Source organism: Macrobrachium rosenbergii, chromosome 50 (assembly GCF_040412425.1).
Source record: "Macrobrachium rosenbergii isolate ZJJX-2024 chromosome 50, ASM4041242v1, whole genome shotgun sequence".
In the NCBI taxonomy this organism is placed as follows: domain Eukaryota; kingdom Metazoa; phylum Arthropoda; class Malacostraca; order Decapoda; family Palaemonidae; genus Macrobrachium; species Macrobrachium rosenbergii.
The window spans coordinates 6,795,143-6,939,321 of record NC_089790.1 but is presented as its reverse complement, the minus strand read 5'-3'; the positions used below and the strand labels follow the sequence as shown (position 1 = coordinate 6,939,321).

At 37.2% G+C, this 144,179-nt stretch overlaps 4 protein-coding genes across 10 annotated transcripts; 2 read left to right on the top strand and 2 right to left on the bottom strand.

Moving 5' to 3' along the window:
- Nucleotides 1-5,951: 5,951 nt before the first annotated feature.
- On the bottom strand, nucleotides 5,952-32,826 carry FoxK (forkhead box K). 2 transcript variants are annotated; one of them, XM_067093566.1, is made up of 10 exons: nucleotides 32,340-32,826; nucleotides 22,710-22,895; nucleotides 22,333-22,469; nucleotides 21,409-21,554; nucleotides 20,400-20,546; nucleotides 20,031-20,224; nucleotides 19,341-19,534; nucleotides 18,163-18,231; nucleotides 15,146-15,353; nucleotides 5,952-9,914 (listed from the first exon to the last, which is right to left on the bottom strand). In XM_067093566.1, the coding sequence occupies exons 1-10, from the start codon at nucleotides 32,699-32,701 to the stop codon at nucleotides 9,635-9,637; spliced, it is 1,923 nt and encodes a 640-aa protein (XP_066949667.1). In that variant the 5' UTR covers nucleotides 32,702-32,826; the 3' UTR covers nucleotides 5,952-9,634. The 2 variants fall into 2 exon arrangements, with proteins under 2 accessions (XP_066949667.1, XP_066949666.1); XM_067093565.1 differs by having other exon boundaries at nucleotides 6,236-9,914; nucleotides 19,341-19,537; nucleotides 32,340-32,825.
- Nucleotides 32,827-40,411: 7,585 nt separating this feature from the next.
- mRpL44 (mitochondrial ribosomal protein L44) lies at nucleotides 40,412-54,259 on the top strand. Its single transcript, XM_067093564.1, has 7 exons — nucleotides 40,412-40,604; nucleotides 42,586-42,709; nucleotides 45,030-45,287; nucleotides 46,754-46,838; nucleotides 48,080-48,232; nucleotides 50,204-50,354; nucleotides 53,690-54,259. Exons 1-7 carry the CDS (start codon nucleotides 40,526-40,528, stop codon nucleotides 53,881-53,883), a joined length of 1,044 nt encoding a protein of 347 aa, XP_066949665.1. The 5' UTR covers nucleotides 40,412-40,525; the 3' UTR covers nucleotides 53,884-54,259.
- A 2,515-nt stretch (nucleotides 54,260-56,774) lies between these two features.
- Nucleotides 56,775-66,700, top strand: LOC136832556 (transcriptional adapter 1-like). The gene is made up of 7 exons (XM_067093561.1): nucleotides 56,775-57,019; nucleotides 59,456-59,641; nucleotides 60,110-60,241; nucleotides 62,595-62,810; nucleotides 64,771-64,919; nucleotides 65,748-65,910; nucleotides 66,387-66,700. Exons 1-7 carry the CDS (start codon nucleotides 56,906-56,908, stop codon nucleotides 66,561-66,563), a joined length of 1,137 nt encoding a protein of 378 aa, XP_066949662.1. The 5' UTR covers nucleotides 56,775-56,905; the 3' UTR covers nucleotides 66,564-66,700.
- A 1,674-nt stretch (nucleotides 66,701-68,374) lies between these two features.
- On the bottom strand, nucleotides 68,375-125,086 carry sll (slalom). 6 transcript variants are annotated; one of them, XR_010851259.1, is made up of 10 exons: nucleotides 124,690-124,798; nucleotides 89,607-89,752; nucleotides 87,069-87,271; nucleotides 85,797-86,021; nucleotides 83,048-83,198; nucleotides 80,512-80,765; nucleotides 79,834-79,923; nucleotides 78,700-78,861; nucleotides 74,476-75,179; nucleotides 70,719-73,713 (listed from the first exon to the last, which is right to left on the bottom strand). XR_010851259.1 is itself a non-coding variant. In XM_067093558.1 (9 exons), exons 2-9 carry the CDS (start codon nucleotides 89,749-89,751, stop codon nucleotides 68,494-68,496), a joined length of 1,257 nt encoding a protein of 418 aa, XP_066949659.1. In that variant the 5' UTR covers nucleotide 89,752; nucleotides 96,378-96,501; the 3' UTR covers nucleotides 68,375-68,493. The 6 variants fall into 6 exon arrangements, 3 of the variants coding, with proteins under 3 accessions (XP_066949659.1, XP_066949660.1, XP_066949661.1); XR_010851258.1 differs by lacking the exon at nucleotides 124,690-124,798 and adding an exon at nucleotides 96,378-96,501; XR_010851260.1 differs by lacking the exon at nucleotides 124,690-124,798 and adding an exon at nucleotides 96,223-96,247.
- Between the last annotated feature and the right edge of the window lie 19,093 nt (nucleotides 125,087-144,179).

The window sequence follows — 144,179 nt, the reverse complement described above, 5'->3', positions numbered from 1 at the left end:
CAAGATGATGAAAAGAAAAATACTAATGATGTTACACCATCCTCCAATATTAAAACAACATACAACAGGACCACCATGCTACACTAGCATGTAAATAATACAAATTTTCGCTATAAATTCCTGCATAACTTTGGGCCTGTGAAGTGGCCCTAGGGGTCATTGTTTGCACAGGTAATGATAATACACTACATGAAGCTTCCACAAAGGGTTTTTTGCCCCCTAACATTTTTACATGACCAAACCATATTTTCACATTCAATCATCTTCCTGTAGAGGGGATTGTTTCCCACCAATTTAACAAACCTGACTCCCCTTTACAAAATCACATGCACAGGAACAGAAACCAAACTTAATCACAAAAACTCATAAGAGGTTTCATTTCATATGAACTGAATCATTGCTACAGCATACTGATAACATACAAGGAACTGCCTTAAGTAAAGCAATTGTCAGACATATGGAAATATGTAAGATATTTCACACCAAAAGTCTTATAATTGTGGATGCTTTAACTGCTTTATCAAGCTATGCTAAAATTCAGTTTTGAACATAGCCACAATAGCCTACATCTTAAATACTCCACCACATTTTTCACCTGAAAAACAAAATGGAACCACCAAGGAGCTGCACAAAAATAGTCAGTACTGATAAATGTATATGTACTGTATATGAATTCTGGTGGGATGTCAGATAGTCCAAAACAAAGTGAGTTGTCATATTGGTCAAAGATAATATATGAATGACAGATGTGGAGTGAATTTTAATGAAATAATCATCATCATGGGAATGAAGATAATTTTCTTGATTTACACTCAACAATCAAGAGGACCAGATAAAGAGAACTCAAAACTTTGGAAGATGCAGTCAGATGCATCATCATAACTGCTACTGTCAAGACGGGAAACTGGTTGTCAGAAACAGCCGACACACAGGTGTGATGGGGAGATAATGTCATATAAAAAAAATGGCGGTCATAGTGGTAATGTACTGGAACATTGCCAAATCATGGACTAAAGCTGCTAAACACAATGCTCAAGATGCCAAGAGAGAACTTACGAGTAATAAACACTGAAGCTGGAACACAAAATATGATTACAACCACAGAATCCTTGGATTCATTGGCTAAAAACATGGAAGGACGGCCAATTCACAAATGGCTTTGGCTAATTTCCTTACCATTCAATTGGTTTTTAATGCAAGTTCATGTGATAGGTGTCCAAGTTGAATCTGAGGAGACAATGTACTCCCTCAATCAGTGATGATTCCTGGTGTGCATCCCAAATATTAATAAAATTTTCACCAAACCACTAAATTAACATTGATTCAAGACAAAATTAAGGCAAGGTATCTAAAAAGGTTGAAAGTTTCAAATATCTGAGAACAAAGATATCGGAAGAAAAATCAAACAATGGGCAAGCTCAGTGATGTTTACAAACCACAGAATTTTCATAAAATTATACAGTACAGTAAATTAATTTGATCTGTATGACTTATGGACATGAAACATTTTACAGAAACAAAACTAAGTAAAATATTTTGTCTGTTTGACAATAACTCTAAGGATATTTGAAGAAAGATGGCAGAATAGTGAGAAATTGTCGAATTAAGAAAATTGAAGAAACTCCATATGCAGATGAGATAATGATGATGGATATAGCTGGGCTGATCATGGCATTTGCATCACCTTAAGGGGAACAGTATATGATAGGATCAAATGAGCTCCTGTGGGCACCAGACGATTTAGTTGACCAACAACAACTTGAATGAGAAATATGAATGGGAGGCTGGAGATCTTTGGAAGGACAAGAGTGGCAGAATTTCACTCAAGTCCCCTGATGTTGCATGAAACTGGAGGCAATGATGATGCCAAGTACAGACACCATTAAAGTAAAGGCAGCGTTAAACTGGAAGAGACATACTTAATACAACCGAGAGCTTTGAGTTAACAACAAAAAAAGATTAAAAAGAAAATGTCAACAGAATACATCTACAGAAAATAAACATAGCCAATAAAGTTATGTAAGTATATGCAATATACTTACATATCAAAATGTTGCCACTGCAAACTAATACAAGGTGCAAAAAATGGTAGTACAGTATACAGTAGTAGTAATTTTATACAATGAAACATCAGGAAAGCGATGTATACAAAGGAGAAATGACTGTTGAATCATCTGTACAAAAGGAAACTTAAAAAAAAACGGCCAAGAGAAAACCTTCAGGCTCTCACAGATGCCAGGCAGGTAAGGAGAGAGAGATGTACACTATACAGATAAAATATCCCGAATAGGAAGTGGGTGAGATGTAAATATGTGAAAGGTGATATGTAAATGATGAAAATGGAGAAACTGAAGTTCAAAGTGATACAGACATCTAATTAATATGCTTTACTTACGAAATTCCTTCAGACGACACCATATTTATGAATGCTGCTGCCATAGTATCTGAATGATCTTCAGTATATAACACTACTTAAAACCAGTCTTCAACTGATTCAATATCACTCTTCAATGCTGGTCAAGTACCACAGCAATGCTTTCATTTTAATAACGCAGCACATGCTATGATTTTTAAGACAAATACACTTTCTAAAAATACATAAACTGGGATCATCTTCATACATTGTCAGGCTTTCCCTTATGGAGTCAAGTGAAATTCTTCTTTCTGCTCTCCTGTTTACTTTCTGCCTTAATTGCAGTCAGGTTTACGCCTTCATCCATTCCATTTTTTCAAGTTTCCTGGGCCTCCATACACTGCTCTTCTGACCATCTGTTCCTTATTGGTTCTCATCTTCAAAATTTCTTATCTTTTAAAATTTTTACTGTCTAGTCGCTGATCACCACATCTATCACTTCCTCATTTGCTACATTATCTTCCCACCACTTTCTCTCCATGAATCTTAACACTGTAGACAAAGTTTTCAAAATTCCACCTTTTCGCAATTTCCACTGCATTTATTTGGTTTGAAATCTCGCGCTCATCTTGAATTTTTCTTCTCTCCTAATTTTGGAATATAAAATACTGTAAAGCAGTTATGTTAATTATACAATATCAACGTAAGATACACAGTTTAAATCCACAAAAAAAAATCACGACAATACTGAAGTGTTGTGACGTTTTAAAAAATTATAGTTAGTACTGTCTGCCTTCCACTATAAGAGGTTTTCCGTAAGCACACGTTCTCTTCCTTACTTATCCAACTTTGTACGATTTACCTTAAGTCTGCTGCACCATTAGTATTTGAGAGGCAATGACTACCTTTGGAAGAATAAAAAAAAAAAAAAAAAAAATGGCTGCTATAGACCAAGGCCAAACAAATAAAACTAAGAAAAGTGAGTTAATGTTTTTATTTTCACTCTGCTTCTATTAGTTGTACATACAAATCACTAGGATTTCAAGGCAGGGTAAATCTGTGAGGACTGTGGCAAAATTAAGGAAGGGAAAAAAAAAGCCTCCTGAATATCAGGAAGCTGATGTTACTGAGGGAAGCCATCAATATTCATGATTTTCTGGCTCCAACTTCATACCATCATCAGTTTTAATGTTAAAATGAACTTTTTTTGGGGAAAACACACAAGTTCCTTGATGTGCTTCTTATATAAAGGTTGCACAATGGGTTGTGCATTTTGCCTACTCCAGCTAGTCTTGTCGATAAAATAGCTACAAAACACTTTGTACCTCTTAAAAACCTCATCAAGCAAACTGTGTAATTCTTCATACTTAACAAGAAAAGTCCAAGAAATAGAATATAACTTTATTAAAACTAAACGTACTTTTTCATCTTGCAGCTTACTGCCTAAACAACTCCAGAACAATTGTGATGATGATGATGATGATGATGACTGGGATGACGACGACAACGATGATTATGACAGTAAGAAAATACCAAACAAAAAGCACTAAAGAATGGAAACTGCCACCTTGTCACACTATATAACTTCTTCCTAATCTCAGACGGGTGGTACTGCCTCCTGACGGCATTTCCATACACAGAAGAAAATAAAAGCTTATATTCATTCTTAAAATATACAATTATATATAACTATATACAGGATGGCATCTTTCATTAAGCCCTTCTCTTAAAACATAATAGTAGTACCTTAATCATACAAGGGGAAAAAAAAAAAGCTTGTATTTGGGATCTGCATTATGGGCAATATTTGGTAAAAAATATACCAAAGCAATAAGCAAATATAAATTTCCTTAGAAAATCAAAAAGGTGAACTTATTGTGTTTCACAGTCATGTTTCAAGATGAGAAAACATAATGGCCTGAACTTGAAGTACATCTTCCTATCACAGGAAGCAATATAACTGGAGTTTCTAACTAGTCAAGCAAATAAAGGTAGTAAATTTAACAACTGATACGTGATACTCCATCAATACTTATCTCTAGTATTACTTATTCAACAATGCTTGAAAGGCACGTATGAATCAAATACTGAATTTCTTATCATATTTGGGTGAAGCACAGACTACATTCACTGTGCAATCCCTCTGATTTTGATCAAGCCATTACCTGTCTTGGCAAATTGAACTAGGTAACTGAGAGCACTAATTCCTGTCTTGGCAAACTGCACAAACACACGCACACAAACTCACTCTATGCTGTATATGTAAATCACTTCAATTAAGTAAACTAAGAGCAAGTTATAATTTGGACCAGGTATGAGTTTACACTTTAAACTCTTAAACACTCAAAACCATCACTGATACATATACTGTAATTAGCTCGTAAGTTTTTTTTTTTTACAGAAATTAATAAAAAAAAATATACAAAAAAAAAGTAAATGTAGTCAATGATGGTCAACATAAATGTAAAAGATGTGCATACTATGTATTTTTACATTCCTTGTGCCATCATGTTTACTTTAAATACCCACAGGGTACTTAGAAAGATGCAGTAAAATGCTTACAGCACCGTTAAAAGGACCATCTTTTCGACAGCTGACTGGTGCTTTAGATTTTGGTGTCAGTATCTTTAACGTAACATTTTCCTTCCTCGTTAAACATAAAATGGATCTTCAGGGCACTACCACTGGAATTTACAACCTGAATTCTAATGATGACATGACACACTTGATTCCCCATCCAATAATGCAGCAGGGATTGGCACTTGTTAACAGATGGGGCATCATTATTCCCATATCTCTAATACAAAGAAGTACCCTAGATTTCTCATCTATTGTTAGTTCAGGTTATGCAGGTAATCACATAATTTTGGAACAACAAACAACTATACACAAATATTAACCAACAATTTGAAGATTGCACTAAATCTAATAACGCTGAAGATCCGTAACCACGCAGTCATACTACTTCTGCAGCTTGTTACTTTCTCAAATGTATGTTGATATAAGCCATCCTTGACATAAGGTGCTGTCCTGCTACTCTGGCCATTACAGTATATTGAGGAGCATCTTGCCTACTACCAGTGTGCTATCTTTAATATTCTACTAAAGTCGCTCACCAAACAAGCAACTTCTCTCATTTGCTGGTCTTCAGTAACCCCGTACATCTTTTTTATTGGGAGCTCCTGTCTGTTTAGATTCCAGAATTAAAGAAAATTTTAACTGATCCCCAGTCATGACAAGGCATCCCTCTGCTTTTGTTTTAGGCTGCAGACCAACTAATTTTACACACCTTCAGTCAAGGATCAGATCCTTTTAAACACCTGCTGTACAATTAATTGGCACACCACCAGGACTGCTCACATTTTCTTGAACTACTCTTGTTACCTACAAAAATTTACTCTAAAACTTAAGGGTCCTACAATATCATACACTGTGCCAGACAAAACATCCACTGAGAAGGATTAAGGTCACACTTCTTATCACCATCTGAAACCACCAAATAAAAGCACTCTGGCTTTCATAGGACTGGCCTATGAAGGATGAAAATCAGAACCAAAACATCCTCTAAGCTTTCCCATTTTCTCTTCTCATTTTACCATTTTCCTTCAAACTAAATAAATTAACATCTGATGACTCAGCTATACGAATGTCATTGTAGACCTCAGCCCTAGCTGGCCCGAAAGGTTTTTTCTTTTTATGTAATTTATTTAATTACACCTTTTTAAAAACCTTATAACCTAGCTAATTAAAAATGACAGAGATTCTGACAAAATTTGTTTCAAAATTTATCATTGTCAATCACATTTTGAACATTAGCACAACACAAAGTTTTTAATACACTGTATGGACTCTATAACATAAAATGACCACATATTTCTAAACTTTCTTTTTTTTACCATCTCCTTCATATAATGATCACCTCTTGGCTTAACTGTCTGTACCATCTCCATATAATGATCACCTATTGGCTTATCTGTTTGTATCAGCCTGTTATAAAGGAAGGGGGAGGGGTTTACAATATTAAACCTAGCAACTCCCAAGAATTAAATAATCCTAGAGTCATCTACGATTGCTTTCCTCAAGGGAACGGCTCACCAACCCCGCAAGTGAAGCCACTGACCTTGGAGTTAGTGAAAGGCAAGTGCTGCACTTGCTTCCTACTCTTTTTGCCATTTTTACAATTATTTAGGAAACCTAACCAGATTTCTTGTAATTTAACCACATCTCATCAAAATTCTATATGGCCCTCTCTAAAATTGGATTGTACCTCTCTGTCCCACCTCACTCAACCTGGCAACCATGGATTCAGTCTCTTCTCAACAGTCTAATCTCACTAGTGTCATCCCTGCTTTGACCAGCAATCTTACTTCCCATGTCTTGTCTCTATCTACCTAGATATTGTAGATCTTATTCCTCTTGGTTTTGGTTCCTAAAAAATATATCTGTATTTCTGGAGTTAGGGCAAGACTCAACCCTCAGTATTTAAGATTTCCCTTACTATAAATTTGTGGAACAGGTTACCATGGAGTTTCATGAAGTTCAAGAAAGGTTGTGATACTGCAACAATGACATGACCCTTTGCCTTTTTTCTTTCTAGCTTCTTGACTGCCATCTATCATTACATATACACATTTCAAGTATAACTGTTATATTAAATCTCTCTTCTCTTCGCAATTTGGAAAACTTGACTTGCAAAACAACAGCACTTTTGACTGTGCAGTTCGGCAACTTGTATCATCTTACGGCAAGCTTTACAATTCTTTCTCTTTCAACTGACCCTTGTACTTTCTTTGTGGTAAATCATATCCAATTCTCTTCAAGTCTGGCTAGAAAAGGTTAATATTGACACATTCCTTCAGCCTTCACATTAAAATAAAACAACAAAACCCAGTGTAAGCTAAGTGCCTACAGTATGGGGGTGATCAAAATAACACACAAAACAGACAATATACAGGACATTTTACACCTCGCGTACAAATTTCACCACATCGTTACTATACCCAGTTACTTATATATGATAATAAATTTCACTGTATCTAAATGTAACTGCATTTGAACATGCATCAATGCTGGTAACTCTTACACTGATGTAACTCAGAGTAGCAAAATGCTAACATAATACAACTCCACTAAAGTACCTAATAAGCACTACACTGACTTCTGCAAGACAGAATGATGGAATTAATGAAAGTAATAAAAAAAGTTGGGCAACATAAAAGTGCAAAGAGAATCTTCCTCCTGGAAGTGGAATGCTCGCTTAGCCCAGTCCACAATTCGATCTAAGTAAGAATTCAGTACCTGAATTAACAGTGCCTATCAAGCATCGAGTAAAATAAAGAGTTCTGTCTCTTGTATAGACAATAGGTTGTCTAAATTAAAGATCCACAAAAACCTGAAATAAACAGGTTATTTCACTGCCAATACTATATATAAACAACCATTGGTAAAAAAAAAAAAAAAAAAAAAAAAACTTTAAATAGTGTTCATATAATTTTAACGTAAGCACACCAAAAATTGTAGAATATAAACAAGAACAAAACAGAAATTTGCTTTGTCCTTAATAGGGCACCTTCCAGTCTTGCTACTGCTGAATCTCGAGGAGATTTGGCTGAAGATACCATAATTGTAAAGTTTCCAAATACTGTTGTAACAAATTTTTCATACAATAACTTCTCCTTTTCTCGAGATATTTTCTAAAATCAAAATATTTTAGATGAACAGTGACAGTTATCCTACAGAAATACGAAAACAAGGCTTCAACACCAAAATTTCACTAACAATTATATTTCAGGAAACCTCACATCATCATTACATATCCTTTCAAAACCTTATGACTACTTACCCGGTTTTATTAACTTTCTTTCAAAAAATTAGTTATCTGACAAAAGTGTAAGACCCACCATTACATGACTGTTCATTTTCTAGATGAAAAAATAAATAACTTCCCATGAACAGGAGCCAGTGTTAGAATAAGACATTAATTCTAGAAAATCTATAATTCTACATTTGTTCTCTTATTTACAAGAAACCAGAATTTTCACATAAAGTCTGCTACGTCATTCTCTCAATATATATAATAGTATTCTATCCATTTACACTCACTTTTAGCCTCTCTCAGACAAAGAAAAATATGGGAGTTTTTACACCTTAAACAATACTACTTCTCTTTAGTACAAACTTATAAGATAGCAGGTTTTGCTACCAGACTATTTAGACAATCTAGGCTGTACAAATATGGCAGGGTTATATAGACTCCCACATGTTTCATCGTAAAAGATTTCATGATTGCCCTCCGACAGTCCTCCGTCTTTCCCCACCCCCACCCCCCAAAAACCCTATTCCCTCAATCCCAGTACTCCTGTATTAATTCTATTCACAAAAGAATATTTTACATCGTCTAAAACTTGTACTGCACAAAGAGGGGGAAATTACTTTAAGATTTACTCATGGTGTGTGTGATGTACTGTACTGCATGATGACCACTTGGCCAACATTTAGTGAATCAACTAATTATTAACATTTAAATATGGCTATTCTATCTGTAACATTCATTTTCTTCAGGTTACACAAACATATGCAAAATCAATAATTAATCAACAATCATGAAAATTAAGTTGCACACTTTTTAGGTAAAAATAAAATAACTAAAAATCATAATAATGCCAACATGTAAGCAGTTTTGAGAGAGAAATGCAATATAAGAAAGAAATCCTGTTCAAGATAATGAGTTGCTACAAGTCTCATTAGTAGCAGTATGCAACAGTTGCCTCAAATGCAACTAATAAAATCCCATCAGGTACATGACACTAGTCTGGTAGTGTGACACATTTTACCTAGGTACAGTTGCTCACCGGAAAAATCACAATTTCGTATCGCTGTGTACAGATGCGATGCACATTGTCAATTTTCAGCTGACTGTCCATTACTAAACCATGGCAACTTTGCAACAAGTTGCCATGCCACTTGCAAACAGGCACAACTTAATTCACACTAACTGGGTTCATCAGGGATATAACTGTGAATCCTTCAACTTGTGACAGTTAACCTTAAACTCTGGAGGAAACCACATTTTATCTATTGTGTTTTCCTTCACAAGGTGGAGTTTAGCATTTACGCTTACCAAGTTGTATTCAGGTTAACACTACCTAACTTCAACCCACCTGCTACGAACCTGTTTGACTTGCACTAATGGACCACCACTTTGCTTGTGGATGAAGAACTGACAACTTGAGGATCACTACCTCTATGGCTGAAACTTCTGACTAAATCATATTAGTACAGTTACTCATCTTCATATGGGGGTCCATCTTCATCCATCCTAGGTCGCTTGCTTAGAGGTTCATCTTGTGCGGCAGCCATTACTACACCCTCTGCCTCCACTATTTCTTCCACATACTCAGTGGAATTAGGTGCAGTGGTCACAGTTCCAACCATTACTGCAGTACCTGTACTACTACTACTGGTTTTAACAACACTATTTCCACTGCCACCTGTCATATGTCCTGCAGTAGATGCTGTACTGACACGTTTAACCTCACCATTCACTGTCACATAACCACCACTGAAAAATATAAAATTCATTAATAACAAGATCCTTACAAACCTGAAAGTGCTGCTAAAGCATGTTATAAAATCAGCTGAAGAAAGCAGCTACTATAGTGAATGTGTAGCACATTCATAAAAATGTTACTCCTATTGATACAAACTGATAACTTATAACTACTATTATGATTATCATAAATTAGCTTTAGGAGACCAGAGACATTTCTAGACTCCCACAGTTTCCCCTAAAGATTTGTTTTTCAATGACATTTGCAACCCAACTTGGAAAGACAGAATGGTGGAAGACCATTATCTTTTCTGGTGCAAGACCATTATCTTTTCTCATCTTAATTCTGTTCTAGAGTATAACAGTTCCATCTCTTTCTTTGATGATACCCATACTTTTTACTATGATATAAGTCAATATGTATTTCAACTTCTACAATTTTGTATGACTTCTTTCTTTGCTTCGTAAACACTATGTTAAGACACTTCAATCCTTGGCTTTGGTAAAATCCGATACACCAAGAGCTGAGATAAAGTCAGGATCAATCATACAAACTTTTATGACCAAAATACGGGGGATTCTGCATGACACTGAAAACTGAAAACACAGGATCATAAGAACTCAAATTGCAAGCAAGAGAACAGACGATTACTTCCCACACAGGTATTCATTTGTTCAGTTACATGGAATTTATATAAAACTGGGAATTAATTGTCAGCACTTGTTACCACTACCGCATTTAGCCAACGGATTAACTTTAATAATCCACCAAAATGTGCAGATGGAACCCCCTTCTGGATAACTTAAATGAGAAAGCAGTGCACCTAGACAAAATGGACACTGCACGGAATGCTATCAACCATGGGCCAAACAAGACACAGTAAAGTAACCTCCTGTGTAGAAATTAAGTGGTAACAATATTATGCAATCTGATCTGAGGTTACATAAGCTTTATGGATGCTCACTAAAGTTTTGCTTGCATAAAACTTACACTTAACCCTTTGGTCACTGTTTCATCATCTAATCAAAACTATCATGTAAAATTTTAATTCAAGACCTGTTACCAGCAGAAGAAAAAAATTACTTCAAATTTCAAATGAAAACATTGAAATGTGACAACAAAAATAGGTTATGTGGATTTCTTAGTATACATAATGAATAAATGTAGTATCTGGAATATAAGCCACAATCATCAATACTTTCATAATTATTTTGAAGATCAGGTAATTCTCAAAAAAGTAATTTCAGAAATTATTAAAGTTTTATAACACGTTTTCTGTTCATACAGATCCATTAATCAATACATATATTTCCATAGTGCAGAAATCCTAGTCTGAGCAGACTAATATTAGTCAAGATTCTGAAGACTACCACTATGCATGATACTAAGTCCTGCCTACTGATGCCACCTCCATTTCTTCTTCAAGCTTACGGGGTTGGAAGGACACTCCCTAATAAACAAACTTGTTATAAAAACCTTGTTTCATGCACCCCATTAACAATATATGCCTGAGCTGATAAGTAAAAGTTGAAAGGTCCATTCCAGGCTAAATTTAAAAGCGAAAAGAGAAGGAAACTGCACTAACACTCATGGGCTATTACCCTTGCTTTTGGAATTTCCGACTTGGAAGATTCTGGTTTGGGACCCTGATATAACATGCTGATGCCAGTAAGAGAATGTGTTCTTAAAAATGCTCTTCCTCCTCTAACACATACTTGGCAAAAGGCAAGAAAAATGGCAGAGGGGAGGGGAGAGCAACTGAAGTACGGTTGATAGAATAAATCACTGTCCCAATTGAGCCCTTCAGGAGTCCAAAGCCAGGAGGAACATGATTTGTGGCAGTCAAAAGGTCTCCATTGCCCAGTTTCAGAGATGAGTGGTCAAAACCTTGTTGGCTCAATCTACAAGCAAGATGTTCTGTAACCTTTAATGGCCGATACACATACTAATGCTGAAGGTCAGCAAGGAGCTCTACTATCAACGGAATAGTGGCACTAAACGAATCGTGTGTCTATTTGTCACACCAACTGGTAAAGTAAAGTAAGTATACCTTAGTTTTACCAGACCACTGAGCTGATTAACCGCTCTCCTAGGGCTGGCCCGAAGGATTAGACTTTATTTTACATGGCTAAGAACCAATTGGTTACGTGAACCTGGCCCACTTCCATAGGTAAAGGTTGAATACAGCAACTCTGGTCTAGTGATGGCTTCACTGGTGATCTCTAAAGATTAAGGAATAGTCTCCAAAGATAAAGATGCAGACTCCAGCATATTAAAGTACATATATTAGTGCAGCTGTTTGAGGAACTGCTTCCAAAATAGCTCACTGACGGCATTTTCATGTCAGAGCAACATCTGTGAATCATTCCTGCAAGAACCAGAGAGGAGCGATCATAACCATACTCATACAAACACTCAACATTAATACACGATTCACTGTATCGTCCCAAAGGGGGGAAGGGTATAAACTCCCAGCTCATTCAATTCAAGCACCACTGGGAGAAACTGGGCAGAACAATACTATGAGGGATGCTTGTTCAGGCTTGTGATAAAAGATTAGCCAAGGATATGGCCCCGCAGCCTAGAAAAAACAATGTCTGGTGGCCAATCCAATGGATGAATCTTCAAGTCTTGCTCAGGGGATCTGGGACTATGGTTTGGAGCCCCTGGAATAAACATCAGGAATATTTCCTAATTGTGCTCTTCCAGTAAATCGATGTGCTGCTACTTCCCTTACAGAAACCAGTCTCTAGAAGCTTAGAGGTTCAGGAGATGCACCAACCATGTCAAGGTACTCGTCAACATCATATCTAGCACTGGTGAAACAGTAAACTTGGAAGTCTTTTCTTCTCAAACACACACGAGGTATTCCCTTGACGTCAAGCAGATTGGCATATGGAAGTACCAAGCACAAGTCCAAGGAGATCACAAGCCCCATCAACTGACAGATTTCATCATTAACTCATCTCGATCTGGAAGGTCATCTAATGAACAACTTGGTTATTGGGCTGGGATCTGGTGTCTGCCAATATCCAAATCAACGGGGCAAGAGCTGAACAGACCCCTAGCAACATTGACCTCTTCCTCTTATTAGAAGGGAAGGAAGGACATCGGAGGACAAGCAAGGGGAAGAGGAGACAATGAGGCACTGCACTAATTTTTTCTTATAAACTTCCAATATGGAACTTGACAGTTTGGAAGGTAGCAAATGACAAGAGCAACTTGATACATCACTATGACATGAGATTTTTGCCTCTCCAATTATCTCTCAAGACCATCTGCCATCAAACTCCCTGCACACATCACAGCACCTGAAGGAAGAGTACTAAAACAATCCTGGACATAAGCACAAGTCCTGGAATAACTGTGGCTGTGGTTTCTAGGGAAAGTATGCATAGCATGTTCAATAGAATCGGTGCAGGTGTCTATCTGATGGTGTGTGTGGACTTCCACCTTCAGCCCTCATGGAGAAAAAAAAAAAAAGTGTTGACAATCACCTGTTTCAAGTAGTGAGACATCTTCCAACCTGTGCATGGACTGCCCTGGGCAGTATGCAGGGCCCAGAGTAGGTGCTGTGAGTGGCTCCAACAAAGGAAGAGCCATTGGCTCACAAGGCCAATCAGCTGCTAGGAGGGTAGTGGAATTCTGCTCTGTGCACAACCTCCTAGGGGAAGAGCTGATCAGTGACCACAGCTGAGACTGGATGAATAACATCACTTTCTGGTGGGGCTGATTCAAGAGGGGAAAACCTATAGTGTCAGCACTCCTGAGCAACAGAGGGTTAAACAACTATCAGCAAGCTAACATATGGGTGACAATAAAAGCATACAGAGGCTTCAAGGAAGCCTACGGTGGAAGTTGGGCTAACACACCAGGCTTGGATGGGATATTGAGTGGGGGATGGGGGGGGGGAAAGAAAGAGGGTGTCAATGGGTAGAATGGAGCACAGGGACCTAAGTTTTGTGGTGCTTGATTAACACACTCCAATAAGACCAGGATTATATGATTATAGAAATAAGGCATATATGGCTAATGGGATTCATGAATCATATAAATTTACAAAATAAAATTTATTATTTGGATACTTACCTACTGTTAAAGCTAGCTTACATCTCCTCCCCGATAGAGATATAGGTAAACTTTAACAGTAGGTAAGGTTCATCCCAAATAAAACAAACTATATCGTTGGCTATGATGTTCATGATTGTTGCTACAACACAAAATAAAAACAGTCGACCCTGGTTTCATGGGTGATGTGTACCACTAACCCCCACGAATACCTAAAATCTGTGAATATTTAAAACCCCTCTAAATATGCTTATATCTGAACATTTTATTAGTTTTACCACAAAAAGTGCATTCAGTCACGAAAATACATTAACTTGTGAATAATCCTCTATGAAAAATACAGCAAATGGAAAATTTTCCACAAATGTGTATATATATTCCATAGAGAAATCCGCAAACAGGTGAGTCTGCGAATCCGGAACCACAAACAGGCGGGGGTCAACTGTACGCTCAAGTACCTTCATTGCTATCGAATATTTTAATGATCTCTATTCAATTTGACATACTTTCAGAAGACGGAAACAATTTGCGGCACATTCATTAAATTAATATTGTGTCATCACAGTTGCTTTCCTGTGACTTCAAAATAACAAAATGGGAAGGGACTTGTTGTTCCCTTGACTACTACAGTGTTTCAAAGTTCCTTGAAATCTTGTAAAAAAAAAATTAAAGAACACACATATAAAACAGAAGTAGTAGTTTTAATACATAAAAAGCATAATTTTCAGTTAAATTTTCCAAAAAATCAATCTCTAGAATGGGTAACCGAGCCGTAAGTTTTGTAGTAAACTATTCAAATATTGCACAATAAACATTTTTCATATACTGTATAAGGAATTTTTTTATCCTTTTATTTACTCTGATTATGAAAGCCATATGGAAAAGGTGTATACATATTACTAAACATTACTAAAGTAGACCTAAGCTGAATTAATACAACAAGAAATATTATGCATTCAATAAGACTGCTCAAATCCTACATGCTTCGGACAATCTATAAACAGCAAATTTGAAAAGAGCTATTGATCATTCAGTATTTTATCATATTCTATCCTACAGTATTTCAGACAACAGCACTTAATTCCTAGTCAAATTTGTAAGGATGACTGAGGAACAATTGAACAGAAATATTTAATATACTAGTTAAATTATCAAATGAAATCTTAATACTCACCCATATTTGGTAAGATGAGTGGGCAATATAACCTGAGTGTGGGTGAAGGTGCTCGGGTCAGCAGAAGTTTGAACAATAACTTGGCCTTGTGTAAATGAAGCACCATCTGGAGCATGGCCACTACTAGTGAGCTGGATTTGCTTGACTTCCCCAGTCTTCCCAGTTACTGTCCCACTTGGTCCTCCAGCAGTAGCTATCAAGTACTTCCCTGAGAAAATGTAAATTATGATTAGGATAACAATATAAAAAATTAGTTTAAAAATTACTTTCTCCTTACACACAAAGCATTCATCAAGTAAACTTGAAAAAAAAATTCATCACACTTCACAAAAAGACCCACAACTCACTGCAATTAAACCGATACTCATCAACCCTCATCTAGGTGGAAGATGAGAATGTTACAAAGCAATATTTATATGTAGTAAAAATGGTTTGGATTTAAGAAGGTACTTCATCCAAACTCTACCTTCTCCATGACAGTTCTTGCATGCTGGTCTTTACAGGGGTAGACCCAGATCCGACTAGTGATGGTTATCTGTCAGTAGGGGGTGGATCTCACTTGGCACAGTAAACTGTCCTTGTTTAAGAAAACAAGTTTGACTTCTCTACGTTGACCTGCAGTCCTAAGGACTAACATGATGCTAGAAAAACTTTTAACTGCCTAACCAACTCCTCCTTGAAGGCTGCCAAGACTAAAGAATTGTATAAATAATCCCGAGTTCAGCCAGATGACCCCAGGAGCTACAGCTGATACTGTCCTGGTAAAGAGCGTGGGACAATGCAAAAAGTAAATAAAGGTCCCAAAAGTGTAACACACTACCTTGCTATACAAAGCATTGGAACCACTCAAGCTTAAAGACAGATAAATGGGGACACTTAATTACATGGCTCTCAGTTCTGGTGGCTAGAGAAAAGAAATCCCCCATTGAAAAAAACTCCAAACAAACTACACAGTCTCCATCTATAAGGGAGCTACCTTAAGAAGCTTATTGAATTGGCAGAGATCTATAATCAGACTCCACCAAAGTCCATTCTTTTGCTCATGTCATGGATCTTCTCTGAATTGCATAGGTAGGCCCCAAAGGCGATGTGTCAAGTCAGAAGTAAATGTCCCACATCAACGAAAAGAAGCATATACCCTTTATGGATAATTTCAAAGACCAAGGGTTCTGTCCTCCATGGCTTCCCAAGCTCAAAAATACTTTTGAAGGCAGGCTATAATTGGAACAGAGACAACCTGCACATCATCATCAAGAAAGGTATACATTCCTAAAAATACTGCAAACCCAGTTTGGGATTTCTGTGAAGGAAATGTCATCCTGAAGTAAGCTCAGATCCTCAGCTAGTTCCACATCAGTCTTCAACTAACAAAATGCTAACTCTATGAGAGTTGAACCTAATTCTCCTAATGGTCAGAGGAGTGCCAAGCATGCCCCAAGGTTTTTAAGTCCAGAGGGCTTAGCAAGGGAGTCTAGAAAGAGGCCATATTCATCAATGACCAAGCTACGCATAAGGTGGAGAAGGAGATCTAAAAAGGCAGAAAAGTACCAGTGGAGTAAAACACTCGAGAAGAAATGATAAAAAGGAGCTGAACTCTAGGTCACAAGCAGCCAGAAGATTCACGGGGGCACAGAATGGTTGTCTTCCCCTCCTCTGGGCTTCTAGCACTTACAATTCTATTGTCTTCTGCAACAAGTCACTCATCATCCTACCTTGACTGCATCAAGGATCAGTGCTGAACCCTTCTTATTCAATCTGTATTGGATGCAATGGCTGAGAATGTAAGGAAAAGCCCCATTGGTTTATGTTCCACACTAACATTTTTATTGCAGAAAACCAGAGGAGCAAAGAAAAAGTTAGATAGGTGCAGATATGCATTTGAGAGTACAGAGATACAAAGAGTCAAACAATGACTGACTATAGGGCAAATGGGATGACCAGCAAGCCACGATTAAGCTGGAAGATCTCATCTTGATAACAGGTAACAGCGAGTAATAAGGAAATAAAGTTGACCATTAAATTAAAATTAAATGAATACCTAGACAGAGGTATCAGGCATACTCTAAGAAAAGAGTTCATACTAGACTGCAGGTAAAAAGGTTGGAGTAAGGAACACAAGTTGTATGGGCTAGAAGCAATGATACTAATGAACACAGAAAAATATAAGTCAGACATGGTAAAAATGAGGATGTTCATATATATGTGAGTGGAGTGATGAGAAGACAGGATAAGAAATGAATACATAAGGGGACCAGCAAGTCACTGACGTGCCAAAGAAGGCTCGAGAGTCAGGGCAACTGATGTGGAGGGAGATGATGAGCCACACGTTGCAGGAGATAATGAAAATTAAGTGGTAGTAACAAGGTCTAAAAGATGGAGGGACTGCATTCAAGACATGAAAAACAAAGGAGAAAACGAAGGGAGGACACAAGATAGAAACACCTCGAAAAAGTTCATTAAAACAGCAACCCCAGCTGGTGTAAGCCAAGATGATCACCCAATTGTAGAGACCTTGGACATGTGCTGAAGATCTTTTAAAGGAATCTTCTTTTCAGCTTAATCCCAAACTCCTACACAAATGGCACCTCAAACAAGAATCCTTATCTATGGAGGACATGAAAGACCTTCTACAACTCAGAAGTATGCTGTGGTACTGAATTCACAATTAACTATACTGCACAGTGGCCCACCCACAAGGGGAAATGATTAAAACTACAAAAGTGGGTAAGACTGTGTCACAGCATCAATGAAATTCACAATTTTAAATTTAGATTAATATCACAAAAAGGGCCAAAAACTTTACTTCATAATCACTTTACAATGCAAAGTTGCAAATCAAAAGTAAGCTACTGTGAAACTGGCAAAAAATCAACTATAACAAGCTATTTATAAATAATCAGTTTGTAATGAACAAACCTAATCAATTCTCAAATCTTATGTTGCAGATCATTCAAGAAAAAAGGTTCCTGATGGTCAAACCCAACACATTAATTATTAAAGCAATATAACAAACTTACCTTGTAAGGCAGACATGAGCTGTTGAGAGTTTTGAACACTAACACCACTCGAGGCTATCAATGTAGCCCCTGTTAAAAGAAAAAAAGAAATCAGCATTTTAACTCATATTGCTGAAAAGCTAGTATTAGTTACAGGGATAACTACACAACCAAAGTTACATTGTGAAAATGTGCAAGATAGATGCAAAGGGTAAAATTACAGGAATCACTCTGCTTTACCAAATGAAGTCATCAACAAATCAAAATTTTACAAATTAAAATTTCCATACTTCAATCTAAAAGTTCATACAAATTGACACATCTTATTTTTGACAGAATTCCATTCTACAGGAAAATTCACTCAGATTTTGGTATAAAAGCATGGTTCTAACCCTTAAACTGTTTATCATAAGATGCATGTTTTCATGTAGGAAGTATTACATAACACACTTGATCCTTCAGTAAAGAATGCTACTATCTCTCCTGACTGAATCCTTTACATTTGCTCTGCCACATTCCTCATTCTTTTGCGCATCGAGACAAGTGGGATGAGTGTTTGGAACAAGGGCAAAGCGCTCCCTATGGCTAATGGTTTTGTACTGCACATGTTTATATAAAAAAAATTCACTTGCTTATTAAATCCCTATTAATCATGAGACCCAAATCGCCATGTTAGTGAGAGGATGAGTTTCACTGTCTGTGACAAGCAGCAGGAAGGATGCCATAGTATACAAATGGGAACCTAACCCAAGGGTACTAAGCCTGACCTCAAGGTTCTATGAAAGAAAAGAGCAATCTATGGTTTCTGGTGACCAGATGAGTACAACTATTTTCAGAGTATCACACATTCTCCTTGTCTGAGACAAGAAAACTCGTCCTCTCACCAAAACTGTAACTTGGGCATCTCATGATTACTGGGGATGTAGTGAGCAGGCAATTTTCTATATAAAAAAAAAAAGTTTTGCAATACAAAATCATTAACTATATGAGTACTATAATTCTTCCAAGCACTCATCTTGCTTGTCTAATGTTTTTAAATCAAGGAATCACTCCTTAAGTTTCCAACCTTGGCTGCATTTTGTCAAGCCAGAGAAGCTAAAAGCCTTCAGTTTAATGCCAGTTATTTTTATTTATTTTTCAAATTTACAACCCTTCAAATTACAAAGCCCATCAAACCACACATAACAGCTGACACTAACCTGTATGTTGTTGGGGTGGAGAAGGTGGAGCACTTGTTGTGTTAATATCATACTGTGCAGCTGTATTAAGAGGGTTTAACGGAGATGCTGTTGCTGAATCCACGTATTCTGGTACAGGGGACCCTTCGCGTGATAAAGATTCAGGTGTTACCAGCCCACTCACACCAATGTGAGATGGAGATGCAGGGGCAGATCTGCTATTAGACGAAATAAAAAAATATTTAACATTAGAAAAAAGATTTGCCTATAATGAAAATCCAAACCAGAATTATTACCCAAAAATTTATTACATATGGTAGACAAATCACAAAACTAAACAGTGAGAGGTAAGGAAAGCCAACCTATAGGTTTGATATCTGAACCTAGTACTTCCATATTTTCAGTGATATTAAGACTTTTCCTAATTAATTCTGGCTCAAATGACATTAGTTTTGTTGTAATAACAATCAAACTTTCTAATTACATGATATTTCCAATGGGGTTTTGAGGACAAGAAAAAACTCATTTTGGTTTGCTGAGTAAACATGACATACCAACTTCCATTAAACAACAATGATAAACCACTACCTAATGAACAGGAAGTATTCTATTAAACATCCACTCTAATAAAATACATAAAGTGTTAAGCACATTTTTACCTATGAAAAACTAATGTCATGCAGTTCATGAAACAAATGCCAAATAACTAACCTATTAGAGAGATGTGTAAATGGAGTCTTGAAAATTGGAACACCACGTTGTCTCCGCCTCTTGAAGGCTTGGTCCACTAGTTTACTTTCTGAAGCTGGGTCAATTTTCCAGAAGCTGCCTTTACCAGGCTCCTCTTGGGATCGAGGAACTTTTACAAAATACCGATTTAAAGAAAGGTTGTGACGAATAGAATTCTGAAAATAGGAAAAAATAAAACTTATTTATATTAGGGTCAATGCATACTGAGAACCTTATGTCAAGTACCTACAAAAACTGATATGTATAATCATATGGTATGTAGCGGAAGGTCACTACAACTCTCAAGGCTACAGGAAAATTTTGCTCAAGGCAAAATTATACAGTACTTACCTGCCATCCTTTATCAGCCGTACGATAATATGGATAGTGTTTAGTGATATAGGAGTAGATGCCACTCAAGGTTAATTGCTTGTCAGGAGCTGAACTGATTGCCTGCACAATCAACTGGGCATAAGAGTACGGAGGCTTTGAATCATCCTGAAAGACAAAATTAAAACAATCAGAAATCTTTTCTGAGATATCATATCACAAATATCATAAAACTTTCAATCCAGCATGCAATAAATTAAGTAATTTCAGTAATATTTTATTCCACTATAAACAAAAAACATTTTCAAATAATTTCAAAAATCAATTTTCACGTTTCTTCCTCAAATTTGAAAGTCTTGAAGGCCATGTACCAAATCAACATTATTCAATTAACCCCAATAATTTCATCCACTCACAACAACTTAATAGCATTCAAGATTTAGAGGTCCATTTCTCATGGCAAGACCTATGCATAGTGCATTCGCTCCCCCATTCTTCTGTGAGACTCAACTAAGTACAGGTTCCTCAGGTACCCAAGAATTATGCCATTTGTGCTTTTTCACAGTCATGCCATCATTTTCATTACTCACTCCATTAAATAAAATAAAAAAAAGTTTCACATACAAGTGTCTTACGTAACTTTACACTTCATTTGTCTTCAGCAGCAAGTTCTAAACCTGCCTCTTTCAGAATTGCTAAAAACATTTACTTTTTACCATTCTAAACCTGGTTTTCTTCAGAATTTCATTCCTCCAACCTAACCTGTGACTTGGTCTTATGTAAATGATGGTTTTTTTTATTTTTGTTTTAAATTCAAACAATGTTCCATCATGCAACCTCACTGATTATTCACAACAGCCTATATTAAACCACATATCACAATTTTTTTCTGCACAGAACCCAGGAAATGTACGCTAAATTTTCTAATATTTCCTTAAGCATTATTACTGATAAACTATAACTGAAAACCATTAACTCCATGCAAAACTCCCTAAGACTTTGGAAAGCTACAAAATTGAATTCTCATCACCTTTGCACCTGGTGGACTATGAGCTTGGTCTGGAGGATGCGGGGATGTGAAATATCCGTCATCTGGTATGGATGCTTGAATTCCATTATGGTGGTAGGGCTGACTGACAGATAAACCAAGTTCATCATTTGTGGTAGATACCGTAACTGGAATTGCAAATAGGAATTTTAGGTATAAAAAGAATCAACTTTAAAAAAAACATACACATGTAAATAATAAATAACATATATACAGTACATAGAAAGTTGTTCAAAATTTGTTCCCTTTTGCCATCTGCAGCAAAACACTTGTATATGCAAATGCTCTCGTTAGTACAAATTAAGATTGAACAATAGGAATCCTGGTATGTGAAAATAAGGTGTAAAATTTTAATAGAATAGCAGGTTGGTGTAAAAAAGGAAAATTTTAAATTAAGCTGGCCAAAATTAGTGCTTTTTGGATCCAACATTCATCCAACCTCAGATCTCTAACCATATTACTGTAATCCATCAAGGCAGATCAAATTAATATTTCGGGGCATAATTTATAAAGGTTTAGCTGCAATTTGACATCAAATTATGTATAACTAATCCTTTAAACAATGTCTTGAAATATCAGCCAAGACATCCTGAGCTGATATTTCAAGAAATATTTCAGGATATAATTCAGAGGTTCAATTACATCCTCAATAATTGTGGATGTTTAGTTACATTTTACACCAAAATTACATTGGGCAATTTGGCACTTATGCCTCGCCACAAGTCAGAATCAGATTTACACGGAATCATCTGTTCTAAACTGCATTTTAGTATTTTACACTCGCTGGTTTTCAGAATGACCCCAATTTTGGCACACACATCTTTAATTGCCCAGAAGTGACATTCTACAATGTTAATACTGTATACAAGTACAAAAGTAAACTATTGTATTTCTTGGCTATCTTACCTGTGTTAGCAATTTCTCCTTTATCCTCCATGGCAGCGTACGCTGCTTGTACAAGGTTCTCAGCATTAACCACTTTCTTGATGCCTCCCAACCCACCATGTCCACCACGTGGTGAGGTCGGGCAGCTGTTGGCAGCACTGGCAGAGAAACAAAAGATAGCAGATAATACTGGCATTGAAAGATATTAAAAACAGAAAAATAGAAAATACAAAAAAAAAAAAAAAAAAGTTTAAAATTTAATTTTTACTTTTTAAAAATATCTCACCTGCAAAATCCTTATTCATAACAGAAACTGTTCAGTAGCCTATAGATGTAACAAATTACTCTACATTACACCATTATCAGTACAGTATCTCTAATTACAACCACCAAATTACCTTATTGTCCCCGTAGGGGAGGGGAACGGCGAACCAAAGTTATTATCTTGATCAGGAATGTTGATTTTCAGGGGCTGCATCTTGCGTTTAGGAGGCGAAGGTACTCTTGCTGGTGGAGGGTCCAAATCATCCACCAGCGACTGAAACTGAATTTTTATGTTTGTGCTCGGAAAACGCAAAGTACATCTGGGGAAAAAATAAAACACTTCAGTGAGAAAATTTTTGTCAAGACTAGTCACAGTCCTTAAAATACTCAAAAATTTCCTTGATTTCTTGATTGGGATATAACTCAACGGTAATCACCAAACTCATTCTTAAAATTGTACCTACTTCAAAATAAAGCAGCTAGCTAACGTGGGATCACAACTGGGAAACTATTCTTTCCCCACACACACACACACACATTGCTCAGTTCATCACATATTGCTCTGCTTATACAGCACAACTGTTCAGCAGTCGATCAGTACTCAACCCTTTATCATTAGCTTTATCTGCAGCTACTTGGTACAGGTTCCACAAGTGTTAAAGCTGAAACGATCATTAACAAACACTCCCAATAGTTACTTCCCCACCCCTTGAAGAGTGGGGATGAGGCAGCGAATGTTTTGGTTGGTCACTCTTCTCTTAATCTCTTGAGAGAGAGGGAGGGAGGATCACAATGAAAAGAGGGTAATTACCTAACAAAATTGATTTTATCATAAAAATCATTATTTTTAAGGTGAAACGTACCCTCTATCATTAGCTGACTCCAACACTGTGTGCTGGTGGAGGGTAAGAGACTTCCCTATGACCAAATTATCAGATATTAGAAATATCCTTATCGCTGCTTACCTGAAGCACATGATCCCATGGCAAATTCTTACCAGATGAGGATCTTCATCAGGTGAGGTCCACTATTGCAAGGAGGTGGAAAGTGGACACTGAATATAGCCATTGGATGAGATTGTGCAGTGCAAAATAAAACTTGGGGCATGGGACTCAGCCTGAAACAAAGAGTTTGACATTGATACGTCTTTCCCCACCAAAGACAGAGAGTAGGCAATTACTGAAAGTTGGTGAATGGGGACACAAGATATGCATCATTCATATGCCCGGTAAACATCCGAGTTCTTCCTCCATGGCGGTTAAAGACCGTGGAGGTTGACAACATGGAAAAAGAAGGAAAACATAAGGTCAGAAGTTAAGCTTGTACATATCTAGGACTGTCTTCCAACCTTCCATTGCCTGGCACTAGGAATAGCCTGTGTAAAAAACCCAGAAAAGTAGCTGGTACTTCCTCTAATGATGCCTTCTCTAATGGAGAAAAGACCTGTCTCTTCTCTAGGTTGCTCTGTATGAATGAATGGTTAAAAGCTGGTAGAAGAGGCAGTGAATTCCTGAAAGGAATGCAATAACCTTCCAAAAAAAAACTTTCTTTACCAGGGCGTCTACAAGTGTTCCCACACTTGAGAAAAAAGGCCCAATCTGGACCCACCAGCACATGAGGGCTCAATGAGCTAGTCAGACTTAGGAATCTTGAAAGATAGTGGAGGAAATGCACATTCCCTTTAGGCAGATGAAAACTGGATCCTTCCTGCCAAAAGGACACTTCTTCCCTCCTGAGCCCGGAAGGAAGACGGGAAAGAGGTAGAATTGCCCAAAGTGCCCTATAGTAAGAGGAAGAGAGGAGACTTCCTTGAGTGGCTTAGAAATACAAGTCAAATCTGTTCAGTGCCAACTTAGCAAACCTAAAGGACCTTGATTCCTGTATTATATACTGGTTCCTCAAAGAAAACAGGAAATTTGCTAGCACAAACCTTAAACCTTAATCACCCTCTGAACAGCTGATGTTACTACCTGTTCTTCTTCAGCATCAAGAGTCAAATTCACAAGCTGCCGGCTCATAAAGTGAAATCCTTGGGATGCTGAGGTGGTGGCAGTAGAATCCACTGCTCCCTGAGAAGCAAGGAGTTCAACTCCTCTAAAAAGGAAGCAAAAAACCTGTTTCATACCATAGGAATGGTCGGCTCCATTTTGTGCCATGGCGCCTGGTACCAAACAATCATCTGCACAGGAATCAAAGCTTTCCTGACTATTCACATCATCCTGCCCTGACACCGAGGTAGTAGGAAGCAAAACGAAAATCCCAGGGCTGACCTCAAAAACCTTGGCTGAGGGGAAGATATTCCAGTCTGTTCTGCTACTGAGACAGCAGCAATCAAAGAAGGATCTGCATGACTCAGTACCAATCATAGAAGGATCTGCATGACTAACAGGTGAATGCGCTGAACCTCGGCGTTGAAAAGGTGACCGAGAGTGCCTAAGAGAGACTCAAGAATGCCTAAAAGAGGCTTGAAAATACTTGAATCCTGGCTCAGAGACTAGCAAGCTGCCGAGGCGTCCATGATCTAGAACACAGTAGAAGAAAATGCCTAGAATGCTCAGGAGTAGCCCAAGGCAAGAGAGAAGGGGCAGAGACTGGAAGCATGACATCTGAGAAGAGCAAGAACTACAGTAGAAGCTCCTACTTCGAGAATCAAGAGACACTAGCACTGTCTTACGAGGCAGGCATCAAAAGTCGAAGAGAACACCTGAGAAAGGAAGGAGAATGTGTAGAACAAATTTGTTCACGCACCCGATCACAGCTGCTTGCATCTAACGTTAGGGAAGCGAGGTGTCAGGCGAGCGCCTGCAGTAGTGTTTGTCCAATGGCAGGCAAGCACCTACTGGCAACAAAGCTTCCGATGCAAGGTGAGCACCTGATTCCTGGCAAACACCTGCTTCCCAGAGAAAGCAATATGTCAGGCGAACACCTCTGAGAGAAAACCAAATCTTCTTGCAAAGGAAGACTACAGGAAGTACCCAGATAGGGATCGCTAGGAATATGTGGCCTCCACCAAGGCCTATGGAATACAAAATCGGAAACTGAGTGACCGCACTTTAAGCTAACCTGGCATATCTAACTCCTGCCTGGTTCCTAAGCGCTCACTCCACAAATAGTGTGGCAGGTGCACTACACTTTTCGTGTTACATGCAGAGTTACAGAACTTGAAACAAGTTTACTTTGAAGCTTCTATAGCAACAGCTGCAGGCGCAATGGCAGCACTCACACAGGATCGCAATCAGTTATCTGGCTCGGGGGAATCACTAGAATAACCAAGGGACATTGGGGTCAAACACAAGAACTAGACCTATTTTAACTGTCCTTAATATGACTGTGATCTAACTCTGTCCATGGAGGACTGAAAGCAAAGGCAGGAGACAAGAGGGCACAGTCCTTGAACATCTTGGGATGTCTGTCCTCGTCTGGAAACTCCAGGACTACCAGGTCTGTTGGCAGGGGATACCGAGGGGAGAAACAAGGCTGCATCCACAGAGCGGCCAAAGGAACAAGGGGGGACAGTCCCTGCCAATGCACTTGACACATTCAAAGCAAAAGACAAATAGTTGAAAAAAATTCAATAACAGATTTAACAAATTGCATTAAATCCAACCTACTACCGTGAGCTGCCATTTGGGTGTGCAGTATAAGGATCTATATCTACTAGAGAAGAAACTATAGAATTATCTCTATCTTCTTGACCAGGTGTAATTCTACAGAAAACCTACATTAAAGATTTCCATCTTTTTCCTTAAATTGGGCAATTTATCATCTTTATTTCTCCCAAACACCAATTCTTGCAATGATCAAGAAGGTTGTTAGAAATGTAAACCACCTCTCGATGATCCATGCAAGTTCATGTGTATGTACGTCAATTACTCAATCTGGTCTTGCAACACTTACCTTACAAAATCTAACAGATTTTGATAGGGAAGATAGAGAAGAATCCATATTGCCAATTACAAACCCAATTCATATGATCCAACTGTTAACCACGAAAACAGAAACAAATTTTGGAGCACTCGTTGTTGACAAGAGAAGAATGAACAACCAAAATATCTGCTGTCTCACCCCCATCCTTTTGGGGGGTAATAACTATTGGGAGCGTTCGTTAAAGATCTTTTCAATTTTAATACTTGTTGAACCTGCGCCAAGTAGCCGCAAATAAAGTTAATGATAGAGGGTAATTTTAACCTCAAAAATAAAAATTCAGCATTGGATGGTAATATCCATGGTTGTTAACAGAGGCAACATGAATTACCTTTAATGACTTCCCGAAATATCAAGCTAGGAAAACCTACTGCAGCATGAAGAAATTACCTCCATGCAGGGAAAATGTAACAAAGCAATATGAATATGTTTTCTGCAAATTAGAAAAATATAACAAAAATGTAACTTAAAAAAACCTAATGAAGCATGACACGTCACATTTTTATAACTAAGTTGGGAAGAAAAGGCAGAAAAAAATTCAAACTATGAAAGTTACATTAGACCTGTTCAACCATTCAACTGTATTCTATCCCAGGCATGCACAGAGTACTAAAAAATCTTTCGACATGGAAAGCCTACAAATGAATCCTTCTCCTGAAATGGAAAATATTTATGTGGTTATCAACATGAACCCAAAAAATTAAAATTGGCCATGGCACCAAAATGCTGCAAAAATTAAAGCTGATCTGTAATACATTTGATGTTCCAAACATTTGTGTTCTGTGCTCACCAGTTTACTGGCAATCTGAATGTGGTACAGTTTGCAGTTGGTGTAACTTCTTGTATTCACCTATTGTATAGTACTGTACATAGGTGGGAGGTTGAACTTGTAAGACACTGGTCTGGTTAAACTTTCCGATACAGAAATAAAACAGGACCTTTAGTACACCATGAGTGACACACAGGAGCAGCTGAACACAAATACATGTGTTCTTTACTGTGCTAAACACTAGCACTTGAAAAAGACAAGGAAGGAAGCCATTAATACTGAATCTGTTATTGAAACCATCCCCAGTTCCACCATAACACGTATTGCAACTCTGAACCTGGTGAACCGAACTTGAACAAAAACTAAATCTTCCCGCCTTCATGGAACCTGACATTCAAGAGAAAGTGGTAAAGTCCAATTCCTTTAACAGATGAGTGGAGCAGAACTGGAACTTCAGAGTAACTGCTTTGATATCAAGCTTGTACAACCACACCAGCTGCTACTGAAGGTACAGTATATCCAAATAGAAGTAAGTTTGTATTCAAAAAGGAACAATTCGGTAATTATTTCTTCGATTATCATAAACTGTATAAAATCCTTCTTTCATGATACAGTGCTACCCCACTTTTTTGCGCTTCACTTAGTCGCGGATTTTTGTGGAACATATCTTTCATGTTTCCGCAGGAACCTGCACCAATCTGCGAATTTTTCAATGGGCCATATCTCTAAAATTATCACTAATTTGCTTTTTCTCATATTATATTTGGCAGTGAACTGTTAAAATATGCATTTATGTGCATTTTGGTTTAAGGGGTGCATGGCGTTTGGCAGTTATAAGCAGTTAAGCATTTTTAGAGGGGATTCTGCATTTCCACGGTGGGTTCTGGAACCTATCCCCACAAAAAAGTGACATAGCACTGCATAAACATTTTGGCCACTTTTGTTTTTTATGTGACTTGAAACTTTTTGTAATGATTCCACAAACATGGGGAAATCTTGACCGAAAAAAGGATTGCCAAACATTTCTCACTGGCTATTGGAATTGCTGCTGTAGTACCTCCTACGCCATAACTGACAAATACAGAGGTACAGTACAGTACTGCAAAAACAAAACTTTTGGCTTTCACCTCTTTAGAGGGAATGCCACAGAAGGGTTCTTGAAACAAGATAAAAACCAAAAATTAAAATGACTAAGTAATTATGGGCAGCTTGTAAAATAATACAAAAAGATTATCTGATTCAGACATTTGATCAGAAGCATTAAAGCTGTGAGCCACAAAATGAAACATGCGAGTCTCCAGTCTAGTTTTATATAACGGAAGCTACCTTTCATCATAACTATATGACCAGCCTACTAGAGCCAATGATTTAAGAGTAGCCTTAGGGCCCTCTCCCTAACCATCCAACAATAACATGGGAATAGACTGGAAAGAAAATCTTATCCCTGGCTGGAGAATAAGGCAGCAAATTGTGTACCAGTATGTCATAATAAAAACAAAATGCAACTAATATAGAGGTAAGTAAACAAACACTACAACGTATTCGGCTACACCAAATCAGTACCACGGTAATGATACATGAATACTGAACTTGTAATTACTATCGGCAATGGCAGTCAAGAGTTCCTGTAGATTTTATTAATTTTTTCTTCAATGTAATAATCTTCAGAAATTATTAATAAAAAGATTTATGATCAATTGGTGTTCTACACTTAGCTTATTCATGTTTTACACTTACTCTTACCCTGCTTACACTGTCAGGCCATAATTAGTCATTTGCTTTTAACATGCTTAGTAAGTGCACCTTACAGATGTACTGTTTGGCAACTTGTGACTTCACTGCACACTTGTGCATATGTAGTGTTGCATAATTTTTACCACAACATTCTCTCCATTCAATGCATAATATTGCTTGTGCATCATGAATTGGCATGTTTCCATAGATTTACTCTTTAGTTAGTGACTGGAAGCTAAGAAACTATATGGCATATCCATTGCCATAAAATTAGTTTGAAAATACAAATGCATTCATTCTAACACTCATGACATTCGGTTTTTCACAATGTTTTTGATGATTCTGACATATTCTCAGTTCAGTCATAAATGCCTGATTAACCCATTACAACCCCCCCACATTTAACGAAACAGAATCTCAATGTGAAGCCATACCTTGGTTATGGCTTGTCGTCAAAACACCACACATAAGCAAAGAAGACAAAAATTGTTTTAACTTGGGTTTTCAGATGAGGGTCTAAACTACTCTACTCTCAGATGAAAAACTTTAGTTTTTAATTTTAGGAATTAAGATATTTCAAAGGAGAGAAATTTTTCAGGGCAGCTTCCCAGTACAATACTACTGTATTTAAATACGACAGATATAAGATCCTATACAAAATTAGTATTATTATTCAGTAGACGAAACCCATTCATATGGAACAAGCCCACAAGGGACATTCACTTGAAATTCAAGTTTCCAAAGAATATGGTGTTCATTAGGAAGATGTAAGAGAACACATCTTGGAGTTCAACTGCTGTCACTTCTTTTATGCTACACTATTGTCATAAGTATAACTTCGTCTTGTCCAACCTCATCTATAAAGTCCTTGCATGGACATGAACAATGCGACAAAAAAATGGTATTATAAAATTACAAACAAACACAACTCAGACTGTGATCTACATTCCACATGAACATCACAGAACATGCTCTTTGGTTAAAAGCTGATTGCATAGTCTCAATAAAAATTCATGAAAATATCTATAAAAATCTTATCACTAGCCAAAAATTACACATTCTGACTATAACCCCATTTGTCGACCTTACTACATTACTGGTCACAGTCAGCAATCCCGTAAGTGAAAGTGAACCATGCCAGGTCTGGCCAGTTCAGTGACTTCACTTCTACTGACCACTGAACAATTGTAATTCTACACAAATGCCACAACTTCTCTGATCTCCTAATACAAGGATTGCTATATGCGTTTGATTTTTCTTTTGAAAAGGTACAGGTAAATCGTTGGTAAAAGTGCTGAGGAGCTAAACAAGTTATTTCCACAGTCTGAGTTTTGCCAAAAGGCAGATCACAAACATATTTCACAAGGGATGCAGCCTAACCTAACCTATTCTATGGTGCTTTGCCATGACCTGGTCGCAAAGGCCCCTGAACCCATTAACAAGTCACCTGTATACCTGAAAATCATGTGCACAACTATTCTGTCGTACATTATTACCAAATTGACTTCATTCAATTCCACTTTCAATGCATAACAAAATGTTAACCTGGTGCCTTAAAACAGCAAAACAGAATTCACACTGATACTTGAATGATTTAGGTTTCCTGTCAAAAATCTTTTGTGAACAGATACAAAACATTCACAGACATCCTCAACTGCTGACGCAAGTACTAAATATTTGTACTGAAATAAAATGATGTCCATATCTAACTGTTATGCCCCATAATGCCAAGACCAAATTGTTTAGATTTCTAAAGAATATACTCATCCGGCAAAAGTTGAACTGCAGTAATCGAGGCAACGTTTGGTAATTCTCAGGGAGAGCTTAGCAATGATTTATTTTTTATGAAAGAAATTTTTGGATTGAACAATACAGAAATGGGTGTACAGTATGATGCAGTACTGGTTAGATAACTTGACAAATTCTCCAATATATGAGAAATTTACTGCCTTTATGTTTTTATGCTAAAATGCTCCGCAGGACATCACGTATAGCACCACCTGGGAGTCAAGGGATGTGATTGGCTAACAGATCTCAGAGAAAACCCAAGCCTATCAAATCTGGTTTTAGTTGCACTCGTTTCAAGAAACCAAAAATATTTTCCCCAAGTGAACATGACAAAAAAGATAAGAATTTGTGTTACGTATTTCTTTGGAAAACAGCTTTGAACATGTGATTCTTACATTGTTTTAATGTCCTTCAATATGAAAATAATTTTGGTATTAAATATAAAAAGAAAAATTCCTAATGAAAAAATAGAGCAAAAACAATTTTCTTTTATTTGAGACCAGTTTCTGTCTCATGACTACAGGGGTATATCACAAGCCTACCTCCCGGGTATAATGGGTTTCATCACCACATATTATTGTCTGGGCAATTGTTACCAAGATTGTTTAATCGAGGTAATTGCTTATAACGGTACACAAGTATCAAGCACCTTGATCATCTAGCCTGTGATTTAGATATTTCTATGTACAGCTTACTTGCTGCCATATACGATTAAAATTTGTTTGGTAAAACTGAAGACTAAAACCATGGCCTGGTTCCCACCGGTTGCCAACCAGGATATTTACTGCCTTCTGTTTATGTTTTCATTTGTCTTTTTTCAATTAAGATATTTACTGTCTTTTGTTCATTTCTAAATTCATCCCCAAGGGCCTGGTACTAAACACGGTGCCTATACAGCACATAAAATGGTAGTTACTGAACCAGTGGGGCGCGACAGTAGTCTTCAGTTCCACAATTTCTTTTCATGAATGGGCTACTCAAAAGTAGACTACTCAAAATACTACCTAGGGCATTAGCCCAGGCAGGACTAGCCTATTTTCCTGATAGGCATTTTCGATTGTCTTTTTTATCTGGATGACTCAAGGGAAAATATTGGACGATTAGGGGACTCCCCTAACCATTTGCTGACTAAGCACTGCCTATCCTAACATCAACCAATAAACCTGATTAAAAAATATGCCCAGAGCTCGGAAATAAGCTATAACACCCCAGTAATTGAACCCAAAAAATTAATTTTGACGTTATGCTCGTCTGCCCCGACTTCGCATCAACCTAGAAATCATCAAAGCCAGAACGACACACTTCGTCAGGTCACTTCGACTGGCCTAATACACCCGAGCCTGCGTTGACAGGAACCAAATCCCTCGACGCGATTTACCACGAAATCCATTGCTTTGCCGTCGCTATTTCTGTTCCAAACGTACAAGCATCCACTCAAGCACTCAACTCGAGGCCCTGGACCAACAAGCGACAGTGGCATGGTGGTGAAAAGGGCAGGCTCGCTCACACACTTCTCTCGAGCGAACGAGGGGGGGAAAGCTCGACTTACTGTCTTGGCAGCTGGAGAGGTGGGGCGCCCTTGCGCTGGAAGACCCCATCTACGAACACGCCGTTCTTGCCATTGCAAATCATGTAAAAATGCGGAGTTTCGAAGTAGATCTCAATATGTCGGCGAGAAACGAAGGAATTGTGGCCCATGTTGACGTCGACGTCGCCCTTGCTGGAGTTGCGCCCGATCACCACCCGACTCTGGCGAACCATGTATTCGAATTCTTTGCCTTCCAACCTTGCAATGGGCGTTCCCTTGCGGTCGGGCGACCAGGGCACGCGGTGGGGCGACGTCGGGGCACTCTTCTGAAGGGCTAGCAGGGCCCAAGCATGCTGGTCGGGCCCCTTGACAGGAGCAGACATCGTGTGAAACCTAGGAGCCGGTGAAGATGGCGACACCGCTACACACACATAAGGGAGCCGCGTGCGCAACACCACAACATACCACTAGAGCACAGACACTCAATTACCCACAATGCACCGTCGCACTACCACACCGACAAAACAACATCGATCAGCGACGTTCACTTTTGTTTACATTCCAATGTTTGTAAACAAATACCCACATGGGTTCATATACATGAAAGATGTCCTCTTTATTAATTGAGTTCAATTCAGAGTCGTATAACGACGACCGAGCGCGAAACAGATCCATGAAAAGCTGCAGAACTAAACGCGAACTAAAACTTTATTACAACTCTGGAGAAGTTCACCACTCCCCCTTGCACTTGTCTCTTCCAAAAAAGGTAATGGTGAAGATGTCATACATTACTAACACAACTTTCATAGTGCACATTTTAAAAGCATTATTTTTAAAGTTCTGCTATTATAACTTTAATTCTCATTTAGCGAGGATCTGCAACTCGCTATATTTTTTACGACTAACTTTTTAAGATTTACATAAAAAGTTGATCACATCTAATACGCAAATGCTGGCGTATCACCAGAGCGCTCATTAAACAAGTTTTGCATAGTAACAGGGAAAACAAGTAAACGACCATACATTCACTGTTACCGTTTGTTTATATTTTGACCATTATTGTTTACAGATATGTTAGTGAACAATTTAAGAGAATGGTTAGGTTTTTACAACCTCAGCTGACTTTTACTGCTTCGTAAAGAAAAAAAAATTATTTCTGATTAGCACAGCAAGCAGCTTAAACGTAAAACTTTTAGATTTTGAAGACTACTAATAACATCATAACAAGTTAACGATTAAAAATTATTTTTCACTCATAATATTACGGTAGTCGTTTCTACGTAATAACAATAACAGCGTTTAAGAACGAGCATTTGGGAAAGACATAGAGTGTAGCGTAGCGAAGGACAAAGTCTGAAAAAGTCCTGGTGTTTATGAAAGCTTAGTTGTGGAAGTCTTTCCCCAGCAGTAACAAGACTCGTAGTACTATCAGTAAGGATTCTAAGGAAGTTAATAAATAAGTAGGTAATCATAATAAACAATTGTTTTATCGGTGATTATAATATAATAATAAAATGATCACCGATAAAACAATTGTTTTCTATTATAATAATGAATTTGTATACAATTTAATTAGAAATATTTATACATTACTGGAACCCTTGTTTTTATCGCCGATTAACAATATACAGTGTACAGATTTACAAGGTCATATTTGTGAGACGCGGGTGCATTCGTTTTTATGCGCCTCCCCTTGTGACACAACATAATTTTCCAACAAAGAACAATGATGGTGGCTGAGTTGCTTGCGATAAACGAACAATTGACCAACTTTGGATATTCAGTTACATTCGTTCTGTGGTGCTGTTATTTTGTCATGGCTTATCCTGAATTGTTGTTTACGATTTCTCGTGGCGGGAAAATTTAAGGTTTTCTCCAGATAAACATCACGAACGCACGCACACACACACACACACACACACACACACACACACACACACACACACATATATATATATATATATATATATATATATATATATATATATATATATATATATATATATATATGCGTATAAATATATTTTCTCTTATGCAGTTCCTCTTGAAGTAAATGGTATTATTCGTAGATACCATTTTTTTTTTATCTAGACGCTGGTTTCGTCTATACTTTTTTTTCTTTAGGCAAGTTTCTCAAAAATAAGGAAAATTATTCACGTTTCTTTCCGTGGAAAGAAACTTGAATATTTTTTGTTATTCATGAGAAGCTTGCCTGAAGAGAAAAGGTATGGACTGAGTCAAAATCCAGATAAAAAGATGGTATCTGCGAATAATGCCATTGACTTCAACAGGAATTGCATGTGTATATATTATGCATAACATTATCACACCATTCTCTCTCTCCCTCTCTCTCTCTCTTTCGTATACTTACTGTCACTTCCACAGGTTGTGAGCAAACATCCGCAGATATAATTGTATGTAAACAAGTCACAAGGTATAAAAACAACAACAACAAACCACGTGCTCTTTAAAAGTCAAAACAACGTGCTGACATTATAGGAAGGTCAATCACTAAGCCGCAGGTAGGCGTTGAATCACAGATCCCAGGAGAAGGATATTACCAGGATTATAGAGATCAAGGGATAGAGAGGAGATTGGAAAATTAAAAAAAAAGTTCTTATGAAACAGTTTAATTAAAATGAAGGACTATAAAATTATGCTAACGATTATCCGTTCTTAGAGGAAAAGTGGGTCCAATTTATCTTTAATAGGGAAAGTTATGCCCAGTCGTACTAATGTTAGAAACGGCAATTCTTCAAGAAACTGTACGCCACAACTGTCAGATAAGAGGAACCGCCAGAAATAAGCCGGGAGATGGCGATGATGAGATTATGATAAAAATATAATTTCCCGTCTCGGCGAAGATATGCCGTACGAAGGTAATAACAGGACTGGAATTCAGTAGCAAATGCCTTTCTCACACAGGGTCTAAGACGCTAAATGGTAGCCATTCTACCGTCATCTCATTTGATACGACCACCGCGTGGTCCTATCGAGATCAGCGTGCGATCTTTTCGAATTTAATCATTCTCTGGGCAGTTATACTTTCTTTGATTTGCACATACACGAGTTTTCTTCCTACAAACATATTTTTAACACAGTATACTGAATGCATCTCCCCTTTAGTGAATTTCTACATACTTTTTGAATGACAGACCATCAAGATATGAAGAGCAGATTACGTGTTGTCAATAAACAGTTGAATAGTCAAAACATAAAAAAACTGGAGATGGTTTTATTTTGAAAATGCTGACGTGGGCTTCACCTCCTACGAGCCTAAGCCGACTAAGAGGTATGCCAGTTTTCTCAGACATGTTTTGGGAGAAGAAGACGTCCACGTGTTTAAAAACTTTTATTTATTTATTTATTTATTTTTTTTGTGTGAATATGTCACTGGGAACTCTCATTCGAAAGCTTCATCTATTACTGACAGTCGCTCTGTGAACAAATCGGGGAACTGCCTTTCAGAAGCAAACTACCCGGGCAGCCGGGTCCGGGTGTATGCCTCATGGCTTGATCGACTTCCGCCATGCTTAAGCCCTTAGGGAAGACCACATTCACTACAAACGTTTTTCCAAGTGTTCCCAGTCTTCAGGATCAGATTTATTTGTATATGCCTGCAGCCTCGTGAGTTTAAAATTAGTAGTCCCTTATTTTTTTTTCTTGTAGAGAGGTTCTTGGGAGGATTTCGCCGAGTAAGAAGAATGCTTGCAGAAGACAGTCCTCAGCGTCATACTCATGTCTAACGTACGGCTAGAAAATAGGCCTACTGTATATATCCTGAGGTTTATCGACAGTTCAAAAGTTATGTCCCGTCTTCTTTCTCCTTAGTGAAAGCCGGCATACCATCTAATTAACCGAAGATGTTTAAGGAATGATGTATTTGTTTCCTTAGTATTTCATACATGTTTCTGAATAGCGGTAGTTGTGCGCGTTTACCTCTCAGTGATTTGGTCGTTCAGTCTAAGATGGCACCAGAGTTTCAGTAACCGAAAGGCGACATTTTCAAATCTGTCAGATGTCCCTTTCGTTCAAATTAGCAGCTTCTACTTTTTTAATTTTTTTTTTTTTATTATTCGCTTTTAGCATCCACACTTTACTTCTGTAAAGGAAAGATTGCTCAACAATCTCTATCCACATTACCACTTTGACTGCATAGGTGTTCTAAGTCTCTTCCCATTCTTTTGCATGTACCCTGCTAACTTCCTTGCTTCGTCTGTTCTTTTACTTGCCTCCTCTCTCATTCCACTATCATCCATTAAATTTACTTCCAAATACGTACACGAATCAACAGCTTCCATTCTTCCGACACTCATAATTTATTTAGTGCCTTTTTATTTGTACAAAATTCACTTTACTGTTTTATTTTTCTTTTTCATTTTATTTTACATGGATTAATTTTACACTGAATACGTTTAATCTAACCAAGTCAAGACATCTAGAGGTCAGGTTCCTTTTTCAACCTACACTAACGTGAATCCTGATTTCCCTACCCTAAAATCTTGTTTCTGGAAATAAACCTAAGGCAGAATTCATCATTCAGGGTATTCGGCGAGCTGATTATTATCGATTTTTATTATCTTCTTTCACAGCTTTAGGGTATGGTGGTTAACTGTAAAGCAGGGTACAGTCAGGGGAGCTGTGGATTTGTGCGTGACCGACGGTTCAGTGATAAACAAAGGTTCTGACTTTCATCGATAGTTACTGACATGGAAGTTCATCTCTTAATTCTGCCAACATTCTGACCGTCTCCGCATGATATAAGTGGCCACTTATATTCCCAGTTATAAAGTGGATCTGGTTTAATAAATCAATATATTCCCAGGACCTTTATTGAAAAATCTGAGTGGTTAATCTTATGGGGAGTGACAGATTGTAATTATACACAGGAACGAAATTATTGTTGTAGCATTCACCCCATGAGGAAATTCAGTGGTACTCTACCGTAATTTTTGGATTGTTGTATTCAGAGGAAAACTGTCAGACTCAGACTAATGATAAAGAAGATTTGATGATTTTTGTGGAGCGGCATAACGATTATACTGACCAACTTTGATGAATAGTCAAATAATTTCCAACCAGCTTAGCTACTAGAACTTTGCTGGTCGTCATCAGAAAACTAATAGAGTTGCTAGGTTTGACAAGAGACATTTTTTTAATTAGGAAATAAACAACATGAAATAATATTTCTGATTTGTCTTTGATGAGCCAAGTTAAACTTCTCCATCTAGTGATCTAGAATGCTTACCATTCTTCCCTTATAGTGACTGACGGTTGGATTTTTTTTTGGGGGGGGGCAACCCTAAACGCAAGACCGAGTTACTTCCTAGATCTTTTGAAGCAAATAAATCTGTGGCTGAGGTTCCACGTCCTGGTAACCAATTGGTTCTTAGCCACGTAAAATAAATCTAATCCTTCGGGCCAGCCCTAGGAGAGCTGTTAATCAGCTCAGTGGTCTGGTTAAAATAAGGTATACTTAACTGATACTCGTCAATCTGAGGCACTTCTTGACAGGTTGCTCTTCTTTCAAGGGACACATAGGAAAGGTTCTAGATAAGTTGGATAATTCGATTGGGGAAAACTCTAGACCGATAGTTACCATCATTCGCAAAAAACAAATCGAGTGGGAAAACTCTAGACCGATCGTTTTCATCATTCGCAAAAAAAAAAAAAAAAAAAACAAATCGAGTGAGAAAACTCTAGACCGATCGTTTCCATCATTCGTAAAAAAAACAAAGTCCAGGTTCCTGCATCCCGAATGAATATAAAAATGTTGACTGTAACTGGTACAGGAAACTGTCCATCCCTTTTGTGTCATCTAACATAGCTTGAAAGCTCCTCTTTAAACTCTTGCGTCCTGGTTACCAGCACTTCCACAAATTAGATAAGACTAGTTTACATTCGTGGTGATTTGTGCAAAAGAAAATTTAAGTGCTGACACCTGTTAACTATCATTAGGTGTCAAATATTGTGTTATTTTTCCTCATTCACAGCATTTCCTGTATTTGGTAACAGCGAGATTTTGATAACGTGTTTTCCGAGAACCTGGACATATCTTGTGTTACATTAGTCGAGAAAGAACGATATTTGTGTACGTGCTTACATTTATTTTTTGCTTATTTCTTTTTTTATATTATTTGTTTCTCTTTTTCATTCTGTTCTCCTTTTTTTCATATATAGGCATTTTATTCTGTATCGTATGTGGACGTTTGCTTTTCGAGTTGATAGTTTTAGTTTTCTGTAAAAGAAAACTACTGTGACGGCTTTGTCTGTCCATCCGCACTTTTCTGTCCGTCCTCAGCCCTCTAACCTCAGTAGTTTTTAACTACTGAGGTTAGAGGGCTGCAAATGGACATGTTGACCATCCACCCTCCACTCATCAAACATACCAAATTGCAGCCATCTATCCTCAGCAGTATTTATTTTATTTAAGGTTAAAGTTAGCCGTAATCGTACTTCTGGCACCCCTATACGGACCAACACCACAGGTCACCATCGGACCATGGCTGAGTTTCATGGGGGGCGGCTAAGAGTTTCATGGGCCGTGGCTAAGGCCACCACCGGACCATGGCTGAATTTCGTGGGCATTATACGCAATACAGAAAACTTAGTTGCGCCGAAGAAACTTCGGCACATTTTTTACTTGTTTCGTATTTATTCCGTCTGACTGTTCAATATATAATGATAATAATAATTAGGGAGTCCCTTTTTAGAAATCGGATCCCTTCTATTCCAAGTTATAATGTTTTGTGAAAGTCATAGCAACTTTTATTTGTACGTCATACATCGCACCACTGACGTAAAATTTATTCATTAATCACAAAACAACAATGATTTTCCTCGCCGCGTCTGAAAGTTCCACATTTGCCATTTTTGTCAAACTACGTTTTTCTTTATTTGTTTACTCGAAGTCAAATATAATCATATTTCAAACATCCAACATCAGTGTTTCTAACTAATAATTTTTCTTTCGTGCAAAAGCAAATATTAAAAAATCCTTAACATCTCAAGCAACAAGAGCAGAGATTAACTTCCCTATCGCAAAACTTTTTAATGTTCTGAAGTGATGATGAATCACGCTTTCAAGGACCAGATAGCCTTTTGGATTCTGTATAATAAGCTCTTATCTTTAGTGCCCAGTTCGTGCATAATTTGCAGATAAATGTTTGACAAAAAAATGAGACGCCCTGACTGCAAAGCCAGAGAACTATGTTTACGTTCCCAGGGCAAACAGGTCCAGGAAAAGAGTGGGGGTTCATAAAATGAGACAGATATTTACTGGTATTACAGAATAACAAAACCTGCTAAAAGGTCTCTTAAACTATGGAAACAAAAAAACCACTGACTGACTTTATCAGTGACTTGACAACAGCGGTATAATTAACAATAGGCCTACTCTGAAATTTCATCTCAAGTCTGCACTAGCGAACATAACTGAAGTTCTAGTTATTAGTTGTACTGTTTCTTAAATTACCAACCAATAATATGTTAGGGCCTTGTCACTTAAGGATGTACGTAGTAAAATGGAAGTTGGGACATTGGTCACATTTTCTGGTCATTGAGCTCTTTCCTGAGGCAAGTCGTCTTCAGTTAACTTTAGCCTGCTAAGGACATTGCCCCTACCCTGCAACAACTGCAGTTTGAAATCAGACAGGCTTGGCAACTCTCAGACCGTCAGTAAGTTGGCCCAGAACTAAAAAATCTGCAAACGGAGAGACATTTTAGAAAAAAATTGCTTACCTATTGAAAAACAGTAATGACACGGACGAGCAAGCTATTGACAGATGAGTGAATGTGATCCATAGATGGGCCAAATGACCATCTACAAAATACAAACAAGGATGATAAAATTAACATACAAATATGTAAGGTATATACAGTATATCAGAACCGTGAGAAACCTATCCTGCTCAATAGAGAGGAATGATCCTCCAAGCATGCACTACATACAGTAGGTACCACCAAGACTAAAGATGTATCAAGGTTTAAGGACTATTTAGGCTGAAAATATCCAGAACAAGCTGAAATAAAGCTGTGATGAAAAAGATGTCTGAAAAATTACAACTTAAATACGCAACAAATTAATGCACAAAACACAAATAAGAGGCGCCGTTGCAAATAGCAAGAGTTCTTTCGAATGCAGCTTAAGACTACTGCCACAACCGTATACAATACAACTCTTCGATGTTATTATAACAAAGTCCAACATGTTTGCTTCCAGAGGATTGCTGAAGATCGCGTCTTTTATACCTCCATCTGTAGCAAGAAGAACAATATTCCTTTCTGGTATGTAAAAGCTAAGAACCAGCAAAAGTGGCATAGAATTTAAGTGTCTTTTGTTACCGGCGTGGTAATGGCTGGCCCAGACTCGAGACGAACTCGAGTAAACCCTGTACTGTACTGTGTACTGTATGTTTAAGCCATTTAGAGCGAATAAATGTCACACATGTTACTTTGTTCTTTTTAAATAGTAACTAATTTTTTTAATGTCTTTTTCAATAGCAGCTAATTCCACTATTTGTATTATGGTACTGAGTAATCTACCGGTTTTAATGTCATTAGGTAGCCTTGACCATTCATTCATAAATCAGTAAAATTAATCGCGTATGATACCTGTCCTTAATCAGTACCAGTGTCAAAGCTAATTAGGTTAGAAAGGTCAAAGTTATGCCACAGTGCCAGTTACGGCATCCTAACCTCACAATTCTTAACCTAAATTAGGGTGCTGCTCCTTACCTGTTCAGAGAAGCAAACTAAACCTAACCTAGCCTAGAGTGCCAATGATCTTAAAAATGAAGTACAAATTCATTTATTCTTTATTAATGAAATCTTTACTGGACAATATAGAAATATATGCATATGATGTAGAACAGGTGAGATAACATGAAAAATTTAGAGAAATAATGTGAAAAATGTACCGTCTTCTGTTCATGGTTTTTCGCAGAGTGGCTCAGTGGTACTCCATGGTTAGTGCCAGCCCCTCAGGGATTAACGTAATAACAAAAGATGATGCACTCAGGTATACAGCATTCATTGTACATACATTGCATATGGTACAGTGCCTTACATACAAAACCTTATACAGGTAATTTCTTTTCTTTGCTGATAAATTAATCTACTGTGACAGAGTCCTTGAATGACACATTTTGCTTGCTAAAGTGGTATATTTTTTGGGTGTTTTGCTTTTAATATGCTTGGTATAAGAAGAAACCATAAATGATAATTATATCTTTGGATTCGATACAATTTCTAAGTTAGTGTATATTTTCACTGTACTCTATATTTTTATAGGCTATGTTTGCAAGGGTTACAGTAGGAATTTTGGGTAACCTAGAGGTAGCATAGCAGAAGGCTACCATAGTCACTATTGTTATGTGTTTACTCCAGGTGTATTGCACTCCCCTTGGATGAAATAGTGTGGATAATCAAAGGATTGCTGTTTTAGGTTTGTTGTTAAGGAAATGTAGGCAGTATTAGGAACAAACCCTTTGGCCAACTTGAAGAATTTTAATTTGGTCTTTTGGTCAAAGTTTTTTATAACTGTAAATTAAGTTAATAAAATAATTTATTTTTTTAAGTTTTTTAATTCGATTGTGCTGCTTTTCTCAGGGTTTGCTATTATCTTCTCAGCGTAATCCTTAGAAAGGGCTGCTGTTTTTAATGAGCATTCTCCAGCTGCTCCTTTCTTGAACGGTTTATTTCATGATTGGTTTTCTTAGATTTTTCAAGGACAGATGCCCCTCCTGATTCCAACTCTTCCTATTTTTCTGGGCATGGGGTTGGCACTATGTTGGGCTGGCTTATCCCCTTTCCCACCCCTAGTGGCTTGGTTGAGGATTTATTAAAAACGATGTGAAAATTGGAGCATGATAAACTAGAGTTAGACCACTAGGTAAGAGGAAAAAGTGCTGCCTGGACCAGAAAGACTGCAAGGAGCCTGTACTGTAGTATCGTCACAGAAATACAGTAATACTGTAACCTTCCCCCCCCTTTTTTTTTGGGATAGCGGCTCACCCTTTCTCTGTTACCTCCACTGTTGCTCCACTGGTAATCTTCATCTACCCCCCAAAAAATAAAAAAAAAATAAAAAGTTGTTGTGTATAGCTAGGAAATTTTATTGTACTGTTTTTTCTTTAATCTGAATTGCTTTCTTTAGTGTAGATGTATTAGTTCGAAGTTTTAAAGGTTCTACAGTAATGCACTATGTATAAGTTTTGCTGTGCATATCAACTAATGACAAATTGAAATTTTTTATATCATATTACAGCGTGTTTGTATGGAATAAGGTCTAGATGGAGAGCCCCGCTTTTTAGGGAGTTGTATAAAAGACACCAGCAATTAGAAGCCAAAGGCGAAGTACCACCAAACATCCGATCAGAATATATAGAGTGGTGAGTATAGTTGTAATTAACAATACAAAATTAGGTGTCGTAAAGGAAGCATATTGAAAAGGTGTCCGTAGTGGACTGCTTTATGTAGGTTATATAGTGTCTACTGGAGAATTTAAGGAAAAGGTGGTGGAATTCTTTAAAAGGCAGAAGAATTAAATGGAGAGGAGAGGACCAAAAATAAAGTAAAATAAAGCTTATGGTGAGTGAAAGGGGAGTAAAGGAAAACGTATCATTAGGAAAGTGGCCATTGTTGTTAGAAAATGATGGGGATTAATTCTATGGTGCATTGAATGTAACAGATCGTGCCACAAGAGCTGCTCAGGATTACCAATTATACATGGAAGAGAGGGAGAATGAGAACCTCAAGTGATAGATGGGGAGTTATTAGAAGACATAGAGCAATTTTGTTACAGGTGGAGTGTTTTAAAGTGGGAAGAATAACTCCAGCAAACCAGAATGGTCAGTAGTCAGAAGATTAAGCAGAAAACTGATACAGTATGAAGTACATGTCTCTATAGAATTTTGAACTAGCATAATTCCCCTGATGCTGAGGACAGTAGTCCTCATAAAGCTTAAGGGTTTTAAGTACTGAGTTATACAGTATTTCTAATAATATATAAAGATTTTTTTAATTGAAAAAAATAAAAATTATAAGTTATTGATAATAGTTAAATCACAAATATTCCAAGGTAATTATTCAGCTGTTTTCCAAAAATCTTATATAGTTATTAAAATAGCATACTCAATATTCTATGTGATTAAACACTCAAAATAATTAGATCAGGGAGCATGGACAAACTAAGCTAGAAAAGCCTGGTAAATATAATATGGACACAAGTTCAAGTTACAGAAATTACTGGCCTCATGCTCAATTTCTTATCTGGGAGCATGGAATTTCCTGTTGGAGATTCAGCTTTGTCAGGCAGTTGAGATACAATCCTCCCATGGAAGAAGTGTCTCCTGTACATGAAAGGCAATTCCTTATGGAAACAAATACCAAATTTTAAAAAGTACTGCTATATATATAATATATATATATATATATATATATATATATATATATATATATATATATATATATATATATATATATATATATATATATATATATATATATATATATATATATATATATATATATATATATATATATATATTATGCAGACCAGAGCCTTTTATCATAATATACCACACAGTCCCTGATGCCAAAGGAAAGTGATTGCATACAGCATGTGAGTGTGGGACTCCTCCCACTCTCCTGCCTGTGTCCAGTTAACAACCTTGTCACTGACTTTCAACAACAGCTTCCAGTTTGTCGCTGAGGAATGATCTTGAATAAAATGGAAAAATATAAATTACTTTAAAAAGTTTGGTATAATTTTACTGGATTTTTCCCTCCTATGTTTCCATAGAATATATTTGAATTTATATGCTTTCATTAAAGTGGAAATGTGCTTAGCCTTAATTGAAAAGAGTTTGGCTGAGAGTAAGAGTTACAGCACTCCTCTCCTCCAGCATGTTGGATAAGTCAAGAAAAAATCTTCTTAAAATTACTCCACTGTATTACACATTTGTTCACTAGGTTGGGTTTTGCCAGTGTTGCCCCTTTAATTTGTGGACACAGTAAGGAGGCGGGGACAAATGAAAATTGGATAGGTGGGACTAAATTAACCACTCAGCTCTTGTAAGGCAACAGTTAAAATGATCCTAGGAGATATTTGGAAGGATATGAGTGTGTAAGCCGTATTCTTCCTCTGTTCCCTGCTAATGATGGCAAGAACATCTTGCATTAAGATGCAAAGAACAATAGAGGGGATAGCAAGTGAAAATGCCCTTTACTGTTGCTTCTGTTCCTAGTTAGCCATTGCTAAAAAGGGAGGTTGAACCCCACAATCAGTTTATCAAGGCAAGCCCAGTAAAGAGATGCATTTGTAAAGCAATGGTCTTTATAAGAAAAATGCAGAGTGGACAAATTCTGATATTTAAAGAATAGAAAAGATGGTAAAGATGATAATGAAGATTTGAAATGTTATGGGAATTACTAGTCATTAAGCGTTTTTGTTTGAATGTGTGAATGTCAAATTTTTTAAAATGTAGGCACTGTACTTACGTCACTGATGATTATTGGAAATATCTTGACTCCTTGGATTGTGTGGTGTATAGTGTAATGATATATTTTTTTTATCTATTTGTATCCTCAGATATCCTGAATAGATTTTGTGCACTATGTGGTATATGGAAAAGGTGCACATATGCTGGAAATTTTATATTGTATAGCTTTTTTGAAAATGGTACTGATCGGTTTATATATTACTTGTAGGAATTATGATTCAGAGTTATTTGCCTTTGGGAAGAGACTCAAAGAAGAGTTTGATGAGACTACGCTACGTCAGGCACTGACAGATATCTCGTATATTGAAAGTGAGACAAGAAAACAAGTTGCCCTTGGTGTTGAAACTCCTGCTCTTCAAGTCAGTAGCAATTGTGACTTAGCCAGTGCAGGGAAAGCTCTCATTGAAGACTATTCTCTGAAATATGTACGTGCTACTCATCCTTTACTACCTGAGGAAGGAGTAAGGTAAGTCAGTATCTCTCTCTCTCTCTCTCTCTCTCTCTCTCTCTCTCTCTCTCTCTCTCTCTCTCTCTCTCAGGGAATATGGTATAATTGACTTGGCAGAATGCTGCTTTTGTACTGTGTATTTAAATAAATATAAAAGGATGCATAAGGACATCTCAGTATAACCAAGAACTAAAAAGGAATGAATGTAGGATTACAGCTAATTTGAGCAAGCATAGGGAAGAAAGGATTTGTAAAGATGAAAAGAGGTAGTGAATGCAGAAAGGATTGTTAATAAGCAAATGGGCCTAGGGTTTAAAGATGCCATTGGAAAGATACTGCAGAAAAGGGTTGCAGTTCTGTATTGATGTGTTTAATATTATGAATGGTTAAATACAGAGAATAGACTATATGGCTCAAGAGTGGATGAGGCTCATTTAAGTTTGAGAATGCTTATGGAAATGACAGTAAGGGATATAAGGGGGGAAATTGGAAGATTGAAAAGTTAGAAAGACACAAGGAATTATGGGATTACTGGTGAGTTCCTGGGATATGTTGGTGATGGTATGGTGGCTGCCAAGAGTGTGTAAGATATGTTTAGATCACTGGAATACTACATAAAAATAAAGGAGAGAAGTAATTATGCCTTTGTTTAAGTTGTTAGAGGTAACTGTAAGAAATGTAGTCATAGCATTGCTAGTATACATGAGAAGTTGTATAGTAGTGGTTTGGTTGAAAAAGTAAGCTGTATGATAAAAGGATTGAAAGGAGACAGTGTATTTAGAGAAGGAAGAGGATATAGTACAAAAGTTTTTGTTATGAAACAGATGTGTGAGAAGTTTGAAACTGAGAAGTGATTAGTTTAATGTAAAAGTGGGTTGTAGTTAAAGGTGTCTTATGGATGGAGTGATAATGGTAGTACGGGAAAACAATGGGGAACTTCCTCATTAATGCTATTGAATTTTGTTTTCACTTCAAGTAGTTAGAGATTTAATGAGTTTTTTCCACTCTCTCTGTCTTGCTGTTCCTCTCTTCTCTTTTTATATGCCTGAATTGTCTCTCTTCAAAATATGAGTATTTTTTCCATTCTATAGACACTTCATCTCTCTACAGCTTCCTCATTTGTAAGATGATCATTCCAACAGATTCCAGGCATGAATCCCATTATATTACAGTCACCCATGTTTCTGCAGCTTAGGGAAGTGTAGTTCTGTTACCATTGTCACAGGTTTTTTACCATTATATTATTTAATGGTGATGATTGCTAAAGGAATGCTCTCATGTACTAGTAGTCCAGGAACATTTTTGTTCTTTCTTCACTTTCAATGTCAGCTTCAGAATTCAGTATGCCATAACATAGGTCTCCTCCTTCTGCTTTTTATGTGTCACCATTTGTTCATATAAATTCAGGACATTGACAATCATGTATTACTTAAAAGCCCAATTTTTCCAATCATGTATTACTTAAAAGCCCAATTTTTCCTCAGGACAATTGTCGACTACTTAACGTCTGAGAAGGCCATATCTGAGATAGGACTTGGTATTGGACTCAAAGACATCGTTTTAACTGAGGTATGTTGCACCCTGACATTATTGATTTAAAATGTTTAATTTGTTAAGAGGATTTTTAGGCACTTTGTAACTTACAGTAGGATGTTTTACAATAAAACAGCAAAACGAACAAATTAACAAGAAATTGTCATGTGACACTGCCACTATTAATTCACAGGAAAGAATATTAAACATGCATTACTTTATTTTTAAAGAAAATTTGATAGATAATCTAGTAAATAGACTAAAAACAGTGCTGAAAAAACTATATACAAAGAAACATGTAAAAAATGCTCCAAAGTTTCTTCTGCGCAATCGAGTTTTCTGTACAGCTGCTACACAGCGTATAATCAAGGCCACCAAAAATAGATCTGTCTTTCGGTGGCCTCAGTATAATGCTGTATGAGCTGCGGTCCATGAAACTTTAACCACTGCCCGGTGGTGGCCTATCCTATATTGTTGCCAGAAGCACGATTATGGGTAACTTTAACCTTAAAATGAAAACTACTGAGTTTAGAGGGCTGCAATTTGTTATGTTTGATGATTGTAGAGTGGATGATCAACATAACAATTTGCAGCCCTCTAGCCTTGGTAGTTTTTAAGATCTGAGGGCTGACAGAAAAAGTGCTGACGGAGAAACAAAGCCGGCACAACAGTTTTCTTTTTACAGAAAACTAAAAAAAATGGAGATGGAGCAGAAACCATAGAAATAGGAACTCCTTGCACACAAAAAAGTAAAAAATGCTTCAAGTTTTTTGAAGGAGCCACTGCCCATGAAGCTTTAGTTCCATGGCCTGGTAGTGGCCTGTCCTATAGCGTTGCCAGACGCACAATTATGGCTAACTTTAACTTTAAATAAAATAAAAACTACAGAGACTAGAGTGAAGCAATTTGGTATGTTTGATGATTGGAGGGTGGATGATCAATATCCCAGTTTGCAGCCCTCTAGCCTCAGTAGTTTTTAAGATCTGAGGGCAGACAGGAAAAGTGTGGACGGACAGACAGAGCCGGCACAAAAGTTTTCTCTAACAGAAAACTAAAATGTGAACAAAAAAATCAGAACATTTATTGTAGCACTAATATTAAACTAATTCTAAGCCTAAGAACTTGCAGGTAATTAAACAAAATCCTCCTAGAACATAACCCTGTAGAAAATTCCTGAAAACTTCAAGTTCAAGATGAGAAATATATGTAGATACTATTTCCAGATTCTGACTTTGCTTCAAATATAAAGATATACATTATTGAATCTCATTTTACAGGAGCAGCCTCCATCTGTGGCTACTTTAGCAAAGGGCTTCCAAGCTGTCGTTTCAGCTGTGAATATTTCATCTGGGATTAATTCTTGTCAGAAATTTATTCAAGATTTTGTCCTTACTCAGCTTGTTGGAAAGGACATTTATGATATATGGCAGGTAAGCTTTCTGTAATGGTCCTTTTATCTTTACGGCACTATAGTTTTAGTTACTATTGCTGTATATTGTATTTTGAATGCTATAGAAGAAAGTATCACACATCAGTTGCCCATTATTACTTTTTTTAATTTTACCTGTCAGCATGTTACTGTTTTGGAAATTTGTTAACAGGCTTGCTTTTTGTAAACTATAAAAATGAAATGGTAACAATGATACCCAAGGATTTCCCACTGATGAGTGGTTTTCAAGTCTTCCCCAAATTAATCAATGAAAATTGACAATGATGAACCACTTCAATCTCTGCTATGACAACAATTACAGGTAAGCAAATCCCCACCTAAAAACGTTTTGATAAACCGCTTACCAGCGCCAAAAATTGCTTACCGTCGCCGAAAATCTGGTTAACGATGTCATTAGCCAAGTGCCATTAGCTGACGCCACTGATAAGCGAGGACTGCCTGTATTTGGATATCAAAAATATTCTGATTTTATAAAATTTGGGAACCAAAGATGAGCAAGAGATAAAGATTAGGAAACACTAATATATGAAGCTAGATTCTAGGAAACAGTTTATTTTAATTTTCGTTTAGATTTCAAGTGTATTAAGGTGGATTCAGTGGTCAAAAACCATAAAAAGTGAGAGGAAGGCGTAAAATTGTAATTTTTTCAATAGTTGAGCATGGTATTTGAAGGTGGTCTATTGTAGTTTTGTAGTTATGGATGCATTTGCAGTTGCTCTAGGTAAATTACATGAAACAGTTGCTCAAAACCTCTTTTTCAGATTCATTGCTCAAAAACACAGTTCTTGTTAGATCAGTTAATTGCTTGAAAGTATTTTTTTAGTGGTTCTGAACATCCCTTAGATTCTAATTATCCCACCATCTGGAAACTAAATAGAGAACTGTAGAATCAATCAAATACTATTGGGATTGTGCTCACCAGTTATGAAAACTTGTTACAAACTTGCCAGTTGGATCTTCCCTCAACACATCCCTCTGGCCATGTATGATTTTATACACAATTTGTGATTAGTGGTAAAGTATACATATTCATTCACGCTAGGAAAGGAGCAGTTGAAGGCTTAGTGAAGCCAGGGGGGAGGTGTGAATGATCAGGGGATTACTGTACCTTATCCTAATACAAAACAATGGAGTAAACAAAATACACATTGTAGGAATAAACACCAAGAAAATATTCTCAGCAACAAACAAGTACATTGCTATTTATATAAGGCAAAAGTTATGACATGGTCAGTGAGAAGCTAGAATTAGTCTGTTAATATAAGACCAACAAGATTATACAGAATCAGTACAAAATTATGCAAAGTCAGTACAAAATACACAGAAGTGAGTAATGAAGGTTACATAAAGACCTAACCTAAAATATTTATACAGAGCTAAGCTAGTGGAAAATCTAACCAGCTACTAGCCAGAGTAAGAAAATAAACTAACAAGCTAATAGCTTGTTAATAGTTAGTACATTGTCTTCAAACACCTAGAAACCTGGGAAGTAAGTGCTACTCAAACAAAGCAGCATAAAAGGTAAATTACAGTATTGATTCATGCTAACTATCTCTGAAAAGTGGCAAGAACCCTCTGCTTAGATAGCTCAAACCTCACTTGAGGATTTAGCTAAAGGTGCTGTTTTTGACTCGAGAAAATAAGGAGAACAAAGGAAATAAAGGAAAATTTAATGATGAAATGAAAAGGATAAAAGATTATTAAATAAAAAAGCAACCTCTTTAAGAATCATCCACCAGTTTAAGATCTCGTTGAGTTGCAAACAGGTCAGTATAAACACCAGAAGTGACAATGTGTCACTGGGGACCTGGGGATCTGTATCCCCATACGATGGGGATCTGTATCCCCATACGATGAGCTACCAGCTGCCACTGTTGTATAGTATTTTGCCTGACACAATTTTGGCTTTTAGTTGTGAGTTTGTGGTGAAATGCATTTATATATATTACAGGTAGATGAACCATTGAAGACCCTCTCTGAGATAATGGCAAGAAGTGGTGTTGGGGCGCCAGAGCCAAGGCTTGTGTTTCAATCAGGTCAAAAGACAATTGAAGCTGTATATCAAGTTGCACTGTATTCAGACAAGCAATTTATTGGAACAGGTAAGTGGTTATATTTATGAAATTTGGTACATAACTGTTTTCATGGGATAATTTATGTTAACAGGTATGGCTTGATGTGGTTTCAAAAGTTTTGATTTACTGTTGTTTAGTAACGTCATCTTGTGGGCTGAATGTGATATCTCAATGACAAACCCATAACGTAGCCATTTTTTTTTCTTGTTTAAGTATTATTCAAAATAATTGCAGCAGAACTGAGAATTAGAATTATATATTTGCCAGCCTTGACCTCTTCTTATGTTAAAGTAAACAGTAATGGAAACTGTGTTGATTGTTAATAAGTGACTTTACTTTATGTTGATCATCTAGTTTTCCCCTTTTTGAAATTATTCATCTTGTACCAGTATATTATTATCCATATTCTTGTATAGTATAGTACTCTATCTTGGTATGTGATGGTGCAGTTACACATAAGCAAGATTTTTGGTTTTATTGAAATGGTTGATTGGAGAGGTTATTTTAGCACATGGAAAATGTTGTAGAGGAAGGATGTAGACCTTCTTTTGCACCTTAGGTTAAGTTGAAATGTGCCAGATTGCACTCCCCATGACCTAGTGTCATTCAAGATTAATTAACTTATAAAATCAGTTTAATATGATTGTTAGGGGCTTCCACTGTCTCCTAGACCTGATGAATCTTACAAACACTTTATTGTTTTTCTCTGCAAATTTCACAAATGTCTTAAAGACTATAGGTTAATTCATTATCAGTTCTGAGATACTTACATAAGTTTTAATATGCTTTCCAACAATAAAGACTGTCTAAGAGATTTAGGATCATTCTAAGGGTCAAGACTGCTTCAGTATCTACTAAGGACTTTGAATTATATCAATGAATTTCTCATTTTGCAATTCATTCACAAAATTTGACATTAAGTAAAAAATCACTGTTTCATAATACTAACAGAATCAAGATGATGGCATAACAAAGAATGCATCAAATTGAAACAAAAAATAATACACAGAAAGGTATAAATTATGAAAATCAGTAAAATGTGAAATGTTCTCAACACTGAATACAACTTATGTTATTACTTTAACACAGCATTACAAGTACAATAAAAAGATCAACAAAATAAACTAAAATCATTGCATTCATACATAGTGAGGCTGGATCAAGGGTTGTTACTCCACTGCAGGATGAGTGAGTACAGTCCTGGTTCTTAAAGATTCCCAAAGGAATTAACTTGTTTTTGAACAAATGAAATTGAAATAAATAGGGGAAACTATTAGGCAACGTACCAGGCTAAATTCTCTCTCTCTCTCTCTCTCTCTCTCTCTCTCTCTCTCTCTCTCTCTCTCTCTCTCTCTCTCTCTCTCTCTCTCTCACACACGCACACACACACACAGTTGAGACTCCAATTTTACTTCAGAGTTGTGTGTTTTGCACAACTACTGGTGATTTTATGGTATGGAGCAAAATGCAATGCCTGAACAACACTAGCAACAAAACAATTGTGTTACTTACAAGAGAACTTTATATTACATTTTACACAAGGAAAAGAACTCTAGATGATATTAAGTGGGTTTATGTTACTCTACATTTCCAAGTTAAAATTTCACTTGCAATAATTAAATGCAAATTACACAGACTTAACAAACACGAACTTGTTCCTAATCTCACTTTGATTGTGTGCAGATACTTTATGAAAGTTAAGTATGAAAACCATTCACTATCAGGCACAACCCTTAACTAAGACAGTTACATAGAACATCTGCTTAAAATACAGGAATAAACTGACATACCTCTCAACAGTTTAACACCTTCAGTGATGTGTTGGTGTTGAAATTAAAAATGGCGCTCTAACCTTTCATTGATGCAGTAATTATCTTCAGCATAGAGACAGGTGTAAAAATACAGCACAGCAGAAGTTTAACATATGTTGTGGGGCTTTTAAAATGCAATGTTACAGAAGTTGTTATTCATGATCTTTTTAAATGCAATATCCTAGAAGTAGAACTTATATTCAGGGACTTCGATTTAAGGGTGCTAGACAAGACTTGAACAGTTCTTTACTTGCATCTGAGAATTAACAAAGAGCATGTAAATCACTTTTTAGAATTTTAAAATGGCATTGGAATTGTACACCACTGACGAAAGTGCTTTACAGAAAAAAAAGAGTGGATTATTTCAACACTGATTTAAAATAGTAGAATACGTCATTACATACTGAGAAAGAACACTTTACAGGAATAGCAGCAAATTACTTCGATAATGATACAGAATTGCAAGAGCTTCTCTCCAGTAATGAGAACTGAACTACATAAAGACAATTACATTTGTAGTACCTTTACAGTACTCAATCGGTATTTTATTTGTCCTTTGCTGTAATACTGACTCTCTCAAATTTTCCTGTTTACACACCTGGTCTATTTATACCTAATTAATACTTGACTTGTGCGTGGGTCATGTTGTCCTTTGTTTATGTGGGGATATCTCGACACCTGGTGTTAGCACAGAGTAGAGCTTAGTTCCGTGGAAGTAGTACAGCCATCAGCACTTCACATCTGCAACACGGGTCAATGCTTGGACTTCATTGCAGGTCACAATGCAAGTGCAGTTTTTAAAGCTGGACTTCAGGAAATTTCACCCTTCAAGTTTGGTTTACAGACACCTGAAGTTGTGGAGTCTCTGTAGGATTGTCTGGCAATGTCATGTCTTGCTTGCTTCCTACAGAAGTTTGCAAAGAGGTGCTAAAGAAGGTCAGCACTGTCACTGGTTGATTTCATGATATGGGTATTGCAGGCTTGTGAGAGATGAGTGTTTGATTGGTCAGATCTTTTGGCACATCCCACATGGGTGGGACTTACCTTCCGTATGTCCTGTCCTCTGGGCATACATGCAGGAGTGTTGGAAACACTTGTATATTATGGTTTGAGAAAGTTTCTGTAGGTAATGGCTGTTTTGGCTTCTTGTTACTATTAATTGGTGGGATCATTTGTGCTACAGTCTTGCTGGATTATCTGCAGATTAGAAAACAGCCGAGTAGTGGCAGTGTTCCTTAGCTGATTTTGTTACCTATTGTAGGGAAAACCCCCTAGCAGTAGGTTAAGTTGAGGTTCCATTAATAATATAATAATGATACTGTAATGGTATATGGTATGCACTTAAATATGCCACTTTTACCACATCTATATATTAAAGGTTCAAAGACATTATTATGTTGCTCTTTTCAGTGTCTTTTCTTGACTATTCTCATGTACAGCACTCATGTTCCTAAACTACTGTGCAGTACTATATGAGTGTGCTATGATATTGCTAGAGAAAAGTTAGAAGATACTTGACTTGTGTTAACAGACATTGTGCATCTTTTTCAGGTTATGGGGAAAGCACAGATTTGGCTGTTGAGCAGGCAGCTTCTGATGCTCTGAGACGACTGTTTCATATCACTGCATCGTCTGATCCTCTACCTTTTGGTGAAGAAAGTAAAAATATTACGATAAGTGACAAAGAAAATCTGTCTATTCTTGACTGGTCCACCAGCAAAGCTAAAAATATTGTTATGTGTTAATTGCACTGGATTTTCTTTGCAAGCCTTCTAATAATGTGGATGTGTACATTGTATTATAATTGTATATAAATGACAGTTCTTTCATATGTGTTGTATATTTATCAGAAGTGCACTGACATTAAAAAAATCTCATTTCAAGTCACTTTAAGATTTTTATTTAAATACATTAACCTTTTTTCTGTTGTTGAAAAACTGGAAAAGAAAATAGTGTTCCTTGCTATGTTTTTCCGTCTTCCTCATGATGCATAAGTTCTAGGCATGAGGATGTACATTTTTATGGACTGGTTGATTTTAAATAACTGCTAAATTGTACAGTGTTGTTTATGTTATTTACCTGTTGTAATTTGCTTTTAGAAATAAACAAGATAACAGTGGATTTCCTATATTACTCATATCCAGTGTGTACTGTTAAGTGAAAGATATGCCAAGATTTTGTACATACATTTTATATAAGAAACAAAATACATTATTCTATGGTTATGCTGACCAGTCTGAATTCACATTTCTAAGGTCATAACTTAAGCAGGAAAATGTGCATCAATTGGACAACCCATTGGAAGTAAAAAGGGAAAACATATGAGGACATGATTATTTGCGTGGAGCTAACTGCTAAATTACATTGACCAAGTGTAAGTGACAGGTTTAAGCTGGGAGCTAATAAAAAAAGAAATATTTTCTGGGATTATATAATTCATTTTGCAGATCCAAATCAGAACAAGAAACTAAAACACAAGAATATGAAAAATTTTCACAGGATTCTCCATGAAGCATTTCAAGATGACCTCCAGCTCCCTTCAGAGTGCCAATACCCTAAGACATTTTCTGCTGAAGGGAAGAATACAATCGGAAGACACCTGAACATTCAAAGTATAATATTACAATGTGATGCTTTCTGCTTTAATGACCACAAGTTGCACATAGCCATCCCTTCGGCCCTTAGCTGCAACCCCTTTTATTCCTTTTACTGTACCTTGATTCTTATTATCTCTCTTCCATCTTACTTTCCACTCTCTCATAACAGTTGTTTTATGATGGAACTGAGAGGTTTTTCTCTTGTTACACCTTTAAAACCTTCGTCATTCTCAATTTCCCTTTCAGATGTGGATGATTTCAAAATCCCAGCGCTTGGTCTTTGGCCTAAATTTTATAGTCCAATTCCACTTTATATTCCTAGTCAGGACATTGGCACTCAGTGGAACTGGACCATCCAGTCTTGTGAAAATTTTCCCTTTTTATTTTTCAGGTTCTTGGTTTAACAGAATTTTTGTTCTATTCCTCTAGTAAATACTGGATTGTAATTCCATTGTAAAACCAGTATAGACATGAAGAAAGCCATAAGTTAGTCGCTGAAATTGGTGTTGGCATTAAATAAATGGAGCAACATAGCAGCGATTTTTGCCTTTTTCTTCAAAGTTTTACCTTTGAGGATAAGTAGAGTCACAGGATATTGGTAAAGTGTTGTTTTAAAGTGTTACTGCCACATGCGCTGCCATCCAATATATATATATATATATATATATATATATATATATATATATATATATATATATATATATATATATATATATATATATATTATATATATATATATATATATACATATATAAAGTTAAAGTTTGGTGGTTTTAGTCGTCCCGCAGGCTATTGTCTCTTTGTCAGATGTCAGCCGGGTAACCCCAACCCCCAACCATGATGTCACTCATGGCAGTAACCATCCGGTAGACAGTCTCACTATTCACTCCTTGAAGGGGAGCGAACAACGCTGGTCCCTGAGATTATGAGGCCAACATGTTACCAACTGTACTACAGTAGTTACAAACTATATATGTGTATATATATATTTATATATATATTATATACATATATTATATATAATATATATATATATATATATATATATATATATATATATATATATATATATATATATATAAATAAATATGGGGTTTGTTCCCATTCTTAATCATTTTGACCACACACACATATATACATGTGTGTGAGTGTGTGTATCTTATATGTGTGTGTGTGTGTGTGTATGAAGTCAAAATGATTAAGAGTAATGACAACAAACCCTATGAACTATTGGCCCTCTAAGACTCATACAGGATTTTGCCTAATAATCTACTTTAATAACATCAGCATCTTTCACCAATCAAGAGAAATACATGTATTTGTTTCAGCAAGGTTCAACAAATTCCTATAAAAAAAAAAAACAACGCATGCCGTTACCTGCGTATTTAAGTAGACAATCTCTGTGGTTCCACAGAAATAGCACTCAGAATTTTACTTCCATTTTCAAACACTTTAGGATTATCTGTTTAAGGTTCCCAGTTCAATGTATTAACTTCTCTTTAGGTACTTCAGTTCGGGGAAAATTATGATCAAGTTCTGCAGAAGCAAGGTGTTCTATTTACAGAAAGAAAACAGTTACATGATGCAAGCAGACTGGTCACCTCAGTTTACAGACAAAGCAGTCACCTATGATAAGACGTCCCGTAGTTCTTGAAATGCCTGAAGTCGTAGCTCATAATATATATATATATATATATATATATATATATATATATATATATATATATATATATATATATATATATATATATATATATATATATATATATATATAGATAGATAGATAGATAGATAGATAGATAGATAGATAGATAGATATACAGATACGCATGTATAATATTTTGTAGTTGGTAAGATATCCTCAACATGACGATAATATTGATGTTCGACGAAATTTCAAAGAAATCATAATTACCATAATTTTCATTCGCTTTCAATGAGATAAATGGTATAAAATATTCCCATTTACTTCCCATTTTTAGTGATATTTCAGCTTCGGGTCCATGGGAGCGCCATAAGCACACCGCTTTCACCTGACCGCTTCTGATGACGTCACCGTTTGTTTACAGTCTCAAAGCGCTACACCTTGACAGTGGTCTGTGAGCTAGTGTTGTTATTAAGTGAAGCGTCTCTCTTTTTATGTTATTATCATTATATATATTATAATATCATGTCCCTAGCCAGTGACCACTTAAATATGACCCGGAAACGGCTTATCGAAGCGTTGGGTCCGGATAAAAAACACAAGTATTTTCATCAGATGAAACAGTGGTTCAGAATGAAGGTAAGTAACCCCTAAGCTGTAGCCCATCCTCCGTAAGCCAACCCCATACGGACTTTTTGAGATATATTCATTAATTTATGACCTAGGTTAGACTAGACTGTCGATAATGCCGGCAGGGTTATCCCCACCATCACTTAGGTAAACGAGAGTTCTTTTAAATCAAATTTTTACATTTGGCTAGTTTACGTGTAGGCTAAGGGCCTTGGCTAAAGTTAGGTTATTGATGACGCAACTTTTCTAGTCTAGGCTAAGCTTCTAGTGTGTCTGACGTGGATAGACTCCCTCCCGTAGGGTTAAATGCAGAGCAGGGGGTCTGAGTTACTTGCCCGGGGTGTCCAGTGGGGGCAAAGTCCCCTGGCCAGGTTAGGACACGGCATCCAAGGTTATGTTAGGTAAAGGCAGCCTAAGCCTCTTTAGGTTACATTCCCTCTGAAAGCCCTGACCCCCTACTCTGCATTCGCTACTCTGACTTTTTGGTATTAGGCTATTTTATAAGTTGTCAGTACACAATATGAAATTGTAATCTATATTTTTGAAAAGAGTTCTTCATTCTCATCACTTGGAACTCCATAAACAGTATGCGCAGATGATAAATAAAAAATTAATCAAATTATGACATATGGTATGACAATACCGGCACCCCCTCCATGGCTAATATAGCAAAATTGTAACCAGTAAACACCCTTAGATTACGTTAGATTGGTATTTTTCGGTTCTTTTAGTGCCCCATCATTTCCTAGCCATTTTTGCATGAAAAACCCAAAATGGTTTTCCATGCAAAAATGGCTGGTGGGAGTCATATTGGCAACTTGTAAAATTTTACCAACTTTTTTTTATAGCCTAATCTTTGATTGCTTATTGAGTACCGGTAGGTCTATTGCCTAGGTCTATTGGTAGGCTATTTTTGATTCTGCCATTACACTTTCTGATGCAACCTAGGCATACTGATATGATTGTCATAGCTTAAGAACCTTAGGTTTGTAGGCTTAAGTTAAGCTAAGGTTGTTCTGTTGATGCACATCCTGTGATGCATCTTTGAGATTAAGCCAACTGGGACTTTATATTTCTTGTCAAACTTTATTAAATTCTTCTGACAGCTTATTGATATACAACAAGGTAGACATGATTACTTATAACATATTAATACTGATTTTTTATATTTATCTTGTTATTTGCGGCAACTTCCTGTGTCCCTTAACTTGTAAATACTGTATATATAATTCCCCAGGCATTTGGCAAATTCATAAGTATAGGTAATATTGCAGATTGGCTGTTCTGCTGTACATAATGCCATATTGAGGGGGGGTTCATGGAGGAGGAATCCCTCCTTCCCAGCCAAGTCAAGGCACTGTACCCTAGGATAGGTTAGGTTAAGGGAACTTGAGTTACTGCACAACCCCATTGAAGTATCTTTGATACACTTTTAAGCAGGCTGCTAAGCATGAAAATAATGTGAGCAACTCTTCTGCACTTTCATATTTGTTAATTATGGCTTGAAAGGATTGCAGTCTCCCAGCCCTCCTTTTCATAATGTTGACACATCCAGTACACTCTGACAAATGGTTTTGGGAGCCTCTTGGTCATTCACATAATCACATCATTTGTTTTATGTTTATGCAGCTTGAAAATTCCTGGATGGATGGTTGAATCTGTGCTTTCTGTGGTTACCATCCGTCAGAGAACAGCCTTTGGTACTTTATCGCTATTTGGGACCCAGATGACCATCTCTTAGTATGACTGTTCCCCCATGATCAGTACTTCTTTAGTGTTCTGAATCAAGTACCACCCAACATGAGCGCAGTAGCACATGTGCTTGCTCACCTGGACCTAACAACAGTTCCAACCAATCTGGTTCGGTTGTTGGATTCAATACATGGCAAAGGGTGAATCGGGCCCGGACCGCCTTGATGGCTTTTATCATATAGTATTACTAAGTGAAGTGCATGTCAAGTAAGACTGCATATTATGAAAGATCAGAGTTGTCAGATATTATTTTGAATTTTTCTCATCCTTGATTTTCTGTCATTTAGATATACGTCTTCACTGCCCATTCTTATAGACTGTTTTCCTTTTTATTATGCAGATTTTATTATGAAAAGGAATTTGGTTGATTTTTATTTAGTCTCACATGAAAAAATAAGATTGGGTAAGGAAAACCACATAATATTTTGATGGTATTTATTTTTACAAATGTACAGTTGTATGAAGGCAGGAATAATATATTAAGAATGTTATTTGTTTGTGCCACCTTGATAAATATTGTATTTCTTCCTTTCTCAGTGTCAAGTTCTTATATTAATACTCTACTGTTAGTTGCTGAGTTCCAGACAAACTAATCAGATTACTGTATTAGCTTTAATGGCAATACAAAGTACTGTACTGTTATGAGGTTTTTAGTGTCACTAAGAAAATTTAACATTTTTTATTTTTGTGTAGGTAACAAAGGAGGAATTTGATAAGAGTGCTCGAGAACTACTGGCATTAGATTCTGTGCATTTTCATAATGAATTTTTACTGGCTATCTTAAGCAAATGTCAACTCTTCACATTGTCAACATCATCTTTGTCCTCATCATCGTCCGCAACGTCTCGAATTGAAACTCATCACCGTCATGATGAACAGGTTAGTTGTTAATTTTAATTATCAGCTTAATAAATACTTTTGAAATTTATTAAAATCTTGTAAATATTTTTGTAAAGTGGTTTGTATTGGTAGATATTTGTTCAATTTTATGAATGCTAAATAACAAATTTTCGCACCTGATAAGAGTGTGTTTGAAATGTTTGTAAATTAGTTCAAGCTGCTTAGAGCTAGCAAATCTATGTACTGTTATGTTGGGAGCTTCCTTTTTGTATCACCCTCAGTTTGGCAACACCTCAGTATGTTGCTAAGGCTTGTTTAGAAGGACACAGCCTTCTCTGTTATGATTCCTTTGTATTTATTCTTTTTGTTTTCATCAGGATGTGATTGCCTCATCAAGAATTTTTTTTTTATGAGTTTTGGATGAGGGTATTGGGTTTTTACATTTGTTTACATAGTTTTCATGTAAACCATAATAAACCATCAAATTAACTTTGGATTTTATTACAGCGCATAGATTCAGGCACGGGGAACGCTAGTGCTAGGGATCACACATCTCTTAATCTGTATACATCACAGTCATCAGACCGAAAGAAGAGTAAGCCAAAGAAGAAGGCTAAGACTTCTCCACTTATTCACGATGTAAGTATGCATCTTGTTAAATGTCTTGACATATAATGCTTTTGTTTGTTATTCCTATTGAAAGTTGTGCATTGAGAAATTTTGTGTTGATGATACATGTATAGCTTAATGTATGCCTTTATTTGCTAGTGCTAATTGGAAAGGAGGCTGATGTTGATCATATGCATTTAGTAGTGGTTGTCCTTTTTCTGTACTGTTGTTCCTACAAGGATATAAACCTATATCTTTTATGTGAGTATACCTTTGGCAACAGCTGGTCAGGTCTTTGAAGCAAGGTAGTTAAACATCTGCCGGTATGGGAATCACCAGTTCACCAGACTGTCAACCCTACACTTCCTTTTGCTGTTGTCCACACAGGATAGTGCTGTTACTACGATCAACGTTTCAGTTTCACGTAGCAACGGGCTCTTTGCAGCATGCCTTCGGTCCCTAGCTGCAACCCCTTTCGTTCCTTTTACTGTACTTCCTTTTATATTCTCTTTCTTCCGTCTTACTTTCCACCCTCTCCTTACAATTGATTTATAGTGCAAGTGCGAGGTTTTTCTACTGTTGCACCTTTCATACCTTTTTACTGTCAATTTCCGTTTCAGCGCTGAATGACCTCATAGGTCCCAGTGCTTGGCCTTTGGCCTAAATTCTATATTCAATCAATCAATCAAACAAGTATGTATGTTTAACTTGTGTGTAATTTATGTCATACATTCTCTTTTTCCTCTTTCATCATGTATGCTATTTGAGACTAGAAAAATTGTATAGAGTATATTGTGATTGTCATTGAGTGTGATGCGCATTTAACTTGAATAGATAATAATAATAATAAAGCATAAGTACATAATATACATTGTTATAGGTTTCCGTTATGTGGGCTGTATGTACGCTATTAAGTCTTACATTTATTTGTATGTTCAGAAAATTCACATTTAAATAATGATAGAAAATAAAGTACAGTATTCATAGACATTTATATTAGAAAATAAAGTACAGTATTCATAGACATTTAAATTGAATGGAGATGTTACTTATTATTGGTGATAATGTATATACTGTACTAGTAAGTGATTTGCAGCACAGTCACGTGATATACATGAATACATATATATACACACACGTCATTTTACCCAGAAAAGTTTGCAGGTTTTAGTGGGAATCTATCTGAGAGAGAGAGAAAGAGAGAGAGAGAGAGAGAGAGAGAGAGAGAGAGAGAGAGAGAGAGAGATTGCTTTAAAATAGACATGTTATGACAAAATAGTTTTGATTTGGTTGGTGGTTAGGGGTTGCAGTGAGTATGCACTAATTTTTCTGTTCATATTTGTTTGTATTTCATTATGAAATTTCTTTTCTTATTAGTTTTTATTTAGTGTAATTATGTGTATGTACTACAGATAATTGCTCTAGAGTTGTTATTATGGCTCTTCTCTGATTAACATTTTGGGGTGGGTGGGAACATAACCCCATTAAACCAGTGCCATAATGCTTTTGGTGTCTGAAAAATGTCATTGAGATTTATATTTGAGTAACCTAATCCAGCCATGTAGCAACCATTGCCTATACTGTACTTTTCCATAATTAACCCACAATACTGTTGTCAAAGGCTAACTACACAAAGAATAAGCTGGGTTGACAAATGACACCTAAGATCAGACAGATCTCAGTGTGCAGGCACACTAGTCACCTGAAACAGTGTTGACATGCTTCTTCTTTTTCTTTTTCCTTGGATAAGTGTTTTGTTTGCCGAATCTCAGGGTGCAGGTGTGCTACTCAGAGCATTTCCTTATTGCTTCTTGGAAATTCGTCAGTAAGCCTCACTTGTTAAGTCCTGTTTGTTGTAACTGTGAGAGTACTTACTCATCTTTAAATCCCCCAAAATACTAATAGAAATAACTTGCACTTATAACTGCAGATGAGGGCTTAAAGTGTTAAAACATTGTTAGCCTTCTATTGTGGCAGTTAGGTGTATGTGTGTGTGTATGGTATTGTGTTTATTTCACCCTCAGCCTCTGTTTGAGTGGTTTATGTCATCTATTTGGTATGTATTTATTGTAAAGTAATAGGTTTGTTTATCATTTGAGCTTGTTACAGCTTGTCAAAATCTTTGTTCATTTAATACTGTATAAACCATACCAGCATTTCAGTCTAGTTCCTCTAATATCATCTTGACTGATTGGTGCTAGCTTTCACCTAGTTCTGAACTAATGATTCGAACTCTAGTGAGGTAATGGCATTTATGAAACACCAGAGTGGTTGGTATGAAACATAATGATTTTCAAATGTTATATTTTTGTGTATATATAACATAAAGTAAAAAAAGTGATAGTGTGGTAGAGTATACTGCAAATTAATTATTCTCCTGCAGGGTAATTTTGAACCAGTAAATATCCATGACATAGCAATAACAGCTTCAGTTCGTGAACCTCAAGCCATCACAGATGCAGGTGCTGGGTACCTGTCTCGCTCTCTCTGTCTCTTGGATACTGGACCTCTGAAGGGACGTTTATTGTTAGCTGCATGGGATCATGGGATTACGCAAGTTGGTGATAACGTTGCCACCATGCTACAAGAAGCAACTCAGGTAAGGAGTAAGTTATTGTAGATAGGAAATTCATACTTTTTCACAACAAACATTGCTTATAATCAGATTTTTCATGTGTCACAAATTTATCGCAGACACTTCAGTTCCCCTTAAAAAGACTAAGCAGTCAGGCCGTGGCACTGTATATGTGTGCGCTGAAGCCCCAAGTCTTAAGCGGCTATCAGTGTCTTTATTCATATATCTGTGATTGTGTTGAGGACTCAACAGCAACTACCAAAAATAGGTTTTTCATGTGTCAAAACCTGTTTTTTGATATCATAGTTGCTTGTTTCGTCCCTGAGTTTTAAAAAGAAATTGGCTGGTGACAAAATGGCTTAAGGTCTCAAATTTTAATCCCAACACCCCAAAGAAAAAAACATTTCTGGTCCAAGGTCAAGCCGCAAGTTTCAAGCCCCATTCTTTATTCCAAATGTCCCTCAGGTTTTGGTAACAAAAAACAAGAAACTAAACATGAACTTATGTTTTAGGGTATAATTCTACAGTGACTTACCTAAGCATGCTGGGTTTGGTTGCAGTATTGTCGCACCTTTCCCCATCGATAGTTAGCATACTTACCGTCATGAAGACCTCTGGCTTTGTGCTGTAGTGCCTGTGGGGTACGACTAACCATACCACCTACTGATACACAGTGTAGTCGAATTTGTTCAAGCTTGTGGCAGTAATGTTTTAAGAACACTGTCTCTGATGGCCACCCTGTACATTCGGAGACTTCTTCGAAAGAGACATTTCTGAAGAAGGCCAACAACATGCTGTACTTACTTTCTTAATATCATGTGACTAGGAAAGGAGTGTGATTTGCCGTTTTAATGAAGGAAACTGAAATTACTCTCATCCCTTGTAGAGAGAGAGTGGTTCGGTTGTGCCAGTGTGTAGGAAAATTGGACCCTCTGGGATGTTTGCTGTGACCTCTTGGTAAACATTAAGTGTTTGAGCTGGGCATAATGTTTTGTCTATTGAGTTTGTTTGTTTGAGCTGGGCATAATGTTTTGTCTATTGAGTTTGTTATCAAAATAGATTTCCTTCTTAAAGGATTCTCATTCTTGACCAGGAATGATGGGCCAGGGGACAATAATAATAGATGGTCAGCTGTTTGCATGATGTATTGTCCCCATCTAAGAGAGCCCAGTTTGCTATTACGAGCTCCTGAGGCTAACGCAATCAAGAAGATCACCTTTTGCAACATGTGAGTTGTGGTTATATTGGATCTGCGGGGTTTTTGGCTCTCACACACAAATTAACTACCAGCTACAAAAGTTTGAAACTTTAACTGGGACTTAAAACTAAGCGCTTAATTTGCTTCTTTTGGTGTTTCCATGGAAATTTGGAGCACTGACGAGGAAGGAATCCGTTCTAAAACAACCAAAGAAAGGTAATGGCCTGGTCCCTTGCCAGTCTGTTGTCAACAATATGGTGGATTGCGCATGCACAGTAATCACTTCCTCTTCTAGCAGGTTTGATGAAGGAAAGAACCTGGTACAGCTTCGCTGTAAGATAGAGGAAAGAGCCCTCTTATCTTTGAGTCTGTTGCATACCCCATCACGTGTTATAATGTTTATCATTATGACACAATACCCGGCCACAAGACCGACTAAAAGAGAATTCTTGGATATGAGTTTGGTCACCATGGGGCTCTGACAGACCCATGGAAGGTAACTCCTTGAAGACGAAACAAGCGACTACGCTATCAAAACAATAATAGTAATAATAATAACAGTAAAGGTAGATCCTTTTCATTGACCAGATCCTTTGGGAAAAACCTGCATGGCTTCCAGAAATTTAAGGGTGATGTAATATAGTAATAGATCCAGCGTTGGTCCTCTGCATGTATTTGGTTTTATATTTTTAAAACAAAAGGACATGTAGATGCTGTAAAGTACTTTTATTAATTCTTATGATATTAAGTTTTACTGCACCAAGTTAATTTCTTTGTTTTTCCCAGCAATGTCTGAAGAATATAATAATGGCAGTGGTTAGCAGACGTCGTGGTTATCGTGTTAGGGAAGGAAGATTTATGCATTCTCTTGGAACAACTCCACCTAATCCTTGGTTACGAAATACGGGATCTCTAAATGACTGGATGTCTGAAAGGTTTGTAATCATTATTCCTGCTTTGAAGGCTTTAGGTTTTATTATTTCTTTACTGTTAAGAAATACTTGTATTATTATAACTTGTAGACACATCCTGTGGTATATTTACAACCCCCTTATTCTAAACAATCCTGAACAGATTATCATAGTTTATGGGAGATCATTCTAACAGTTTGTTACATCAAAACTGAGTTTCCCTAGTCTATACCAGTCATGAAATGATTTTCACCCAGCATATGGTAGAGTGTGACATGGCTCTTTTTCATAGTGTCTCTTGCAGTTTTGGTTGTTTCATGACCTGAAGATATGAGTTAGGAAGGTAGAATTTATGGTAGCACCTGACTCTATATGAAGTAATTTTCAGAGTTTAGGAGAGGGCGCCATTCAAAAGCTCAAAGTCCCTGAAAACACAAACGAGAAATTGCAATGGTCTTTGTTATAAGAATACTATCTTTTGGAAGAACGTCAAGTTCGCTGCTAAATAGACATAACATTAAGATTTGAGAGAACTTTCCTTATTTTTAGATTTTGAAAGTTATTTTTTACAAAATTGTGGTTGGCATTCATATTGCTACTCTTGTATTTCATAACCAAAATCCTTTTAGATTATTGTGGATCAGTGGTCATTATTCTGATTCAACACAACCAGGCTTGGCAGAAAACTGTATAGGCTGTAGAATTTATCATTGTCTAGTGTAACACTACAAGATGAGTTTTCTAATGTAGAATTGTCTATTTTGGATATATACATGAGATTACTGTAAAGTTCATTGAATTATATTTTCATGTGGTTCAAAATTGTTATGTTCTTATTTCTTTTTTTTTCAGTTTAGGATTACCTACTGGAGAGGGAGGTGAAGCAGGCTCAAGACCAATTTGGCCAACAGTGGATTCTGCTGACCAAAATGCAGCACATCTAGCATCTTGTGCACCTCCTCTTGATAGTCCTTTGCCTCCTATAAGTTTGTTCGATTTATTTGAAGCTTTGCAGGTATGTTGACTTTTATGAAGTTTTTCATTATATACCTCCTCCTACTTATGAAACTACAGGTAAAGAACTTGGATATCCCTTTTTTTATTATAATACCAGCAGACATCATTTTGTGAATGTAAATCAGTATTGTCATGTTTTGAAACTTAATTAGTTTAATCCACTGAGGTTGTGAGGGTTCCCAAAACTTGGACATAGAAGAATTTTTTTTAATCAGTCATGGTGAATTTATTTTCCATGGTATATTGCTGGTTAGGATGTCATTTTGCAACATGAATAATTTTACTTTACTTTAGTTTGTTACAAAATGGAAAACAATAACTTGAAGTTAGCTAAAAATGTGTACAGAGTATGTCATTCACAGTTATCAGAATATCAGTGGTTGACTATGAATCACCTCAGATGACTTCTTAGAATCTCAAAGAGCTGAAAACCGGTACTGCAGTTGATCATCTACTCGTGTTTTTAATTTGCAGATGAAAAAGAGTGTTATTCCATGCCATTCAGTATATGCAGTAGGGCTCGAAAGAATCTCATCTCGTCTCTGGCATCCCAGCTGGGGAGAAGTTGAGCAGGAAGCCATTGCAGCCCAGGAATCATTATTAAGAGATACCCTCAAAGAGCAAAGATTAGCTGCGAATCCTGTTTCATAGCAATAAGGAGAATGTCTTCATTCTCATCCGAAGTGTTACAGAAGTTTTTCTTTTTTAATTTATATGCAGGTAATGAACTGTAAGAAATTCCCAGACACATACATGTATGTATGTATAATAAAGGCAATTCCTTATTAGTTGTGGTTTTTTATTTGTGCATTAATATCCTGATTGTTTTTATCTAGCTTGCGTGAGCACATGGGAAGATGGTCTGATTTGGTTTTAACCTGCAACTAAAATTCACAAGTTCATATTATCTAAGGTCAGGTAATGTATTCCTCTAACTTTATTTACATGTAGAGTATCTGTCTGGTTATAGATTTATTCTAGTGTGTTTTGATATTTAATTTTGTAGAGATTTTGCACTATCTGTTAAATTTCCCATTTGGATGTTGGGCAGAGATCTTTGGAGTGCAAGTCTTCAGAATATGATGTCTCTCTGGCAAGACAAATAGTACTTCAAGTGTGTGCGTAGGTGTCTCCAGACAAGCTTGGTCAGTTCAGAGTGAGTGTTCCAAAGGTGAGGGACTCTAATCTTCCAGTTCAAGGTCACCTTAAATGCAGGTATGTGGTGATATGAGCTTACGTATGCTAATTTTACCTGTGAGATATTGGATAAAAGGAGGGTGGGGTTGATCATTTTCCATCTATTCACAACTGACCTCTGCTACTTACATTACCACATGGGATTACCCCTGACACTTGGTTCCTGACCTACCCTGATAACAGTGGTCTGATAGACCCATCAGAACTTCCCTGTGGATGAGAATCATACCTTTTTGTCCTCTTAAATAATTAATGATTTGATTAAGTGAGCAAAATTTTACTTACAAACCCATCAGTAACACTGGCGTGCCCTCCTCCCTTTTCCCAAGTTCTGGCTGTTTTATAAGATTTATTTGAAAGAATGAGGCTGGCTGTTCCTTGCTGGCAATTGGTCAAAAATGCCCATGCACTTACTGCCACGCAATGGCTGATTTTCTGCCTATTCACTCTTCTTCCATGTCTAATGCTTAAAAAGTTACATTTCTGAGAGAATTTGATTCTGTAAATTAAGGCTACAGTGATTTCCATAAATACTATGGCGTCATTATAGTGTTCATGAGTTGACCACAGGTGGTATGGTGCGAGTAACAGAGACTAGGTTTATGAATACCTCTTAATCAAGAGATATCAATCAAGTCAGTTTCTTGGGCAGATATATACTGTGGTTTGTTTTTTCACTGCCAGGATAAGAGTATTGGTTGACTGATTACTCATAAGAGGGCACTGCATGCAGTGTTCCTTGCCAAACATTGTAGAAGGTACTGAAGGTATTTTTTACTGACCCTTTGGCTCCAGCTGCATTGCTTTTTCTCTTTACTTTTCATCTATTCCTTTTTATATCTTAACATAGAAGTGATTGGCTTTTTCAGCTTACTTTGCCCTGGTTTTCAGTTCTCATTTAAGAACAAATCCTTCGATGAGTCTCAGTGAAATGGCTAATTCAAGTAAACTACAGTACAACTATATTAATCTAAAAATTGACTCTAAATATGATGCTTAGGAGATTGTAAAGGAAAGTAAAAAATCTTTACAGCATAAAATAATTTAAGGAAATTACATAGTCAAAACTTTAATGTAAAATATAGAAACTTAAAAAAGTTATAACCCTAAAATTTGTGTACTGTACTGTATTACTGTTCCAAACCTGTATGCCAGTGTATGGTTGGCAGACAAGCAAATGAAGAGTAAACAGTAGAAACTTGAGAAGCATACTGGCATCAGGCTCATACCTATATACCTTGCTGTGCTATTTGTATTTTCTGTCACCTTATCAAGATTGTTGGTATGTCTTCATCTTGGTAAAATCCTTAACCAAATTTAGCTGGTTTCTTATAACTTGGAATTCATTCATCACACATCAAACTTGGAATTCATTCATCACACATCAACTTATCTTGAATTTCTGGAGATCCTGCAAAATTTTTAAATGAAATTATTTTTGATTGTTTGAGTAATTAAAAATCAATTTGTAGTATTGCTTTGGTATAAGCTGCAGAGGTTGAGCTAAACAATTGAGAGCATGGAGGTTAAATTTCATATAAATTTCCTAATGGTAGCATACTACTGAAATTTTGATTATGGGGTGATCTGTTTAACAATGTTTTCAGAACTTTTACTTGTGAGTATTTTGTTTCATCCCATCCTCATTAATTGTATACAGCACTTGCCTAATATTGTGGTCTGTGATGTTCTATGTTTTATGCAGCAACTTTCTTTTTGATGAAATGAAGACAAGTCAGTTGTCCAGACAGCGCAACAGACTGGCTCCCTTGGAGTATGCCCAAGCCAAGAAAATTGTGAAGACCCTAGCGAACACCTGTGAGGCTGTTGCCAGGCTGATGCAGAGGTCTTGAAAAGACCTCTCTTTGGCATATGAAATGAAGGAACTTTTTTGAATTGTGGTAAATAGGTATGTGGAGATCGATTGAGATCACAAAACCTCCCTCTCTGACAGAATGCATCACAGAATGAGCAATCTTCATCATGAAGGGTGTCTGTCTGATGTAGCTGTTCAGTGCAGATAGAGATATGACAGACCTGATGCTTTCCTACTAGAAAGAGGTGGTGTCAAGATATATGACAGGCCTGATGCTTCCCTACTAGAAAGAGGCCTTGTCTAAACAATCTTGATCACTCCCTTCTGCATCATAATCTTGACCTCTGTCCAGTGGTCAAGTTGGTCGAGTTGGCAAGGTAGTTGGGAATGGGACTGGGTCTGGGGATAGGGGGGCCCCATGGTCCTCGAAGAGGAGTCTGTGTCCTTATTTAAAACCGAACGGTTAAGGGATATATCTGAATCACAACATTAAGTTTAATAAAATGAATAAATATTAAAATTACCTTTATTAAAAATTCTTTCCATAATCAATATGGGGGACATTAATAGCAGAATAAATATCATAAACTTAACTATTCAAAAGAAAATCAAATAAACAATGCAAAAACCATGGGCATACAGGATTTCTCTACACTCATGGTTTTTACTTTGCTTATTTATGGAACAATTAACACTGACCTCTCCACTGAAAGCAGAGATCTGATCAATAAAACCTGAATAAGGTATTAGTTAATGCCCATAACTGGCTTTTGACCTTGGCAACAAAGACCTTGTGACAGCTGTTTGGATAAATTAACTAAAGATATACATTTTTGTGCAGTTATCAAACACACCTCAACATGCAACCACCTACCACACTACCCAAGCACCAAAAAAAAAAAAGCTATGCACATCTATTTGTAAATAAAATTCCATAGCATCAAAAACACTCAATCAAATAAATATCTATCTTACACTACAGTTCATTATATTAAAGATAGAACAAATCTGACACAACAGCTTATAACCTCAACCTTAAAATATATGTAAGCAAGGTGTAAGCTAACTTTTACATTTTTGTCCACAACAGTATCTAATTTAAAGATTATTGTTCCTCCTTTCATTTTCCACAAAACTTTTATTTACTGATTCTGTACCAATTTATTTCTTGACCCACAATTTCCCTAAAGCTCTATGTCAGAGCAGTAGAAGCTCACAGCACACCATTTCTCCTATATCTGTATTAACTTGTGACTTTCAGAGCACCAAAAAGCATAAAATTAAATCCCTAAATTTCTTCTCAAATTCACCCTTTTTTTATTACACTGCTACTGTATGGCCATTAGAAATACAAATAAAATACTGAAAATAAGAAACGTTAAGGAAGCCAGCTGGTTTTAGGGCCATAATATATACAACAAAGTCTTCAGATATATTAGCTCAAAAAACCCATGCTAAAATCATTCCTTTCTTTTTTTTACTCTATTGTAGATGCCTACTAACTCTGAACTAACTGCTAAAAAAAAAAAATTACCCAAACTTGACCTTTTCAGATATAAAAGACATGTGCAATTACTTTTGACATTTTTCCCATAAAATTTACTTAATTTTAATGTAACAATAGTATAACCTCATGATCCATACGCAACATAAGGCCAACTTTGAAAGGGGGTGTGTGGGAAATCCCCCAAAATATGACATTTTGTCAAAATATTCTGTATGTATATACATGAAGTGGAATGCCATATAAATATAAGAAAATAATTTCGCAATTTTTCTTTAATTTCCTTTGGTTTTTCATTGACCGACCCAATAAATATCCGCAAACAGACGAACAAAAGGTTGCAAGAAATTTGTAAAAAAGTACAGTAAAACTATGTACCACAATATCAACCATCATTTGTAGCACCAGACTATTTGGTCAATCTTTCAGTAAGTTGAACCATTTCATCAGCTGGTAAATGAAGGCAGTTTAGGACGTAATGGATGCAGACCCCAAAAAATCTTCAGAGAATATGGTGAATAAGAATACTTTCACATGGAATTGAATATTCTTGGTCCTTAATTCTAGGACATCAAATCTAAAAGTACCTTATTTGCCAGCATATAAAGCTTTTACAAAAAGAGAGGGTCAAGTGTACTGGTTTAATCTACTAGCTAAGAGCAACTGGTTTTGTTGATGATTGACAAATCCCACTCTTCGACATAAAAGTAATAACGGTGATCTCGTATAACAAAAGTAATATTCAACATCCATAAAAACCATCAAACAAAATATATAACTTAATAATTTGGAACATTCTATGTCCCTCTGTATAGATAATACAACAAATGTAATAAAAATAACAAATGAGTTCTGTCATAGGAGGAAACTGATTTATCAATTGTTGTTATTAGTATCTACCATACTTCACAGTTGTCTTTAACTATAACCCAAAGTAATAATATATGCCAGTTGCTTTGTCCTCATACAAATGTCTAAAAAGAGGGGTTTATCATATATTATCTATATTATAAGCAACTACATCAGAAGTTTTAAACTCTATTTATCATGCATCAGTTATCATTCTACACATACCAGTCTTTTTGTTTCATAAAAATGCCTACCCATATGGGGTTTATTTATTACCTACATACTAAGAAACTATAGAAAGTGTAATTGTTAGTATAGTGTTTCATTAGCTTTCATCAATTTACTGTATATTAATTTTTAATGTAATAATTTTGCAGTTAGTAAGCTAACAGACATTCAGTTCAGTAATGATAGCCCAAGTTTTTGTAAAGAATGCCAATTACATAAAATTGTTGTAAAAAGGGAGAGAGAATTTTAGCTCAGTCAGGCAAATATAGACTGTGTTTGTACAATTACAGTATGTAAGTTTATGTACCTATGATGTTTTTATGCTGTAATTATTTTTGTGTACATTGTACAACATAAATAACAATGTATTTTTGACACACAAAATTACAATATTAGTAGTCTATATGAAGGAGAGAAGATCAAGATTTTTAGACTAATAAGAATTATGTTTGTACGACTGCTTAACTTCTTTCCTATTGCACAATCACAACAGTTCAAATACCTATGATGTGTTTTTACCTGCAGTGATAAATTTTTCATATACCATACCTCATAAATAACAATAGTGTCATAATACTGTATTGTCTTTCATACACTTATACAGTTATCGTGGTATCTAACAAAGAGAGATGATGATAAGGGGTAGTATGCAAAGTATATGCTGTACAAGAAGCTTGTACTGAATCTTCTTAAAATAATATCTGAATACATGTTGGTAAGTTTCAAAATACCCTTCAAGGGGGAAGGACTATGAGGATTAGGGAAATGTGGGGTACTTCTAATTTTTCCAGAATACGCTCTGCAAAGTTGGGGTGCATCCTATATACAAGCATACATGGTACTGTATACTCCTTTTAACAAAGAATGGGATAATGGAAAATGTACAGTTTTGGGAATTCTAACTCACAGTAATAAAACCAGAAAGAGCTATGAATAATTATACTAAATATGACTAATTTTTTTTCATAGAATTAGTTTAAATTTATATTATTAACAACTACAGTACTATGTAAGCAAAAATTTGAATAATAAAATTTTGTATGAAATGATTACAACACTTGCATAAAATAATACTGACAAGTTGAATGACAATGTCAACTAAGAATATCAACATGAGTACAGACTTTCACAAGAAATGTGGGAATCAAAGCATCTAAATAAGCATTAATAGAAAAATACATAATCAGTTTAAAATTTTCAGGACAAATTGTGATGCATACTAAGAAAATAGGAAATGCTTGCAACTGTCAACATTTCAAAGCCATAAACCATTATTCTACTAATTATGGTATTCTTATCTTCAAGAGACTAGACAAATTCCCAATTTTTAAAATACTGTACATGGCAAATGAGTTCACTAGGTATAGAGAAATGTGCCTCCGTGAGGTATGCAACATCGCTTTCATCTGAGTAGCAGTATTAACTCCTGTAGTCAACTGACATCGATGAAGGAAATCCACTTCTTGTGAAGCAGTTACATTAAGACAAAATAAATCAAAATACTAGTAATTTACAAATGATGAGTAGTTTTTATGGTTGGAAATAACTAATGACAAACAGCTGTCCGAGTCCTCATGGTAATCATTCATGTGCAGCCTACCACGGGTGTGTTTAGTTTATAAGTTTCTCCTTAGAAACTAAACTGAAAAATTAAGAAACATAATATACAATATGTGATGAATCTGCCTTACATATAATGCTAATGACTGATATTCTGGATTGCATGACTGGTACTGTAACAATCCTATGAAGAAAGAAATGGATGAGGTAGAAGCAAGAAAGCTGCCCAATTGCCACCAGTTAATTTTAGTACTCACGTTGTCAGTATGAAGACTGTAACTGCATGGGAAAGCTTATCTGATGAACACTGGCTTCAGCATTGCTGAATTACTTATCTGGATTGGACTTTTATGCCCAACTAAGAGCCCTTCACTGAGAAGGGCTAAGGAAAAAAGACAGCACTAAACAAAAAGGTTACTTCTGGTCTGAGATATTGCTTATCCTAAGACTAAGACTGGACACAAAGAGGGTCTACTTCTCTTCCTTAATAAAGCCCTGAAAAACACAAGGGTACTTGGATATGTAATATTCTACTTCTTGATGTAACCAACTTCGCAGGAAGTACGAAGCAAAGACAGACCTAAAGGACTCTCATCTTGTCAACTAATCATGCAGATGCAAAGTGCAGTTCTTTCATGATGTAGGAGCTGGAAAGAAGGTACTGTATTATAAATTAGTTTAACAATACCATCAAGTCTCATTTCTCGACTCTCATAGGGTTGCCTGAAGGCTTTATTATTAAATGTGAGGTAAATACTTAAGCAAGGGAAATAGAAATTGAACAGGTAAATAAATTTAAACCAAAGGGACCTGATGAAAAATAAGAGAATTTTGACTGATAAAAAGAGATCAATGAGAATTAACAATGTGAAAGACAAAAGATGTAGCTAGAGCAACAACAAAGAACCATCAATATCATCTACAGTGTGCCATCGAAACTTATACTAATCTTTGAAAACCAAAGAGGATAATAGTCTGGGACACATCTCAAGTTTGCCAGAGCTCTTGGTTCAAGGAATGGGAGTGAAAATAAAGTGATCAAAGTTCTAACCAAGTGCTAAAATTTCTGGAAGACACTTAAAAGTTCTGGAAGATGAAAAGACTTGAGTAGGATTACTTGTAACCCTCTGTTGCAGGTAAGGAAGACTTATTCCTACCTCCTGCTATGCCCTACATAGAAAATGCCACTTAACAGTGTGCCTTGTGCAGCGCCCTGTCAACAGTTCTAAAGGTTCTTGGCAGCGTTACTTTTCACCTCAGCTACATTAATTTCTAAATTTTGTTTTCCAGCTGTTCTCTTGGGCTTGCTCCCACTTGTTTGAGCAATATCTTTAACCTTATCTTACACAAATTGTTTTTAAACAAGTCTTTCAAGCAAGCCTTAGGTTAAAATATTTTATAATGAATACCTTTCAAGGAGAAATAGTGGAAGTTCAAGTAGGGGAATTGCTGCAAACAGACCATTCTGCATGATGCCGATCAACAGATATGTAATTGCAAGGTATTCCAGTGTATTCCCCGTATAAATTTGAGAATTTTTAACTCTCTTTCCTTTTCTCTCCTTTCATTTCTAAAACCACACGTTCAGCCAAGAGTCCATGGCCGAGTCTTGGTAACTCTCGATGGACTGCCTGATTTCAGTATGAGGAACAGCCATTGGTACAGTCTCAGTCATTAGAACGATTATATTTCAGAAATCTATATTTGAATGGTGACGAGTTCTGGCTTGGTCAAGATCCTGGCTTGTAATAATATAGTACTTCTTGAGAGATGCAAGGAAGCATCATCTTTCCATGATCATTTCTTTGAGAAATAAGATGCAGTAAAGGTGAATCAGATAAAGACGAATTGCACCCTCTATACCTAGTACTCAAGCTGATGGGAGTCTTGACTTGTTTCCTAACGCCTGAAAGGCAAAAAAACTGTGCAGGCCAAATGTCAGTAAGAACCTTGATAATATGAATGTACTTAAGGTGGTCTTGGAGTGGTGAACTTCAGCCATTCTGACACCTCTGGACATGTCCTTTACCACTGATAACTGCATTCTGGGAGACAGTGCTTGAAGGAACTATCGTGGGGCTTGCAGAAGGCTCAACAGGCGTTTCTTGGAACTCTACAGAAGAACAATGATAATGATGCTTTTGTTTACTGCACAGATACCACGTTGCAAGCTTTCAAAGAGTTTTGTTCTAGTATGAGCTGATGTTACTGACAACATCAGAATTACAAGGCATTTGGCATCATGAAGCTAGCAAGTTTAATGCAAAGTACTTCTAAAAGTTAAGCATGCCTCTTTTAAGAGATGTGAAAGTTAATCTACGCATCTTTTCCATGTTAAAAGGTAATTATCCAAAATGAACTGTAAAACTTGCAAGTTATAAATCTTGGTTACCAATTCTGTCCCCCCAAAACAATATAATAATGCAAGTGCTACCACACTAAATGCCTAACACAAACTGCCAAGTTCATGTCATTTATTATAACAGTGCCATGCTATAACTCCCTGTGAAGTGAAATATTTAAATTTGCTGTTAACTTTTAAGATACTTTTTGAAAGATAAATGCTAAATAATAAGACTAACACAAAAGAATGTCAGTTTCTGTCTCCAAAATATGTCAGTTTCTGTCTCCAAAATATCAATTAAAATTGCATGTCCGTATATGGAAATGTAGTTAACATTTCCTCCTCATAGGGGTTACTGCCTGTGTGCTTGGTGTGGTGCACTATATATATACCAGTCTGAATATTCTAAATGACTTGTGATACATTTCATTCTTTGCAATAACTTTCATAAGTTTATTCAGCATAGTCATTTGTATTCTCAATGAGTGAGGACATAAGAAAAAGCTAAAAAGATGACCGGAAATGGAATAAAAGATTATCCAGAGCTGCTGGTTGAATGTCTGAATAATGTTTTATAAGCTGTAAGTTTGGTATGCCAAAAATAGAACTCTGAATCCACAGCATATATACCGCACAGCATAATGAAATAATCTAACAGTAGAAAATTTGAGAGCTGTGTGGTATGTGAGCGGTTAACGTACAAGTACATGTGGTAGATGTTAGTGAATTGGAGATGTTACATTACTATGTACATAATAAGCTAGCCAACTTCAGATAATTCTTTAAGTTAATTTTTACTTTCAATTTCTACTACTACATAAATTTTATCTTTACCATTCAAGTTACAGAGAATTACGCGCCTAACTAGCTGAAAGACTGAAGCCCTTATTTTATCAGGATTATTGGGATAATTTTTGTTTACCATTAATATATGATAAAAGCTTAACAGCAGCAAAAGTAAGTAAATAGGACAATGTCTTGGAAAAATTGTAGGGGGAGATGGTCACTCAGGTTATTACGCCGCACACACGTAGGTGGCTGGAGGAGCATGTTAGCTCTTATTCTTCTGGGTTTTCAGATATATATATTCTGATTGCTATAATACATAATAAAAACCCACATCCTAAGTTTCAAATACACTATTAATATACTTTACCACTACTTGTGAATTTTTGTATTGCCTACTATTTTTTATAAACTTTCGTTACATCTTAATGCAATTTAAGTTTTATACACTTTGAGATTTGTTGGGTAATTTCTTGGCCAGTAAATGCTCATACATTATTCAGACATAAACTATTTGAATTACTTCTTTGCTTCAAGCTATTTTGGCCTATAAAAAGTTGCAGCTGCACAGAAATTTCCACTTTCATAAGACATGTCAGTCTGAAATTACAATAAAATAGATTTTAATCAAACCTAGACGACAAATTAAGGTGTTGATAAAACCAAAATAATGAGATTCACAGTACAATAACTGTTAATGAGACTGAAGTAATAAAAAAATATAGAACTTTGTATAAGAACTGGCTACATTGGATGATAAAAATTACAAAAAAAAACCTAGTACAGTAATCTCTTCTATGAACTTGGGAAGCCCTTTTAGGCAGATGGTGACATTGTTTTTGGGAAAAACTGAATTCTCATATTTTATGTAAGTTTAGTAACATCTCTTATAATTTACAAATTTACTGTATTTTATTTATAACTGTTAGTTAAATCTCACAACTGAATTAAGACTGCTCTACAGGTGGTGTTGCTTGAGCCAACTGCTCCCTGTGTGTGCAACAGAAACTTGATAAGACTCTCTTTTTCAGCAAATGGCCCCAATATCCACAAATACTTCCAAGATGTGCTGCAGATGGCCAAAACAGATAAGAGTAAATCACCTGCAGTCCCCATGTATAAATGAACACTTTTCCATCAAAGGGCATTTATTTTTTCTACTAAAATCTTCCGCCTGGATATCTAACACTTTATGAGTATTTTTTGGAGCTTGAAGTGCAGCAACAAGTAGCATAAATTTGATCCTTGTTCTTCGATGTTTCAAGAACTGAAGATTCGTTCTCCCCTCAGCAGCCTGCTAACCCCCATGCAATTTTAATTTTTTGACCACATCAAGAATTTTCACTATCACTTCTCACTGATAAAAACCACTTGCAGCGTCTCTTGTGCTTAAAGGAACGACCATCATTGCTACTCTTGTGCTTTGGGACACAGTAAAGAATGAAGTCATCTACAACACACAAAAGTGCCTGAGAAAAGCATGAGTATATGGATGAAGGGACATAAGCTATGTCGAGGTACCCAATGTGAATGCACTAGAAGGTTTTACTTTGTTAGAGCCTGTGCTCTCTTGGTGGTAATTTGAAACTAACAAATTTGCTTTTGGAATTTTCACATTTTTTCAGATTGCTATAAGCAGAAGAAAACTGAGACTGTGGTTGCTGGAAAGGCAAACAGAGTGGTTCTACTGCTTGAAATATTTACCTTATTTTTTTTTACCTGCCTATGGTTTGCCTGTGTTTTACAAATGTTGTATGTTACCAAGGATAGCTTTTCATGTACTCTTGCATGAGTATATAATTTACAATTGGTGGTGTTGTGTGATATGAATAATCATGATTTCAGTATGAAAGCTGGCTGGATAGTATTCTACTTTATACAGTACAGAAAATCATATTTTACTGTACTATATAGAAAATCTTAAAACATATTTGCAAACAAAATATATAATCATACAAACCATGCACACTAAAAATGAGTAATACATTTCATGTATTAAAAATAAAGCCCTCTTTCTCTGAAAACATTTAGATAATTAAAATAGAAATTATTTCATGAAATAACTACAAAACTTGCAATTACTACAGTGCCATTACAAGCTTTCATCAGTGCCATTACAAGCTTTTATCAGTGCCTTGTGTTTTTTATCACTAAATAAAAGCATCAACAATTTTACAACCCCAGCAGGAAAAACTGAGTTTTGTGCCATGCAACTACTGCACTAGGTGATAAAACCAATCCTTGTTTGCAGTTTCTGTCTTCAGTCTTAAAATCTAAAACCATGTAAAAATATAAATAAATAAGATAAGAGATTTTAACAAAATACATCTAATAAGACATATTACAAAACCAGATTCTGAACAAGATTCGAAGGTTATGTGAACAATGTAAAAATAGCACACTCTGCACTTACCATTAAGTCAATCAGTGTAATGTAAGTACTTATAAAAATAATCAGCTCACTCGTGACAAAACAACAAACAACAACTGACAAGCCCTAAACCTTAGCTGTATCGACAGCAGCTCTTCTTTGCTGAAGTTGCTTGAGACGATGATTGCAATATACTCTCATGAAAATGGCTATGAATACTAAAATAATACCGAGAATACCAAGAACAGTCACTGGATGAGAATACAAGATGCACGAGAGGAGGATGGCTAAACCCTGGAAAGAAAAAATAGAAGTTGTCAGAGCAAAGCATCAAATAGAATTGTATTTAGGTCCACAAAACCCTTTTGATAAGCCAAAAAGTTAAGTATATCTTAGTTTAACCAGACCACTGAGATGATTAACAGCTCTCCTAGGGCTGGCCCGAAGGATTAGATTTACGTTAGGTGGCTAAGAACCAATTGGTTACCTAGCAACGGGACGTACAGCTTCTTGTGGAATCCGAACCACATTATAGCGAGGAATGAATTTCTATCACCAGAAATAAATTCCTCTTATTCTTCATTGGTCGGTCGGAGATTCGAACTCGCGGCCAGCAGAGTGCTAGCTGAGAATGTAACCCACTCGCCTAACGAGGAACTTATTAATGAGCCAGCAACCCTCTAACAGTATAGAATGATTAAAATTTTTCTTTTCATTTATCTAAATAAGTTTCTTAATCAGTACAAAATCAATATAGTACACAGTCCAGAAATCAAACATTATTGCATATTTTTGTTTAATGACAAAACCCATAACTTACAGAACCACTTCTACCCAAAATAACCCTAGACAGGAAGAAAAAAAAAAGAATGCCAATCTCCAACAAGTGAACAGTGCAAAAGTTTTTCCAGATCATTCTTCCTATGACTGTCTATGTGTAGACTCCATTACTCAGACTCAAATTTTAGTTATGGAACGTTTTATCTGTTCATTTTCACCTCTGTGCATATCAACCATCTTCACTTTGTGGTCATTAAAAATTACAAAAAATCCACTATTTTGTAAAGCAAGCTTCCACAGAGTTGGGCCCTAACAAGTGAAAACACTTTTGTGATACTGAAAAAAAAAGAAATTACATTTTCTGTAATTTCTATAAAAAAAAAAAAAAATTTGGCAAAAAAAAAAAATTGACACTAAGCACAAAAGTGTTCTGTATTTAAGAATTAAAAATGGAAAACACAGAAACAGGTATCAAAGTTTACTTACTTGACGAATAGTCATAATAATGACAAAGACGACAGGTCCAAAAACAGCTATGGTATGGAATATAAATAACTGACCAGAGGCCGAACACACCTGTAGAAATACAAACAATTTTAGCTATGCCAGTTTTCATGATGCAAAATTCAATTAAAAAAGATGCTGTTTGGTTAAAAATAAGTGTAAAATATGTGAAAAACGATTTTTCGATGTTCACAGATAGCTTCTGATGGGATTTGGCACTGACAGTTTACTTTATTGTTTGTTTGTCCCAAATGTTATTTTTAAGGCAAAGCATTATATAGGGGTATAAAAAAAGATACAGCAATATATAATGGTACAGCAGCTCAATTTTCACTGCACTTTTTAGCATTAATTCTCTTTTCACAGCAAAACAAAATCCCCAAGAGATGCCATAATAATGGTACTTTATTATTATGCTTATGTAAAACAAATGTGGATTTATATTTGGAGACAGACATAAAAATGATTTAATCAACAGACTAAAATCTACAAAAATTTAAAATATTAACATAATTTAAAATTAATCCTGATCAAGACTGATGTGCCCTGAATCATTCTGCGATCGAAAAAATCATTTTACCACAAAACTTCCCTAAAATTTGTACTTAAGCAAACTCAGACAACAGTTAACGCAAATTATTGTAAAAAACCATTACTTACTGCTAAAATCAGGCAGTCCCAAAAAAATGTTGGGTAAGTAAACATGAATGATAATGAAGGACCAAAACTTCCTTGCTGCGTCAGTGACGTAACAGTTAAAAGGCATGAAAAGAGGTTCACTCCGCACATCATCTGCAAAGACGTCATCTTGTGCTGTGAGAATAGTTCTCCCTGCCAGTTGGATGTAAAGGCATCAAATGCCATGTATCCTGCCAAGATGATTACACCTGAGATAGTGGTTGTGTTATCTGAACCTGAAAATGGAAGGAAAAATGTTTGTTAAGTATCAAATTTCTTGATAATTTAATCTTAACACACCAATATATTTCTAGAACTTCTCCATTACAGTCAACCCCTGGTATTTGCAGGGGATAAGTACCACTATCCCCCACAACTAGCTAAAATCCGCGAATATTAAAACCCCTCTAAAAATGCTTATAACTGCCTATTTTGACAGTCCACAACACCAAAAAACCCTCTAAAAGCTTATACCTGAATATTTTATTCGTTTTATCACAAAAAAGTGCATTTAGTCACGAAAATTATATGAAAATACAGTAATTTGCGAATATTTCTCTATGAAAAATACCATGAATAGGCGAATTTTCCACGAATAATGTGTGTATATGTTCCACAGAGAAATCCACGAATAGGTGAAGCCACGGACCCAGAACAGTGACTAGGCGGGAGGTCGACTGTACTTTTAAAGATATGTGTGTACTGTATCGGACAGAAAAACAGAACCTATGATATATATGTAACATAATAATGTACAGTATCTAAAATAACAAGAAACCTTAGTTTGCCCTTACAACCTGAGATAAAATGTAAACTGGAAGCACTGATGCTTTTTTTCCATTACTAAACCCCCCATTCGGCATGCAATGTCAATAGCTAACCTAAGCAAAAGATCAACATTCTTGATTTCTCTCATACTGTCAATTGTTTCACTTCAATTTTCTACAACTTCACTGCTTGCTCATCTTCAGGCAAGTTCTCTCATCTTCTTGAAGATGGAAGGAGGTTATCAATACAATCCTGGCAGTGCCTCTTCTCTTGCAGCTCAACTAGCTTTCTCTTTTTCTCTTTCTTTCATTTTTTTTAATCAGTTATTGAAAAATGCAATGAAATGTATAAGTTTTAGAAATAGAAAACATGTAAATCTAATCTCTCACAATGATGGGCAGTGGAGTTCTAATAAAATAAAGAAAAAACTGGAACTTATGTACATAATGGACTTGCAGAAAAGAAGTACAGTACTATCAAAAAGCTTATACTGCATAAAGGAAGGTATTCTGAGAAAACACAGGCTTCCCTGCATGTCAAAATAATTGGGGATGAGATCATGAAGAGGATGAAAATAACTGACCTGGATCCCTTGCAATCAGTAAAATACAACTTGCCATGATGAATACATCAAAAATTGTAATGTCTTTTGACAATGCTTAGTGCTCACTCTAAGGATGGCAGAGGGCGCCAGGTTGAATTTGAACTGGAATATGAAATTTAGGCCAAAGGCCAAGCGCTGGGACCTATGAGGTTATTCAGGGCTGAAGGGCAAACAGAGAGTAAAGAAGGTTTTAAAGGTGTAACAGGAGGAAGACCTTGCAGTTACACTGAAAAAATTGTTATGAGAGAATGGAAAATAACACGGAAGATAACATGAATGGAGGTAAACGGTTGAATGTGATTGCCAAAGGGGAGGAGAGAGCCCAAACTTCAATTACCTTGACCTTGAGTTGCGAGATGTCCTCATGCGAAATAAAATAAACCCACAAACTAACCAGCTAAAGCCAATTGTTGGCCCCTACACAAAGGAACCGCAAGTGTGGGTCCATGTCCAAGGATGACTTAAATGGACTACACAAGTAAAATAATTCCCTGTACACTTACACAATTTTTTTCCCAAGTAGGATTTAAACCTACACCAACTTAGGATATGCTGTCATCATTAATAGTGGATCACCACGAATGGTGACTTGTATATAAATAAAAGTAAGAAAGATAACATCCAATCCCAAATACTGAAATGCAATTATCTTACATAAAGAGTAAACTGTTAATTTTCATATCACTGAAGAACAATTCATTCATTCTATTTACCTGTGATGTCATGGACAGCTGCTTTTTACTTTTTAATAATTAAAAAGGTGCTAATAAACATAAAAGTTTCTCTCAGGCATGCTGGCTTTTTTTTTAAAAAGAGTAACTTGTATCTAATATTATTTTCTACACAGAATTCCATAATGACAGCTCTAAAGGAGCATTTGTACATTTTCAACAAGTCAGATAATACTGTGAAAAACATTAATTCTATGAACAGCTCAATATGAAGACAGGCTAGCTCTAGAAACTATACAAAATATAAAACTCAACTTATAGAATTTTACATAATCTGTACTGAATGGTAGTTTATCACTTCCATCTATTTCGCACACATTATATCCAATTAATCACACCACATGCCCATAATGATGCTGACACAGGTATGTATTTTTTAAGCCAAAAGAATATGCAATACACTTAAAATACTTACCACTTTTACTTTCAGTTGACCCCAAGAGAAACATTGTCATTCCAGCAGATATTAATATCGCTGTGACATACTCGAAATATTCATACTTCTTCTTGCCAATAATTTTTCCCATTATCATTGTGGGAATAATTTTAGAAGCTTTGGCCAGAACCTGCAAAACAATAAATAACCATGTCACAAAACTGCAAAACAAAAAAAGTTTTATCAACAAACTCCCAAATATCAAAAGACTGTTCATCAACTCATTCCACTGCAGGAAAATTCAGTCGTACAGCTTTAATTCTGGGCCTACAGTACTAGGATATTTTTCAAGATTGTCAAGAGTCATATAAGCTTTTTTTTTACAGCTGTCAAATACTGTCTATATAAATATTTTTTCAAGTAACTTCACCCATAATTCTTGTCAAAACTGCTAATATTAATTACTCATAACAAACTAGTAATGATTAAATACGTTGAGAATTCACTGACTGATGAATATTTACAAAAATTGTATCTTGAAATGAAATTGCAGAGCTATATCATTCACTTTTTACTTCTGAATAATGGAAGTGCTAATATTACTGTATTGTCATATGATATTATCTAAAAATTACACAATGTAATTTTCCTTTACGTATGTAATACAGTATCCTATCTATTACTTATTAAGCAGAATTGTATCAAGTATGTAAACCAAGGTTTTTTAATACAAACCAGTTAATCCTATACTGCCTTGTATTTTGCCAATGTTGAAACCTGCACCATGCCATATTTGTCTTAATTAAGACAGAAACCTATGTGGCACAGACTTAGTTGTATGTATGGGCAGTGTACACTTCTCTCTCATTATCTGTGTAAGCAATGATTAAAAGCTAGAGTACAGGGAAGGGATGAGTGTACTTACTACATATGGCTTAGTACGAAAAATTAATTGTGGGAAGACATAGTCATATACCACAGGGCTAGTGGAAGACTGAAGCCCAACAAGAACAAAGCCAACCTCAGAAAATCATGCCGTGAAAGATAAATAAATGCAAGACAGTAGTCAATATTTGGCAAGTGGTCAGCATAAGACGTATGAACCGTTGCCAGCAACGTGAGACATGATGAAAGGAACCCCAGACAGCCATGCCTCACAAGAGTGCAGGAGGGAAGAAATGATGAGATATGATGTGGATGTAGTTCAAGATGCACTCTTCCTCCCCACTGATAATATTTGGACTATTGTGACACTCACCCCCAAACAAGAACATATCCTAATGTTTATGACTTATGTCTCTCAAATGAAATTTTGTAAAAGTAGAATGGAATTCCATTTTCCAGCCAGATGAACGACAAAGCTCAATATCGTACTTAAAGGTTAGCAAGCACTTCATATGTCTTTACCACTAACTGTGTCATATCCAAGTCTGAGACCTCCGAGTAAGCACTTTACATTACCTGTCAGAGCAGAAAAAGACTATTTTTTCAGACTGACTTTTCAACAGTCCATATTAAGAAAATCCCGAAGACAGAGATCAGAAGATCTGAGTTCACTGACAACCAATTCTAACTGTTCGTAACAGACAGTCAGAGGTCCTCACTGGTAGCAAAGTTTGTAAGCAATGCAGGAATAGCAATAGATACAACATTGAAACTAGGAAAACTGGAATACTATATCTTAGGTAAAAGGGAGATCAGTAGATAACCACCAGTGTGAATTGCTTACAATCAGGGAGAAAAAAGGAACTTACTAATATGCTTCAAAGGGGCCAGAGTCAAAGGTAAAATGTTAAAGAGTTACTTCAAAGAGAATCTCACAAGAAGATCTAATAAGGCTCTTTAACACCAGTGCAAAGTCCCAGGTAGGAGGTTTCAAGAAGTTTCAAAAAGCTCTTGGAAATTACTTTAAAAATTTCCTGATAAATCCAGGAAGTCCCTGATAAGAACTCAAATCCTGACCAGGAAGACTGAAGACTTCAGAAAGACCTGATCTGTACCCTTTAACAGCAATAATTTCTTCTGACAGCAAAGGAGGATTAAAAATCTTTTAATAATGGAAATAAAGGCACTGGCTGCCATAAGAAGCAGGAGGGGAGACAAAAAAGAAGGGCAATAGGGATAGCAGCAAACAATATTGTACTATCCCAAATTTTCTCCCAAGAGGGGTCAGGCTGACTGCCACCTGGTCTGCATATACAGTACCCCCTTAAAAAATACTCCACAAAATTCAAGAATGGCATGCATTCCTGGCTTATATAAGAACATACACTGTAGAATGAAGATCTATATTCATAAGCAACACAAGCCTAGCTTCCATACAGTCAAGCCCACGACATCTATGCTGATCAAGCTTTCAATCAGAAGAGCCAGGTACTGTCATTCTAACAACAAGTAAACTCAAGGTCACAATAAATGCCAGTCATCAACAAAAATCCAATAAAGAAAAAATACTTTAACAACAATAGCCATCTTAAAACAGTCCATGGAAGTGCAGAGGTCCTGAGAGCAGCATGGCTGAAGAAAAAGTGATGTTGATTGTCAAGTGAGTGGATGGGCCCCTAAAATCCTTCACTCACCTGCTGCTAGCTAACTAAATAGTTTCCAAGCTTCAATAGCTGGACCCATTTTTGGCTGAAGGTACTCCATATAAGAAATGAAGTTTGTATTCTTGCAGGAACAGAGCTTCAATCATTAAAATTACAGGTAATTAAAAATACCAAGTATATAACTAATGCAAAATAAAATTACAAATTCATTCCAAAGCCTAAAAAAATCATCCAAATACCTGTGTTGGAAATGAGACATATTTTAAAGCTTCATATTGACACCATGAGCTCATGATATTGGAAAATGAGCAGTATGAGTATTTGTAGATAGGTGCCGTGTGACGAGGCTGTCTTGAAAACCCCAAGTAAACAGCTGCTAACGAGAAGGCTAGTACTCTATTGACGAATACTAAGAACTGGGAGTCCTTAAAATGGCCAACACTTCCATCAGCATTCTGATATTCCTGTGGAAAAACAGAAAAAAACCAGCTTTCAATACAAAAGTCAATCTGTCATGTTCATTCAAAAGAGACAGTGATAATGGAGCAAAAACGTGTGTATTGTACTAATATCAAAGTGTGTACAAGTGTAAAAACCAGGACCTAACAACACGAGCACCACAACTTATCAGACACTTTAGGGGTCTGGCTTTCTGATAAGTGACAAAGATCAATTTAAGAGATTTATCTAAAACTGTTACATAGCAAATAATAATCATAATCAAATACCTAAGTAAAGAAGTGTTAAGTTGAGATGTTATTGTATCTATTTTAAAATCAATATTTTGTCTACTAAAGTTCATTATGTTCATTACAACCCCAATAATCATATAGTGTCTTTCTCCATTGCAGCAAGTCCCAGTTGCACCAGCTTCTTCTGATAAAGGTCGAGAAGCCCACACTGCATGCCCAGATCCCCGATGGCCCTTTCGTTCTTTCAAGTGACTCTATGTAGTAAAGACACTGCAGAATATATCTTCCAAATGATTTAAGATGCTGTTTCTTCATTTGTTATCATTCAGTTAATTTTGTGTGCTCTTTTCCATCACTGTAATCTACTTAAATACAGTAGTGATGTGTTTAGTAATCACATATAAACTTCAGTATTTTTACAGAAAACCACACATTCAAAATTGAAAAAAATCTGCCTTAACACCATACAGGCAATCCCTGGCTTACAACGTTCCGAGTTAACAACGCTCTTCAAATATATTCATAAAAAATTATTTCCCTGGTTACAATGCATGTTCCGGGTTTACGACACCAACAACACCAATCCGATGGAAGAAATATGGCTCCAAAACAACAGAATGGTCAAAATTTTGAGGTTTTTTGATGAAAAAATCAATAAAAACACAGGTTACATAGTTTTCAAGACACCCAAAGGATTATAAGTAAGGTTTTCTTACAATTTTCGACGATATTGTGGGTTACGGCGATTTTCAACTTATGAGACGGCATCGGAATGCAACCACCAGGGTAAACAGGGGACTGCCTGTATTCATCTCTCACCTTTGTCATAACTTTCTCTTGAAGAACACCCCACGTAAGATATGAAACCTGAAGACCCACAAAACAGAAGATTAGCTGCACACAATTGTTATTTGAACTTTTTGCCCCAGTTATCTTTGACTGAGTATTTTCTTCTCCTGTGATCCTGTCATAGCCATGTCCATATACAAATGAAACAATGGCTTTGGAAATACAACTTGATCCTGAAATACATAAAAAAAAAAAAATTAAGTTTCTATTTAACAAAATAAATTCTTTAGAATCTCAATATTTACAGGTAAACACTACAAGAAAAATTGCAGATGAACATTTTCTTATACACTAATATTCTTAGTGGCATTTGTTCTGTCAAATTTTAGAGGCTATTTAATCATAATACATTACCTAGAAAATCTCTTACATTTACAAAAATATAAAAATTAAAACTTAAAAAATTTATTTTATAGCTTAAATATATTTTTCTTCCAAGCTCATCAATCATACTGAGCCCAAATTTGCCAGGGCCTGAACTGCAGTTCAGGGAGGAGCAGAAGGTTCGGCTGTTAAAAGGTCCCATGCTTTGTAGAGGTCCAACGAATCCAGTGGAGCCTTTGGGAACAGAGTAGGTTAGGAACCTAGTCTCTAATCTATTCTCATGGAGTAATGTGAAAAGTCAAACACAAAGACAGGGAAGCAGACAGTTTGTAGTTTATCTGATAACCCATGTGTAAAGATTAACTAAGATGTAGCTGTCCTGATCCCTGAAGGTGAATCACTACAGAAAAGATGTACGGTAATACGTCCTTGTAAAAATTCGCAAAGGATGACTGACAATGCCATGCATCTATGAACATGAATGAGGAGCCCATTCCAAGCATGGAAGAAGAATTTAGCTTGTTCATCTTCCTCACACTGGAAATGTGGCCAGGGACTGAAACGTTCACTTGGCCAAAAATGAGAACACAGCAAACTAATGAAGTGTGTCTGGCAAAAATGATTGCTGTAGTAAGCACACAGTTTGTGGTTTGGTTTTAGAGGCTGCCACTGATCAAACAAGTCCTTTGAAATGCCTTAAAATTCTATCAGAAACTTTACTTTAATGTAGCTAGCAGATGCTCATATGATATTCACAGTTGCATGACATACGATAGAAAGACCTCTGTAGTGTCTTCTAACCCAAGTTTCAAAAGTACACGTGGATAGTTACTTGAAGCTCTTAAATTTTTTCATCTTAAAGATTCCAGAATTCTGGGAAAATTGCACTTCAGATTTGGGGTCAATATGATTCATGAGTATGCTTTGAACAATCAAGTTCTAAGATTCATCTGGCGAAAAAAGACTTTACGGTAACCGCAAATAAAATGAGAATTCAAAGAAACTTCTTGTACAATAATATACAGCAGTACTAATTTCAATAACTATTTCCTGTCTACTTAAGAATTTTGGAGTTAATTTAACTTTAACAAAAATGATACAATGCAAAAATCACTTCAGAACACTCAAAAATAAAACTACTAGAGGGTATGTATATCCTGTAACAACTTTTATACAGTACTGGTCAAATTGTAAACTCACAAAAAGTGAATGGCACAGCATACAAAATATATATATGCACAGGTGAATGCTGGAATTTTTGTACATTTGTAAAAACAGTCATATAATCAACGTTCTGGGGAGAAACATCATCTACAGAGTTCAGTTTTTTAAAAGCTTTTGTAAGAAAAAGAATTTCAGTCAAGACATGTATGAACTCATTCTGTTAATTTAAAAATATCTATGAAAAATTCATAGATTTTAAGAAAAGTAGTTGGCATGGGACAAGGGCAAGAGGTATGAGGCCACCCAACTGAGATAAATAGATTTGTAAATAGAGTAATTGACCTCCTAAAGAAATTTACAGGTCCTCTCACTCTCTCTTCCCACCTATCAGGTGTGAATACAGTATTTGGTTTCTAATAGTCTTTATGTTTGTATTATTCCTCTAGCTTGTATATTGTAAACTTCTACCACTATGAATCCGTCCTCTGAAAATGTCTTTGATATCAAGATGAAACCAGTCAGGATTTTCACCAAGTGTTATATTTCCCCTGTGGTACACATGCACAGTACTTACACACACATATAATATATGTGCGTGTGTGGGCCTGGAAGATGGATGCATTCCTGGAACAATATGGAAGCATATACTTTTCCTTCCTTTTTAACAGTGGGAATCTAAAGGTAATGCGAACAGTCCCTCTCTGCCAAACCAGATGTGGCGTTTGAATTTCCTCATTTTGCTGGTCAGAAGACCTAGACGACTATGGTTGGAGGACCCTTTCAGGGAGTCACATTTGCACAGGTTTCATAGGAGCTTGGAGATGCTGCACTTTCATGCCTAGAACTTACCCAATAATATCTAAGAATCAATGATTTTGACTTCATAAGAACACATCATGATCACCAGGTTAATGCCAGTAATCATGCCAGTAAAGTAAGAACGCATTATTTTCAAATATAACCTGTATTGATCTAAAATATGCATTTCATAATAGTACTCCACTAAAGTGGTTACATTACCTGCTCTATCAATATACTTGGATTTCTTAACAAAATGGATGAAAAAATATCCTGGGATAAAGATGGTTGAATAACATAAAAGATTAACGGCCAAGCTTCCAACCCACGAATTCGTTATACTGCTCATTACATCTTCCTCTGACATCCTGCAATAATTCCAAAATGGTTAATGCCAGAAAAAAAAAGACAAATATCATTCAATTGCTAATTTTTATTCTGAAATGCCAATCCTTCAGGTGGTTTGCAATTCTAGGCATAATTTTGCAGTTAAGAACAAACAGCCTCAAAAAGATTATTAAGGGCATACTGCAAGACTACTTATCCTGATCTGGGTTGATCAAATAACTAATATATACAGTACATACAATACCTCAAACACTCACAAGGTTAGGTTTCAGAACTCATCACAGATCAGGAGGAATCGCGAATGTTTGGTACAAGTCATTAAAACTGTAAATAAGTGCCTATTTCTACAGTTAAACTCTAAATATGACCCAAATCATGCTCCCAAAGCACTTTAATTTCATTTACAAGTTAATGCATTACCCTAAAAAAATAAATAAATTGTTGACGTAAAAATAGAGTACAGTATCGCCTAATGGGTATTTGCCACACTAGCACATTTACAGTATGGTACAGTATACAGTACTATTACCCCTATAGTATTTCATTGGCTGCTGTTTTCTTTTGTACTCACAGCAAGGTAAAACCCAGTATCGAATGGGACTGAATACTTAATAACTGATGTTTTCTTTGTCATTGTTAGGAAGGTAAATTAGGTAAATTTCATGTGTTACAGAAGTCATATGTATAGTTCAATAAAATAAAGAAATCATGCAAGTACTGTACGCTGATCTGTGAAAAAATTGCAGATGCAAATTAGTTAGGTTCCAACGAAAATTTCGCGAAACCAGAAACGTGAATTCATGAGGTATGATTGTCCAGTAATACCTCACCTTACCCTGTTAATGTGCTCCGAGATTTGTGACTCAAATTGAAAGACTTAAATCTAACAAGCCCTTTAAAAACAATGCACATAGACATCCTGTCAACCCCTACAGGATGACCCTTAAAATCCATGTTACAAAAGTTGTTTGACAATTCAATATTTTTACTATATCTTAATAATAAAATTATAGGTTTCAACTGTACACAGTGTAAAGAAAAACTAAAAAGTAAAAAAATAAAAAAATTTACAGTACTGGATATACTGTACTGTACCCGTCAGATTAAGTTAAATTGTTAAATAGGGCGGAGAAAGGAGGAGGAAAAGGAGGACACTGCATGTAAATTGATGATATTGATGGTCGAACTGCTTCTTTTGGTTTTACAGGCTACTTCAAAAATTTGGCTGAGAGTGGCCTCAACTTGGTTGCTCTTATTTTCATTCCAAAGCATGCTATAAGGAACAAATGTCATGAATTACCCCCTAATCTTGGCAAATCTTTCAGCAATGGGATCCATCTCCTCAAAAAGAGCAAAGCCTTTCTCAATATGCACAAAGACCTACAGCATCTCGTTGATGAAGTGACATGGTTTTGGACTTGGTGCCTGCCCATCTATGTGGTGCTGCTGCTTATGAAATTCCATCAACTTGTTCATCAGTGGCTGATTTTTCCCCTCAAATAACAAAACGATGTTCTCTTCATCCAAGTAAATTCTAAGCTAACTGCTCCACGTCACCAAGACTCTGTTACATACTATGAGCACAGCTTCTTCTAAACACTTTCATACCCGTGGACAAAATTTACTTCCCAGCGCCACTTTTATTCAGGAATGCCTTGCAGATGTCATATCCCTTCCAAGTCACAGACTATTAATTTGTCATTTGGATCCACTGCATCAACACCTTGCCTGAGAATTTGCAAGATAGAGGTGGCGTAGGGAGATATGTAAAAAAGCAACGATATTCGGATGAATATGAGTGAGGTTTTGTGGATGGCCATGAGCTTTGTCTAAAATGAGGAGGATCTTAAAAGGGATGCCCTTGTCCTTATAATACTTCTTCACTGCTGGTACAAGGTAACTGAAAAATCAATTATCAAAAATAATGATGGTCACCCAAGCATTGGGATATGACATCCATATGACTGAGAGGGAGAGGGCTTAAGAGATGTTCTTCAGTAATCAAGGGTTATCCACGATATACTAGCAGTGGCTTTAACTTAAAAGTCAACCACAAGACTACTTCCCAACAAAAGGGACAGCTGGTCTTTTGCAACCTTGAAGCCTGGCACAGCCTTCCCTTCCATGCAAAAAAAGACCAGTCTCATCCACACTGAATATCTGTTTGGGAAGGAACTGTTGCTCTTCAATCACCTTTGCCAATGTGGCAGGGAATTCACCTGCTGCTAACTCATCGGTCGATGTGCTTTTGCCTTGGATCCTGACATTGTGAAGATTGTGTCACTGCTTGAACCACAAATATCACCCAGAACTTCCCTTGAAATGTGTATCTTTTTCATCTGGAAACTTCTTCTTAGGGTCTTCCAACAAAGACCATGTTTTCTCCTTAATCAACCAGTGACTTATAGGGATGTTTTATCTCTTTGCAGATCTTGCCTCTTTTCTTACTGATGATAACGTTCCCATCTGTGGAGCATCATCTTTGACATGAGCTAAAATCCCTTCTTTATCATGAATGACTGTTGATACCAATGTCTGGTTCAAGCCATGAGAATGAGGTAAAGTGACAATCTCTCCACCATTTTCATGGTGTTTTATTACAGCCACCTCATTTTCCAATGGATTATCATTATGTCTTATAGTATATCATTATGTTTTGTAGAATTAACACCAAAAACTTTCTTCAGATCCATGGGACTAATTATTCAAGACACAAATTCAACAAAACACAAGACACTGCAAACAAGTACACGCTTGAATAAACTGGCAAGCACCCGTGCTGTTAAGCAGCCAAATGCTGCATGGCAGCAAACATCATGTATATAAGAAAATATTTTTATTACTTTTAAGTTCTTAAATGATTTTATACTGCAAATGTGGCAATAAGAGGTTATAATACAGACTAAAATGTAAAGGATTCAGAACATTTAGACAAATGAAGAGATATGGGAGAGAAACAACCAGTCAGAGAGGTGTTAGGCTAAATGTGGGAATGGCAAGTGATATCCACTGGGTAGAACTAGAGTGCTTGGAAAATGAGTATCAAGGTGGTTTGGATTGGATGGGAATAAATGCAAAGGGTGCAAAGTTATCTGATAGAGTGGAGACAGCTCATCTGACATCAAAGCCTTCAAGAATATATCTTACGTGAAAAAATACTGATCATGATAAACTCCCCAGTCATGAAAAATTAATACATCGTGCCACAGTATTTGCTCTCTTTGCAAAGATGTGATAAATAGCACAATCAACTATAGATTATCTTTTCAACCAAGAATTAGGAGCAGGCAACAACTGTTATAATTGATACTTAATTGCCTTAAACCTACTGGAGTAATTAAGCCTTGCAAGCATAAAAGTTGTGACCTCAGTAAAGGAATTTGCCTAACAGACAAAATGGAATGTGGTGGATTAAGCTATCAAGGACACAGACATAGCCTAGTTCTTATTACTTTCAGCAAGGTGAGAGATGCTGGACAACTATAATTGCCTAATCTAGAATAGATAGTAAAATTACATTCCATTTCCATAAGGCAACCCCAAGACAATGCACTCCAGTTAAGCTATAACAACCACCTGGAGGTACATATGCAAAGTTCTCAGGTCAGGTAAGAACAACATAGATTAGACTAGGTTACTATGTAGCGTTTACCAAAGCTTCAATAATCAATACATTTTTCCAAGTGTTAATCTGATTTTTACAATTACTGTTGCTCCAAACCCTTCATTATCAAGCTTTCCCTACCCATACATCTAACAACTACTAGGGTACCTCAGTGTACTGGTATCTTGGAAGGAAGCAAACTAGAAATGAGTCAACTGCAATGAAAGGAATGATAAGAAATGTGTTTATCAAAAGATAAGCAGTTAGAAATATACTAGTTCATGTGTTTAATCAGTAACAATTCATCAAAAAATTATAAAGGACGATGAATCAAGGGAAATTACTTGAGATACAAGCTCATCTAACCATCTACAAGGCTATTTGGTGTTGAAAGGGGCACCATAAATCCTAGGGTGAAATAGTGATAAAAAATAATCTAAACTAACCTAGGGGACCAGGTCCTACCTCACTAGGGAGGAAGGGAACCCTGAATCTTGGGACCCCCTCCCCCCCTCAACTTCATCTGACCTATTGTACCATAAATTATATACTAGTGAAATATGAGGTTGTATCCTAACCTAAATCAACATGCCAGACTTCATCCTTCCTGAAACACTATCCTTAACCTAACCTAACCAAAAGTACCAAATATCACAAGACTGAAATACATGGATGCATTTCTGTTACCTTGGGGACAAATTAGAATTTGACACAAAAGAGTTGAGAGCAGCAAGAAAGTGGCAGGGTGACTACAGCAAGTATATAACGAGGATAGTCTGAATACTGTACTATTAAATAAAAATGTTCATTTAGTAAAGGAACAAAGACTTATAATATGTATGCAAGGGGTGGCCTACTCTATCCTGCAGAATCATGTGCCCAGATAAGGAAAATGGAGGCAGCTTTGAAAAGATATGACAATAAAATGTGGAGAAAAGTGGGAATACTGTATCATATTATGAATGAGGAACTGGTGGAGAGATGTATTATCAAAAGAATGGAAACAAAGGCCAATATCTGTAGGATTGAGAGGGTTTGGATATACAATGTGGAGGGATGCAATAAGCTGCAAGTAACTGGCTGATGACCTGTGGGAGGATTCAGAAAATCATAGAAAAAGGTAAAAGATGACGACTTAGGCCTGATGAACAAGGCAAAAGAGAGAAAGGAGTGAAGAGAACTCATTTTATATAGTTTAATTCCATAAACAGAAAAGCTGAAGCAAATGTTTCAAAATAATAATGATGATGATTATAAAATACAGTAATAATTCCTTATCTAATCCACCTGAGGATGCCAATCTTAACTGGTAAAAGGGAACTTTGCAGGGACCACCCCCTTGACATTACATATGCTTTTTAACAGAAGGCTGTGGTTATAAGTAGCAGGAGGATGTAAGCCTACTACGCTTGAATATTTTGGCGTGTGTATATCTTTATGGCTTCCATGAAATATTAGTGAATCCATTTGTTCTATTCTTCTCAATCCCACTGATTCTCTTGCTGTATAAAATAAAATGGCTTTCAGGAGGTCAGGCATCAAACAAGGAATCAAGCTATTCCACATCATTCAAAACTTTTTCAAGTTTTAATTTTCCTTATAAAACTTGCTGGTGATATATCTACTATCAACACATGGCAACCATTGCTGAGCTGAATGTGCGAGGCACTGAAAACTAGGAGTTCTGAAAACATCAAACACAAAATAATGAAAAAATCTTGAAGTAGCAGTGTTAGTGAACTGGCAATCACATCCATTTGAGACTTGGGCAGCAAAAGGCTACACCAGGTAAACACCTCTGCAACATTATCCAGTCAATACATTGTTAGACTACCTCACCTTCACATTCTATTGGGAAAACTGCCAAAATATATAACCAAAAATTAACCATTGGTAATATTGTACTGAATTCTGTCCTGGTCAGGATAGCTAAGTAAATTTCATCTGCCACAAGGCTGCGTACATTGTGCTTACAAGCTGGCCTAAACCATTTTTGACTGGGGTTAGGGAGAGATTTACAATGAGGAATCAATTTAGATGGAGAATACAATTGGTAAATCTAAGCAACAGCTTCCTATACTTTTAGTGTTGCTGATGAAGGAGGTGGTGGTGTTATTGTCAGTCAATTATTATGAACCTCATATCTACCCAACATGGTTGGAGACCCTTTGGGAAAGTGGGGTTTTGGGTGGGGGGGAAAACATGGGAAAGACCGGACTGTCATGCTGCTGTTATGGAATGGTTCAGTGCATGCGCATGTCATGAGGGAGCCTTATGCTTAAAATGGGATTGGCTAAGGAAACCTATTGTAAAAGGAACTATACTAACCTAATGTACCCTAACCTAACCTAACCTAGCAGGCTGTGTTACTTAGCGAGGGGGGGCAGACCTCCCGGTGAAGGAAACTCCACTTTTTACCAAAAGCTCCCCTATAACACTGCGTATGCACGATAGCATCCCAGGATGGCCAGCATACAATATCTGAGGTTAATTACAGTCGACCAACAAAAAATAACGGTAAATTCTTGATAAGCAACCATAATACTATAGGGCAAGTCAATATCCAAAGTAATACCTCACACGAAGCTACTGCCTTGTTCTACCATACAATTAAAGTACGTATAATAATTCAAGTTAACTTAAAAACAAACAGTCTCGGTCTGGGAACTAATAACACTCCGAGGTCCTTTGCCTAACCTAGGTACTACTATCCTAGCCTAGAGTTGAGTCACACTCGAACCTACGCTAATCCCCCATGTTAAAAAGCCATCTGCATCTGATATGCACCTCCACAAACCAAGAAATGTGAAAAGTTTAACATAAAATATATGGCACTGCGACACTTAATTGCGATGACCTGGGGTGCACCGAACTCGGACAGCTTACGTGGATACGAATTAACCCTCAGTTGAGGCTATTCTGAGACCATAAATGGTCTTATATTCCAAACTGACAATCTCTAAAATCCAAAGACAATCATGAATGGAAAGGCATATTAGCGTTACAACTATACAATTCCAAAAACTAGTGGTAAAAATTACTTGGAAAAGTAAACTGTAGGTGCCGACGTCAAACTTGCGTTCTTCTTCTTCTTGGGAAACTTGCTGACCCTAGTGTCCGACTGCCCGATTCCGGTGGATATGTAATTCAATTTGTTGACGTCCACAGTTTATGACGTCACGATAAATATTAAACGCACTACAGTAATTCGACACAACTTTGAACTTGGACAACATACGCGAAAATAGTTAGTATATTCAATGCGAATTATTTTAGGGGAGGAAATTTCTCAGAATATGACATATTTAGAAGCTTAACGGGTAAAGTACTTTGATAGATAGAAGTATACTGTCATAGCTTCCGTCGGTTGAATGGGATTCTGTATCGCACTGCAAGCTAGAAATTTTGGTACAAATATTACTTGTGCTATTTGCTTACGACCCATCTGCCTTCCTTTCAAGTAATGAATAAAAGTTTCTAAAGAGAATTTATGCATATTCATATAAGGCTAAATGACATGAGCAAAATTGTGTTATTCACATGACACTCAGTATCCGTCACTTTGTAACTTAAGTCACGTAGGACATATTTACCGAGCTATTGTTTCGTCCTGTTACTAAAATATGTCAGCTATTTCTTTAAAACTAGTTACTTCGCCTTATTTGTGAAACAATCATCCTCTATTGATGTTTTTTCATCCTTACAGCCTTCATCCCATTGGATAAGATGACTCCAGAATGTATTTTATCCTTAAAAACATGTAGTTAGCAAATTGTGTCATTGTTCCTGAGAATTGAATCTAACCACAGCAGGATTTTGGTACCCCACGCCGATCACCTACCCGAGCACTGACCACGCCCACAGATGTTTAACTTACCAATAAAAATGAATAATGTTACCAAATACTTATGTCTGGTGTGTATGTGTTTGTGAGTCTACATGGACCTAATGAAAGCTTGTGATAGTAAGTGGGAGGCTGTATACTTTCTGAGGAGCTGAGAACGACCGAGGTTTTATGATGGAAGCCATGGAGTATCGTTTTCATTCTCATTTAGTGTGCGTTCTCCGCCCCGGCACTTTGAATTCATATGGGCACGATAATAACATTTTTAGAAGTCTTGTCCATGCCATTTGCTGAGGGTACTTCTTAATAATTGCATGCTCCTCTTGGTTGGAGTTCCCATCATAATTTAATATTGGGCTGGCGTAGTCTAATTCTACATGGATGGTCTGCCAACTGGAGGAATGCGAGATAGCCCTTCGGCATTCACTGCAGCTGTTTAAACAGTCAAAGACTAGTCTTTCTGATGCATACTTTTGTATTCATGTTTGTCCCTCTCTCTCTCTCTCTCTCTGTCAGCCTGGCAAGTATACACAGAAATGGAATTTGCCGTCATTACCTCTCTTGCATTCCTCGAATCTAGTCATGGACTCTCCTTTGTTTTCCTCTTTTTTAACCCTCGGGAATATGTAGTTGTTGTATGGTGTATTGGTACCATATGTTGGAGACTGACAAGGGAAGTTTTAAAGGCTTCCGAATGCTCTACACATTTAATGGCCTTTTCAGTCATTACGACATCGGCACAGTTGATACATTGTTTGCAGAAATAACTATTTTTCTCGCTTCGTTTGTTACGTGCATTTTTTTTTTTTTTAGTTTTCTATAAAAGAAAACTATTGCGCCGGCTTTGTCTGTCCGTCCGCCCTCAGATCTTAAAAAGTACTGACGCTAGAGGGCTGCAAATTGGTATGTTGATCATCCACCCTCCAATCATCAAACATGCCAAATTGCAGCCCTCTGGCCTCAGTAGTTTTTATTTTCTTTAAAGTTAAAGTTAGCCATAATCGTGCATCTAGCAACGATATAGGACAGGCCACCACCGGGACGTGATTAAAGATTCACGGGCCGCGGCTCATACAGCATCATACCGAGATCACCGAAAGATAAAACTATTTTCGGTGGCCTTGATTATACGCTGTACAGAGAAGTCGCTTGCGCTGAAGAAACTTCGGCGCATTTTTTACTTGTTGCTATGATCCTTCCTTCATACACTACACTTACTTCTAAATACTTTTACGGGCGCCCATGTAAACAATACTGATAATGCTGGGGTCATGTAAACCACCGTAGCAAGAAAATAATTTATCTTCCCTTGACCACTTGGACTTAATGAGCGTAGGCCTAGAAAATTGTCATGAGATCCCCGCTTGACCATGTTTTAGAAAAAAAAAACACACTAACGTTGACAAACAAACCAATGAACAGAAAACCAATCAAACCGAGGCTTAAACCCTGATCTTTTAGGAAGTAATAAATGTTATTTAAGCCATGGCAACCTGAACGCATTTTCCCGAGATGTAGCCGAGTACCGGAATCTTTCCGTGAAAAAAGCGGGACGCCATATCTTAAAAACTAACCATAGAATTTTCTTGAAAATAATATCATTATGTATCCCACACCCAAATCTTTCTATGGGTCTTTATTGTAACCTAATCTCACCTAGGAGAATGGCAAAAAAGTAGGGGGGGGAGGAGGGTGCAATGCTACCCTACAAGATTCTAAGAATGTTACTCGCTAGTCCAGACGATTGAACGCCATTATATAATTCACTAGGATCTGGTGGGTGAAGCGTTCTTTTAGTAAGTGAGTATTTAATATTTTGGTTTCGATATTTTCTAGGTACCTTAGATCTGTGCTAATTACGCAGGTAGTTTTCAAGCAAGCTTTCTGGTGCCAGTACGCTGTATGTAAATAGCTGTATACTTTCAACATGATTCTCATATGCCTCTAAGAACGCTAGATATATTTACGAATCAGATAAATAGATAAAGTAATATACTGCTTCCTATAGCTTTATAAAGTGTTATGTAACAAAAGAGTAAGCAGGAGACTGCAGGAAGCATTTTGTTAATTATATATATATATATATATATATATATATATATATATATATATATATATATATATATATAATATATATATATATATATATACATATATATCTGCCTATCTATATAAGCAATATGCATATGAAAAAAAAGACGAATTTTACTGTTTTGCTTACCTCTTCTACAAAGTGCACTGTGACAACAGAGTAACCCTTGCAATTTCCAGTAATGAAATTTGTGAATTGTGCACACACACACACACAAATATATATTTACATACATTGTGTATAGAACAAAACAGAACATGGCGCTTTCCACGCCATGCATGGTCCACTCTATCCACATCACGTCTCTACAGAAAACAGTTTCCCCCGATATTCTTCCGATCGCCTGTCTGCCACAACTGTTCCATAACAAAAAAAAAAAAAAAACACCTGCTCTGCGCACCCGTTCGTCTGACTAAAACCGCTTTCGCCTACCCCTATGACAAGTGTTCTGCTGCTTGTCTTACTTAGCTCTCCAATTAGAAACTCACAGCACGACTTTATATATATATGTGTGTGTGTGTGTGTGTGTAGAACATTTATAAATATATATAAATATATATATATACACATTTATATGTATATATGTGTGTGTATGTTTGTGTGTGTGTATGTGTATGTGTGCAATTTGTGTGTGTGTGTGTGGGTGGGTGCAATACATTGCTTAATTTATCACGGAATACGTATGGTACTATTTTGAATGATAAAGAATACAAATGATAGAAGGATTGGTGGGAAAAGAACAGTGTGGGCTTAGAAAATGAAGATATAGGCCAAGCGTTGGTTGTGAAATAGTTATGTGAGAAGTTTGGAAGTAAAGTGAAAGAGCTGAATGTGGTATACAAGTAAAGTGAGTAATAAAAAGTTTCTAACGTTGAAAGTAAAAGATGTGGTAAATTTTGCAGACAGGAGAGTGACTGGTTTGGTGCCAAAATATGTGGCTGAAATAAGAGTGGAGTGATGTGAGGTGTCAGCGGAGGTGTTAAACGTTGAAAGATTGTTGAATAACAGAAGGGTCATGATTAGAGTGTGAAATGGTGATGATTGGGGATAGTGAAGAGAAGCCGCAGAGATCGGTGAAAGAGTTTCAAAGTGTTTGCAAATGGAGAAAGTGGAGAGTCAATGTAAGTAAAAGTAAGGTTAAAGAATCTGTACTAATCAAATCTGAGATGATCTGATCTTGTTTGTCCGCCCCTGGTGACAGTAGGGGAGACATGACACAGCCACCCACCCTCTGCAAACTGGTTTGTCTGCCCCAGGTGGGGGTGGAGTAGGTATAGGGGAACACGAAGACAAAAGTATACCTTAGTTTAACCAGACCACTGAGTTGATTAACAGCTCTCCTAGGGCTGGCCCGAAGGATTAGATTTATTTTACGTGGCTAGGAACCAATTGGTTACCTAGCCACGGGACCTACAGCTTATTATGGAATCCGAACCACAATATACCGAGAAATGAATTTTTTATCACCAGAAATAAATTCCTCTAATTCTTCATTGGCCGGCCGGAGACGCGGACTCGGGCCTAGCAGAGTGCTAGCCGACAACTCTACCGACTTTCCCAACGAGGAAGACAGGGGAGACATCTACCCTCCTCCTGCAAACCTGCTTATCCACCCTGGGTGGGGGGTAGGGTGGGTAGGGGATCGTGGGGGTAAGGGAGAAAGCAGCCCCGGGTTCCAGCGCGTAGCACGCACCAACAAACTCATGAAAGAACAATCCTCGAAGAACAAGGGAGTCAGATGACAGGACAGCGTGAGAATTGTTACACAGGGAATTTCCACATGTAAAGACTATTACATGATAGCGTCAGCTGGCTCCTGAGGACAGAAGGTTGGGGATCAGTGGAGATTTATGGGAGCTTTGACAGCGATCTTTAACATATCAAGTTTTAACTTATAGCGTTGAACTTGCTTCTGGAGTCTCTTACTTGTAAGTAGATATTTATTAAAATAATAATTTTATGTTTTTTTTTCTGATGAATCTACAATCTGGATGTTGTAGTAAACTTGGAGTAGGTGAAATTGTATTCATACGAATTTATTACAGCCCTAAATACTGTATATTAATATATCAAGATTATTTGTCTCTATGTTTTATTCCAGATGGATGAGTAACATAATATTACGCCGCTTAACCCGACAATACCAATGAGAGCACTATCTGAAATTACACTGATTTCGAAGAGGTCCATTTTTTTCGAAAAACCACACCTACTGGTGGTTGACCTGAGCCATTACAAGGACCTACATTTGTAGTCCTTGTCTACCCTTACAGTCCCTGTCAGTGAGATATTGGAAGACTGACTTAGGTAAACTCTTGCTATGTAGCTATCGTTCACATAACTGCAGTGTTGCCATGACTTGAACTCCAGCAGAAAGATACGACCACCAGATGACCAACCTTCGGGCGGAAGTGCCTTTGTTCCTGATGACTGCTGAGAGAAGATTAACATTACGCATCGTTAGTAACGATTTTCTTACGCTTCCTGGTCATTTCTTATTCTTTCATTGTCTTAAATATGAATTACTCCGTTTGAATTTTTGTTCACAAATGCCCTCTGTGGTCTCCTCCTCCCCCTCCTCCTCTATCCATTCAACCTTGACATTTGACAAAACTAAGTTCCAGTGACGTCAGATTATGATATAAACAGATCATTAGTTTTTTTTACTTCCGCTTATTTCGAGACGTGTACCTTGCTCTCATTAATGACGTCCACTGACAAGTGCCATCATCATCATCCCGGTGACGACGAGACCAAACCTCAACAGATAAACAACGTCGAAGAAGAAGAATTCGCCCTCTTCGAGAGAGCTCTCCTCGACCTGCGACACAGACAAGGATATTGCTGAGAGGGACGTGCTGGTGTTGGTGACGGATCAGGGATGCAAGGGTCTCGGGTTCAGCAACCCTGGACTGGAGAGATGGAGATTCCATCGCCATTACGCCAGCGACGGAGTCGGGGCCAGCGTCCTGTTGACAGAAGCGTGACAGGTACGAGGGAGGAATCCCAGCGATGCTAGGCTTTCGTACTCTTCTTCTTCTGTTGCCAGGGTCACTCCGCATCAGTCAGGGGAGTCATCTGATAGGTCTCCAGAGATAAATATACGACGCACACGTGGGGCTTGACACTCGAATGATAGTATGGGCGGCAACGGTCTATACGTCCCCTTATAAGATATTGTGCCAAGCGCCACCATGCCTTGGTATGCCAGTAGTTCGTAGAGTAGGGAGTAATAATAATAATAATAATAATAATAATAATAATAATAATATGATAATAATAAATTTAATAAGTAATTAATTCGAAGGCACAATTTGCATGCTCAGAAATTCTTCATTTGTTATCTGTTCATAGCAATGCATATCTACATACCTATCAGTCTATCTTTATTTGTGTATATATATATACATACATATATATATATATATATATATATATATATTATGTGTGTTTATATGTGCATGTCTGTCCACAGGAACCAAAACGTCATATCAAAAATAATCTGAGCACAAAGCCACGAGGTAAGGGGTGCAAGATCTTTGGCCTTTGTTCTAAGGCAGCGGTTCCTAAAGTTCTTCAGTCCCGATACCCCAAAAGTTCAACTCCAGTTCTACCTGATACCCCCTCTCCACTATCAGCCTGCTACTCCCAACTTCTAGCTTTTAATTTTCAATACAAAAGAGCAAACAGGGCGGCTATAAACAAACAGCTGAATTGTGTGGACTTTTTTTTTATATTGAGTAAATAAATGAATGAAGTACAACTCTTAATATACAAAAAAATTCAATATCAGATTGTTTTTCACATTACGTTACACTACGCTATTTGCGCTAATTCAGCACGATATTTCTCAGGATGCTTTTTTGACACAACCAGGAACCGGTTCTGATACCCCCGGGGGTTACTGAGGCACTACTTTAGGAACGCCTGTTCTAAGGCATTCTCAAGCAAACTACGTAGCCTACGATAGAAAGAGAAGATTGAAAGGATAACGTAGTTATATCTAAAAAAAAAAAAAAAAAAAAAAAAAAATGCGTCTATATCTATTTTAGGCCTACAATGGTTTTTTTTATTTTAATTCAGGCAGAAGGCATTAACTGCTGATATTCCCTAATTTTTCTTTTAAATTTCTTTGTGAACCAGAAAGATGTATGGTAGGACTTTGATCCAGAAAGTAAGACAGATGACAGAAGGACTGATGGGAAGAGAACAGTGTGAGCTTAGAAAAAGTGTTTGTTATGAAACATCTATTCGTGACGTTTGAAAGCAAATGAAAAATTGTAAGTGGCGTGAATGAACTGTTGGAAAAGATTACGAGATTTCATGATGGAAGCGAAACATTAAAGTTATTTTTCGCTTAATTCTTTTCATTCTCTTAATCGTTCTTGCTTTTAAATAAGAGCCGGAGTCCTTTCAAATTTGTCGAGAGAACAATGAGGATATTTTCACTACGAATGACATTTCTCGTATTTCGTTTGAATAAATGCGCGCTGTATATGGAACAAGCCATTCACAATTCGTCTCGGGGAGAGAGACAATGAACTGCATGGCGATTATTAGATCCCGCAAAAGGAAAATGGAAATAAAAAACAATGAAGCATCGTGATCCACGAATGGGCGGTCAATTTCACACAAGATTCCCCCCGCAGCCCCTGATCCAAAATAGAAGTTGGGTAATCGAATGGTAGAAGACTTCATAGCATTTGGTCTTGTCAGTGCAGTGTTTTGCTTCCACTGCGATAATCTCGTTATTGGAACGTGTGACGTCAAGGTCCCGGATGCGAAATGCAAGCGTCTTTGGATGCCGTTTTACCGAAAGGTTCCCCTATATCCGCTTTGTTGTGCTTGTGGTTGTTTCATCGTTGTTTCAATCTAGGTTTTTATTCCTCTCTCTCTCTCTCTCTCTCTCTCTCTCTCTCTCTCTCTCTCTCTCTCTTACACAACTTCAGCTGCGAGTGTTCTCGTAAAAAGAAAAGCAGTATGTAAAATCTTGGCCATGTAGCTTCCTCTGATTTGTGATTAAGTGACAAATTATAAACGCCAAGCTGTAAAATGGGAATGTGAATCTCAGTCAGGTGTTTATACATAAATGGGATCGTTATCTACGACTAGTACTTCTTGGGGGTCATTATCTTTATGATATTTACAGTCTTTCGTTTGTTTTTACGGTAATCCCAACCGGGCTTGTAGTCAACAAGCCGCATAGGTGGATACATACCGGGTTAAAACCAGTTGGGGTTACTACCTAGGAAAGATCCCTTAAATGCCTCTTTTTCGTAAAAATTCATCCAAGAAACTGAGACCTCTATCAGTTCGGATTTATTTCGTTCCGCAAGATAATGGTCTCATCAATATTGTTCGGCTGTGTTGTGTATACAAATTTAAGCAAGTACAAGTACCATCTTCTTTCTACGTCGTGCAGCTGTTGTCGTTTGACAATTACAACTTAATTACCAGGACTCGTGAAAACAGAAACCTAACATAAACAAAAAACTTTCTTCTCTTACGTAGAAGTTAGACATTTCAACAACTTGCCTTTTCAGCAATACAGGCATTAATGCAGGCACATAGACATTTACTGAAGCAAATGACAGGAAAACTATAAAAACACAAGCAGGAACGATGACACTACCTGTAAGCAACGCTATTAAAAGAATGGAAGCAACACAAACTCCTTGTTCATACAATGAGTTGCAAAATACACAGTATGTTTTAAAGCTAGTTATGGGATTTTTTTTATTTTTTTTTTTAGAGGGGGCGTAGCGACCCATAAAACGTGTCTGAACCTAACTGAGTGATTCTTTGTGGTCGTGAACTTAATAAATTACTATTAGTAACATATTAAGCGAGGTTTCCATTTTAAGATCAAGGGAACTGGAATATAGAATTGAGGCCAAGAGCCAAGCGCTGGGACCTGAGGTTAGGCTAATCAGCGGTGAGAATAATGCTGAAACAATTGTTAGCAGAGGGTGGAAAGTAAGATGGAAGAAAAAGAATATGAACGGAGGTAAAGTGAAAGGAATAAAAGGGGTTGCAGCTAGGGGCTGAAGGGATGCTGCAAAGAACCTTAAGTAACGCTCACAGTGCACCGTATGAGGTGCACTGAAAGCACTAACCCGTTCCCCCTCTTTCAACTCAGGGATTAGGATAAAGGGAAGCATACCTTAATATGCAAACTGTTGGATGCTACTCACGCTAAAAGGACCAAATCACTACAAATCCAATTTCATTTTCTTAATTTGGAAACTTGGTTATTCTGCTCTGAAGTCAGTCTGATCCCTGAAACCTCCCAATGTTGACATATAGCTTCTTCTTCTTCTTCCGTTTGATTACCCACATGCGCGGTCCGTCCGATGTTTTACCCTTTATGTAGCACTTCTAAAACGTATGCAAGTTACAGCACATTAAAATGCTGTAGGAATGGAATATAGAATTTAGGCCAAGCGCTGGGACCTACGAGGCCATTCAGTTGTAGTTGTATTTTTAGTGTGCTGTAGCTGCTGACAATGAACATGATAAAGTCTGCGGTTGTTGGATTGATGGCTAGCGAATTATTCTGAATGATTTATCTTCCCCATTTTCTATTATTTGTGGATTTTTTTTTTCTGCTGAAAGCCTTGAAACCGCAAAAGAATTGAATGAAGAAGTTCTCTCGTTGGATTACATTGTTTTCGCTGGAAAGTATATAAAAATATATGTATTCTGATATGGCGAATGTGACCATTACTATATATTCTTCCTCTCAGCTTAATTCCAGAGACCTTGCTGAGTTGCTAGTATGTCTTCAATCTCTAATCATAGTTGTCTTCGCAACTGGTTAATTCAGTGAAACAGGTGGAAAAAACAGGTAAAAATGCGTCGAAGTTTCCTCGGCGCAATCGAGTTTTCTGTACATTGTCTAATCAAGGCCACCGAAAATAGATCTATCTTTCGGTGGTCTCGGTATAATGCTGTATGATTCACGGCCCATGAAACTTTAACCACGGCCCGGTGGTGGCCTGACCTATATCGTTGCCAGACGCACGATTATGGCTAACTTTAACCTTAAATAAAATAAAAACTGCTGAGGTTAGAGGGCTGCAATTTGGTATGTTTAGTGATTGGATTGTGGATGATCAACATACCAATTTGCAGCCCTCTAGCCTCAGTAGTTTTTAAGATCTGAGGGCGGACAGAGAAAAGTGTCGACGGACACACGAAGCCGGCACAATGGCTTTCTTTTCAGAAAACTAATAAATCACATTCACAATCCCTGTTCAACCATGACCTAAGCTGTCTTAGATACCAGAAAAATAAGGAAAACAGCAGCTTCCAACTGCATAGCTTCCCTCGACCTAATATAGGGCCATTATTTACAAAAGTATGATGAACGGAGATGCGAATAATCTCATCAAAACTTGACGAGTCAGCAAGAAGTCATATATCAAACGGCCAATAGACAGGGAGGTTCAAGTTATGACTTTCGCGTTGTCGTTTCTTAATCGGAGCGCGTGAGCGCGATGTCTGAATGGTAATCAGGAAGAAGAAGAAGAAGAAGAAGAAGAAGAAGAAGAAGAAGAAGAAGAAGAAGAGGGAGGGAGGTAAACACAGAAAGAATATGAAGACTATGGTGATGCGAGATTCTGTTCCTCCTCCCTTTGAAGAAACGCCCCCCACATGACATCACGTCCCCGATTAGAAAATGTGATGAAACCGATAGCGAATAATCTTTCCGCCTTATATAGATTTCGACGATAAGTGATGTAAGGCTTTAGCTTTCGACCAAAACTCTTATCAGACCTGCCGATTGCTAATCACTGTAACAGGTTTATCCTGTGACTCACTTTCCTTGGGAAAAGAACATCAAGTAACCGGTTTGAAATAATGTAGTTTTCCATTTCCCTTCAATAGAATTGGAAGAATAGAAAAGAATGTAGAATTTATGGCAAGGGCCCTGCGCTAGGACCTATGGGGTCATTCAGCGCTGAAACGGAAATTGACAGCGAGGAGGTTTGAAAGGCGTTACAGGAGGAAAAACTCGCAGTTGCGATATGAATCAATTGGCAGGAGAGGATGGAGAGTAAGATGGAAGAAAGAGAATGTGAACGGAGGTACAGTAAAAGGAATGAAAGGGGTTGCAGCTATAGGGACGCTGCAAAGAACGTTAAGCAATGCCTACAGCGCACCGCGTGAGGTGCACTGACGGCGCTACCTCCCTCCGCGGGATAGAATTGGACGAACGTATATTCAATAAATATTGTGAAATTTCTATGGAGATCGTCTCACCTAGTGTACCAAAACACACAGAGCTTCTATGACCCTATCGACGTTAACTGAGTCTATAAATCCGCTCATTTCACTTTTCCGCAAAGAAAGAAACTCTCCCTGTGCAAAGTCTGCAGCTTCTGCTATCGATTTCCGAGTGAAGGAAAGCCTCTGCCCTTCACCTTCCCGTTATGAAGGAAATGTGCTCTTCATTTGCAGGTCATATGTGCCCGGCAATTCCCTGATTTGATTGACTGATGGCTACTAAAACTGGCGGCGCTCCCACAGAGCTGCAAGATCGTGAAATCACGTCTTCATTTCCAATTTACGCTTTGGTTCTCCTAGTTTCTCTAACAGATCTTTTACTGCGTCGATAAAAGATGGTGGATTCTGAAAATAGGTGATGTCTGGTTCTCACAAGGAGCCAGAATTGAAAATTCTTCTTGTATCGTTTCTTTTCTACATATTCGATAGACTTGGGATTGGTATATTAGTCTGAAACACAATGAATCAGATTCTGATTTTACACGGCCATTGGCCATTCGGTGCTAGCGTTGCCTATAATAAACGAATTTGTCGAACTGCCTCAGTTGCAGAATGTTCAGTCAGTGCAAACGGAGTTTGGGGCTGATTCTAAATCCATTGCAACAAAGCAAGCAACAAATAGAATGGGGAAACTTACAAACTATCAAGATTTTGATTAAACTCGAGAATTCGGTTAAATTATAAGGTGTATATAGCATATATATGTATATATATTATACTCTCAAACCGTTATTGTCGCAATGACAGTTTACCACAGTAAATTTTCGTAAGAGGACTAAGAGAAGCGTGTAAAATCTTATACAGTAGTAGTTTGTTCCATTGATATCAGAGAGAAAAGTAGACTCATTTGCTTAGCGATAACGCCGCCAATCGCTGTAAAATAGAAATCGACCGAATTCCACCTTCAAGTGACACAGGGAACCTTCCAAATACAGTCATCTGTAATTATCAGGTGAGGTGGGTGTCAATCCTTGTCAGATAAAGGTGTCAATCCTCGTCAGATAAAGGTGAGGATCACATTAGTGCTTATCACACCCCGATAATGTTGGTCGATGTGGTGTACACAAAAACCCTTATATGGACTGGCCCCAGGGCACGTCCTTCTTTACAGTAAGACTCGCTTGCTGCAATAACTTTCTCAAACGCACGAAAAAAAAGAAGATAAAATGAAAATGCACCTTCCATTCTCGCGAGACTCCTTCCCTCTCACGATGAAGAGCACAAAAAATGCATTGTTTGCTGAGTAAAGAGACGCTCCGTGTACTACACTCTCTTGTAATACCGTATTCAGTAAAGCACCTTGTGCGATATGAAAGTGCTGAATAAACACACGAAGTTCTCTCTCTCTCTCTCTGTGTGTGTGTGTGTGTGTGTGTGTGTGTGTGTGGAGCTAAAACGCACTTAATGCACTTGATACCAATAAAAAAATCGCATTTTCTTGCCGAATGTAACTGAAGGACTCTCTAATGGTTCCAAGAACTAGGCCTAAGTGAGGCTGAGAGTACAGATTTTTTAAAGTTCTTTTATTTTAAAGCCATTTATGATACAAGAACCATTACCTTGTATTTTGGTGCCTGTTAAATTTCACATCTGAACGGTGGAGATACGCTGGAATAAGATTTTAGGGCAACGGCCATGTGCTAGGAACTATGAGGTCATTCAGCGCTGAAGGGGAAATTGAAAGTAAAAAAGTTTTAAAGGTGTAACGGTAGGAAAACCTCGCAGTTGCAATATGAATCAACTGTTAGGAGAGAGTGGAAAGTAAGATGAAAGACAGAATATATGAAAGGAAGTAAAGTAAAAGGAATAAAAGGGCTTGCAGCTCGGGGCCGAAGGGACGCTGCAAAGAACCTTAAGTAATGTCTGATGTACAGTGCACGGAGTGAGGTGCACTGACGTCATTAACCCCCACCCCACCCCCGAGTTAACTGTTATAATGATCAAAACGAAAGAAACAAACAATTGAACTATTGCAATCTCCGAAGTGAAGAAGTAAGAAAGCCTAGAGTTTCATACCATGTTTATAAAAGATAAGAAGAAATTCAGAGCCTTGAGGTTACATTGTCAAGATCTGATATGCGGGGACATTGCTCTCACCATTCTGCGTTGGGAGAAAGTCAGCATTTGTACAGAAAAAAAGGGTCTTGATAGAATTAGATTTACTATAATATCAGATGTTCTAGTAAGCTCCCATACTAGCCGAAATGAATCAGAGAATTAACAGAATCCCAGAGCGGACCTTCCTTATTGATCAATAACACCTGAGCCAGGCCAGGTCTTCTTATGTTTAGCCTTGACATCGCCAGAGATACGAATAAGGCTGCCGGGGTCAAGACATTTTGCCTCGCATTTTCTAAAACAATCAGATATTTACAAATATTCGGGTTACACTGGATCTAACTGCGCAGCCCATTACTGGACTTGCCAATACATCGATTATTTTCATTTGCGAACAAATTTGCAATACCTGGACATTCTTGTGAAGGTACAGTACAGTGCTGCAATATAGATTCTGATTTCACCGAGCCAAACGAATTGCAGTGAGGAAACGCCTTTAGACCAATCTACCTTTTCCCCTTCTCATTATCCTTCCCACACAGAAGAGCTATAGAGCAACGCTGGTGAAAACATGCCGCTGTGCATACCAATGCCGGTATGTACAGAAGATGCCAATTACAGGGAGGATGATCCCGTGAGAGGCTGAAAAATATGACGTGAGACATGGCCTTCGTTGCCACTTTTCTTGAAGCTTGTGCAATTTTTTGTTTGTTCAGATCACTCGTTTATTTAGTCAACTCATTTTCAAGTGTATGGTTGGAAATGTATCAGTAAAGCAAAGCCAGCGACACTGATAAATCTAAACACGTACACTCTTTTAACAGAAGGAGTCGACGAATAGGAAACATTATGTCTGGCATACTCGTGGACAGAAAGAGTTCAAGGTTGTCACGAACTCTCGGGACCCCTCAGAAGTCTGTTTCTATCGACGCTGAAACGGAGAAAAATAAATCTATTTTTGTGCAGAAACACAGACAGAAAAACTAACCAAGGTTCAGGGACGAGACTGGAAATCCGAAACTCAGGGGAACTGATTAAAGGGTCAGATGATGGCAACGAATACTCCAGTACCATAAAGAATATCATTCTGTCCTGATTCCTTACAATTTTCTGATGAGCCGAAGCAAAGAAACCTGACGACTGGGTCATTCATTCGAATGTGAATGCCAAAAGCACAAGGGTATTTGACATATTGAAGTTGACTCGAGGAAACGGGTTGGAGAAAGTGCACCCTCGTCTAGGAGAGAGAGAGAGAGAGAGAGAGAAAGAGAGAGAGAGAGAGCATCTGGCTTCTCGTTGTGCATGAATGGCCGTTTCCTTATTGACGAGAAGCCTCTATAAAAAGGTTTACTTATCCTCCTTCGTCCAGGATTCTACAGGTGTTGTTCACAGACAAGAGGAGGCGCCGTTTCCTCTTCCTTAGGATCGAGATGTGATGGGCTGTATCCTCCCGATGACTCACGCCACCGGCCTCGCTCTAAGTGACACTGTTAAAACACCAACACTCAACAAACACGGTACTGATTCAGGATGTGTGTTCCCATACAATGCACTCGACAGACGTCTGGGTATTTGCTACAAAACAAGAGAGGGTATTTTTATTTGTCTCCATGAAAGCTGTTTAATTCGTCTACGGACAGACACCTGGAGGGAAACACGAATTTTGCGGTCACTTGAATTTCATCGTACTAAAGAATGTAACATCTCTAATTAGGTACAGTCAAAGTACTATTCTTTGACAGAATTAAACTGCTCAGAGAGAGAGAGAGAGAGAGAGAGAGAGAGAGAGAGAGAGAGAGAGAGAGAGAGAATTTAAAATAATGAGATTATAAGACTATCTTCGAACAAAATGTCAGTAAAAGTAAAAGGCAGAACGCTATCACCTGTACCCTTTTAAAGAATCTTGAATGAAACAGGCAAGGGACATGTCGAAAACACTTAAATCCAGGAACAGAAATAGGAATGTGGCCTCGTAACAAATGTTTCGAACCCAGAAAAAAGATTTGGGTGTGAGACTAGGCACTGATTTTTTTTTCTTTGCATGATTAATTCAACCGGTGAAAATGTGTTCGTATCCAAAGGGAGATTAGAATATTTATTTTCACTGAAGGCTATACCAGCAAAAACAGGATTTTTGAGGTGTGGTTCTGCCGAGTGAGTCTACTTTGACGGAGTGAGCCATAAATCAAATATATTAACAAGCAAGTGACAAGTAACAGATACAGATATACCCAGTGTCATAAGATTTACGAGACTGGGAGTTAAGGGGATTTGTCACTTCCAGATAAAGAAGAGGGAAAATAAAATAAAATAAATAAATAAAAACGATAAGAAGGCAGCCAAGGCCAATATCCAGTCCTGGTCATGCCTCAGTGAGCGTCCAAATTCCAATCGACCTCAAGTTTCCATTGTCACAAAGGGAAACTTGTCTTAGGCTGAACGCCGTGTCTTTGAAATCGCTATTCATGAATTAACGTAGGTCTGGATTTATTCATCTGCTACTCTGCGTGTGCAAATGGCTTCCAATTGAGAGCAATAGACATACTGTACTTCCCTTGCCAGTCCTAAGAAATAGAGTTTGTAAATTTTTTAATAAAATCGGCCTAAACAAGTCATTTTGTCATGTTAGAACTCGTAGGAACAGAAAGTATAGCAACATTAAACTCACTTTAGGACGTCGGTTAGAATAAAGAAACCTTGGAAAGATACGAAATCAAAGGCAGGGGAAACAGATGACGAGGAAGAAGACGAAGGAAAAAGAGCAAGAAGAAGAAATGTGAAAGCCTTGAACAGCGGAGCTCGACGTCTGAGCCCTTTACCCTGTCTCCTCCCTCCCAACCGCCACCAACCCACCACCTCCACCGCCCACCAACACCCACCTCCACCCATCACCAACAATAATCCCATTCAGTCGTCTACGATCACGGTCTGACTAATTCAGCTTAACACACGTTCGGTTCTCTCACGAGAAAAGGTTTACCTTCATCACTCGTGAACGTACATGAGCGCAGAAAATTGCAGACGCGCACGAGTTGTCACGCGCGCAAACGCAAGTTGATAATACATGCTCAGGTATACTTGATGAATAACGTGGCCTTAAGTACGTTAATCAAACTAAGTCATTATTCCTCGGGCAAAGTTTACCCAAAACATTTATAATTACATTCAAGGACGAACACAAATTGCGCAGAGGAAAACAGAAAATGCTACGTGAGTTGTCTCACGAACTTTCAGGTTAAGCGTAAAAATAATCCCTTTTTCTGCTTGCTCTGCTGCGAATGCTCCTTGTCCCCCAGTTATTTTAAAACAAACAAACGAAGAATAATTGTTGCGTCTCTGAACATGGATTTCTTTTGTTATTTCTGATGCGTAGATTCAGATTCGGTTCACGAGAAACAAGTGACAAACGTCAGGAGGTGAGGACACCCCGTTTCTGGGAAATCTCCCAGTTTTTATTTCCGGGATTAAAACAAAGGACCCTTATGTTGTTCACTGCGAACAAAAGCCGGCAATACAGCGAATGATAAACTTCCTTACAAGCGTTTGCATACAACGTAAGAATGAACTTCCTCTTTCCAAACCGCAAGGTAATAAGAAACGAAGTGTTTTGCAACTGAGTTTCAAGGTTTGTTACTGGTAATCAAGCCAAATAGAAGTTCGAAATATGATGCCATAGAAGAAGAAGAAGAAGAAGAAGAAGAAGAAGAAGAAGAAGAAGAAGAAGAAGAAGAAGGAGGAGGAGGAGGAGGAGTTTAGAAAAGAAAGTGAGAGCTCTAGACCAGCTCATAATACTCGCGGTCAAGTTTGTGTCATGGCGTGAGCGGCCTCCTCGCTTAACAGATGTCACTGTGTACGTGTCGGATCCCCCGAGTGTCAATAAGCAAATGTCACCACGCGTTCCAAATGGCGGGGGGAGGGGGGAGGTTAGGGGGGACTTTCTTTCCCGAGTTTGTGATGAGAGGTTATCGAAGTGGTTCATATTTAATGAGATGCGTTCCGCTTATAACTGTCATTATTCTTTCTTTCTAATGAACACCGTATTCTCTGGACGCTTGAATTTCAAGTCAATGGCCCCTGTGGTGGGCTTGTTCCACATGAATCAGGTTCGTCTTCTGAATAATAATGATAATAATAATACAAATAATGATAATGATAAATGCATTATCCTTCTTAATTAACGAAATTCGAAAGACCAAGAACCAAGTCAAGGAATAACAATTTCTGGTTTCAAATTTCTTTTTAATTATTAGATCATTATTTTCCTATTAGTTCTCTAACTGCGCCTGGAAAATCTATTATTTTCTTCCCTAGCAAACGAAATATATGTTACTTCCGTGCTGTGGCGATTTAAGTTCACAGACGAACTCCTTTCATCGACTGATATTTGGATTCCCGGAATATATACCGATTGATGTTAATTCATTATGATCAAAGAGGCCTGATTTTTCGGTAAATATCGTCTTTCACCTCCTCAAACAGGATGTTCGATCCGTCCTCGAGAAGTCTCGCGCTGAAAGATCAAACTTACGTGAAGTGTCACCTAAAGAGAGTTTCTCGGAATCTCCTGCCTCAGAAGAGAGCTTTCAGTAAATACCTCGGGAGAGAAATTTAGGTTAAAATCATTTTGACGCTTTGCTTCTTGTTCTCTCTCTCTCTCTCTCTCTCTCTCTCTCTCTCTCTCTCTCTCTCTCTCTCTCTCTCTCTCTCTCTCTCGCGAGGACAATAATGCAGGATTGACGACTGTTTAAAAATTGGTTTTTGGGAGGTGAACCTCGAGAAAGCTTCTATAGACGCATACTCACACAAACACACACACACACACACACACACACACATCGTGACAAGGTAAACCCACGGGAAGCGTTCAGATTACAGCTCTGATATCTTGCCCCATAAAGGTCGGGTTAAAAATAACCTGGCCATTGTGAACTTTCGAAAGGTGAAAACAAAATTCCACGTAACAGAATCAGGAGATCCCGGCTCTTGTTTAGAAATGCCCAGCCGAGAGCACGAAGAGAATAAGGGGCAGGAGTGGGCATCGAACACACACACAAATCCCTTAGAAGGCACGAGAAGAAAGTGGGGGGGGGGGGAAACGAGGCGTTGTTGCATTCGATGCAGAGAGTGAAAGTAAAAGCTGATGGTTGTTGCATCAACATAATGGCGCGCGCGCTCAATGACGATGGAGGTGTTTGGTTGGCTCGCCGTGCTGGTAGGCGGTTTGGGTGGGGGTTGCGGGGTGGGAGAGGGGGGTGTTTACCGCAAAAATCCTATTTACTCTTTTGTTTCTGACGACTGTTTTCGGTGATGACTCTGCGCATGCGCCCTGAATCGTTTTCACTTGTCGGCCGAGTTAAGGTGTCGTTGGGTGACAACAAACAAGTCCATGCCAGGTGTCCAATTTTCTCTCTCAAAGTCGCCCTTCCCACCCTGGGCGGACTTAAAGAGTAAGATCGTATTGACCCGTGATCTCTCTCTCTCTCTTTCTCTCCCCCTCTCTCTCTCTCCCTCCACTGCTCATGGTAGGTATTTAGACCCAAGGTCTTCTTGACTGGCCCTTGACCCCACTCGCACCAACCAATTGCCACCAACTGTCTACTTGAAGCTGTTAATTCCATCCTGCAACTCGACTGACGACTAATTTCTTGTCCCTTTTTTTCGCAAGTACAGTTTACCGACAATCCCATATCTTTCTGGACGAGTTTCTCGAAGATTTGCGAGCGTCATGCACCAACAGGGTCCTTCAGTTAACATCCGATGCGAGAAAACCGGAAAAGGATCGATGCCTAGGCTACCATTTGGTTTCCCTTCACCACCTGTCACGGTTTAATTACCTTGAGGAGACAGGCGCATTGTTTCCGCCTCTCATATTCGTCGATTCGTCACAAATATTTTGTTTCCTTTTCCCCCTCTTAAACCGTTTTAGAAAAAGGGGTGAATTTCTCCTGACATCCTGGTGAAATTAACGCTGCCCTTTAGGGATTCTAATAAGCAACTGTACCGTATGATCTGCGCAGTGTCTGCTGTTCCAAAATCATTTTAGAAGCTGTTGGCGGCGTTGAACTTATAGCTATTTCTTTGCACGGCTGTTCATTGGCTGGGGGCAGTTCTTTCTTCCTTCATTTCGCTCAGGCTTTGTCTTTTCCGTTTCACGTAAATATAATCCTCTGATGACCTCATCGCCTGAGACGAAAATAAGGTCATTATTCAGAAGATGAAACCTAATCATATGGAACAAACCCACAGGGGCCACTGATTTGAAATTCAATCTTCCAAAGAATATGGTGTTCGTTTGAAAGAAGTAACAGAAGGGTAATAGGAAATAACAGGAAGAAGAGATAAGTTATTAGAAAAGAAAAATAAATTAACAAATTAATAAATAAACAGATATAAATGGAAGTAAATTATTAAATATCAGGACGATTACTTAAGGGTACCAATGAATGGGATCTCCGCTTGAAATTTCCAGGTTCCAGTTGCACAATATTCTCAGGGGGGCAGTTATCTAGGCGCAGTTCGTTCAGATATCCGGTGTACGTTCGGACCTTCCTCTAGAAAAATCTTGGTTTTTATATATCTCAAAACTGCTCTTGGAGCACCGCTTTCATCTGATCTAAATGAAGGCAAAATGGATATTCTCTTTTATTTAATTTATTCAATTGTTCTGCGTTTGTTTTTGTTCCTTTTTTGTGTTTCTGTTATAATACTTCTTCTTTACTTTATTACAAAGGAACCTAGTTGATTTCTATGACATTAAAAGAAAATTATGTAAAATATAGCCAGGCTATAGTTTCACATGGGTATGCCGTTCATAAAAGCGGTCTTAGAAACAGTCGGGTAAGATACGTGTGGGTTGGAAGGCCGTGACGTCATTCAATAGAATCTTGCAAAAGAAAAGAAACGGAACAGTTTCAATTACTGTGTTACTAGATGATGGCATGCTTAACCTATACCTATATATATATATATATATATATATATATATATATATATATATATATATATATATATATATATATATATATATATATATATGTATTCCAAGATATGACGACGCCAAGGAAATACCTTTTGAAATTCTTATGGCTTATCATGAACTAGTAAATCATGTACTTTTACCAATTGTCTATAAAATGAGTCATCATCTCACAATGGCCAATTACAAGTATTTTATCTAAAGAAGGCATTTCCTCATTTCAGACTGCAAGTCAATATGAAATCACCAAGGAAATTATCATACATTAGGCAACAAGTTCTGACCAAAACTTGAAATTTTAAAGTTCAAATGGCTAATTTGAGTTGAAATACGACCTCCATCTTATAATTCCGCTTCACTTTATTGGAATAAATTATATTCTTGATACAAAAACTCTTGTTTTGGCAAGATCAGGAATCTGTGACGTACTGGAACTGCAATCGAACGATCATGGCGTCATTCATTAACATCGAGTGACCGAACAGGAAGTGACGTGTCATATTGTGATTGGCTGGTCATCGTGATGTCATTCATTAATTTTAGTAAGGAATCTCCACGACTCAAGTCATCGTTGGTCGATCAGATTAGCATTAGGTGACTCCATGATGTACAAATGTGGCGGGGATATATATATGTATACACAGTATATACATATATACATACACACATATATATACATATGTAAACATATATACATATGATGACCGAGTGGTTTAATGCGCGTCACTGTAGTCCTGGGTTCTTGTCTTCCGTGGTTCGAGCCCACAAGACGACGAACTTATTATTAACTAAAAAATTCCCCTTCGGGTAACATCTATGAAAATATGTTATTTCCGAGTTAGAGCGAATTAGATATTAAAGGACACTTGTAGCTTAATGCTTGTATATGAATCACGGTGATGTGATAAATTTCATTCATATATATATATATATATATATATATATATATATATATATATATATATATATATATATATATATATATATATAATAGAGACTACATTTTTTAAATAAATTTTCGTTGATACATGCTTGTGATGCAAGACTTCTTATCAGTTACCGGGCATAACAGCACACAGCATAAACTCAAACAATAAATACTGATAACAGGTGGGTCATTCATATCATGAAGAACTTCCCAGAACTTCCTGCAGAGTATCCATTACAGGTTATACAGTCCATTCAGTCATGAATAACATTGTAGAACGAAAGAACATTTTTTTTTCATTTTACATCGACTTTAGTGATCTAATGAACTAACATTCCTCTTGGAAATAATTAATAATCAGGCTACAATAGCTATTGTATTATCTAACTTGGATTCCTGAAGATTTTCTAATGTTTAAATCGGTGATGAAAGGAAAGTCAAAATCTTAGAGGACCCGTAGGGGGGGAGGGGTGTTAGTGCCATCACGCGGTGCACTGTAGGCATTACTTAAGGTTCTTTGCAGCGTCCCTTCGGGCCCTAGCTGCGCTGCAACCCCTTTCATTCCCTTTACTGTACCTCCGTTCATATTCTCTTTCTTCCATCTTACTTTCCACCCTCTCCTAACAATTGATTCATAGTGCAGCTGCGAGGTTTTGCTCCTGTTACACCTTTCAGACCTTTTATACTGTCAATTTCCTTTTCAGCGTTGAATGACCTCATAGGTTGCAGCGCTGGGCCTTTGGCCTAAATTTTATATTCCAGTTTAAGTAACCGTGAAAGGGTTTATCCTTTTTTCCTTGCATAATTATTCTGATCAGCTGTCATCATTTAAGAATAAAATACGCAAGTAGGTAGATATTTGACTGCGGTAGTTTACTTCTGTAACTCGTTCAAGGTCAGTTGACCACCAGCCCGATAATAAAAAAAATCATGGACCATTTCTTTTTGAGTAACGATAAATTATCGTGGACAGCAAACGTTTTGGACTGAAATATATTTCTTGCACAAGAATTGCAACCGGAAGATTATCGTATTTTCTGAATACGAATGATAAAAATAAAAAATGTATGGTCAATTATTCGTCCGGATAAAATTGATCCCATTACATTTCAGTAAATTTGAAAATATTATGCACCAATCTCCGGTTTATTACCAAATATAGTGAACGTCCTGTGGACCACCCAAAATGTCACCATGGCCCACGCGTTGAGAACCACTGGTGTCGACATTTCATTCTAATGGAACAGCCTCTTGTGCTAATTTTAAAAGTGCTGGGAGGAGTTGATGGAATGAACTTGAATCTCTCCTGGGTAGTTAGAAAGGCAAAGAAATCTTGGAATCTTAACGAGTGACTGATTGAAGAAGAAGTGTTTTTTCGTCGGTATGCAAATTCGGTGAATCAGAAGCCGAATTCTGCATTACCTGTGATATTCTTCTATTTTTTTTAATAATTTCTTGGCGCTTCGGAAATCTAACAAATAACTTAATCGTTAAATCATGTTGTTTAGATTTTGTTTGTGTTTGTGATACGAACTTTAATCGGTTCCTTTTCATATAAAATGTTTCTAATAAATTCCTTTTCATATGAAATGTCTCTCTCTGTAGGCACCACTGAAAATGACACCAAGTGACATTAACACGCCAGCAACTTAAAACTGACTGTTTTCACAAGATTTAAAGCTGATTTTCAGAAGTGGACTGAGGTGACGTATACGACACACTGTCACCACAGAACACCTTGGTCATCAGTGTTCGAAAAAAAAAGGACAATACTAAGCACGAAGCGAAGACAGTAAGTCATGCTAAAATTACCCTGGGAAGCCTTATATACGAACCCAGCGTACAGACAGAGGGAGTTTAAGGTTAGAGTTCTATAGATAGACTCGAGGAGCGAAGATAGATTGACAGCTATAATTTTATCACAGAGTGATATGAATGTACCGACTCATTCAAGATGATCATTAGCGACCAAAAGATGACTGAGTAAAACATCAAATGACATTATAAGAAGTAACTTCAGGGCTTGTAAAGGCCAAATGACCACGATAAGGCAAAGCTGGAGAGGCGATGAAGTCTGCGTTTCAACTTCTGATCAGTTTCTAGTCAAAGAAACCAAATCCTTCGATTTCATTTAAGTGTCCAGCAAAGTTTTCGGATCATGTCCAGATTAGCGAACCCAACATCTCCGCGTCAAGAGCAGCGAACCCAATGATCCCCATGTAAAGAATGGCCAACCCTTTCCGGTCTGAACTCCAATTTCACATGAGGGCTAGTACTAAACACGACGAAATAGTGATTCATCTACACTGTTTCGCCGTGTTTAGTACTAGCCCCTGGGGGGGTCAAATGTACTTCGCCCTGTTTAGTACTAGCCCCTGGGGAATCAGATGTCTGGTACCGAGGTGTTCATGTCTAGAACAGCCAACCCGATTATTCCCATGTAAAGAATAACGAACCCAATAATATTCTGGTAAAGAATAGAGAACGCTGCTGCGAGTGGGTTCGCTAATCTTGACATGATCCAAGTTTTCTTTATTATTATTACTATTATTATTATTATTATTATTATTATTATTATTATTATTATTATTATTATTATTATTATATTCACAATTTGAACCCTAATCATATGGAACAAGCCCAATACTTGAAATTTAACCTTCCAAAGAATATAATCTTCGCTTGAACGAAGTAACAAATTTTAATACGAAATACGGAAAGAAGAGATCAGTAAGAAAAGGAAAAGATAAACTAACCTGTAATAAACAAATAGAAGAAAATGTAAGTAAATTAACGAAATGATACGACATATTAGGATGGAAGGTCTATTCCCATTGGAGTTAATGAGCCAGTTCTTTGACTTTTCATGTGTTGAAATATTTCTCTTTCTGCTTTCGTAAATGAGTTTCTAAATGGACGATGACAGTGAAATCCACTCTCTCTCTCTCTCTCTCTCTCTCTCTCTCTCTCTCTCTCTCTCTCTCTCTCTCTCTCTCTCTCTCTCTCCCCTAATCAGTGTTCCTCCTCAGTGTTTACGTTCAATGTATTCATATAATAATAATAATAATAATAATAATAATAATAATAATAATAATAATAATAATAATAATAATAATAATAATTATTATTATTATTATTATTATTATTATTATTATTATTATTATTATTATTCCTTTAGCCACTCCCTTAAGTTGTAGAGGCCTTGAGAAGTCAAGTGGAATATTGGTGTCATATTTGTGGTGCTTCTTCTTTAGATTCTGTTTTAGCAAAATGACCTTCCTCCGATTCTGTGTTGTTGGCACCTATAGCGTTGCCAGACGCACGATCAGGGCTAACTTTAACCTTAAATAAAACAAAAAAAGAAAACTACTGTGGCTAGAGGGCTGCAATTTGGTATGTTTGATGATTGGATGGGTGGATGATCAACATACCAATTTGCAGCCCTCTGAGGGAGGATTGAAAAAGTACGGACGGACAGACAAATAGCCAATAGTTTTCTTTTGCAGAAAACTAAAAATCAGCTTCTGGCGTTGTGCTCGTTTGTTTTCAGTGTTATACCGTTCTCCACCACTGCGACAGTGCCTGACTAAAATCTCGCTACTGTAGTAACTCGCTAAGGATATAATTATCGCGCGCACCTGTCACTTCAGAAATTCAAACCGCTTGATTTTTTTCAGCCTCCCTAAAGTCGTAGTACCAAGCTCTTATTATTATTATTATTATTATTATTGTTATTATTATTATTGTTGTTGTTGTTGTCGTTGTTGTTGCTTTTCCTGCAAATAGATAACGAGATTCATATTTCATCTATTTAGCGTCGTCATTGTCTAAGTCTAGTAATGTTTCTGAAGCGTTCACTGGCTAATACACACTCACTTGCGCTTAGACGGTTTATTTTCTACCATTTGAAAAGTCAGAATGACCTAGAAAGCTTACGCTAAGCTGCTGTTTGCTATTTGTGTTTTTGGGGAATTAGAAAAATAAACAATACCAGGTCAACATTTTTAAAAGGTTTGAAATTCCTTATTCGAACCACATACTCAATGACAAGGTCAACAGCGTCAGATTTGGCATAGCGTCATTTATTTCGTGAAAAGTGGGGAAAAAAATAATGTAGGTCGTCCAGTCAGCCAGCCCCGTGATTCAAGCTGTAATAAAGTAGCGTAAAGACCGAAGCACCACACAAAAAAAAAACCTGTTTTCGTTGTTGGCGATATATTGCTCCCCCTCTCAACCCCCAACCCCACTCTCTCTCTCTAAATAAAATAAAAAGGTTACTTTTCATAAAATAGAAAATTCCGGCTCTCAAGTCGGGTTAATTAGAAATGAGAAAAGATGTAAAACATCGCGCGTACGTATCTCTGAAGCGAAGCCAATTGGCAACCCGTGGCAAAGTCTGGCTGTTTTGCCTGAAGCAAATTTTTAGTGAGTGTCCCATGACACGGAGTCCTGACGATCCTCATCACCCATAAAAGAAGCGACTTTCACTATTTAAGATCACCACCTCGTTGCTTAGGTCATTCCTCAAGACCGCGCCTGCCTAGTGCTTGCCGCAGAACGAGCTGGGAAGTTAGACCGAGCCGGGGGGGATGTTAGACCGAGCCAGGCACGTTAGACCGTTGACAATGGAGTGTGGCTAATGAATAAAAGAATTCCCGCCCGTTCTAAAGGATATATGATCCTCAGATGCACTGAAAGTGTTATCGCTGTCCAGAGACATAACCAGCACATAAATTTAAAAGTTTGTCTGTATACTTTTTATCAAAGATGAGAGTTGCAATGCTCACACAGTTCTGTTTGTGCAGGCTAATCTTCCTTGATTCTATTCGATAAGAATGTGTTTAGACCTAACTTTTAATGACATTTAGGTGTACCGATTTTGTTGCTCACAAATTACATGGTTCCCTGTGCTTCTAAATATTAGGATCTTAATATCTTAACTTCATCCCTATTATTATTATCGGTCTGCATTCTCATTATCTGGTCCTTTTTGGGAAATCATTTACTTAATTGAATCTCTTATTCTTTTCATCCTCACTGACAGCTCTTTTATATCCTTTCTACCGAGCTTCAGCAAGCACTGGGAGAGTTCAGTAATTTAACTCAGATAGCTGGTTAAACTAACTAATAATAACAGTATTACTAATTCACTGAGCTAAGGAAAGAATTCCTCCTGAGAACGAGACCCAAGACAAAACTTCCCAGACTTTATTCAGGTGAAATCATCACTCTTCTATTTCCGCTGTTCGGTGTGTGATTTTCTTACTTCTTTATAATTTCTAAGTCTTATCGATTTTTCTTTTATAAACTCCACCTTGGAGGATGTGGTTACGATTTAGTTTGTTTGATATCAGGAATACGCAAAGTTATGCGCAGATGTCCACGAGAATTTCGCCAAAGATGAGTCTAATGTCTGGCAACAAGTATTGGGTTTTGAGGCGAACGAACCTCTTGCGGGGGTGGGGCCTAAGAAACCGAAAGGTTACGCAGCATTACCGTAGATTTTGTTGACGATATTTGATCAATACTCCTGCCAAGAAGTCTGATCTGTCTCCTCTTAAGCTGTGAGATTTCCTTTAAATCCCAACAACTTACCGTTTCTGGCCGCTGAAAACATGTGTCCCATGACGTTCGCAGAGGTATGCGAGCCTCGAATGCCTTTTTTCTACTTGTTCCTATATTCTTTTAGGGAGCTAAGTCTGTTGTTTCTTTGCGAGTGGAGTAAAATTTTCTCTCAGCCTCTCTTTCCTTCAAATTTGGGCATGGTTAGAGAGTTATATCGCTTATCTCACCGGCCTTTGCATGAAAAAGTCTTATATATACTTTAAAGCTTCATGCTGGATACGAACATCCAATTTTCACGTTATGTCTAATTCTGCACAGTAGAGGACAATCAACCTACCCCTGTCCCGGTAGTTTGCTCGAAGGAGCAAGAGCCCGTGCTGGTACAAGGTTACGTTACTCTGGCAAGTGACAACAACTGCTTCTAGATGAGTCATGCCCCATTCAGTTCTACTGTAACCAGCAAATGAGGTCAATATCCGCACAGTACCACTCATAAGAGCAGCCATGATACACCAGCACTCCCATTTTACTCGTGAGAACACTACGTGTGCACCAGGAGTTAAAAGTCATGATATATGACGAGCGTAACTCATGTTCTCCATAAATGGAGTGTTCTCTCAATACCTATTATTTGCCGTTACGTGTTAAAATTATTAATCATGCTGACACACATAAATTTTCCCTGTACACTATAATTACCCTTGTTTTTTATCATTATTAGTGAGCCAGTTTGCGACTACGCTTTTTGTTTACAGTACGATATTGTAATAACCTTTTGTACGATGTCCTTTTGTTCATACGCTCAGAAAAAGAAAGGTAAAATACAGTTTATAACGCTTACGCGATAACGTGAATATCAGTACCTCAGTCGTTTCGGAATTTAGTTTGTAAAAGTGCCGTCATCCAGCCCGTAGTAAGCCTCTCTCTTCACTTCCCCATATATAATTACGCAGTATGAATATAGCATGTTCCGAAGTTCAGCGCTGTACCTAGCTTCCCTGAGGTCAGGATTTGTCATCTCGACAATCTCTTATGTCACCATTAATTATTTTTACTATATGGGCACAAACACACATGAAGTAGTAAGTCGACTGTGGTTGTTCATAATCATGGTGAAGAAGGGTGTAGACCTAGCAACTTCATTTCTAACAAATTTCTCTTGAAAGCTTATACCTTGTCCAACCTTCTCCACAGAGAAATGGTGTGCAGTGGGTAAAAAGGAGACACATTCATGAAAAATATGCATAAATACCGGTAAATATGCATGAATGTCATTTCAATTCAATAGTTCCAAAGGTTACGTTAGGTTAGTTACGTAATGTATGGCTAGATTTGGTTCCGTCACACTAAACATTGTTATTTAGTCATACAAGCCTAGTAACAAAGGTTAGGCTAGGTCAGGTCATGTTGGGATAGGTTAGGTTTTATCGCGTTTAATGTATATGCTGTGATTTGGCGATATTTATCAGTAATCGCTTATTACTAGTTGATAAAGTTTACACATACATCGGTTTATTATAATAAAATTTGCTAAATACATTTACAAGTGCTAAGTATTCAAGTAGTTCAAACTGTACCACAATCTTTAATTTCCTACTCACCATAAACAGTCGAATAAGCTATAATCTGGGATACGTGAATCCTGGAATTTGCTAGGAGCAGAGAAATTTGCTTATGAACTGTACTCGACCATCTCCCCACTCCGATAACATTCCTTTTTTCACCAAAAATGAGTACTGCATCCTTATCATCATTCCATCTGTAATTTTTAATCTACCCCATCAAGCGTGGATGTATATATTCTGTCACGTATGTACTCTACCACCAGATAAAAAAAAATTAATCCTTTCCTTTAACAGAAATCAAAGTCTAATTTTCGCAGGAACAATTGACACAGGCTGATCTTAGTAAGCCGTCGAACAAACACTAGGCCAATTTAATCTAACAACAACAAACTTGAGTTCCGAGTGGAAACAAATGGCGGTAGTTCAAATTTCCACACAGTATCGAAGCGGTGGCCGTTGAGCCACCGACAGAGATTAGATTTCAATTTTGTCTCGTAATTCCCTGAACTTGTCGGTATCAGATTTTGCGCTGGAAACGTAACTGACACATTCCCGCCGTGATAGCACAATATAAGAATTCTCCTTGCGGGTGGCTGGAATATATGCTGTCAACTTTTACTTGATCATACTGTTTAATGTATAAATCATACTACAAAGGTTCTCAGTTAGCAGGATGTATTACTGAGTTTTGCAAACTGTCAATTACTGTCGAATTGTACGTACACACGAACAGGATTTTGTATATGCATTATATGTTCTTTTATATGTGACTTAGAAGTATATGAAACCAATGTAGTCATATGTATGATTTATTAAATTAGTGTATTACTTATTGAAATCGGTTATGTATTGCACACTAAATCTCTTAGTCTAATGGTAACCTGAACTTGTATCATATGAATTCTTATCCATAAGTCTAGGATCAGATGAAAACAACGAAATCTTGTATCCGTGCTCTTCAAGGAAATGAACATTTGTAAATGACACAGTTCTTGAGTAAAGCAACTACCGTTCAGGCGATGTAAAATATCTCCAGATTACAAAGGCTGTCTCAAGAGAATCGAGATCAGGGTCACCGGTGACCAAGCTTTGGCACATTGCGTGTCCACCATCCTTATAAAGCATACTGTACCTTAGACAGGCACACCGAGAAGAGAGAGTTAGTGAATTGATCCTACTCGTATAGAACATACCTTTTATTTCATCTTATAGGACATACATTTCTCTCTCTCTCGTTTTTTTTGTTTTAATGAAACAGAGTTGTGTATTTTACCGTTAGGCCAATAGTAAGTACCGGACTCCATATATATGCCTGGGCGTGCTAAAATGCATGCTATAGGCCTATGTGTAATGATCGTTGGAGGCGACTCATTCGCTGATTCAGAATAGTGTGGTAACTGAACTTTGTTCAAAGCATTCCAAACTTGACATCTAGCCAGAAACATGGATGAGACGGGGATTTATGTGGTGAGTCGGGGTGGATAGAGGGTATCAGGGCCATTGCCACCCCCTCCCCCCCGCCATTGACAGTAGATAATTGTATTATTTTTTCATGAAATTATTGTGAATTAGGTAATTTTGTTTGAGGGATGATATATCACTCCATATTTAAAAGGTTGTTTTCTCTTCTGAGGTTCGTTTAGACTGCAAGATAATTTCTTGGTGTCCTGAAGATTATTTATTGTATATATATTAAGAATTACTCGCATGAGTAATTGTTGAAATTTAAGAAGATTCAGTTGTGGCTTGGCAAGTACACGGTCGTATAATATAGCGATCTCCCTCTCATCGGCTTCTTTGTTACTCTTTATCTTGTGTCTTTTTGGAATTTACACATGTTTTATGCAGGGTGGTATTCAGACTAGTTTTCTAGGGGAGTCCTGTGGTGTTTTGTGGAAGTTTAATTCAAAAATGAAGAAAATGACGGAAATAACGGTTACTCTTTTTAACTGTAACATTTCCGAGAGAGAATTCCGGAATACAATGCAGTTGTTTATTAAGCTGGTTTTCATAAAGCAAAAGTATGTGACTCAATAAATTAGCATTGAAATATCTAAGAAAATCATACAGATTATTTTAAGTTTCGTTGATAAGGTCACCATACTTATCGTAGGCATTATCTGTATAGCTTGATATTCTCTCTCTCTCTCTCTCTCTCTCTCTCCCTCTCTTGCAAGGAATGATTCATTTAGCGACACCACGAAGTTCAAATGACGATGAATCAGCGTTTACCCCAGTGACTCTACTCTCATTGATTCCAGCGGAAGTAGACATTTACAGAATTCAAGAAGTATTTTTTCCTTCTCCCTTTGTTGCTTCGCTCGCCGTTCCATATATTGCGTCATACCGGAGAGGTCCTAACAAGGGTTCTGTCTCTCCTTCATGAGTCCATAATATTTTCCTCATTAGGCTTCTCACTCATTCCTCCTAGGAGAGGGGATAGGCGTAACCGGTGAAGGTGCCCTGAACCTCTTGTTCCCATATTTGGTCATTTTGAAAAGGAAGCTGGAAGGAATACTATATAACAACATTACAATATATATATATATATATATATATATATATATATATATATATATATATATATATATATATATATATATATATATATATATATATATATATATATATTTGCTCGTTTTGGCCATGGGGTAAAGATCACGGGCTACGCTCTTGCACATGCGCAAAGGACATTACTTGAAGAAGAGCATGTCTGAAAATGACTTCAGTGCAGGTTCTGAGAATACCCCTTCCAGCTTCATACCTATAAATGACCAAAAATGGAAGCAAGACGGTCGGAAAACCGTATAGTGGTTACGCCACGCTCCGCAATCTGCAGGAGTGAGCGAGTGAAAAAAGCGGAAAGTGGGTCCTTCTTCCTGTTATGGTCAACAGGATACGAAAATCGACAAAAACAGAGGAAAGACTTTTCGAGTCTCATGAATATCCAGATCACGTTAGACTCAGTGGGGTCGGAGTGATTGGGGTGACCGCTGATTCATCCATATTTGGGATTCGTAGTCTCACAAATGATTCATTTCTTCCGAGAGAGAGAGAGAGAGAGAGAGAGAGAGAGAGAGAGAGAGAGACTCTTTGGCCTCTTAATGGGACATGTGCGTCACGTGGAAATAGCTGATTGCGTGAGAAAATAAAGTTCCGTGCGGCACGCCATGAATTGTGATCATTATTCAGTCTTATCAAGTTAGTAAGAAATCGTACCAGCCTCAAGCGATATTTGTCTCAATCTGTCCCTTGAAATCTAACAGGAGACAGTGCACGTATAATGTCTGTGTAAAAATTTCCAGTACAATTGCAATTTCATAAGAATAATTAGTCTAAACTCAAAGTAACTGCCATGCAAAGTTGAGTGGCGAAATCTCGAGGAATGATTGCTAGGCCCATTGATCGTTTCCAGCCTGAAAACATCCATTGTGCTTGTGTATGTAGATGTACTTATGGCTTGGCTGATATAGCATGTACTGTACATGAAAAATACGTACACGCGTGCATACGCACTCGTTTGCTAAGTCCGTAGAAACTCTAGAACTAGGCTAATGATTCCAACCAGCTGTAAATGAGTACCAGCATCTGTTGGGGCTAAGAAAAAGGGCGTAGGGCTAGCTATATCAACATAGTGACATTATATATATATATATATATATATATATATATATATATATATATATATATATATATATATATATATATATATATATATATATATATATATTAGCAATATTTTATATTGCTTTGAGGAAAAAGCGTTTCATTCAGGAATAAAACCTGACGTCGATTTTTTAAAATCTTTCTTCTTCTTCTCACTGTCTTGAATGAGCCTTCACCAGTTGCTTCTGTTTTGTATCCCCCCTTCGTCCATTCCTTCGCCTCTCATTCCCAGCCTTTCCTTTCTAGCACTCACTGAAAGGTTCATTGCATAATTTGTTTTGGCAGATGTCTTACGGACGGATGCCCTTCCTGACTCCAGCCCTTGGGAAAAACGCAGCATAACACAGAATAACTTCTATAAGGAGGCGAGTTCATTTGCAACTCAGTCTCGACGAAACCACAAAGAATCATTCCCCCAGCAGAAAAATTATACCTAAATATATACTGTATATATAATTAATATATATATATATATATATATATATATATATATATATATATATATATATTAACCTATAATTTATTCCTTATTGTAACATATCTTCCTGTGGGGAAAGTAACAGTAGAACCTCAGCGCGTACAAAAGTCGATTGTCATTTGATTTTTAGGGAAACCAGATACACCCAGCTGTAATTTTGTGGGTGGGATAATGATAGGCTTCTAGCAAGAGCAGATGTAGGTGCAAGTAGAATGCTGGAGTTTTGACAGAAATGTAGGATGTCTGATGAGAGCGAAACTCGAAGAGACCTGAGAAAGAGTTAGAAAGTGTCTGCAAGAGGTGAGATTTAAAAAGTGAATTTTAGCGGGAGTTAGGCTATGTTGGTATTCCTGATTAAATGTTGGTACTCCTGATTAAATGATCCCATGTACTGTAGGTGAAACGACTGTTAAGTTGTATTTAGACGTTAAATCATAATTTAACCTTCTTAATAATTCACACGAGACTTGTGTTGTAAAAGACAAATTTCTGTCTCTATAATTAACCTTTGTTCGAAAGATTACAAATGTAAAATAGTATTAGTTTATATATCTTTTGCGCTGATAATAAACAGCAATTTCTCGTTTTACCTTATATAAAGAAAACCCAAAACAGCATGGAGACCATCAGTGTCACATAGTGATGTGAATTTTTTTACTTATTTTGAAAAACTGAAAAAAAAGTGCATGTTATTTCCAATGATCAGTTTAGCAAAAAATTCAGGCCATCGTGTTCTGAAAAGGAGGGAGGATAAAGAGTTATATGCCCTTATTTCATTTGATGTATCGTTAGACGCAATGCCCAAGCGGTAACTATGGACTCAAGTATACGTCAGAATAAAATAAAGACAGTACTTGCAGTATGAGTCTATTTCTCAGGGCTGAGAAATAGTACCTACGGCTCCAGTGCTACCGTGATCCACTGTCGTGCAGTACCTTCCGTTTTCCATCCAATGTGGCTGCATAAATGTAACAGTCACGCAACTCGAGGACACGGTGACGTCAATGCATCCCCTCAGCAAACAGTTCATTTAAATGATTTTGGACTATACAGTGTTTTCCAGCTCTTTACTATTAATTTACTTCCAAAATCAATCAGATGCGTTTTGAAATTAATGACCACATTTTCATCCCCGAAACGAAACGGGCAGTACTCAGGGAGCACTTAACATCTTCACTCGTCAGTGCTGCTTCTGTTGAATATGGCGTCTATTACGACCTGTCCAGTCTCTGGCTCTCAATCACAATGAAAATTTAAACGCTTGACCAGTCTTGACAAATAATGATTATTCTTACTCCTCAAGAAGTCTGTACAGTAGCAACATCCACAAACAACATAGCATATAGTAGTCTCAGGCTTAATACAGGTTATGAATTATGCTTTTTATACCGACTAGGACAATTACTGATTGTAAGATATATAAATCAAATGATGGAAGGAAGTTATAGTACCAGTGAATCCTCAGGTAAAGTCTAATAAGCCTACAAAGTAAAAACTTAGTAAGTTACAAAGATATTAAAAACAAACCAAAACATTATATCATTCCAGTATAAAAGAAAAGTGTAGTTTTCCTTTGAACCTAAGAATCCCAAAGCGTGGGAATTATTTGTTTTTTTTTTTCTTTTTTCGGGGAGTTATTGTTTCGAAATGTACATCTTAGGCAGCTGATTTAAATTTGTAGTTTTTTATATTTAAAAAGGAAAGTAATAATGGCTCAGATAAAGCTTTCCTTATAGCTTTTTTTTCTGTCCAAAATAATTTGCCCCAGAGAAACTCGATTCGTTCTTGGCCTTCCAGGCCCTAGAGATAAGTAAACTCACACAGGTATTTTTCACTAAACCGGAGCTTAATCATTCTTTTATAAGGATAAAAGGTATTTCTAGGCTTCGTAAATCAATGCTTAAAAAGTCCTCATTCTTCTAGGGTAGTTTGTTTTGTTATTCTTCCTACGCTACAATAAAATTCTTGTTGTCGGCTGTAGCCACACAGACATGAACCAATTTTTGCCAGACTGATCGACGACGCAATCGAAAAGTCGTCTGCGGAACGCAGCTGACGGCACCAAAGTTCAGTCAATATTTGGCGCCTCAGTCAACGCGTCTCCGAGGCTGGCATTTGGTCACGTGTTCAGGAAGTATGAATATCATGAACAGAGTACTCAGTCTGTTAATCATACATTTACACACACACACTTTGACTGCCACATTTATATTTCCATTGTTCAATGTGTGCAATAAGACTTCCCCAGCATTAACCGCTTCGTACACCCACCCACCCAGAAGGCTCGTTCGCAAGACGCATGGCGCCACTCACCGTTATCTCCCACTCATTCTCTAGCTTCCTGGATATTAGGGCAGTTCGTTTCCAGTACCTCTTTCACGCTTCTGTCCAACCTGTTATCGTCCATTCTTTTCACATGGCCAAACCATCGCAAGACACTGATCCATCTCTTCACCCACACGAACCTTTTAACTTCTAAGTCTCCACACCTCCTTACTCTTTTTGCTTCTTACTTCTCACGAATTCCCTTTGGTTTCATCTTAGCTTTTTTCTAACTTCTTAACTTTACCTTACTCAAATTTTGACTAATCATTTTAGAGCAAATCTTTTGGGCGTCTTCTATAAAAGCTTCGAAATATGAGTCTGATCTCTGTAAGTTACTAAAGAATCGTAACACTTTAGCCTAGCCTATTTCAGTAGAATGTTGCACGGAACATATATTCTTTGCGAAAATACAAATACCTTTTCTGTTTGGTTACATTTGGGGATAATATAGACAAGATTTAGCACTGACAACACATTCTTGTAACAGAGAACGCATAAGATACCTGGGGATACGGTACACATTGTGAAGTGAATACAAAATTTTTTCACGACCTCAGGTTCTCATCAGTAAGCTGCGTCGATGTGACTTGGGTTGCTTTTCAAGTCAGTAAGCAAATTCCTGTCCATCATAACTTCATAAGACTCTACTGTATACGTTGACTAAGTAAATAACAATGATAGGCCTATTTACAGATAACATTAAAGAGATTTGGCCAGAAAATAGTCGACCGAAGAATCTGGAATTGCGGGCAAAGAAGAAGCATGATCAGCTTTTTCAAACAGGAGACGTTCATTGCACTTGGGTTATGATTTTATTCTCTCTCTCTCTGCTTCTGGAGGCAAACGACGCTTCCGTTTAGCCACTTTGACCTTAGAATGAGAATGAGACTGACATCACGTAGTGCCTCAGTCCCTACTTGAGTGTTGACCTTATCTTCGCTTATCTTTTCCTCCAAAGCTATGCGCCTGAAGGTGACATCATCAAGATTTTTAGGCTGAGCCTCTTGCAATTCGTCTCTAAAACTTATGATGAGAAACATTACTTATTAACCTGGATTTAAAGCTTCATGATTCATGAAGCTTTTGAACGTTCATCATGAACTCTATTATTCTGTTGCTCTTTCTTGTTGTTGCTTGTAAGAAATATTCCTTTTAGAAATGTCGACAGTCGAGTTTGTTGCTGTAGGAGTACTCGACACTCGACAAGCAATCTCCAGAGTCCATTCAACAGATAAAAGAACGTAATCTTTGGTCTTCATGAGTTACCAATTGCTGATTATTTTTTTTTAAGTGACAGACTGCACTTAATTGGTCGATAGTACCAACTGTGTACTGGTAGACACTAGAAACTAGATAATTTACCAAAGCTCTTTTTCAAACAGCTGCTGATTTAGATCATGGTTTTTTTTTATAGAATGCAAATGTAATCACTATTTTGTTGCCTTAATGAAGAATAATGTTCTATGTGCATTTATGTAAGACTAAATCTGAGTATTTATGCAATCTGCTAAACATGTTTTAAAAATGTTAGTTCTCTTTGTCAACTTCCATCTAGTAATATATCTCGTAACTCCACCAGTTATCATTATACTTCTTAATTTTAGCGAAGTAAGTTCATCTCGATATCTTGAGAGTTCATTGTACTTTCAGTACCACAACTGAAAATAAATAGTTTAAGCTACAACCGTAAAAACGGTTAGAAAATTATAGTATCGCCATTTTTGTTAGACCAAGTTCAGTTCTTCCTTGTTTAAGTCTGATATATTTACCGTTCCCTCACTTTTACTCAGAGACAAACCAAAGTTGCTTCATAAGGCCTTTGACTAATCAGTCCTCTTTTGATGTTCCTACTGATACCTGCCATGCCATTCTAAGATACTTCTTACGTAACTTTTAATTTTCATTTACTCAGGTGACAAAAAAAAAACAACCTTGAGCCTTGGGGTGGAGAGGATAAATAATTATGGTGTTGTCTTTTTTTTTATTCTCTGGTATTCTCTTTCATGCTTAGTACCTTATATTGTTTAAGTTTTGTATTTTTTTTTTTTGACGGGTGGTAATAAAAAAAGATTAAGTAACATTGTGTTTATTACTTGCTGCTGGAGTAGACCCAACTTTTCCCAATATACCTATTTTTCCCAGTTCCATTTTACTTTTGTTTTTCTTAGGCCTGAGCAAGAATATGGGTCATTCAGTTGCTCAACTATGCAAAAACAGGCGATCATACGAAAACACAAGAAACCTGAGCAATTTTTATGGAAACCTAACCTAGCAATTGGGACGTCAGTTTCTAAGGCGAACCCGACCAAATCGCAGGTGAATCTAAACACCTGCAGGGCTCTGTCGAGCGAAAAAAAAAAAACAGAAAAAATAAATAAAATATGAAAGAGGCCCTAGTCAAGGGTGAAGGAACCTAAAACCCTGGTATCGATTTAACCCAGAGTTTGGCCAACGCACGTCAAGATATTTCTCCAAGCTATTTTTGAAATCTAGACCAATGATCTACAGCTTGAAAGTAGAATACGTTAGAGAACACCAGCATGAACCGGGCTGTGATAAATGAGATGTTCCCAAGCACAAAGTAACGCTTCACTTTTACCTAACATTGGATTACGAAGCCTCTTGATGTATCGCGATGCACTCTTGAAAAGGAAAGTACCTCGAGATTTCAGTGACTCATAGCTGGGGGTGATGTTGGGGGGACGGCGCTCGGATGGTGGGGGTTGGTGGGGTTATCCGCCTTGGTGGGGTTATCCGCCTTGGTGGCGGGAGGGGGTGTATGAGCAGGAAGGAGGTGCAAGAGTATTAACTGATATACTTGCACCTTATCACCTTAAGTCTATCACGCTTCGACACATGTCTGTGTACACATCCAACTCGCCACTTGCGCATTAAAACTACGCCAGCCATTAAAAGCTCTAGAGACAACAACCTCTCTCTCTCTCTCTCTCTCTCTCTCTCTCTCTCTCTCTCAACCAAGAATTGTAGGTTCGGGTAATCATATAAATTCTTCACCCCATTAATTTTAATGAACTCTACGGCCAAAGAAGCGAAAAGTTTTCACCTGAAAAGCGAAATCGCCGAATCTTTTCGCCAATTATCGTCACCGTGCTAAAATGTATTTGCAATGATCCAGAACCTATCTTCTGACAGAGAGAGAGAGAGAGAGAGAGAGAGAGAGAGAGAGAGAGAGAGAGAGAGAGAGAGAGAGAGAGTCTGAAAAACGTAGCTTCTATCGTAAAGGAATGGATAAAAAAAAATCTTTTACTGAACAGAAGGAAAAAATCAGTCTCCATTTCCACCCCTGATTAAAAAGAAAAAAAAAAGTACTCCCAATCACATAAATAGACGCAGAATTCAAGTTAAGAGGGTTTGCTCTCTCTCTCTCTTTCTCTCTCTCTCTCTCTCTCTCTCTCTCTCTCTCTCACCATAGATCACCAATGAGAAGAGGGATGGTGAGGAATTACTCCATCCCACAAGGTGGAACTGTTCAACATTATTTACGAAAGATTCTTTAAGACTTTAAGATGTGAACTTAGCAAGCTCTACTTATATCTAGGAGTTTTCCCCTCATGAGGGTTGGCTTCACGGGAAAAACAAGTAATAGTCACTACCACATTCATACTTTAACGGCTGATTCTAGAATTAATCTTGTTCGTGAAAATTCTTATAGCATGAGCCGCCAAAGGCTCATCTGGCGCAAAGAAAAAGCGAAGCCTGTTTGGCGTAACAGAAACCCCGCGTGTAATCTGTTTTCTTGCAAAAACGGATGTGGTTTATCAACGAACCAGCGCTGTACTCCTAAAACATCACAACAGGCCGATGTACAATTCCTTACAATAGAACACTGGCTGTCAAAATGAATAAATCTTTTTATGTGTGTCCACGAAGTCGCCATTCATAGGAATGTCTACGGGCTGTTACTAGATTTGTGTGCAAGTGTACGTGGACACTTGAGATCGTGTGTGTGTATCTGTGTTTGTGTGTACGTGTGTACAACCCTTCAGTTGCTGGCCTCAAAACTGACCAGGATGAGTCATGAGAGGCATAGAGAGAGAGAGAGAGAGAACACTCGCAGTCTTTTAAGGACACATCCTGTGGATTATCGTAATCATTATAGCATATGGCGCGTCAACAAACTGGGTAGAAAATTATTCCCGCTGACAGTACCGAAAGTACTCTCTCTCTCTCTCTCTCTCTCTCTCTCTCTCTCTCTCTCTCTCTCTGCTTGTTTGAGTATGGGGGTGGGAGGTTGACTGTTGTATGTGAGTGCATGCATGTGTACAGTATGTGCATGTATGTGGTGACTCAAAAATAACAGGTGCTGAGCAAACTGAAGTTTGTATTATATTTAGATTTAATAATAACGAAATATCTTTCCTACTTGTCTCGCACACATGCATGCGAGTAATCACTGTCAAGGAATAAGACTTAGCAACCGCAAATTACCAAGAAATTTAGAGCAAGGCTGCATCGCTGTCCTTAGCGCTTTAGCACTCGAACACTGGTAGAGATCCGGGTATTACTTTGCTACAACACACACACATACACACATATATACATATATATACATATATTATATGATGCAGGAACTAATAATCTTGCAAGCCAATGATTAAAGTCCATTGATGCTTAACATCACTAGACTTATAGTCTAGGTGTTGGTAAGCCTCCCCAGCACCTCCCAATGGTGAAGTCAATACGTTTTAAGTCGTAGGGTTTTATATTCCTGGAAAATTACAAGGTCCTCGTACATGGATTCTTAAGTAATCACGTGCCTTTGACAGCGTATTTTCTAGGATTGCTGGTCCGGAAAAGGCATTTAGATGCCTTCACTCAACTGATCTTTCGTAACATGTCATTGATAACTCGAATCAACCCAGGCGCAAACAAGTGTTGTTTGTGTTTTTGCTTATATTGTTCTCATTTCAGATGTTCAGTGTGTTCATTGTTTTCGAATGTTTCATTATTATGACTGTATTTCTCTTAATATTCTGTCTAATGTTGCCCATGGAATAAAATGTTCTATTTGTATACTCCAATTTTCAGCAAATTCCAATGAACAGTTTCCTCACCTGTCGTTCAAAAGATCGCCTTTCAGCAAATTATTTTTTTAACCGTCGAAATGTGAAGTATTTCTCTAATTTTAACTCAACACAGTTTGCTGTGCTCACTTCTGAAGATTTTTTTATCCATTATTTCATATATAAATTTTACTACCAAAGAAGACATTTAAAACAGCAACACTTGTATTGAGAAAATCATAAAATTATACCAATATTGGTCACTCTGTCCTCTCATATTATGACACAGGAAACACACGCATATATATATCGCGCACACACACACACACACACACACACACACACACACACACACACACATATATATATATATATATATATATATATAATATATATATATATATATATATATATATATATATAGAGAGAGAGAGAGAGAGAGAGAGAGAGAGAGAAACCCTACGTTTTCCAATTTCAAAAACAGCTTCGAGAAGTCAAAAAATATAAGAAAACTTGAACCTGTTCCTTGAACAATTACTAATGTGTAACTCAGCGTAGCATCAGAGAAAATTATCACAAATTGTTCACGGCAGTCCAAAGATTACACGCATCTTAAGCAATATTACCATAGGCACCGTGGTGTTGGTAAAGTTCAGAGACAGGAAGTGACGTCAGATTACTGGGGAACAATTATTGGCCGGTTTTTCGAAGACAGAGTTTTTCCCTGAAAACTTTTCGTCTTGCATGCCTTCGGGCTCCACCAACTCCATGTTCAACGTGTTTCATGATTCGTGGAGAGAGAAGTTTTCAAAACTTCTCTTTTTTTAACAAATTCTAACGTCAACTGAAGGTCATAGTTATTAAGACTAAGATTAAAATCTTATTCTTAATCACTTATATCCAACAACAAGTAGATTTTAGTATTTGAGCCATTAGTTATGGTTGTATTTTCATTGGCATTAAAATTGTCTGCTGATGTATGGCTTTCGTCCCTGTAGGCCGTGATAGTACTAATTTGTTTATTTTTCCTTTCCTGGCTTGTATTTTGTTCAATTACTTGCTCATTTGTTTGGCACAATTCAGCTTTCCAAAGAATCTGAGGTTTGCGTTGTATCAATAACGGTGAATGCAATGGTTTGCTGAAATTCGTATGTAGGCTTACGGATAGCAGTTATGTTTGAAGATGAATTCAAATTCCGCATTAATTCAGTATCCGGAGGTAAACTAATTCGATATTTAAAGATGTCAATTTTAAATTATGGCTATCCCTCATAAATATTGATGATGATATCCTTAGTAACCGATATAACAAAAAAAGATTAATTAGTTTTCTGATAGAAGTGATTTATCCTCTCGAAGTTGGTTGTATCTATGATAACGTGCGTCAGTAAAAACAATCTTATGACTTAGATTCCAGTGTGGGTCCCCTGGAAGTTGGAAGAACCGCCTTCCTTTGGTATCCATTTGTAACGCAATATTTCTCCCTTGTAGAAGGTATGCAACTTGTATTAGTTGATATTGTGCACGTTGCCATAAAATTAACTAAGTTTACGTATTTCTACTAAGAGCCAGGAATAAGCTCCCTATGTTTATGAATGCCTGCAGTTGCAATCTTAACATCATATGTAGGATTAGAAAATATGCAATATTTTATCAGTAAGTTGTTATGAAAATACAAAATCTATAGTTAAATGCCACTCATGTTTTGAATGTATTGCCAGGCTAGCGGTGCTGTGTAAAAGTTATGTAAAACCAGAGTACAGTAGGCCTAGGCTTGTATGGTAGGCTACGCATTGCATGTCGTTGTCCAAAATAAACTTTTGTATTACAGGGAACAGGTAATTGAAAAAATAAGTTGCCTTAACAATATAACCCATAGAATTTAAGGATTTGTAAACAATGGAAACTACGGACGGTATACCTAACCCAACTGCATGCCAACATTTTCTGGGCTGTGTTTAGCCTAAGTGTCAAAACACGAAAGATAGGTAATACATTATTTGGTACCATACAAGCTGGTTAATGCTGAATTACAAGGATATCACGGAAGTAAACTTTACAGGGAATGGAGTTAGTGAAAAAATTAAATTTTACATTAATAAATGCATAATGTAGTTTGACGTAGGGGAAATGAAGATGTCTTAGACATGCCCTGCCAACCATACCTGTGGGTTCTGGGTACCAGAAGTGTTGGAAGAACCAGTTCTACTTAGAGATGTGTGGAAGTGAAACCGTGGAAAGGCCACGAATGGCAGAATTTCACGAAGGCCCTTGCATTCAAGAAACATGAAAGATAATATATTCCGGAAGATTCAGATCCAGTGTAAGCAACGTTCTTAAACGCTTTACGAGAAAGGTGATACACTGTATTTCATCAAACTATGCACATACGTACTCAAAAATGCCTTTGATGCGGAAGCGAGAGAGAGAGAGATTTAATTAAATACATGTTGCCTTTGCCATGGAAAAGCATAATGAATATTTTATTCAGTTAAGAATGTGCGTCTATACTGTTCAAAATGTATTCGATATATTACGCTGTTGCAAATACTCCCTCCATTTTTGTGCAGAGGGAAGGGGGAAGATCTGGAACTAATCTCCCAGTACATTCGTAGCTAAAGGTATGAACTGGTAATCACTTGCACTCGTCCATAATCTATCGATTAGGTACCGAAAACTCCGAAAACCTGTGGTTTGACTGAGGATCATCCCCGGTCATGTAGAGTGGTCAGCTAGGGTTCGCGTTCTGGCTTTTAGTGATTCGCAGTGCTCATTTGGATCACGGGATTTTTCGCATACTTAACATGTGCGTTTTACTTATTTTATAGAAATATAGTAGTATATGCTATTAAGGGATGTATACTGAGTCTACTCTGTCTGTTATCTTGATGCTTAGTGTTAATGTCACTAGAATTATGAGCGCGATTGTATGGTTGCATTTGCTTGGTACTATATAATTGTATTTTAGGCACTAGACTTGTTGCTGTTACTATATACTTTTGTTCATCATTAAGGTGAGTGGAAGATCTGTTGACCAAATAGTCTTTTTCAATTATATTACCAGTATTCCGTCTTTATTCAGCACCATTTAACCTATTACTTTGTTTGTTCATTTCTTTCAAAGTTGCCCGCACATTCAGTATACGGAGACTGTCACTATATGATACTTTTTTTTTTATCTCATGTTTACATTAAAAATTATTCATATTTATTTTCTTTTGTATGTTAAAACATAACTGGGATATTTTCCTCGGTCCTCGTTTCCGTTATTTTCAGTTTCTTTCATTCTGATATGTGCATTTCTTTAGTAATTTGCTCTCTCTCTCTCTCTCTCTCTCTCTCTCTCTCTCTCTCTCTCTCTCTCTCTCTCTCTCTCTCTCTCTCTCATTTTATATCCTCATGATATTATTATCTATCATCTTTATCGCGTGAGATGTGTTAATTCCGAGTTTTGTCAGAGTTCCAACTGCTCTATGATCTCACACAATATTACTAGACACACTGCTTTCGGTCAGTATCCGTAGCATATCTGTGCACGCCTCAGCGAAATTGTTGTTTTCCTATGTATGTGGTGGAATATTTCAAACAAAACAAGCAATAAATGTCACATGCTCTATAAACTAAGTGACATTGATACTGACAGAGAGGCGAATAATATTTCCTGACCATTCAAAAGTCAGAGAGTTTGACAACATAATTGATGACGTCATTTTGGGGCTCGCTGGAGTGTTTCCTTTTCCCGTCATTAGCCGCCAACCATTTCGTCTTAACCAAGAGCAATGCTTTCATATAAACCTTTTTTTTTTAGTTTTCCTTAAAATGGAGCCACAGCGGCCTTCTTTTTTCCTGATAGAAGAAGCATCAAACAAAAACCTGCCATCTTGCACGTACACCTTTACGTTCGATGCAAAACACTTGACTAAAGATTGTTCATCCGCATTGCAGGGGTTGCTAGTAAAGTCACCTCAGTACTCCAACCAGTGTTTCACCGTGCTCTTAATATAGTATTCATTGAATAGGTAACATTTTTTTAATTCAGTAGAAATCTGCTGTCCATTGTCTTAAGAACAAAAACCCACAACAGGTCATATGCAGAAGAAGAATCCTTTTGACATGACGTCTCAGTTGACTGGACGACTGCAGAGGTTCACAGCACTCGTCTCACTCCATTTAGCCACACTTACCGGCCGGCCCGTCTTTGGGAACCCTTGATATCTTAAGGTCATCTTAATGTAAACCAACTAACTTATTTCCTGATGGCTTGTCAACCTTTGCCGCATTATGAAAATTAATTTCCTTGATAGTGGGGCATATCCCTGCTCAGTCACGGAACTGGAGAAGGCGTTGTATTTCTTTCAGTCTAGATTCGTAAATGGGATGAATTTTTTTAATTTGAACTTTTCTTTGGTGTTGTTCGTATTCACCTTAAGTGTGAACGAATGCATTTGCTTTCTTCCTCTTTATAAAAGCACTTTATGTTAGTATTCTCTTTAGAGAATTTTGAATTGAGCTTAAAGGGAAAACTTGCGTGCTACTTGAGAGGCAAGAGCCCGTGTTGGCATATGGCTAGTTTGATGAAAAAGAAAATCCTTCCTTTAGTGATCAATCCTCAGTTTCGGTGATATTTAATGCAATGACCTTCAGTTAAAAGAAAAAAGAGGGAGAGATAGAGAGAAATTACCAACGGAAGCCATAAGCCTAATGTGCTCTCTCTCTCATTAGTACTAAGCCTTCTACCGCTGTTACTTGTGTGTCATGAGAGAGGCTTTCTGGTGTAAGGTGTATTCCTTTAATTTTCATCTTCTTATTTCAGTATCTAGTCGCCGCCCACCTGTCTGTACAATTCCTTAATTTAACCTCCTGTTTTCACCTTCAGATACAATTCGTTCGAGCAGTCTCTTCAAGGTACATTGTAGTCATAATGGTAACAACAATAATAATAACATTGCTTGAGGAAGTAAGAAGGTATTAACCAGTCTTGCTAGGACTGCGGTGCCACCCCGTACACACACGCACACACACAAACACACACCTTCAGTAAGACATTAGTAAAGTCGAATACAAACGCCCATGACAAAGAATAAAAGCACTTACTAAGGCTTTTTCTTCATCCAGGACCTCCTGAAGACTCCGAAGAGGACAATGGGTCCATCATGTCGAGCCTGTAAGTATACATTTTCTGATGTTTTATCTTTGGATTAGTGAGCACTTGGCGTGGCTATTTGTCTTCTTGCCATTTTTCTTTTCTTCTTCTTCACTAGATTCATATCGGACGATGTGTGCATAATTGTCACAACGTTGTTCCGTTTTAGATATAACAGCGTGCGGACGAAAAATTCTCAAGCACATTCTATTTATATCGCAGTTCCTACAACTTGTCTCATTCTTTTTTTCCAGAAATCACTAGAGTAAACAGAGACTGATGACATGGTTTTCAGAATGTGCTGTCTATTGTCTTTTCTACGAAGTTCTTTGCTAAAATAGTGAACTGCTCGATAAGATAGTGTGTCGTTGTTACTGTAGGCAACTTAAAAGTTCGTTTTTTCCGTTTATGTAGTTCGGTTCGTTTTCACATGACATACACCTCTCGTGATATGAGGAATCGAGCCAAATGTGTTCTTGGCAGCTGAAATGTTCAGAGGCTCTACACTCCTTTTTAAATTCCCATTTTAGTCTTCCTTAACTATATCTTCATAATTTGGACCAAGATTAGAAGATCAGATTTTCTTATTTTTACGAATGAGTCATCAATGAATCTGATATAGACTAAAGGATAAGATTTAATAAAAAAAAAAAAAACTCATCATGTAAGACTCCCGAGACGATACGTCTTCCCTTTAGTCGTCAGGAGGCTAATCAAACTCTGATCACCTTTGATACTCATTTTTACTTTAGCAACGAATTAACATGACATGTCTCTCCTTGCCCCCCACCTTGCGACCTTGTGGTTGACCTTCGCTGGCTTCTGTCAGAGGCAGGTCTTCTATGGTGTATTCGACGAGTCTGTTGTTTGTAATTATTACTTGTTGCTTCCGGCTTTTGTGAACGTGGAATTTCACCTGCCTACGGATACTATCTATAACTGTGTCACGTGGAAATTTCTTTCTTGAATTTCTTAACATTATTGGCCAATGGCATCAGAAGAAGGGATTATGAGCATCTTCTCTATTTCCTCAGCCACCCACTGAATAGTCCAACCCAGTGTCATATTCTTAGCACTTTTTGTGATTGAGGGTTCAGTAGGCCTACGTAGGCGTAGCGTGTCTCTTGCATATTATTCCTTATTGCTACCGTAACTGTAGAGATTTTACATTTTTTTAATGCTTAAAAAATATCTACATACTATGAACATACGGATAACAAGAAAATTATAGCAACGTATCTTCGAAAGTAATTTAACAAACAACGGAAAGTTTCCCCGAGATCATTGTTCGTCGCCTACGTATTGCAAGCGAGCGCAATGTTTAGAAAAGAGAAGGTAAAATAATCTGTATATTAAGACATGAAAAATGTGACTGAAGGGGAGAGGAGAGGAGAAGGGAGGAACAAGGGTGGCAGCAGAAGGCAGCCAGCGTCCCAACCCCAAAACCCAACGAACGCTGGCGGATTGAGTGGGTGGAGAGGAAATGTATAGCAGTGGATGGTGATGGCTGGGGGAAAAAGGAGCCACTGGTGGTACTACCGGTAGTCGGGTAGGGAAGGCGACGGGCGTACGTGGGTAAGCATGGCTGGGTGGAGGATGAATAAAACCAGCGGATGGATGGTGTCTGGGAGAGGGGGAAGGAGGAGGGGAAAAGAGGAAGAGGTTGGCGAGAGTTTATGTGTCGACCTCCACTTGATGCTATATGCTAACTTTAAGGGTTTAGTGAGGAGGCTATATCTGGCACCCCAACAACGGCCAAGGTATTTCTCAGGGACACTTTTAACGCATTATACACAGAAATTGCGGTGACGCTTGCTATTATGACTGATTCGTAAGGCTCCCCATATATGTACACACAGAAACACACACACATGCGCGCGCACACACGCACACATATCTATCTATCTGTATGTATATATATATATATATATATATATATATATATATATATATATATATATATATATAGAGAGAGAGAGAGAGAGAGAGAGAGAGAGAGAGAGAGAGAGAGAGAGAGAGTATGTAAGACACGGTCTCTACTTCTATGACATACATCAGCAGCACTTGTGAACAACACAGCACGGGGTGATTAACATCTGCGAGTTTAACATAACATACGGATGCGTATGCCGAAACTTTTACCACCTGCTTGGGATACTGATCAAGGACCTCTCTCTCTCTCTCTCTCTCTCTCTCTCTCTCTCTCTCTCTCTCTCTCTCTCTCTCTCATAGGTAACAAAGTTCGGTAAGATTATTTTGTAAGTTATGGAAAGAAAATGTCGAAAAAGGTGAAGATTTTATATATATATATATATATATATATATATATACAGTATATACACACACATATATATATATAAGATAAAAAAAACTCACCACAACAGGCAAAAGAAAATGATGATTTATCTTGTAAATTCCAAAGCAAAATGTTTCAAGGAAAAGTAACGTAAAAATTACAGACAAAATACGTGCGTAGTTGAATCGTTATCAGGTCAATGGGAACAGATTCGCTAATGGTAACCTAAATCGTCCCACGTCATTTCATTAAAAAGTCCTGTCGTATTGTATAGTAAACAAAAAATCCATTTCCTGCTGTGAACATACCTCACACATGCGAAGTGCATCACTTTCATTTATTGTGTGATGAACTATGGGTCTACAATAGCTGTTGAATCTGGATTTTCGTCTTATAATCCCTCAAACTGAATTTGGACAGACATTTTTATTATTAATATTTACAATATTTTTGTTAGCATTTTTTATAGGAAAAACACTGAAAGACTCGTGAGTTGTGGAACCAATAGGCCTACTTTGGTTAGTGACAAAAGAAAACCCTTTCTTTCACAGTGCATTTAACGATTTCCTTCTTTTTCTTCGCTAAAAATCTCTA

Excerpts from the sequence above, each read along its gene's own strand:
- LOC136832556 (XM_067093561.1), top strand. The coding sequence starts at position 56,906 with ATGTCCCTAGCCAGTGACCACTTAAATATGACCCGGAAACGGCTTATC. Across the intron at positions 57,020-59,455 it reads AACAGTGGTTCAGAATGAAG|GTAACAAAGGAGGAATTTGA; the intron begins GTAAGTAACCCC and ends ATTTTTGTGTAG. Across the intron at positions 60,242-62,594 it reads CTTCTCCACTTATTCACGAT|GGTAATTTTGAACCAGTAAA; the intron begins GTAAGTATGCAT and ends ATTCTCCTGCAG.
- sll (XM_067093558.1), bottom strand. The coding sequence starts at position 89,751 with ATGTCAGAGGAAGATGTAATGAGCAGTATAACGAATTCGTGGGTTGGA. Across the intron at positions 83,199-85,796 it reads ATGTCTCATTTCCAACACAG|GTTCTGGCCAAAGCTTCTAA; the intron begins GTATTTGGATGA and ends ATTGTTTTGCAG. Across the intron at positions 80,766-83,047 it reads GTCAACTGAAAGTAAAAGTG|GTTCAGATAACACAACCACT; the intron begins GTAAGTATTTTA and ends TTCCATTTTCAG.
- FoxK (XM_067093565.1), bottom strand. The coding sequence starts at position 32,701 with ATGTCTGCTCCTGTCAAGGGGCCCGACCAGCATGCTTGGGCCCTGCTA. Across the intron at positions 19,538-20,030 it reads TTTACACATCTCTCTAATAG|CAGATCTGCCCCTGCATCTC; the intron begins GTTAGTTATTTG and ends TTCGTCTAATAG. Across the intron at positions 9,915-15,145 it reads ACTCATCTTACCAAATATGG|TGGTGGTTATGTGACAGTGA; the intron begins GTGAGTATTAAG and ends TATATTTTTCAG.
- mRpL44 (XM_067093564.1), top strand. The coding sequence starts at position 40,526 with ATGTTTGCTTCCAGAGGATTGCTGAAGATCGCGTCTTTTATACCTCCA. Across the intron at positions 42,710-45,029 it reads CGATCAGAATATATAGAGTG|GAATTATGATTCAGAGTTAT; the intron begins GTGAGTATAGTT and ends TATTACTTGTAG. Across the intron at positions 50,355-53,689 it reads CAAGCAATTTATTGGAACAG|GTTATGGGGAAAGCACAGAT; the intron begins GTAAGTGGTTAT and ends CATCTTTTTCAG.